General features: G+C 38.1%; 3 protein-coding genes across 8 annotated transcripts; 1 reads left to right on the forward strand and 2 right to left on the reverse strand.

The window, feature by feature from the left end:
- Positions 1-32,365: 32,365 nt before the first annotated feature.
- On the forward strand, positions 32,366-33,158 carry LOC109208096. The gene has a single exon (XM_019371121.1). It carries the CDS (start codon positions 32,481-32,483, stop codon positions 32,931-32,933), a length of 453 nt encoding a protein of 150 aa, XP_019226666.1. The 5' UTR covers positions 32,366-32,480; the 3' UTR covers positions 32,934-33,158.
- A 19,954-nt stretch (positions 33,159-53,112) lies between these two features.
- LOC109208097 (cation/H(+) antiporter 14) lies at positions 53,113-56,708 on the reverse strand. Its single transcript, XM_019371122.1, has 3 exons — positions 56,412-56,708; positions 54,770-55,774; positions 53,113-54,606 (listed from the first exon to the last, which is right to left on the reverse strand). Exons 1-3 carry the CDS (start codon positions 56,652-56,654, stop codon positions 53,410-53,412), a joined length of 2,445 nt encoding a protein of 814 aa, XP_019226667.1. The 5' UTR covers positions 56,655-56,708; the 3' UTR covers positions 53,113-53,409.
- A 6,127-nt stretch (positions 56,709-62,835) lies between these two features.
- Positions 62,836-67,224, reverse strand: LOC109208102 (transcription initiation factor TFIID subunit 15b). 6 transcript variants are annotated; one of them, XR_002065107.1, is made up of 8 exons: positions 66,873-67,224; positions 66,667-66,778; positions 65,284-65,935; positions 64,860-65,010; positions 64,699-64,780; positions 63,699-63,897; positions 63,540-63,572; positions 62,836-63,451 (listed from the first exon to the last, which is right to left on the reverse strand). XR_002065107.1 is itself a non-coding variant. In XM_019371140.1 (6 exons), exons 1-6 carry the CDS (start codon positions 67,138-67,140, stop codon positions 63,783-63,785), a joined length of 1,380 nt encoding a protein of 459 aa, XP_019226685.1. In that variant the 5' UTR covers positions 67,141-67,224; the 3' UTR covers positions 63,455-63,782. The 6 variants fall into 6 exon arrangements, 1 of the variants encoding a protein (XP_019226685.1); XR_002065106.1 differs by having other exon boundaries at positions 63,522-63,572; XR_002065104.1 differs by having other exon boundaries at positions 63,540-63,897.
- Positions 67,225-100,968: the final 33,744 nt, after the last annotated feature.

The following is a 100,968-nucleotide window of genomic DNA, read 5'->3' on the forward strand; positions in this document are numbered from 1 at the left end:
CCCCCCCCCCTCAAATTGTGATATGCTTCCCCTCCTTTTTTTATCCCTGAAATTCCTTAATGCATTAAATAAGTATCATTCTAAAAAATATTACAGATTTTTTATATTAACTTCTTAAATTTAAAAATAAATTTTAGTTATACTTTTTCAAATTATAAAGATAGTTACAACTTCTATTCACATCTTAGGATTTTTCAATATATCATCCAACCTAAACTCAAATTTAATCGCTATTGTCGTTATCTAATTTTCCTCAAACATCTAAAAGAAAAGAAAGATGTTCAAAGATGTAAAAACATGCTTTTCACCTTTACACATAAGTAATTTTTGTTTATATGTATTAAGCTGTTTATTTTATGTATTGGACTAGAAGTTTTAAAATTGCGTGTAATTTGTCGGTTGTTTGAGAAGACGACACTTCAACTTCTGGATACTTTTGCCCAGTTCCTTTGTTAATGCTTCGGTTTTTAAGTAGATTCAGGGTGAAATAAGTTACAATCTATTGGAACATATGGACTTTGTTTTTGCAGTCTATAGATTTAGTATTTTTCATTTATGACATTTAAATCATGCGAACTTTGTTTTTGCAGATGATCTATTACGTACCAAAGACCAAGAAACACCACAATCTTCTGTACTTGAAGAAAATTATAGGCTTCTTTGTTATGTTGCTAGATAAGAGTATTTATCAAGAATTTTTAGCAACATAAGGTTAGATGTTCTTCTCTAAAAGAGTCTCTTAATTAATCTTTGTTATTCTTCTATCATCATATTTAATTTGAAAATATTGTCCAGTATGCTTAGCACCATGATATTTAATTTTTGGTTGCAAGAAAAATAAAGTTACAACCAAAAGATATCCTTGGTAAGTTGGTAACCTATACTAATTGTTCCTTTTAGATTATTAGGTGAGGTACATATGCTATTTACATACAAACAATTTCAAAGATAGAAGTCTTCCATTAAAAGTTTATTTTCTTCTTGATACTATTTAAAATATAAATATATGGAGGAATTTCTTTGTAGTAGCAAAATGGATTGTGTTCCGTTGAAGGAAACATACAAGAAAACGTGCATAAATTCAATGTATTTTTCCGGGTTATTTAGGTGTATTAGTGTTGTACAAAATAGTCTATGAGAAATAGTCTCTTTATCCTACAAAGGTAGGGGTAAGATTTGCGTACATCTTACTCTCTACAGACTTCATTTGTGGGATTATACTGGCCATGTTATTGTTGTTATTGTTTTAGTATTAGGGCATTTGAGTTATTGTTTGTATTGATATTTTTGCTGCAAATTAGTTTAAAGGTATTATTCCATGTTGTCATTTTAAAGATGTTATTCCATATTATCATACATGTGATTATACTCATGTTCTCGTAGCTGTGAAGGCTCTCCCGACAATCAAGCTCGCCTTTTGAAGTTATTTTCTCAAAGAAGTATGAACGTCATTAATGCTTGAAAACAAATATTGTTTTGAGCAATATAGACAGATATTGGCTTCTAAAGCAAATGTGATTTTAAATTTTTATACTTATTGATATTGGGTTCCACGCGCAATGCGCGTGCCCAAAAACTAGTTGGTTGTTAACCGACGAGTGTAGCATGATTTTGCATTGTGATAAGAGATTTGGGAAATTTTTTGTTTCCTTTCTAAATAATGGGTTCATTTTGTGATATCTTACATCTAATTGTATTGGGATATTTGCTGGGGATTAAAATGATAACGAAAGGGCATATTACTTAGTTAGCAGGATCTTTTATTTTAGAGAAAATTAACTTATATTTAACCATCAAAGTGAATATGTGCTCGAGATATTTCACAATATCATTTAGAATCCAACTTAAGAATACAATATCAAAAGAGACAACACGTAGAAGAGGCAAAAAATATTTTAGACTAATTCAATGTTATAATTTAAAATAAAATATGATATTATTTTAACTATAGGTAAAATATTAATATAAAAAAAATTAAAATTTTTTTTGGTAATTAAACAATTTTATTACCAAGTAAATATGTACAAGTATTTCGTATCTGAGTTTGGACATGCAGCCCCAAACTCAGTTAACTCCTCCTATTCTAACACTCCTAAGGATAGAAATTTAGTTTTTGAAGTTCATTCCTTAAGCTACTGTCTCTACTCCCTATACAATGTATCTCCTGTATTATCTGCCTTGTGATAGCTTCACTACTCCTCTTTTCCTGCTGAAAAATTCTTATGTTCCGTTCCAACCAAATCTGGTAGACAGCATTTGTGATACATATTTTGTATAGCATGGTTTTCGACCCTTTCCCCTTCATGTGATCTGCTGCCCATTTTAGTTCTTCCTTCCAGCCAGTTATTCTTCGTGTCAATCCTATCCATGTTAATAGCTTCCCCCAAACTTCTGTTGAGAATCTGCATGTAAAGAAAATATGCTGATGGCTCTCCGGCTCTTGCTCACAAAGTGAACATTTTGGATCGACTTGTAGTCCGCAGCTGCTCAACCTGTCTTTGGTGTATAATTTCTCTTGTATAGCAAGATATAATATGAATTTCCATCTTGGACAACTTTTGTTATACGTATTAATCTGCTCCAATATTCTTTTGGGAAATCACCTCTCAGTTGATTGTACACTGCCCTGATAGAGTATGTTTGAGTTCCCAATACCTTCTCAATATCCAACCTTGCTTCATTTATATATTTCCCAGCCTGTAGTATCTTCCTGATTATCCATGAAGCTTGCTTCACTTCTACTTGCCATGGAGTTCTCCCCTTTATGTAGTAAACATGCATCCACCTTAATCCATAATCTGTCCTTCTTCATACATATATTCCAGAGATGTTTTATTAAGGCTGCTCTATTCCAGATGCTGAGATCAGTGATGTTCAGTCCACCTTTGGATTTAGGCCTGCAAATTTTCTCCCAAGCTACCAAAGCTTTCTTGCTAGCATTTGTATCTCCAGTCCAGAGGAACCTTCTACAAATCCCTTCAACCATCTGTATTATTTTCTTTGGCAGAGGAAAGACCTGTGACCAGAAGTTTTGGATGGCAATTAGTACACTCTGTCACACCTCTTTTTTCGCTACTACACCCCGCGAAGGGTATAATAAAGGGAGTTTTTCCAATTAAAGGACAATCGAAACGGGATTCATTTATTAAGAGATTCAGAGTCGCCACTTGGGAGATTTATGGTGTCCCAAGTCACCGGTTTGAATCCCGAATCGAGGAAAAGGTTTGACTATGTTTAACAGTCGCGAACCAGAAATCCGGGTAAGGAATTCTGTTAACCCGGGAGAACGGGTTAGGCATTCCCGAGTTCCGTGGTTCTAGCACGATCGCTCAACTGCTATATTTGGCTTAATTATCTGATTTTAAACATGTCATCCTATAGTGCAATTTTTAGGGTTATTTACCGCTTTTAATTAATTATTTTTTTTAAAGAAATTGAACGTCGTTTAAAACATGTTTTGGATCACGTCACATGAAATGCACCCGGATCCTCGACACATTTTTATTCAGCGTTTTGGGATTTGGGTTTGGGCCGCATGAAATGCGCACCCGTATTTAGGAAGGTGAAATTATTAAAAGTGCGCCTAAAGCGACTAGCGTATTATTATCTTTGCGGGAGGCCGTGAAAATTCGCTAAATGGCACGTCCCGAATTCTAAGTATTAATATAAGCATTTAAAGAGGGCCCGCGGTTTATGCGTTTTATTCGGCGTGGCGCACCTCATTTATTTTTTAAAGGCCATCCTAAAAGGGGCTATTGTTTTCTAGTATGGATTGTCTCTAAGAGGGTCCTAATTAATTAACATTATTAATTGCTATTATTTAAAGCTTTTAAGGATTTCGGGCCTCAAGCTCAAGTCCACATTTAAACAAGAAGAAACTTCTTAATTCAAATGTGCTACTTAGCCCGGGAGGCCCAAAATTATATTTAAATTTGAGCAAATAGTCCCTATGAAGATTATCCGTCTCTTGGCCTCGAAACTGGCCCTGGATGAGCAGATAGTCCGGAATTAAGATTGGGCCAGGCGCTGGTGGGATCAAGGCCCAACTAATTAGAGTAGGCCGTAAAATTTTAATCAAATAGCAAATCCAAACAACAATACCAAACTCTGAAATGGGCCTTTTGGCCTGGTACAATGGATAATCAGGCCTTTTAAAACCAACGACTCTGTTTCTAAAAATGAGATTCATCAAATGGAAAGTTATAGAGTTGTTTAAGTCAGTAATACCAAATGAACATACTTGTTTAATTGTCAAACTGAAATCCCTATTGAATCTGAAGCTCAAAACGTGATATTCATATAACAGAAACCAGTTATTTCATGTCAATGTAGATACACACACTCATTTTTGAACTCCACTTCTAATTAACATTTAATCTATTTTTAAACTTTCAAATCAACAAAATACTTAAAAACTGAAACTGATCGAAACTACATTAAACGAAAATGGATGAAGTGCATGGGTAGTGAGATCGTTCCTGTTGCACATACTCATTTAACCTGAACTGAGCATTCTAAATGTTAACTAACAAAGGAACTTAAACACGTTATACTGAGGCAATCATTATGTTCGAATTACCCAGACCTGCTTGACCTCAAATCATTCTATGGCCTATTTGACAATAGCTACAACTAGTTTTGATTTATGAAGTCCAACTAAAACTATAAGTGATAATTCACTCAGTCCAATTAATACAAAGTAAATAATAGTCTAACTAACACTGTTGAATTAATGTCTAAGTATACAGATCAGATTAGCTTCACATAAAATAAAGGAAAAACAAGGAAGTTCTTCAATATGCCTTCTCGAAAAGCAGTCATACACATGTATTCAATCGAAAAGCAGGCTTTGGATAGCCTGGGTAGTTGCCTTGATTGCCGAATAGCTCATGATTTTGTTGGATTTAAGTCCTTCCTCCACCATACTTCCCATTTTTACCACCTCGTTGAAAGATTTTCCCACTGCTGACACTAAATGACCATAGTAGGTGGGCTCCTAAGCCTGCAAGAAGTAATCAACCATCTCGCTTTCTTTCATTGGAGGATCGACTCTTGCCGTTTGCTCCCTCCACCGGAAACCGTACTCTCTGAAGCTTTCCCCGGGCTTTTTCTCAATTTTTGTCAGCGACAGACGGTGTGGGACAATTTCGAGATTATACTGAAAGTGGCATGCAAATGCTTGGGCCAAATCATCCCAAGTGTACCATCGAGCATGATCCTGTCGAGTGTACCATTCCAAGGCCGCACCACTTAGACTTTGACTGAAGTATGCCATTAATAACTCGTCCCTTCCCCCAACTCCTCTCATTTTACTGCAAAATCCCCTTAGATGTGCCACCGGATCACCGTGTCCGTCATACAAATAAAACTTGGGTAACTTGAATCCCGCAGGTAACTGGACATCGGGAAACAAGCACAAATCCTTGTAGGCCACACTCATTTGACCTCCGAGACCCTGCATATTTCTGAATGACTGCTCTAAGATCTTGACCTTTCGTATCATCTCCTCATGCTCAGGGTTTTTGGGAGGCTTTTCTACTTCAGCTGAGAGATAAAAACGGGGAGTGTAAGAACATGGTTTTGGTGGTTTTAAGGTGGGTTCGGGTGGGTAATATTGGTTATCATGGATTGGGAACAAAGGTTCACTAGAGGATCTGTGTAATGCGGCAGGTGGGGGAGCCACAAACACAGGAGTAGTTGGTGGTGGAGGGCATGGAATTTGTTTGGGTGGTGGAGGTGGTGGCGTTTGAGAGGTGGTTCTGTAGTACTGCTGGTAAGTAGGGAAGGCTGGAGATGAGTTCACTGTGGGAGGATCTTGAGGCTGAGTTAACGGTGGGATGTAGGCGGGGTTAGCAGGGTAGGCTGGTGGTGGATGTCCCTTTGACCAAGCCTGGTACATCTCGGCCATTTGCTGCTTCAGTTTATACATCTCCTCCTTCATTGCATTAACGTCCACTACTTCCTCCTTCCTAGACGGGTCGACAATGCTTGCTTCTAACTCCTGTTTGACCATGTTTGACTTATCCTTAGAGCGGGTGTTGTAGGAATGGGTTGCCAGAATGCCAGTCAACTTAACCACTTGCCTGGACTCATCATCAACAACAACTTTGTTAGCGGTTAGAGCATTAACAGACAGATAACCACACATTTGGGGAATGAATGCACCTAGGCAGTTAACCATTTCTATTATGCCTTTGCTTGGTTGCATGCATCATCCCAGCTTTTTGTTTCTTTATTTGTCAGGCCTGTTCTTTGCTTTAACCTCTCGCTCTTCCCTCTTGTTTTCCATTGTTTGTTTCTTGCCTTTCCCTCTTTTTTTGGGATTTTTCCATTAACTAAACACCGATTACAAAGTTACTAGGTTATTTATCTTTAAAAGGATACTACAAAACAGACTCAAAATAAAATACAGACTCAAGCGTACATCAAATCTTCACATCCTGGGGTCCGCGGGGCATCTTTCGGCATCGCCGCGGGCCTGTGCGCAAGACTGAGAAGGTTCCAATGTCAACTGTGGTCATCCTGGACAAGGAATTTTAAGGAAAAGTGTGACTATTTAAAGAAAACTGACTATTTAGTGACTTATTTTGACTTAAAAAGAAAAGTGGCTATTTTGTTTAAAAAATTTTATTTAAGGAAACAAAGGCTCGGCAAATACGGCCTTTCAGCACTTCCGGGAGGGAGATTTTAAGGTCGTGCCTGCAAACAATTTAAAAACGACTCGGGGTGGCTGTTCTTGCAAAAACAGCCTTCCGGCGCCCTTTTGGGGACATTCGGCTTATTTTAAACAAGAATGGCGTCACCCGACTTATTTGGCAAAAACTAAAGTATTGGTATTTGTGGCTATTTTTGCAAAAGGGAGGTTGGACCCGATGAGGGTTGCCTACGTATCTCACGCTCGGTGAGAATCAAACCAGCGTAGTTCGGTCAAATTTGTCGAAACCAAATATATTTTTTGAACAATCTCTTTTTTTTCAAATATTTTCCTATTCATTTTTCAAAAATCCGGCAGCATTTCGGTACTATTTGGGCATCGGTTTTTTCCAAACAAGTGGTTACCCTCACTTAGCCCTAACACTGCTATTTTTCTCAATTTTCTCTCATTATATACAAGCCGGTCAACATGCAAATCCAAAGCAAATAAATGCACAAGTAGCACGTAAGATGCATCAGGATGGTCTTTTCATTTCAGGTCACCTCTCCTAGACGGACCCAACCCCTATGTTGAGTCCCCTAAGTCAAATGCACATGATGCAAACAAACGTTCCTACTAGGGATCCGGTATGAGGTTTTGTTCTTCTAGGTTTAAACCCTAGGTTTATTGGTCTAGATCTGGCTTACCCGAGCGGACAACTCAGGCCGAGGGGGAGGGAGCGTACCGGGGATACAGAAGCTCCGCCGACGTAGCAACTTATCCAAAACTCGTTCTAAATGGGAAAAGACTCTAAACAGAAGAGAAGCTACACGAAGTGCACCCTTCTCCATGATGTAGAAGACTCAGAGAGAGGAAGGGATTCGTAACAGTTTATATACAATCCAACAAATATCAAAGCGGTAAAACAATTAGCACATAAGGCATGAAACATGTAGGAAAATCAGATAAAGCCAAATGTAACATTTTAACTAAGCTCGAATTCTGAACCCTGAACAAAAAGTTCTGGGTCGTCTTCCCCAGCAGAGTCGCTAGAGCTTTCACACCTCCTTTTTCGCTGCTACACCCCGCGAAGGGTATAATAAAGGGAGTTTTTCCAATTAAAGGACAATCGAAACGGGATTCATTTATTAAGAGATTCAGAGTCGCCACTTGGGAGATTTATGGTGTCCCAAGTCACCGGTTTGAATCCCGAATCGAGGAAAAGGTTTGACTCTGTTTAACAGTCGCGAACCAGAAATCCAGGTAAGGAATTCTGTTAACCCGGGAGAACGGGTTAAGCATTCCCGAGTTCCGTGGTTCTAGCACGGTCGCTCAACTGCTATATTTGGCTTAATTATCTAATTTTAAACATGTCATCCTATAGTGCAATTCTTAGGGTTATTTACCGCTTTTAATTAATTATTTTTTTAAAGAAATTGAACGTCGTTTAAAATATGTTTTTGGATCACGTCACATGAAATACACCCGGATCCTTGATACATTTTTATTCAACGTTTTGGGATTTGGATTTGGGTCGCATGAAATGCGCACCCGTATATAGGAAGGTGCAATTATTAAAAGCGCGCCTAAAGCGACTAGCGTATTATTATCTTTGCGGGAGGCCGTGAAAATTCGCTAAACGGCACGTCCCGAATTCTAAGTATTAATATAAGCATTTAAAGAGGGCCCGCGGTTTATGCATTTTATTCGGCGTGGCGCACCTCATTTATTTTTTAAAGGCCATCCTAAAAGGGGCTATTGTTTTCTAGTATGGATTGTCTCTAAAAGGGTCCTAATTAATTAACATTATTAATTGCTATTATTTAAAGCTTTTAAGGATTTCGGGCCTCAAGCTCAAGTCCACATTTAAACAAGAAGAAACTTCTTAATTCAAATGTGCTACTTAGCCCGGGAGGCCCAAAATTATATTTAAATTTGAGCAAATAGTCCTTATGAAGATTTTCCGTCTCTTGGCCTCGAAACTGGACCTGGATGAGCAGATAGTCCGGAATTAAGATTGGGCCAGGCGCTGGTGGGATCAAGACCCAACTAATTAGAGTAGGCCGTAAAATTTTAATCAAATAGCAAATCCAAACAACAATACCAAACTCTGAAATGAGTCTTTTGGCCTGGTACAATGGATAATCAGGCCCTTTAAAACCAGCGACTCTGTTTCTAAAAATGAGATTCATCAAATGGAAAGTTATAGAGTTGTTTAAGTCAGTAATACCAAATGAACATACTTGTTTAATTGTCAAACTGAAATACCTATTGAATCTGAAACTCAAAGCGTGATATTCATATAACAGAAACCAGTTATTTCATGTCAATGTAGATACACACACTAATTTTTGAACTCCAATTCAAATTAACATTTAATCTATTTTTCAACTTTCAAATCAACACAATACTTAAAAACTGAAACTGATCGAAACTACATTAAACGAAAATGGATGAAGTGCATGGGTTGTGAGATCGTTCCTGTTGCACATGCTCATTTAGCCTGAACTGAGCATTCTTAATGTTAACTAACAAAGGAACTTAAACACGTTATACTGAGGCAATCATTATGTTCGAATTACCCAGACCTGCTTGACCTCAAATCATTCTACGACCTATTTGACAATAGCTACAACTAGTTTTGATTTATAAAGTCCAACTAAAACTATAAGTGATAATTCACTCAGTCCAATTAATACAAAGTAAATAATAGTCTAACTAGCACTGTTCAATTAATGTCTAAGTATACAAATTAGAATAGCTTCACATAAAATAAAGGAAAAACAATGAAGTTCTTCAATATGCCTTCTCGAAAAGCAGTCATACACATGTATTCAATCTCACAACACTTGAGGTTTGAAAATGTACCTGAAATTCGAGGCAAAACAAAGAAAAATGGGTAGTCAGCAGTGTCACAGCAGTTCAGCAATAGAAATCAGATGCTTGAGGTAGTGTTATAAGCCCAACGACAACATCAACTGACACAGGACCATTTTCAACCAATGAACCAACCAAAAACAGCTCAAATACACGCGAAATGACTTGAATTTGAAACCAGGGGCACCAGGGACTCGGATTAGTAGCTATGCTTGAAATCACTCTAGGAAAACTTCAATATAACAGTATTTTTGGAGTTTCTAGTGCTTTTACTCTTTTTTTTGGTTTTCTGAAGAAAGACTGAATCTGAGATGAATTTTTTGAACTTAGGAGTTCAGATTTTTAGTATTTGAATTTGAAATTCAAATTTTAGATGCTAGAACTTGCAGAAAATATTTTGGGGGGAATTTTAGACGCTGGAACTTTTGGGAATTTTTCAGATGCTCAAAACTTCTGAAAGAAGGCAAGGGGGTGCCTTTTATAGGCAGAAAATCAAGGGGAAGCTTCTAAATTTCATTACCCATTTTCCCCCTCTTCTCATTTTCAGTTTTTACTCAATAGCCTTTCATTTCCTGACTTGTTTCTCAAGTTACAGCATTATGTTCTGAAATTTTAACTAAAAACTCTCTTCTAGGTGCTTCTAGTGGCTTCTATTTCAGTTGCCAAAGATTCCTTAAATTGAATTCCCTAGACTACCCTTTTTGATTCTGAAAATCACCAACTAAACCGACCCTTTTTACCTTAATCCCCTAACCCTGGTTAACTAACAACAGGCTGGACTTAAACAACTAATACCAAACAAATTCTCAGAAAGAAATTGATTCTAAAATCAGTAATCGAACATTAAAATTAATCCAACAACACCAACTGTTTAATTGAAAACAAACATAAAAATAGAGAAAAGTTGGAATCATAACAGACCAAAACCATACTCAAAGTTGGATAGAATACTAGCCCTAAAATTCTAAATCGTTTAAACATGCAGACAATTAATCAGGATGACAAACTATTTAGCTAAATCTTCACTCAAATAGCAATCAAATTAATGAAAACGGCAAAGAAAAATGAAGCAGCATGACCACGAATACCAAAACGGTAAAAGAAAAGAAGAAGAAACAACAAAACAGAGAAGAAAGAAAAGGAAACAAAAAAAGAAAAAATGGAATAGACATAAGACCTCGCCAACTAGACTCAGACTTAGGTGAAAGACCTTGCATGCTCAGGTTTCCAATTGAACTTCAAAACTTGAACCTCGGATTCAATATTCGAGGGGCTCATAGGGTTTTCGAAGGAGGAGAACGATGGATTCATGATGAGGGAGGTCTGGTGGCTTTGGGGTGTGAGTTTGGTAGGGTTTGGGTGGCGGCGCCGCCGTACACGGTGGCGGCGGCGCCTAGGGCTTGGTATATTCGAGGCGTTCCAGTGATGTTCGAGGAATTTCAAGCATGGATATGAAAAGGGGAAGGAAAGAGGGGCCTGTGGTGAAAATATGGGTGGGTTTGGAGCTTTACCGCCGCCGTGGGCGATTTCCGGCGGCGGTTCGCGGTGGGAGACGGCGGGGATTAGGGTTTGGATATAGGGTAATGAGAGAGACGGAGAAGGGGGTAGGGGGGGTCTCCGACCATTTTATTTTAAGATGTCCCTAGTTCTGAGCCGTTGGATCTAGTATCCTCGACGGCTCAGATCTATCCTCACCATACGACGTCGTTTCGTTGATGAAGGGGGACGGACTGGGTCAAAGAATTTGGGCTGGATTGGGCAAAATTGTTTGGGCTGGGATTTTTAGACAAGAACTAGCTCAATTTCGGGCATTTTTATTAGAGCAAGACCCAATTCCCTATTCTAAACTCTTTTCTTTTGATTTTTGTTTATTTATTATTTTTCTGAATTTTGTTAAATGCAAGAAATAAAAATAAAAGACCCAAAACAACTCTACAATTGTACTACTTAATTGTCAAATAAACTAATTCCTAATTTAAAAGAAAACTAAAACAAATTGAAAGTAGAAATGCGAAAGAACCATTTTTGTTATTTTTATTTGAAAGTAACTTAATTACTAATTAATCCTAAAATGTGGAATTGAAATCCTAAGCGCAGCGGCCAAATATTTTTGTACTTTTATAAATTAAAATGTGCAAACAAAACGCCAACAATTAACCTAAAATGCCACAAAAATTTACGAAATTGCAAATAATAAAAGAAATTATTTTGTTTTGAAACTATGGGAATGATTCATATAGGGCAAAAATCACGTGCTCACACTCTCTTTATCAGTTGTAGTCTTCCTGCATCGCTTAAGAACTTAGTTGTCCATTGTTTGATTTTCCCCAGCATTTTGTCTAGTAAGGGTTGGCATTGGCTCACAGATAATCTTTTGGAACTCAGAGGTACTCCTAAGTATCTGAAGAGAATTGCACCTATAGTAAAGCCAGTAGCTTGAATAATGTCCTGCTGTATATCTGTTAGAACACCACCAAAATACATACAGCTCTTACTCTGATTTGCAACAAGTCCAGAAGCTTTTGAAAATTTGTTGAAACATTCACACAGTAGCTATATAGACACCCCATCTCCTCCAGAATAGAAGCAAGTCATCTGCAAAACTAAGCTGTATAATGTTTAGTTTTTCACATCTTGGATGATAGTTGAAATTAGGCTCTTCCTTCAGCTGTTTCAGACTTCTGGTCAGGTATTCCATTGCTAATACAAATAGTAATGGTGACATTGGATCACCCTGCCTCACCCCCCTTTTTGCTTCAAATGGAGTAGTAGGACTCCCATTGATAGAGATGGAGTATGATATGGTTTTGAGACATTCCATAATCCATCCTATAAATGTTCTAAGAAAGCATAGTCCAGTTAAAACTTGTTCCAAAAATGCCCATTCAATTGAATCATATGCCTTTTGCATGTCTATCTTGATCATGCATCTTGGTGATATCCCTTTCCTACCATAGCTTTTAATTAGTTCATGACTGAGCAGTACATTATCTATCAATCCTCTTCCTGGCACAAAGGCTGCTTGGCTTTCATCTACCAATGTATTCATCACTTGCCTCAATCTGCCTGTTATCATATTGGAAATGATTTTATAGACTGTGGTGCAGCAAGAAATAGGTCTATACTCTCTGATTGAGCTTGGGTTTTTCACTTTAGGAATAAGGGTGACTACTGTGGTATTGATAGGCTTATACATTTTCCCTGTAGGGAAGAGCTCCAGTACTGTAGCAACAATATCATCACCAATAATTTGCCAGACTTTTTTAAAGAAACATGCATTAAACCCATCTCTCCCTGGTGCTTTCATGTCATCTATACCTCTTAGTGCCTCTATTACATCTTCCTTTGTAAAAGGAGTAATGAGTTGTAACTGCTGAGTTCTAGTTAGTAGTGGCCCATTCCTTATCCATCCAGGGTGAATAGCTGGTATACTTCCCTTTGCAGTTCCCAACAGAGTTTTATAGAATTCAGTCACTTCTGCTTCAATACTCCTTGCATCTGTCAACATCTCCCCTTTATTGTTAGTGAGCTTTGTAATTTGATTCTGTGTTTTCCTCCCATTCATGCTAGCAAAGAAATAGGCACTATTAGTATCCCCCGGTTTTAGCCATTGCACTCTTGACTTTTGCTTATAAATGGACTCCTCTATTTTATCCCATTTTTCTAGTTGCAATAGTAGTTCCTTTTCTTCTTCAAACAAAGTACTTGTGGGATTAGCATTCTTCATTCTGTCTTGGATCTCATTCAATTCCTTCCTTATGATAGTTATCTTCTCTTTGACATTCTTGAACTCCATATTATTTAGTTGTTTCAAAGCAGCTTTTACAGATTTTAGGTTCCTCCATATAGCTTCCATACTCCCATTCCTCATTGTCCAGTTTTTTCCACAATCTTCCCAAACTCAGGGTGATCAGCCATACAATTGTAGAACTTAAAGGGTCTCTTCTTGTTGTCTCTCCTTACCTCTAGCTCAATTCCCAGTGGAGAGTGATCTGAGAACATAGAATTCATTATTTGAACTTGATGAGGAGGCATATTAATCATCCAGCTATCATTTACTATTGCTCTATCAATCTTGCTAAATACATGCCCATTTGTCCATGTATATGTCCTTCCCACTGTTGGTAATTCTGCCAAACTACAATCTTCTAAGGCTTCCTTGAAATCCCTTGTTTCATTGTCCTGCACTTCACTTCCATGCATTCTGTCCTCAGCCCCTAAGATAGAGTTTGAAATCTCCCATCAGCAGCCAAGGTCTTATGCATTGCCCTGTTATGTTTCTAATTACTCCCCATAATGATTTTCTGTCCTGTATGTTGTGTAGGCCATATACAGCTGAGAAATAGAACTCCTTATTATTATTTAGAATCTTCACACTGCCATGAATAATTTGATCATATGTTTCTAGCACTGTATATTGCAGCACATTTGGATTCCATATTACCCATATTCTTCCTTTGCAAGTATTAGACACATTATGACTCTATTTCCATCCAGGTAGTATTTTCTCTATTATTTTTGTTGCTCTTGTATCTTTTACTCTATGTTCACACACTGCTATCAAATCTACTTGATTTTCATTCATAAACACCTTTAACTCCTTGTGCTTAAACACTTTATTAAACCCCCTTACATTCTATGTGACTATCATATTGAGTTTACAGGTTTTTGTCCCATCCTCTCCACCTCCACCCCTCTACTTGTACTACATTCAGCAGTTCCCCTTGCTTCTTGTTCTTGTCCTGTTTCCACTAGCTATTGAAGCCATTCAGACTTGAAATCATTGCTCAGTTCCTTGNGGGAGCGAGGGGAGAGGGAGGCCAAGAGGTCTCGAGAGTCGGGTCATTACTCTGGTGCCCGTACTTCATCTGTCTTATCACTATCGTTGTGTTTCATTTGTTTTCTTCAGATTTCGATACTGTTAATATCTCGCAGTTTATTGTTCTGTCTCAGTAGGGCCCTGACCTTTTCCTCGTCACTACCCAACCGAGGTTAGGCTTGGCACTTACTGAGTACCGCTGTGGTGTACTCACGCCTCTTCTGCGCATGTTTTTCATGTGCAGATCCAGGTGTTTCTGAGCAGGCGTACCGTCAGTAGCTGTCAGGGGGCGTATTGGGGACTTGAGGTATATATCTGCTACGTCCGCAGATCCGCAAAGTCTCCTTCTCATTTTATCCATAGTTGTTAGATGTTATTTCGATCCCTCTTTGCATTAGACTATTCTGGTGACTAGAGCAGTGTAAGATTTCTTATAGCCTGTGTTGCCCGTGAGTTTCCGGGTCTTGGAGGTTATTTCAATATTTTGTATTAAAGTGTATGTGCCAGGCGGCAACTGTATACATTACTCATGTTATTTAGCTTCGAATGTCAATTTCGCAAATGTTGTTACTTCCGCAATGTGTTAGGCTTACCTAGTCGTGAAGACTAGGTGCCGTCATGACGTGTTCACAATTGGTGAACTAGGGTCGTGACAGTTTGGAATGAGGAGGTTACAGGGAACTTATGGTGAAAATTTGAGAGAGATTGGACACCGGCCGCCGACGGAGGCGATTTCCGGCCGGCGGCGGACGGCGGCGAGGCTGAGCTGGTCTCTAATGGACCGGTAAGAGACGGGACCTGGGGGGGGCTGAGGGGGGTAGGGTTGATTTGGACACTTATATATTAGTTAACCTAAGCTTTCCAACCGTTCGATCATCAAACCTCGACGGCTGGGATTGAACCCCATGAATACGACGTCGTTTGGTTACTGGGGGGCTGGACCGGATCTGGGCATAGGTTTGGGCTTGATTGGGGCGGGTTTGAAGGACAAAACTTGGGCCTGGTGGTTTTGAGTTAAAATGGCCCAAATTTCTAATTCTCTTTGTTTTCGTCTTTTGTTTTCTTTTTCTTTTCTTTTTTCAAAATTAAACTAAAATCTTAATTAATTCCTAACACCTAATTATCCTAAAAATAATAATTAAACCTAAATGATAATTACCACCAACAACGAATTAAAAAGGAAAACTACTAAAATCAAAAATTAACTCCAAAAGTGCAAATAAAACTATTTTGTGATTTTTCCTTTTTTTTATAAAATACTTAATTACTAGATAATTCTTAAAAATGCAAAGTCAAACCCTAAATGCAAATGCAACATTTTTTTTTGTATTTTTTACGAATTAAAATACATAAACAAAATGCAAACAATTAACAGAAAATGCCACAAAAATCCACAAAATTGCAAACACTAAAAGAAGTTATTTTGTTTTGAGTTTATGGGAGTAATTCATATAGGGCAAAAATCACGTGCTCACAGCTGCCCCTCTTTGCTCGGAAACACGAAGAGTTTTCGTGCAAAGATAAAGTGAGCGGATACGAGCGATTTTTGCCCGTTTGAATACTCCGTGGGAAGCATTTTTGAAAGAGTTGACCGCACCCTATTTCTGAGGTTGCCTACATATCCTTGGCTAAAAAAGAATCAGGTCAGTGTAGTTCGGGAAGGTCTGGTAGCTGGGACTACCATGAAGCTGTGGTTTCACTGTTGCTGCTGCTGCTTCTACTGCTTACTGAACCCCCTTTATTACACCGTGTCAATATAAAAAGAAGCTAGACTAAGCTATGATCTATGAATTACAAAAGTCCTATCTATGTCTTCAAACTTGATCTTGTGGTTCTTGTTGCCTTGTTAATTTGTATTCTCCCGGTGAAATTCTTTTGTTGTTGCCTTGGACTGTGATCTGAGATGCTTCGCCATTTCTCCGAGTGATGCTTGACTGCTAAGACTTGAAACATATGCCTCTGTTCTCCAGGCGGGCTCCTGATTGCTAAAACTTGAAATATATGCCTCTGTTCTCCACGCGGGCTCCTGATTGCTAAAACTTGAAATAAATGCCTCTGTTCTCCAGGCGGGCTCCTGATTGCTACAACTTGAAATAAATGCCTCTGTTCTCCAGGCGGGCTCCTGATTGCTAAAACTTGAAATAAATGCCTCTGTTCTCCAGGCGGGCTCCTGATTTCAACAAAAATAGACAAACAAAAAAGAATTTTCTGTCCCAGTTTGGTGACTGGGCGCATCATGTTACCGAATATTACTAGAAATTGAAAGCTAAAATCTTGAATTGTACTTCCCTTGATCTCCAGGTGGGCGCCTGACTGCTGAACTTAAAATGTATTCCCTTGTTCTCCAGGTGGGCGCCTGATTGTTGAATCTTGAAATGTATTCCCTTGTTCTCCAGGTGGGCGCCTGATTGCTGAAATTTGAAATGTATTCCCTTGTTCTCCAGGTGGGCGCCTGATTGCTGAAATTTGAAATGTATTCCCTTGTTCTCCAGGTGGGCGCCTGATTGCTACGCCTGATTTCAACAAAAATAGACAAAACAAAGAAACATTTTCTGCCCCAGTTTGGTGGCTGGGCGCATCATGTTACCAAATATTACTAAAAATTTGAAAGCTAAAATTTGAATTGTACTTCCCTTGTTCTCCAGGTGGGCGCCTGACTGCTGAACTTAAAATGTATTCCCTTGTTCTCCAGGTGGGCGCCTGATTACTGAACTTGAAATGTATTCCCTTGTTCTCCAGGTGGGCGCCTGACTTCAACAAAACAAAGAAAATTNATAAACTAATTCCTAATTTAAAAGAAATTGAAAGTAGAAATGCGAAAGAACCATTTTTGTTATTTTCTTCCTTTGAAAGTAACTTAATTACTAATTAATTCTAAAATGTGAAATTAAAACCCTAAGCGCAGCGGCCAAATATTTTTGTACTTTTATGAATTAAAATGTGCAAACAAAACTCCAACAATTAACCTAAAATGCCACAAAAATTCACAAAATTGCAAATAATAAAAGAAATTATTTTGTTTTGAAACTATGGGAATGATTCATATAGGGCAAAAATCACGTGCTCACAGCTGCCCCTCTTTGTCCGGAAACACGAAGAGTTTTCGTGCAAAGATAAGTGAGCGGATACGAGCGATTTTTGCCCGTTTGAATACTCCGTGTGAAGCATTTTTGAAAGATTTGACCGCACCCTGCTTCTGAGGTTGCCTACTTATCCTTGGCTAAAAAGGAATTAGGTCAGTGTAGTTCGGGAAGTGTTGGTAGCTGGGACTACCAGGAGCTGTGATTTCACTGTAGTTGCTGCTGCTACTGCTTGCTGACCTCCCTTATTACATCATGCCAAAATAAAAGAAGTTAAACTAAGCTATGATCTGTGACAAAAATCCTATCTAGATTCTTCAAACTTGCCCTTGTATTTCTGGTTGCCTTATTGTCTTGTATCCTCTCGGTGAAATCCATTGTTGCCGCTTTGAATTGCGAACTGATATGTTTTTCCTTTCTTTCAGACTGATGAACTTGAATGTATTCCTCTGTTATACGGGCGGGCTCCCGACTTCAACACTTGAAAATGTATGCCTCTGTTATACGGGCGGGCTCCCGACTTCAACACTTGAAAATATATGCCTCTGTTATACGGGCGGGCTTCCGACTTCAAAACTTGAAAATATATGCCTCTGTTATACGGGCGGGCTCCCGACTTCAAAACTTGAAAATATCTGCCTCTGTTATACGGGCGGGCTCCCGACTTCAAAACTTGAAAATATATGCCTCTGTTATACGGGCGGGCTCCCGACTTCAAAACTTGAAAATCTATGCCTCTGTTATACGGGCGGGCTCCCGACTTCAACACTTGGAAATATATGCCTCTGTTCTCCAGGCGGGCTCCTGATTTCTAAAACTTGAAATAGATGCCTCTGTTCTCCAGGTGGGCTCCTGATTGCTAAGACTTGAAATATATGCCTCTGTTCTCCAGGCGGGCTCCTGACTGCTAAAACTTGAAATATATGCCTCTGTTCTCCAGGCGGGCTCCTGACTGCTAAAATTTGAAATATATGCCTCTGTTCTCCAGGCGGGCTCCTGACTGCTAAAACTTGAAATATATGCCTCCGTTCTCCAGGTGGGCTCCTGACTGCTAAAACTTGAAATATATGCCTCTGTTCTCCAGGCGGGCTCCTGATTGCTAAAACTTGAAATAAATGCCTCTGTTCTCCAGGTGGGCTCCTGATTTCAACAAAAATAGACAAAACAAAGAAAATTTTCTGCCCCAGTTTGGTGGCTGGGCACAAATGTGAGTGTTAAACTGAATTATTCTACCAACTATTATAAGTATTTGCAAGCTAAGTCCTATTATCTAGGGAGGTCCTGACAACTCCGAACAATTACGAACCTAAGTTATATCTTCTAAAGGTATTACTCCCACTACATTTGTTATCTAAGAGGTCTTAACTACTCCCTATTACCCAGGAGGGTCCTGACAACTTCTAGTTAAAAAACAGTTTTAGCCTAAGTCATATCTACTAAAGGTACGACTTCCACTATATCTTGCTATCTAAACAGACCTTAAAACTTCGTCCCATTGTCCAGGAGGGTCCTAAAAACTCATAATTGAGTCCTATCTTAAGCATGCAAACTTTGAAACCAACTTATATTTATGCTAGATTATGTTATACATGATTGTTTTGAAATTTAAATTAAGTCCCATTTTCCAGGAGGGTCCTGAGAATTTATGGTCAAACCTTTTTTGGTTCTTGCTTTTTCCTTAAGGAGGGTTTCTCCGAAACCAACGAAAACTTTCTGCCCCTGTTTCAATCAAAGAAAAATCTTGTCAGTTTAAAAATGGTGGTTAGTTGATGGCATTCTTGCTGAAGATGTCTCCGCTGCTGTGTTTTGCCTTGCCTTGCTTCGTTTGCCTTTCTGACTGACTTTCGACCCCCACGACCTTCGATGACTTGAGTGTTTCATACCCAAACTGTTGCTTCTGCCTCTCTGACCCCTTTTATCTGAAACTTTGTATCCCCCATAAACTACCCAATCAAACCACCGATGAAACTTCCGGTGACTCTTTGTATCTTACTTTGCATCATGCCATCTTTGGTACGTTCTGGCCCCACTATGCTTTTGCAATTGGGAGACTGGTAGTGAGCCTCGACATCCTTTCTTCTTTGTTTTGAACGCGACTGACATTGGAACATCTTGAAGAACAAACCTCAAAAGGAATGAAATGCAATGACCTTGAGAGTTAAGGATAAAAGAATCCATAACCGGACGATTTACAAAAAGGAAAGAAAAGGAAAAGGGACTTATCTGAGTGGAACAACTGGTACCATTGATCATGACATGCATTTCGGACTAATCGGCCTAATCCGCCCAACCAATCAACTTTCACCTGCCACGCTTTGTTGCCCCAGAATTCCATAATCCTGATTTCTTCAACCAAACCATAACCTTGTTCATCCTGCAGTGTCTTGAACGGTTTTCACCCACAGACCTATCTCATTTGATTTCTCTCAACTCACTTTCGCCTTATGGTGCCCGGAGGGTTTTTACCAATAAGACTCTCTCATTTTATTTCTCTCAGCTCGCGTCGCCTTACAGTGCCCGTGAGGGTTTTCACCAATAAGACTCTCTCATTTTATTTCTCTCAGCTCCAATCACCTTACGGTGCCCGTGAGAGTTTTCACCAATAAGACTCTCTCATTTTGGATTTTTCCTGCTTGAACCAGAGTGTTGCCCCTGACATGAATTACCTTGACCCGCTTGACTTGGCATTTCTTGAAGACTGATCGGAAGGTCTTTCTTTGGACCGTAATATGGGCTTTTGGATAGGGTTAGAAAGAAAGGGTATCAAGGGTTCAAAACAATTCAAATGGGTTCAAAATTATAACTTTCAGAATCAGATTTCTTACAACGACCACAACTTCTGCCCCAGTTTCTTTCTTGGGGACTTTTGGATTTTTATTTTGGTGTGACTGAACCTCAGAGAGAGGCTGCCTACGTATCCTTTCGGAATCAAGTCAAACGAAGTTCAGGTCATAGAAATTACTTTGTTGCTGTGATTTTATCTTCTTCCATTTTCTCTCTTTTCTTGTTTTCCTTTTCTTTTCTTTTCATTTCTTTTCTTTTTCTTTTTCTTTTTTTTCTTTTCTTTTCTTTGCTTTTTTTTCATTTCTTTTCTTTCTTTTTTTTTTCATTTTTCTTCTCTCTCTCTTTTCACTGTTTTCCTTCTCCTTTTCCTTCACTTACTTTCCATGCTTGTGTTTACAAACTTTGTCATTGATTCCAAAAGAGGGGTATGAAAGAAGATAACTGAGGCTCAAAGGGGTAGCAAAGGATAAAGTATTTAGGTAGCAGAACAAAATGCCTTCGTCATTCCAATCTTCAAAATATGCCAAATACAAACAAGTACAATTAGACAAAGGAATCATACATAGTATCTCTTGACTGCATCGGAGTTGATAGCCATTTCTACATATTTTCCTTCCACATCTGTCAAATATAACGCACCATTGGACACGCTCTAGTTACAACAAATGGTCCCTGCCAGTTTGGGGCGAACTTTCCTTTTGCTTCAGCCTGATGAGGCAAGATACGTCTCAACACTAACTGTCTTACTTCGAACTTCCGTGGACGCACTTTCTTGTTATATGCTCTCTCCATTCTATTGGTACAATTGTCCATGACATACTGCTGCCAATCTCTTTTCATCAATCAGACTCAATTGCTCCAGGCCGGTTTTGACCCACTCATTATCGGCATGTTCCAATTCATCATCACACTCAATTTCTTGTATTATTACTTCAGAATTAGACCGGCTTTTAAGACTGGGCCGAAGATTCCTCATGCATGTCATGTCATTGAGACCAGCATAGAAAGAACTGTACAAGAAAGAAAAGAAAAACAAAAATGAAACTATCAGGAATGAAGAAGAAGGGAAATTGCATTTCACTGAAATTGAAGATAACAAAGTTTAACACATTCAAATGGACGAAACGTAGAACCTGAATCACAACCCTGGAATAATCCAGACAACTAAAAGAAAATCAAAACCCTCTACCAAAACTCCCTCCGAGTAGGAAGAGGAGTAGCTTCCCAATTGTTGATCTTCACATTAGGCCTGACAAAATGCACTTCTTCGTCACCAGAACCTTCCCGAATTTCTACCGTGTTCACTTCATCAAATAGACTTTGGACCCTTTCAAATAAACTCCTCCTGCTGAGGGTTCTTGGGAGGCTTTCAGCCGAGAGATCAAAGCGGGGGGTGTAAGAAAATGGTTCTGGTGCTTTGAAGGTAGGTTCGGGTGGGTAGTAGTGATTATCATGGGTTTGGAACAAAGGTTCACTAGAGGATCTATGTAATGCGGCAGGTGGAGGGGCCACAAACACAGGGGTGACTGGTGGATGAGGGTATGGGATTTGTTTGGATGGTGGAGGTGGTGGTGTTTGGGAGGTGGTTCCGTAGCACTGTGGCTGGATATGAGTTCACTGTGGGAGGATCCTGAGGCTGAGCTAACGGTGGGATGTAAGCAGGGTTAGCAGGGTAAGCCGGCGGTGGGTGTCCTTTTGACCAGGCCTGGTACATCTCGGCCATTTGTTGCTTCAGCTTATGCATCTCCTCCTTCATTGCATTAACATCCAATTCTTCCTCTTCCCTCGACGGGTCGACGATGCTTGCCTCTAACTCCTGGTTGACCATGTTCGACTTGTTCTTAGACCGGGTGTTGTAGGAATGGGTTGCCAGAATGCCAGTCAACTAACCACCTGCCTGAACTCATCATCAACAACAACTTTGTCAGCGATTAGAGCATTAATAGATAGGTAGCCGCACATTTTGGGAATGAATGCACCTAAGCAGTTAACCGTTTCTACTATGCCTTTACTTGGGTTGCCTGCGTCATCCCGGCTTTCCTTTTTCTTTATTTGCCATGCCTTTTCTTTGTTTTATCCTCTCACTCTTCCCTCTTGTTTTTTCCATTGTTTGTTTCTTGCCTTTCCCTCTTTTCTTTTGCTTTTCTCTCTTATTTTCCTTCTTTTTTTTTCCTTTTTCTCTTCTCTCTTTTTTTTATTTGGTTACGGTCGAATCCTATGTAGATTGCCTACGTATCATGACCCCGCATGAATCAGACCAAGCGTAGTTCTTACAAATAAACGCAAAAAATAAGGAAATAATTATTATTATTTTTTTGAGATTTTCACTTTTCATTAATAAAACTCCGATTACAAAGATACTAAACAAATTGTTTTTCTTAAAAAGGAAAATTACAAAACAGGCTCAAAATAGCGAAATACAGACTCGACAACTAGGAATACATCAAAGCTTCAAATCCTGGGGCCCGCGGGGCATCATTCGGCATCGCCGCGGGCCTGCGTGCAAGACCCCTTTGTAACTGCTCCAAATCATTCATAACCTGATGAACAAATATCATTACTGTAGCAAAGAAAGTGGTACGACCCATTCTTTCGCCGGCTTGACATTTCATGACAATATAATCTGCAATGCCTCTAATTCTTTCCCTGATTTGGCCTTTTTCCTGGAGTAGTCGGCTTATCTGCTGGTTGCGAGCCTCTACCACCTGGGAGTCGTGGAAATGATGGTCTTGCAACAGCTTTATTTCTTTCTCCATCTCGACCATTAGCCTATAGCACTGTTCCCTTTCAGCTTGAAATTCTTTGTCCTGCCGGGCTGCCTTATCTTCAGGGGTGTTCATCTTTCTTTTCAGATTAGCAATGGTTCGCTCGTAATTTCTTTTCATTTGTTGCACAAATTGGGCTCTTTCCTCTGTCTTCTTTGCCCGTTGTGCACGGAGTTTTGCCATATTCCCCTCAGATTTCTCCAACTCATCTTGGCCCTCTAAGACCTGCTTTTTCAGCCCATTTATCAATCTCTCATCGGACCGACTTCTTTCTTGATTTTTAGCAGCTATTTTCATTTGTCGGATTTGCTCTTTAAGAACCTCATTCTCTTGAGTCAATTTCTTTTTGTCACCTTCGTCAGCCGCAGCTTTCACACTCTTTTCAAATTGAAGATCTTGGACTTGCTGCTCCAGCGCCCCTATCCTGGCCCGGTATTCCTTTTCCTTGGCTAGCCAATCCCATTGTACCTGGACTCCGTCAGTGAATTATTGTACATGTGGCCTTTTGGCGGGTCTCTCGGGAATCTGAAACCTTTTGCCGAACCAGGTCAAGTATTTGGGGTCTACTTCGCCTTTAGCCCGATCCTGTACTATAGTCTTAGGCTCAAGGTACCTGCACTCATTCCATATTTGTCGGATTTTTCCTTTCGGAAATACAGCTTTTGGACCTAACTCAATGATTTGTCCGCTCAGGTCTTCATCATTGTGAACAGTTTGGAATCTTCCTAGTTGCCTCAGAACTCGGTAAGGAGCGTAGGGTTGGATGCTTCGAATGCCCATCAAAAGAATATAAGGTACTTCTGCCGATGTGTACACATCCTTAGTAGCGGGAAGCCACCCGAAAGCCCATTCAACTTTATCCGCAGTCAAAGATCTCAAACAGGATAGCCAAGCCTCGGTGCCCTCGGGGAACTCAATACCTGTTACCCGGGTTCGAAACTCCTCGATACAACTCAGCCCGTTAAACCATAGTTCATATACCCCGTGTGATGAAAAAGGTGCTCCTGTATCCATAACTGTAACAACAGATTACAACCCTGAAATAATCTTACACCCTCTTGGCATAGGTCAAAGCTCGATACATTTCTGCCACAATCAGGGGAACCACCGTGCTGTTAGACATCTTTATAGCAACATCCAACATTCCCACAAGGCCAATATCTATGTGACCGTCTTTTCGTGGACAGATCACGACCCCCAAAAAAGCTACCATGAAAGCCAATCCCCGCCGGGCCTCCAATTTATCTTTGTTCACGGCGTGTGTCAAACCGGTGTTAGGCTCCTCGAAACCTCGCGGGTTGCCGTATTGGTGGTATAAGAAATGGAGTGTGCAACACCCTTCTGCTAGATGCTTATCTTAAATGTCCCGACTAATGTTCAATAAATCCAGAAAACTGTGAAGGGTTACCGGTCTCGGCGCCAATGGATATCGACCCTTGAGGTTTCCGTTAAGACCCGCATATCCCGCCATCTCCTCTAGTGTGGGTGTAAGCTCGAAGTCCGAGAACCGGAATACGTTACGAGTTGGGTCCCAAAAAGGTACCAATGCTTCAATAATATCCGTTCTTGGNAGCCGTTCGATCATCAAACCTCGACGGCTGGTATTGAACCCCATGAATACGACGTCGTTTGGTTACTGGGGGGCTGGACCGGATCTGGGCATAGGTTTGGGCTTGATTGGGGCGGGTTTGAAGGACAAAACTTGGGCCTGGTGGTTTTGAGTTAAAATGGCCCAAATTTCTAATTCTCTTTGTTTTCGTCTTTTGTTTTCTTTTTCTTTTCTTTTTTCAAAATTAAACTAAAATCTTAATTTATTCCTAACACCTAATTATCCTAAAAATAATAATTAAACCTAAATGATAATTACCACCACCAACGAATTAAAAAGGAAAACTACTAAAATCAAAAATTAACTCCAAAAGTGCAAATGAAACTATTTTGTGATTTTTCCTTTTTTTATAAAATACTTAATTACTAGATAATTCTTAAAAGTGCAAAGTCAAACCCTAAATGCAAGTGCAACATATTTTTTTGTATTTTTCACTAATTAAAATACACGAACAAAATGCAAACAATTAACAGAAAATGCCACGAAAATCCACAAAATTGCAAACACTGAAAGAAGTTATTTTGTTTTGAGTTTATGGGAGTAATTCATATAGGGCAAAAATCACGTGCTCACACCGATGATGTTGCATCAGGGGATGTGCCTGTGGTGCCTGCCTTTCACACTGATGATTCTGTCGCTGCATCTCCACCTTGTCCTCAGAATATGGAGCAACAGTCTAAACGACCTTATCCTCAGAATACGGAGCAGCAGTCTAAACGACCTTTTCCTCAGAATATGGATCGACAGCCTAACCCGAGTTATGATCCTTTGGTGCGCATTGATCTGTTGAATGCTGAAGTTGAGAAGTTGAGGAGTGCTGTTGGAAAGGTACTGGACCTTTAGCTTTTCTGTAGTTTATCAGTACTTTTTGTATATACATGGTTTTTTGGTTATAAACATGGTTTTGTTGATTTGCTTTTGATTTTTTTTTTTTGTTGTAGTTGACTGATACAGTGACGACACTCAACAATTATGTAGTTTCTTCCTTTGAAAAAGTGTTCAGTTTTCTGAATATGAATGAAACCAAGCAAACGAGGGAGGATTTTACTGATTCTAAGGTAATTGTTTACTGATAAAACCAAATCACTCAATAGTTATTCCTTCTCTGGATCATCACTCAACAGTTATGCCTTATCTTTCTATTTTTTGTTATTATATTCATCAGCGCGTGTCTGATGACAATACATCTGGTCTTGGCGAATATGATGGCTATCAATATGATGTTGTTCCTGACTTTGTCAATCAAGTGAATCAAGATGACGTGCTAGCTGACGAGGGAGTTACTGATGGTATTTGTTCTGCATTTTATCTTCTTTTTTTTGTCTGATTTTTCTTTTCTTCATTTTAAAGTTTTTTATTATTTGTTTTCTCTGTCTAAGGGGCAGCAGGTGATGTCAAGGGTGACACATTTTGGGACGACATTGGCGATGAAGATTTAGCTGCGCTACAGATATCCCAAATTGCACTTCACAAACAGACCATCATAGACGTAGAAGATGATTTCATTTCTCCTGAAAATTCAGTTCGACAGAAAATACCAGGAAAATATGCCAAATCTCCATATTTGCCAGTTTTTGATTTGGGGGCATCAGGATCGGCGCCCAAGCTCATTTTTGATATCAAGCATCCTTTCACGATCGAAATTGATGATTTTGATCCATTGTCGCCATTGGCTAAAGAGTTTTGCGCGTTTGTTGATAATGGGATGGATACGAGGCGAAGGTATCTTCACTTTCTTTAATCTTTCATGTTCTGATTTTATACTTGTCAATGAATGTAGTTCTGATTACTTCTTATTTTTCGTGATTTGAAGTGCCAAAAATATATATCCCGATGAAGTAAATAAGCTTGCGGAAGCTTTTACTTTTGGCTCGTGTAATGTGACCACGAAGGATTGGTTTCACTCACTTGCATACTGTGGTCGATCTTTCATTGACACGGTATTTAATAAATTTATGTTCTAATGCCTTTTTTTATTTGTTGCATATCTTTATTATTTGAGACCCCCATAGTGTATACATAGCCTTGTATAATCACAGTATAAGATTGTATAACATTGTATAAGATTGTATAACCTTGTATAAATATGTATACCTCTGTATAATAGTGTATAAATTTTTATATTTAAAATCTGGTAGTGATGGTTGTTCTGTTTTATTTCTTGTTTCAGCACTTGGATATCCTCTTTTATTATTTGAGGAAGAGGGGAAAATATGGGCCGAGTGTTGCCATGCGGTTTACTACAACCAGCTTTGCCTTTGGTAACAAAATCAACTCCCTGTATAAAGTTTTCAAAGTGAATCAAGATCCTTTAGTGATTCCTGAAGGGCATGAGATAGAGAGTACATTAGAGGATATTATTGTGATGCAAGTGTCCCGTGGCACACTGTTGACCACGTCTTATTCCCTATCTATGTGAAGCGCGGAAGAGCAAAATTGGGCCATTGGGCTTTGGGGGTGTTTACCTTCATAGATAGGTGCATCCACATCTATGATTCTAGTCGTGGAGCTATTAATGATAGACTTGTTTTGGATGCTGCATTACCTTATGCAATTCTAATACCTTACTTCTTGAAGAGTTCTGATTTTTATGTCGAGAAGAAGGGCATTGATTGGAACAATGGTGCATATACGGATAAATCTCATTCTGATGCTTTGCAGATTAATCTGGTTAATAATGTTCCCCAACAGATCAAATGGTAGGTTAATCTCAATTGTTTTACTATTTTACTATTAGTTTACCTATTTGAATTTGATTTTTTTCTTTTTAATTATAGTGATTGTGGTGCTTTTGTTGCTGGCTTTGCTGAGTATTTCATCCTTGGTAAGGAAATTCGAAAAGATAATTTTGACATTGAGACACTTCGCACCAGGTGGGGATCTCTGTTGTGGGATTATGGAAGGAAAAAACAACAGTCCGGTGCAATTAGTGGTGATGAAATCACAGGGAGACTTTTCAAGAAGAGGAAGAGGGGGCGACCGAGAAAGTAGTTCTGTTTTTTCCATTTTACTGTTGTTTTTCTATGTATCGGGAGTTATTGCCTAGTTTTGTCTAAGTACTATTCTGCTACTTGTGAGATAGCATTAAAGGATTTTATAGATGTTTTTATTTTTGTGTAATTTGCGGTAGTCATTACACATTGTGGCTGTGAATGAGTTACATTTTAATGAATATATCAATTACTTTTGTCCTTTAACAAAGTATGTATTTTCATTTTGGTTGCAGTTTTGTTGTTGTAGCAGGGTTTATACATATTTATACAAACTTATTCTCTCATTTATACATCTGTATACATATAATACCAGCAGTTCTGTTTTGTATTTGTACAATGTATCAATATATTTAGCACCATTAAAAATAGCAACACACTATTATTGGATAATCAAAAGATGTATAATGAAACATATTTAACACAACTGCAATATATAGCGTAAGTTGTAAATCTTTATTGACATTTGTAATTCAATTACTTGTGAGACTTAACTACTCAACATTTGTAACTCTATTCTTTGTGACACTTAACTACTCAACATGACAACAAATGTAATAGGAAGTGTTATGTTTTCAACTATTTATTTTGGTCGATTCCGACATATTTTTCTATTGTGACCACCTTGTCCACACACAGAACATGAAAACGCCCTCCTCTTTTTCTGAAGCAGGTTTGAGTCTTTCCTTTCTTGGCCTTCCTGCATTCCTTCTCTCTTTAGGTGGTAGGACCACATCTTCCATCACCTCTGTTGGGATTACCCATAGACTCTCATCTGGCATCGGATTCACTGAAAATTCATAAGTTCTAAGGAGTTTATCCTTCTTGTAGTAAAAAGAGCAATACTGGCCAGGTTTCAGCTGCTGGTTCTTCAAAACCGCCCAAGCATACGGACATGGAAGTTCATCTATGTGAAATTTTCCACAACTGCATGTTCCCTCTTCAAGGCACACTATGTTTCGCCTTACCCCTTCAAACACAGTATATTCTCCGTAGCAGGCCTCACCTGCAAAAGTTCTTTTTTTTTTTTAAAAAGTGAAAGAACATTATACATTATTATACGGGGATATACATCCTTATACAAGCAGTAAAATGCAAGTCAGCAGTGCCAAGAATCATTATATTTGATTCAATTTACCGTCATTTGCTCCGATGCAATCAGATTTTCTCGAAAGAGTTTGTCGTACTTTTCGCCAAGCTCTGTAGATGTCTCCATTGCACTTTTTCTATTTTTGTTGTTCCACTGTTGTAGCAAATTTGTCATGTACTCCAGCAATCGCATTATTGGTAACTCTCTAGCATCCTTGTTTGCTGCATTAATTGACTTTGCAATATTGGAAGTCATTACCATCGACCTTTTCACTTTAGAATATGCCCTAGACCACCTTTCGTACCCAATTTCGAACAAGTAAGGCTGCACTCTCGGATCAATTTTGCACATCTCTGTCATATGGTACTCAAACTTCTCTACCGTGTAAGCTCTAGCCAAAGCAAAGAAGATATCCTTCAATTGTTTGTGATGTTTCTTGAATGTGCGCTTTACATTCTGTCACAAGTGAAACATGCAAATACAATGTGGTACTTCTGGGTACACAACTTTTGTGGCATTGAAGATGCTTTCATTTCTATCTGAAACTATACACATCCCTTTCCTAACTCCAAAAGTACCCTTTATCTGGACAAAGAACCACTCCCAAGATTTGTTATTCTCTGAATCTACAATTGCATATGCAAGTGGAAGGATTTTTCCTGTTTATACAAAATAGATATTAGGATTCAGACAATTATACAAATATTATACAATTTTATACCAACTGCAAATTTTATAAAAACAGTAGCTGTGAAATCCTATACACTTTTATACATGAAACTACAACATTATACAAACTNGATTTTTCATGTTGTATCATACTACTGGAAAATGTCCTTATGATTCCAACTAATATGTACTATCGTTAATTACTTTTGTCCGTATATAATAGTCTCATAATATTATTTCTTGTCATAGTTTACTGTTGCGTTCATTTTATTTTATTTATTACGATTTTGTTATAGGTTTGAGTATAATATTATTATTCTCTATATCAACAACCATTATCGGTCTGCAATGCTCCCAGCCCTTGATAGATGCATATAGCGAAACATATGCATAAAGAAAGCATCCATCTTCTGATTTGTGCAACTTTGTAATCGTTCCTGGATTTGTTTGCTCTAACATATAAAAATACTTCGGCAACTCCTTATATGAATCACTAGGACTCCCTCTTATCATTGCCATTGCTATCTCTTTAGCTCTCCATGCTTTCATGTAGCTCACCTCAATTCCGTGTTGCTTTTGTATGTCCTTTATTATATCATTTGCGGTGTAAACTTTTTTTGGATTAACATACTTGTCCTTGACTATACTAGCAATTACACCCGAAGTAGCTTGACGTTGTGTTAAGTATCTTTCACCATAGCCGCATGTGTGATTATTTTTGTAACTTCTCACTTTGAATATGTTTGCCTTGAAAACGGCAGAAGATTTGAAACTCCAAGCACAATTTTCATCCATACACATAAGGTGATACCTAGGATTAAAGATCATTCAACTTCTAAATACACTTGTATACAAAAACATAACTACATATATACTAATTTTAATACCTATATACAAATATATACTACTTTATACATATTTATACATATATATATATAACAGAATATACAATTATTTACATACCTTGTTGCGCTTGATCTCTTCACCTTGAATTGGAACCTTTCACGTATAGCCAAGTTCTTCATCACACTGACAACTGTCTCTTTATCCTTATAAACTTGATCTTCCTCAACAAATTCGTTCAATATATCATCTATTATACCCCTGTTTTCACTAAATTTTGTGTTTTCAATAAATTTGATATAAATAATCTCAGTGCTATCAATTGTTGATACATCTCTAGAATCTGAACTTGTACCAACCAAACAGCTGGAACTTGTAGCAACTACACAACTAGAACTTGTAGGAACCAAACGATTTTCATATATCTCTTTCACTGTCACAAACAAAGGATATTCAGTGAAATTCAAGTTTTTCTTCTTTAATTCGATATACACCTTCACACATGTATCGATGTAAATCAGGATCGGTGACAAACCAACATTTAGGAGAAAGTTAATCTTTAACTCAATATCAATCCTAATCTGTTCCGAAATAGCTGCAACTAAATTGTTGTAGGTGAATGTCGACTCGATTATTACACAATCGCTGACGAAATTTATAAACTTGTTTTCTTCTCATTCACCACTATGAAGAACGTAAACTGGAAAAATCTCCATCGAACAAAAAATGGAAATCAAAATTGAAGCAAAAACTAAAATTGCGCTGTTTTGCAGCAAAAAAATTTTACTTTTCGTGTTTGATTTGTTGTTAATTCGAGATGAAGAAGAAATTCTAGGGTTTTTGGAGCTGCATTCATGGGCTCGTTTTTGAAGTATTTGGGGAACAAGATTGAAAAGAATCTGAGAAAATGCAGAAATCCCGCTTTTTACTCCCAAAAAAACGGAATTAACGCTCCTTTTTCAGATATGGGCCTATAATTTTTGGGCTACTCAATTGTAAATTGAAATATGGGCTATAAAGCTAAAAAGGAGGCAGCCCAATTGTTTTAATATGAAATTTTCCCAACAGTAAACCCGACCGACTATTTTTGTAAAGATTTTTTTAAATTTCTATTACGACTTACGAGAGATACAGCTAGCTCATGCTTTCCTATATACAGCTTGATGTCCAGAAACATGAAGAAAAAAAAAATTCCCCATATAAAATGAACATTGAACCTGCACTAATACACTATAATGCCATTTTTATATGAAAATATGTATGCAATATCCCACCTACTATTGATACCTACTCGTGCGCACGAGTTGAAGATCAATGTATAACCAAGATTTTATAATAAATAATATGCTTGTACTCGTGTGTATGAGATGTAGATCAGTATAATAACAAATACTGATCTTTGACCAAAATAATTAACTGGAAACAAGATCGAAAAATATCCTTCTCTCTGACCCTCCAAATCAATGGAGATTCCTTCACGCTACCAAATAATACAAGTTTATCTAACTGGCAATACCAACAAAAAAATTAGGGGTCCAAAATTAAAATGAGCTGTCGCATGGTGTATGATAATAAATTTCATGAGCAACCTATTTGGACGTTCTCATTTAATGGCTAGTTTTTCTAAAAATTGATTGTCAATATAGGCAAACTACATTTAAAACTCAAATTTCGTAATGATCATAATATGACAAATGATTTTGGACCGTCTAAAACAGCGGCTGATCTAGTCCAATAGATATAGGTTCATATGAACCCTGTAACTTTTGCTTAAATTTTATTTTTGTATAAAAAGTTCATTAATTTTACAAGAATATCTAGTTTGGAACCTAATTCATTAGTCCAATTATTAATATATATTAATTTGAGATCGTGTAGAAATACATTAAAATACTGGATCCACTTCTACCCTAAAGAAGGACAAAGTAGGAGGACTATATTGCCATTTAAGCTAACTCAAATTTCAAATGATCATAATATTATGGGAAAATGACACTGTATAGCCGCTGTAAAACTAATAACCGAAAAAATGTATAAAATTTATATATATATATATTAGGTATGTTATATACAAAAATTATACAAATTTTATACACTTTTTGTAAATAGTTTCTGGCGCGCGCTAAAAGTGATAATACCCTAATATTATTTGTCCAAGATTTTTCCTATATAACTAGATCATCGTCTCCATCCAATATTATCATATCACATTTGAAACTTCACACACAAACAAAAGAAACAAAAAGAAACACAAACAAGAACACAAAGTAGTCTTTTTCTTTCTTTCCTTCTTTTTCTGAGCTTAATACAATTATAGGAGATGGGAAACAGTCTAAGGTGCTGTTTGGCTTGTCTTCTTCCTTTTGGAGCACTAGACTTAATCCGTATCGTACATTTAAGTGGCCACGTAGAAGAAATTACACATCCAATCACAGCTTCTGAGGTTCTCAAGAATTACCCAAATCATATTTTAACTAAACCTTGTTCTCAAGGTATAGTTCGTCGGATTTTGATCTTGTCGCCGGAATCAGAACTCAAGAGGGGCAGCATTTATTTTTTGGTCACGGCCAATTCTTTGCCGGAGAAGAAGAAAACCAACAACTCCAATAAAAATGTCTCCAAAATTAAAAGCAAAGAATGTCATATTAGCATACCTGAGATTGATCGGTATTTAAGTGACGTTACATCAGAAAAGAAGTCTTCCCGTCGAGAACGGCGGAAGGGTGCAGTTGAGGAATGGAGGCCTCAGCTTGTGAGTATTTCCGAGGACTAAGAGCACGTTTGAATTAGCTTATTGTAAATAGCTGATAAGCTTGGAGTGCTGACGTCTCTTGTTACTTGGCCCAACCATAAAGAGAAACTATGTCCATTTATAAGTAGTTTATTATCAAAATTGGTAAATTCATCAAATATTACTACTATTAGTCAATTAGCTATTTGTAGCGAAAAAAGGATCAAGTTTTTACTTTCTTTTGAGTGAGTGCTATTAGAATAGATTGATACATCTTAAGGAGCTTGAATCTCAGATTTTAGCTGGTGGAGTTTTGAGGTGGTTTGAATTGAAAATTCGTAATAGAAGATGAACATGAAAAAGATGATATGTGTCACAGTGTGTATCATTTGCGTGTCACATATGTATCATATTTGTATCAAATGTGTATCACATGTATATCCATGTATACATTTGTGTGAGATACATGCATGATACATATTTGATACATGTGTCGCAGAAGAATTTTTTGAACTAGTTTTTAACTGCGAATTTGGATACAAAATTAGTCCAAATCACCTCCAATCTTCCTTAAATTTTTAGATTGACTCATCTATATGTTTTCATGAATTTCTAAGATACCATTGAAAAAGGTCCTTTTTTGCTTAGATTTCTGGAATCTTGTATATATATTTTTTTGTATTTCATCACCTTATTTGCTATCTCATTTCCTTTCCGTCTTGCATCTAATGTTATTGATCACACTTAAAAATATGGAAGGAGATCTTTGCGTGTTGAAGAGAAAGAATCTTATTTATTTGGGTTTTCAATTTTTATATGTGCTTGGCTAGTTTTGGTAAGTCTATGATTAATGGCTAGAGATTGGTAAGTTGAGACTTATAGCCTGTTTGGCCAAGCTTCTCCAAGATGAAAAGCAAAAAGTGTTTTTCTTCTAAAGTTGAAGTGTTTGGCCAAGCTTTTACGAGAAAAGTGTTTTTGAGGAGAAGCAGAAGCAGTTTTGGAGAAGTAGAAAAAAGTAGCTTCTTTCCAGAAGCACTTTTTTGAGAAGCACTTTTGAGAAAAATACACTTAGAAGCACTTTTAAAAAGTTTGATCAAACACTAATTGCTGCTTAGAAGTACTTTTCAAATTAACTAGTTTAGGATACGGGCGTTGCGCGTGTACGCGCGTGTACCTCATATTAATGCGTATAATTATTTCTAAAAAATTACTTAAATATTATAAATATATATAATTGAGTTATAAAATAAAAATAAAAGAAAAAATGTAAGTTTATGAAGTGAAGAATATTAATCCTATTTAATTAAATGGATAAACATCTCTTGTGTTTCTCTACTACACACATTTGCTTTGTCATGAAATCAAACTCATATTTATTGATTATTTATATTGCTTAATTGCTATAAAAAAATTATTGTACTCTTTAGTTGTGTTTGGAGGCAAGAGAATGGTGAACCCATAAATTTCTACTAATATTTTCTGATGAAAATATTTTATAGCTGTATAAATATCTATGGCTTGTTTAGACCATAAATTTCAAAATTATTTCTTCTTTCTCAAACTCCATACTCAGTTAAACACTGTCAGTGAGTGGGTCAGAAAAAATAAATATTAGTATCTCCTACATAGTTAAAATAAATTAAAAAAAATTAATAAGCGAAATTTTAATTAATTTTAAAGTCCTAAAATATTAAAAAATAATTAAATGATAATTTTATTCAAGGTGAAATATATATTTAAAGGATACAAAAATCGATCAATATTTTGTGTTGAATCTTCATTAAAAATATTTTTTACAATACTTTAATCAACCTTTTTTACTCTTTAAAAGTAATATTTACACAGGATAAAGTAATATGAATATCCTAAATAGTAACATGTAAAGTATTATAATTATATTAATTACTTTAAAATTTTAAATATTAGGACTTCTTACATTGTTCAAATAAGAAAACTTTTAATAAAATATGTGGGAAGATTTACTTAAAACTAATTTAAATTTCTTATAAATTACCATATAATATATTGCTATTAATTTAAATATATGAATTTGAGTATCTTATATATATTTTAAATCCAATATTGTAATTGGCTTTTAATTTAATAAAGGTATATATTACAACATGTAAATAAAAACTAAAAGTATATTATAATATAAATTATTAATATAAATTATTATTATTTTTAAATGTAGGCATATCATTTGTAAACTTACTTAAAAAATACTTTTTCACTAACTAGTCTTAGGGTACGCGCGTTGCGCGTGTTCCCTATATTATAAATATATTTTTTTTAAATAACATAAGTAATAGTAATGTACTTGAGTTATAAAATAAAAATTAAAAATATAAAATAATAAAAATTAATTTTTAGCTCTAATCTTTATTTTGTGTTTTTGATGTTTAGTTGATCAAAGTTTTAATATTTCGCTCTAAATCATAATCTCATGTTTATTATACATATGTAACCAAAACTAAATTTTTAAAAAAGATTCACATAATGGGAGAAATTTTAATTGGTTCATGTATTTTTCTCTAAATCATAATCTCATGTTTATTAAACATATGTAACCAAAACTAAATTTTAAAAAAAGATTCGCATAATGGGAGAAATTTTAATAGCTTCCTGCATTTTTTTCCGTACGTGTTATATATGTTATTGTCTTTTTTCTATTTTTACAAATAAATAAANCGAACAGTTTAGTTTGGCATGTCCAAAGCGCCCACAAGTCGTACAAAGTAGGTTAAGACCCTCATATTGAATTAGTTGCTTATGGTGGCCCAGATTAACGTGAGTTTTTAGAGGCTTTTCCAATGGAACTTCAATACAAATTCTTTCATATCTTCCCCTAGTTGTAGACGAGGTACATGAATCGATCTTAAGTAGCTTTCCCAATTTCGACCCAACACGTTGGAGTATTTCCAGATCATAGAACTCCGTCGGCAGTTCAGGGAGCCTTGCCCATAAAGCAGAGTATGTAAGTTGAGTAGATGAAGCAACGAACTTTGGCTCCCATCGACGAACAGATAAAAAGTGGCTTAGAACAAACCACGGACCACCATGTAGAGCCTTAATCATATTCTCCTCTTTCTGATATTTTATAAGAAAGAAATCTGAATCTAGGTCAATGAGAGGAAGTTCCTCCGTTGGCTTCCAAAGATCTAGGAGTTAAATTTAAAATATGATGGGCAATCTTTCTTCCAAACAACTTGATAATGATCGAATATTTCCAAGGTTCATATAAACGAGATTTGTCATTCGCACTAATAGGAATAAAGTTATCATCGTTATCATCGTGTACAGTGATTTCATCCGTCAAGTTAGTGGTAAGTGTTGGGGTATTGTGATTAGCTAGGCTTGGAGAAAGGTGTTTGTCGAGTAAAAGAGTTTGAAGAAAAGTTTTTGGTTGAGAGGGAGTAGAAGTATCATTTATTTGCATAGATCCTATGTCAGGAGGTTCAGTGGTTTGGTTTGTATTTTGAGGCTCAGATTGATATGTGTTCATGTTGGGATTATGGGGTAGCTGTAAAGAAGTAAGAGAGGTAAGGATGCGAGGATATTAGAAAACAACGAAAGAGAAGGGTTTTTTACATCTTGAGAGCTTTCTATGATGCTACAGACCTTTTATCTGGTTTTGATGTCAATGTTGCACGTCTATAGTAATTTTACAATAAAATTACTAAATTATCATATGATTTTAAACCATAATAGCATATACTTTTAAAATTGTACAAACAAATATATACACCACTATTTGACTTTAATGCAAAGCTTTGCATTCTTCAATTTGCATATAGTCCAAAGGTGAACCAAAAAACTACTAAATAATTAATAGATAGAACTCATGAGAAAATTCCGTGTGAGAGTGATTGCTAATTTGATCTTGTAAATTGTATAATAATAAATTAAAAGCACTAATATCATGAAAATAGGAGGACCAAATAAAAATAAAAGAAAGAGTGTTAGATAAAAGAGGAGTAAGAATGAATACGGAGGGCAATTGACTGGATCTTCTGCAGGTGCTCTTTAGCCATTCAGGACTTTTAGTACCGGCTTTAGTTTTACTCCCATTATTGTCTTTTTATTTTGTTGTTTTCCTTCGAGTTTATGGCTAGACCAATTTATCAAGATTCAACAGGGTATTATGGAAAAATAGAATTTTAACCAGCTAAAAGAATTAATATATTTTATTTAATTATTTTCTAAATTTAAAAAAATTCATACAAACATCAATTTATTCATTATATCTTGATAAATAGTAGATTAGAAATAAATATTTAGTTTTTATTATTTTGCAGCAATTAGATTAAGGAGTTATTGTTATTTTATATAATTTAAATAGTTAAAAAATTTACATCTACTACAACCGTTGACAATATCAAAACTAACATAGTCTGGAAATAACTGAATACAACTAAGGAAGATAAAGAGGGAGGAAAGCAGAGTTGCGATCGCCAAGCAGCTACCTTGCTAACTCCGATGGATCTACAACTGAACAATCAACACCCACTACCGTGACCCGAAATGCCTGGAACTGCACACACGGTGCAGGGAGTAACGTGAGTACGCCAACTCAGTAAGTAACAACGGTAAATAAAGACTGAGAAGTAGTGACGAGCAATAATGCAAGTAACGTTCGTATCACAGAAACTCAGTAAAATATGGCATGCTATTAAAATCATAGTTTGAATCAAATCAGCTTGTATAAATCCAGTTCCAGCAAAATAATTCAAAAACCTCTTTCAACAATTTTCGAACAAAGGTTCAATGCGAAAGTGAGCCAAAATGATGAAATCATAAACAGCCCTTCGTGCAAACATCACTCATATACAACCCCTCGGGCAAACCTCACCATCGCTCGTATACAGCCCCTCGGGCAAACCTCACCATCACTCATGCCTCCCAGTCACTCAGCACTCGGCACTCGCACTCAATAGGTACCTGCGCTCACTGGGGGTGTGCAGACTCCGGAGGGGCTCCTTTAGCCCAAGCGCTATAACAAGCCAATCATGCCATAAATCAATCAGGACCTCGGCCTCACTCAGTCATGAATCAGTAAAACATGTTGCAGCGTGCAGCCCGATCCCCATAAGTATCCTCACAAATCAGGCCCAAAATCTAACGAAAAGATTTATATAAATAAAATCTTATGTCACTTTAAATTCTTAAATATCAGCAACATAATTACAAAGGTGGATGGTGAGGAACATATAAAAAAATAAAAAAATAAAAAGAATTTACCTCAATGTACTTTGTTGTGCTAGTTTCAAAGCATCCAAAAGCTTCTATCATCTAGAATTCGCAACCTAAAATTGAGAGAAAGTAAACATATGGATCAGACAATATCAAGTTAAGAAAATAAAAAGAGATGATAAATAGAAGCAAAAGCACTAAAAACAATCAATGGTTTGACTTCACCAACCCTAACAAAAATATCAAACTATTGATAAGGCAGAGAAAAAAAGAACATAAAAGAATACTTCAAAACAAAAATCGTTCCAGGTTAAAGCAAGGATCGACCATAAATAACGAATGCACCACAAATAAAAAAGACACGAAGTCTAACTCTTAAAAGAAATAATAATATTTTCAATAATTCCAACCAAAGGATGCTAGTGCCACCGGAAAATATAAACATGCAAGAGATAAAAGTTCTTCGGAATAAACATCTTGATTGGGTATTTTAAATTTAATTATTGTTTCGGTTCCTCTTCATTCTATGGTTTTGGTATTTAAGAAGTCCATCAACAAACATATTAGGTTGATGAATTCATTAACCAACCAGGGAACTAAACCCTAGTGTCTCACAAAAAAAAAGTTCGATACGTTAACTAACATCTCTTAATGCTTTTCAATAGGGGTATTAATTAATAACACGTTTCTTACTTATTCTCTTGTTATTTTTTTCCTTTTGAACTAACGAAATTTTTACCTCTCTTAAGGACATTAAATATTTCCTATTTATTCTCCTATTAATGCTTCTTTTTTCTTCGCTTTGTTAACCTAAGACAATTACTCTTTGTTACAGATATTAACTGAAGAAGGTGTTCTCCACTTATTCTCTTCTTCTTTTTCCTTTTTTGTTATACGGATATTTTTTCTCCACAAAAAAAGTACACTTGTATTTACAACTTTAGCCAACTTTAAATGCACTTATAAAGGGTAAAAAAGGCGAACGATATTTCGCTAAGGGCCTTGTCACGACCCATTTTTACAATAGGTCATGAGGGCGCCTGACACCCTTGTCAGGCAAGCCATTTGCGGAAACTTTTCTAAAATACTTATGTTGCTTTTAATTAGAATAAGTGAAATAAACACTCAATTTGGAATTTAAACCAGAAGAGCTGAATGTTGTAATAATGTAATTACACAACCCCAAAATAATCGTCTACCAAAGTGTGTGCCAGAACCTGGTGTCACAAGCTACAGGCAACTAGTAGAATATACATCCAAAAGAATAGCACACTACCCTACTGTCTGGATCCAAATAGACAGAAAATAATAATACAAAAGAAAGACTTCTTCAGCTGCGGATCGACATGAAAGGAAAGCAGCTCACCGTAGAAGTCCCAAGTCCGCTCACGAATGCGCACCAGAGAAATAACCGGATCCACCTGCCTCAGATCCTGTACATTTAAGTACAGAAGCATAGCATGAGTACATAAGCAATATGTACCCAGTGAGTATCCCGTCTAATCTCGAAGAAGTAGAGACGAGAGGTCGACTTGATACTCACTAGGGTCAGATAATATTATAAGTATCAGTTTAACAATGAAAAATCTTTAATAGGCAACAGTTTACAACAAGGCATATAAGTCATATTCTCGCTAGGATTCCGATTAATCAATTACTACAGTTACAATTATCAATTCATTTCGGACCATGAAAAGCAGTACCAATATTTAACACTCTCAAGCAAAGCTATATAAGCATGCACAAATATGCCGAGGCGACGGCCCGATCCAACAGAAATAAACTGTGCACTTGCCGAGGGTCGACGGCGCGCCTATAGATGCATCTATTCATACCGAGGCGATCGGCCCGATCCACAAATAAGAAGTAATATCAAGTATACACACAAGGCACATCAATAGTCATAAATGCCAAGCAAGACTTCAACAATTATACAAGTACGTTCTTATTCCCATTTTAAATCTCTAGCATATCCTAGGTGCTCGTAGTAACAAGATAATATAGAGAGTCATATAAAATAAGCATGATGTGGGTCCTAAACTACCCGGACCATTAACATAGTAGTAGATACGCACGGACTCTCGTCACCTAGCGCGTGCGTAGCCCCCGCATTTAGCAACAATTACTCAATTATTAATCCTATGGGGACAGCTCCCTCTTACAAGGTTAGAAAGGAGACTCACCTCGCTCCAACGCGCACTTCCAATATCAAAAACAAGTCCAAGCCCTCAAGTAGGAGCCAAACGATCACAAACTAGTTAAAGGAAGTAAGAACTAGTCAATATAAGTTTACAAAATCCAATTCTAGCTATTTAAGCCATTTCCCAACCCTTTTCACAAGTTTTCCTAAATTCTGACCCCGGACCCATGTGCCCGGATTTCGATATTTTTCGAAGGAAATTGTTCTATACAACCTAAGGATCAATAATATATCATTTCTAGTTCATTACATAGCAATTTACATGCTTAAATCTTAGTTTTTACTAAAACCCTAGGTCTAGCTCTAATCCTTGATTTTTACTTAATTTTAGTGTTAATATACCTAATGTTCATGTAATTAAACTAAGAATGGAGGGAGATTACTTACCTTACAATACTATGTGGAAATTCTCTCTTTGGAAGCACCCAAATCGCCCAAGTGTGGAGTCGTGAATGAAATAAATGGCTTTGAGTTCGAATTAAATGAACTCTTTGCCCCAGCGATTTCCGCTTCTGCGGTGCCATGACCGCTTCTGCGGAAACAGGCCCGCTTTTGCGGAGATGGACCAAGAAGCCTGGACCGTTTCTGCGGTCAGGTGCCCGCTTTTGCGGGTCCGCTTCTGCGGATTTCGAGCCGCTTCTGCGGATTTGGGCCTAAGGAGCTGGACCGCTTCTGCGGTCTGGGGGCCGCTTAAGCGGAACCGCTTCTGCGGTCTCTGGGCCGCTTCTGCGGTTTCCCCTTGGCCTGGCCCTTTCCGCTTTTGCGATGGGCTGACCGCATCTGCGGTACCGCTTCTGCAGTCCAAGAACCGCAGATGCGGTTATGACAGAAGCAACAACTTCAGCTCTTCTTCAATTTTCTTACTTAGCTCGAACCTCGCTCGTTTGACGCTCGGGGCTCCCGAGCCCCGCCCGAACATACCGACAAGTCTAGAATCATGAGGCGGACCTACTCGAACCCTCGGAACTCCCAAAACTACGCTAAATCTTGGAATCACCCCCTAACACCAGATGAATCAAACTATTGAATCTTCAAGTTCTTAATTCTCCTTTAACGGGTCAAAACACCCTTAAACTACTCGGATTGGCACCAAATTTTACGGAAAAGTCTTAAACGACATTACGGACCTGTACCAAGCTTCGGAACTAAAATTCGAGCCCGATACCTAGGGGATCAATGATTACTTAGTTTCTTTAATTCTTTAAAACTTCAATTAAACAATTTTAAATAGAAATTCATTACTCGGGCTAGGAACCTCGGAATTCGATTCCGGACATACGCCCAGGTCCTGTATTTTTCCACGGACCCTCAGAAATTGCCAAATCACGAATCCGGGTCCGTTTTCCAAGAAAGTTGACCGAAGTCAAACTTGGCCTTTTAAGGAATTCTTAAAGAAACAATTAGGCATTTTTCACTCAAAACTCTTCTAACTCCCGAACCGACCGCCCCCGCAAGTCGTAATTTAGCTAAAACAAGTACGGGAGGCTTTATTTAGGGGAACGGGGTTCTAAAAGGCAAAACGACCGGTCGGGTCGTTACAGGCCTTCGTGCTTTTAATATAACTAGTTTCTCGTCACGTGCATTGCACGTGTACACCATGTTATTAGTACAATTTTGTTTATGTTACGAGATAGTATAACTTAGATTTAAAAGGATATAACTATATTAAATAAAGTATGTAGGTATTACACAAAATTTGAAGGGAAATAAATGCAAGTTCAAAATGTTAAATGGTTTAAGTGAAATCATAATCTAGCATAATGATTGTTTATAATTTAAGTAACAAAGAAACATAGTATGGCAAAATAACTAAACTTTATATAATTCAAAGAAGAAATGTGGAAAGGAATCAAACACCAAAAGGTCTTTGTGGTACCAAAATGTCTCAATATTAGGTTAATCAACTAATGTTGAAGTCCTCATGTACGTTAAACCTACTTAATTTAGGAAAAATTATGATAAACAAATATTTGTGGACCACGATATTTGGTCAGCCGCATATCTTTGATCAAGTCTATTGATCGGAAATTCAACTCTCTCCATATATTAGAAAATATAAACCCATCCCTCCTTTATACTCTTGCTCAAGTGCGTTCAAAATAATTTTATTTATAAGTCTACGATTGCATTATTGCTCCAAAAGGTCATGGTTTAGGAAATAAGAGGAAAAGAAATGACAAAATCTGGAAATTGTAAGATTAATTCTGGAATATGTGATTCATGATTTGGAATTTGAAGAAGTACGTCTAGAATATGATGAGCTTGGATACACTCACAATAACTAATTTTTGAATGTTTCAAGTCCAAATTTAAATTTGAAGAGCCCTCCGAGGATTGGCGTAAAAAAATAACTCAGAAAATATACAGACATTATATACAGGAATTGTGGTAAGTTATTTTAAAATTCACATGCAAAAATATTAATATAGTGTTATGTACCTTTGATATTAAACTTTGTACTTTGAAACTTTTTATATTTAGAACAGTAAGTACATCAATAAACCTAAGGTTAAAGTAGTATGTGACCTTATTATTTTTAAAAGGCTAGTCTTTCATTTGTGTTATTGTTTAAGAAGCTATAAAATAAAGTTGATTGAGTTTACTTTAAGGCTTAGACCTTCTTTGGTGATGCAAATCTACTATTAATTTCAGATCTAAAATTACTATGATTAAAAAAAAGATTATAACTTATTCTAAAAGAGGAGACTTGTGCCAAATGGAAAACATGTTTTATCCTATTAATATACTTCAACATTTTCTTACATAACTCTTGAATTGTCTCAATCCTTCATCGAAAGTTTAAAGTTGAGATGTTTGCCATGCATCCAAATATACTGCTATTGTCTTGAAAGAGAATAACGCCTGAGCATTGTCTCTCTCAGTATCAAGTGTAAAGGAATTAATATAAAAACATCATTTAACAATTGGCTGAGCCAAAACTTCAATAATAAGAGTACGAAATAGTGACCAGAGATCTTCGGAAGAGAAAAAAAAAAAGTGTATCTATATTAAATGAAAGTTTACCTTAATAACACTTTTGCATATTTCTGAATGGATAAAATTAGTTGGTATTTCACAAAATACTTTTTAATATTGTTGACACCAATTTTATAAGCACGTAAACTTCTAAAGCACTAAGAAAATAGATCGAATATAAATTACAATCATCACTTGAATATTAGATGACTTAAAAGAATATTCACAGATATGACCGCAAATGTCTAATCCATAAGAATATTTACTTCTTTTTTAGCATAATTAAGTTCTTAAATAAACTACAAGTAGTAATATTAATATCTCAAAAGATTTCAGGAAAAAACGTATAACTGAGATACAAAAGAAAAAAACTATGTGAAGACTGTAACCAAAATGAGCTCAGTGAAGCTCAACTTCAGCTGCCATGGCAGAGTCTCGAAGCTTTTGCAAGAGGAGAGAATAGAAGAGCAAGGAGCAACTACTTCATTGAAGAATCAAAACTTAACTGAAAATGAGAGAAATGTACAGTGCTATATATGTACACAAAAATGACAGTTGGACTACTTGACCACTAACTACTGCCAGCTGGAATAACCAACTAACTAATCAACTACCTCTAGCTAACATACAAGTGCATACAAGATAAATACAATTTAATCTCAATACCCCCCCTCAAGTTGGAGGTGGGAGAAGCACAACCAACTTGCTCAGAACAGAAGAATGTTTGATGCCTGTAAGGGCCTTGGTAAGAATGTCTGCAAGTTGATCAGTGGTAGCAATGTGATGCAAGGAAACCAGACCATTATGTAGTTGTTGTTGAACAAAATGGCAGTCCACCTCAATATGTTTGGTACGCTCATGAAAGACTGAATTCCTTGCTATATGTAAGGCTGATTCACTATCACAGAACACTTCAAAAGGACTGGAACAGGAGACTGTTAGTTCAACAAGCAATCTCTTCAACCAGACCAACTCTCCAACCACTTTTCTCAAGGACCTGTACTCAGCTTCTGCTGAGGATAGTGAGACAGTCTCTTGCTTTTTGGATTTCCAACTAATGGGACTGTTCCCTAACAGAACAATGTAGCTACTAACAGATTTCCTTGAGTCTGGACAAGCTGCCCAATCAGAGTCACAATATGCTTTAAGTGACCAGTCAGGTGCATTGGACATGAATACCCCTAGAGTAGCATCACCCTTAAGATATCTCAACAGGTGGAAAGCAACTTTCAAATGGGGCTCCCTAGGATCTTGCATGAACTGGCTGAAGTGTTGTACACTAAAGGCAATATCTAACCTTGTGTTTGTGAGGAAATTCAACTTCCCAACTAGCTTCCTGTAATAGGTGGGATCTGACAAGGGCACCCCTTCCTTTGCTCTTAGTTTCACATTGGGATCAAGGGGTGAAACAAAAGAACTGTGCTCCAGGCAGTCATACTCTCTCAGCAAGTTTGTGAAATGATGACACCATCTGCTTTATATAGAACTTCCAAGCCCAAGAAGTAATGCAGTAGTCCCAGATCCTTAATTCTGAATTTGTTATGTAGAAAAGACTTCAACTGGTCAATCTCTGATTTGTCTGTTCCTGTCAACAAGACATCATCCACATAAACTGCCACATACACAACCAAATTCCCCTTCCTCTTGAAGAATAGGGAATAGTCATTCATAGAATGTTCATATCCCCTTGAGTACAATACCTCAGTCAATTTTTCATACCATTGTCTACTTGCCTGTTTCAACCCATATAAAGACTTGTTCAACTTACAAACCAAGTTTTAATTGTCCACAAAAAGTCCAGGAGGGACTTCCATGCACACTTCTTCATGCAAATCACCATGAATAAATGCATTATTTACATCCAGCTGAAAGATGTTCCACCCACTCTTTACTGCAACTGCAATGAGGGTCCTGTCTGTAGTCATTTTTACTATAGGAGAGAAGGTCTCTGTGTAATCCACTCCTGCCTGTTGTGTGTAACATTTCACCACTAATCCAGCTTTGAATCTCTCAATGGATCCATCTGCTCTATGTTTCACTTTGTACACCCATCTGCATCCAATTGCCTTCTTCCCAGGGGGCAGTGGTACCAAGGACCATGTGTTATTGGCATAGAGGGCCTCAAATTCCTGAACCATAGCTGCTTGCCAAGAAGGATTAATGGCAGCTTCCTCAAATGAAGATGGTTCACTGTCATTGCATATGCTACTCACCAAAAACTGACTATCATGGACTAGAGTGTTAGCAGAAATATAATGATGTTTAGAGAATAAGGCATTCAGAGAAAAATCAGAATATTTAGGTACAGTTGTTTGGTCATGATGCACAGAATGTATGTAATCTTTCAGATATGTGGGTGTTTTATGTTCTCTCAATGACCTTTTCAATGGTGGAGCTGGATCAGGAGTGTGTTGCTGCATTGGAGATGAGTTGGAGATGTGTGGAATGGGAGAATTCTGTACTGGTGATGAGCCTGCAGAGGCAGGTGAAGGTGAAAAGTGTACATGATCAGTAGAAGAAGGGGTAGAAGAAGAAGGTGACATAGTATTGGGTGTGTGTGTATCCCTTTGATCACTCACAAGTTCTTCTGCAGGTAGTTTTGTGTTGGTCTCAACTGTGGGATTGAGAGGAGGTGGATGTAAAATTGAAGGAAAAGAGGGAGACTGGGAATGTAGAGTGAAGGGGAAAACAGACTCATGGAATACTACATCTCTGGAGATATGGATCCTTTTAGTGGCTAAGTTCAACACTTTGTAACCTTTTGTACCAAAGGGATACCCTACAAAAACATGAGGTGTTGTTCTTGGCTCAAGCTTATCTCTGTAGACTTTTGGCATTGTTGGAAACAAAGGCAACCAAAGCTTCTCAATTGGGAATAATCTGGTTTCTTATTGTACAATATTTCAAAAGGAGACTTGTTTTTGAGATAGGTAGTAGGCAGTCTGTTTATAATGTAGGTAGCTGTCAGGATACATTCTCCCCAGTAGTTTAAAGGCAGTTTTGATTGAAATAACAAGGCCCTGGCTGTTTCAAGGAGATATCTATGTTTTCTCTCTACTACCCCATTCTGTTGAGGAGTATAAGGGCAACTCTTTTGGTGAATGATCCCTTTGGATTGGAAAAACAGTGTAGTTTCAGTGTTAACAAACTCCAGTCCATTATCAGATCTTATGGACTTAATGGAGGTTTTAAATTGGTTCTCAACTAGGGAAACAAAAGCTTGGATAGTTTGGAGGGCATTGCTTTTGCATGTTAGCAAATGAGGCCAAGTGGACCTACTGAAATCATCAACCATAGTGATAAAGTATTTATACTTGTCATGTGTACACTCATGGTAAGGTCCCCATAGGTCCACATGTAAGAGTTCAAAGATTCTGTTTGAGGTGTTGGTTCTCTGAGGAAAAGGAAGTCTACTTTGCCTAGCCATAGGGCAAATTGAACATATAAAGGGTTGCCTAGAAGGGAAAGTAACAGGTATAGAGGGTATTTCCCTCATCTTCACAAATGGCACATGACCTAGCCTGTTATGCCATAGCACATTAATATCATTGAAGGCAGAACAAGGAGTCTTATTATTCAAAGATGGATTATTTACAGCTGGACATTGAAGACTCAAGGATGACCTATTTACAGATGCATGAGGATGTAAATTTCTCAAGAAATGACTGTTCACATCACAGGAATGAGAAGAAGAACAAACAGTAGTTTTACTGGTCAAACTCTTGTTTCTTAGACATTGAGAGCACAGCAGATACAGTCCATCCTTGACTTTACCAATCTCCAGAGGCCTCTTCAGTGAAGGGGCCTGCAGAAGACAAGTGTTGTCAGTGAAAGAAGTCATACCTCTTAGGTGTTTACTCAACCAGTATACAGAGATAAGATTGAATTTGAATGAAGGAATGTGGAGAACTTTATATAGAGTGATCTCAGGTGTAAGATTCACATTTCCAATTTCTGTCACCTTCACTTTATAGCCATTTGGTAAAACAACTAAAAGGGGATAAGGCAAGGTTATAATATCAGACAGTATGGATTTGTTAAAGGTGATGTGGTTTGAGGCTCCTGAATCTAGTATCCATGTGTCAGTCTTTGATTCAAAGCATCTACAAGACAGCTTATCAAAATCAATAGAGGATGTGCAGACAACAATACCTGTAAAGTTCACAGCATTGGTAGGATTTGAGTTGTTGGAGTTCTCTGCATCATTGCCAAGTTGGAAATGCTGAAGTAGATTAACAAGCTGTCCATATTGTTCCTTAGTCAGACTCACATTCTGATCTTCATTTTGACCATCACATTCATCAAGCTTGCTTGTTATTGCATCAGCTGATATTCCTTGCACATTTGCCACCATTCTCTTTCCTCTGTCGGATCTACAATTCTGACTGGAGTTCTGAGTACTCTGAGTGTATCTTGTAGAGTTCTGCCCATTCTGTGGATAACCATGTAATTTGTAACACTTGTCTTTAGTGTGGCTTGGTCTCTTGCAAAAATCACACATAGGTCGACCTCTGTTGTTTCCAGAATGGTTATAGTTTGGTGAAAAGTTGGTGCTAAAATGACTTGATCCTGCATTATTCACATTCAAAGAAGTGGACTCAAGTGACAGCTGACTATTTGGTCTTATCTCCCTTTGTTTTTCATCTTGGACAAGCAATGAAAAAGCTTGGGCTATTGTGGGCAGTGGATTCATCATAAGAATACTCCCTCGAACCACAGTATACACCTCATTAAGTCCCATGAGGAACTGTATTAACCTTCTATCTTGCTCAGCCTTATACATGCCTTCATTTGCCCCACAGCTACAAACACAACTACACTGAGTCATATTGTTCAAGGTGTTCAACTCTTCCCACAGCTTTTTCTGCTTAGTGTAATAGCCAGTAATGTCAAGGACTCCTTGAGAGAGATCATTAATCTCCTTCTGAATTTGATACAGCCTGGCTCCATTGGTTTGTTCATAACGATCCTCCAGTTCCTTCCACAATTCAACAGCATCACTTGCAAACTCCACGCTATCCGCAATCTCTTTTGAAAGAGAATTTAAGATCCACGATGTTACCATGTTATCACATCGTTCCCACTTCCTATAGTTTGGGGATTGCAGACTTGGTTGTTTACATTCTCTACTAACAAAACCTAATTTGTTCTTTACGGACAATCCACGAAGAACACTACGCCTCCGGGATCTATAACCTATCCCATCAAATGGGACAGACACCAGCATCGCTCCAGGATTGTCAGAAGGATGCAAATACAGGGGATCGCTTGGGTCGATTCCACCACTCGGAGGTATCGTGGCACTCGTATTAGCAAAATTCGCATCTTGTTGGTCAGTGATAGCCATTATAACTTTGAATCAATTGAAAATTTGATAGGGCAAAGAACAACTGGAATGAAAATCCTCAGATTTCTACGCGATGAATGAATTAAAAACGAGAAATTGATCGAGTTTAGGGCAAATCGACCATACTAGGTCAGAAACAGAAAAGCAAAAGAGAGAAGGAGATCTCTGTGCAGAAGAGAGAATGTGAGGAAGATTAACCTTGCGATCTGAGGAGGATCAACCTCGCTCTGATACCATGTGAAGACTGTAACCAAAATGAGCTCAGTGAAGCTCAACTTCAGCTGCCATGGCAGCCATGGCAGAGTCTCGAAGCTTCTGCAAGAGGAGAGAATAGAAGAGCAAGGAGCAACTACTTCATTGAAGAATCAAAACTTAACTGAAAATGAGAGAAATGTACAGTGCTATATATGTACACAAAAATGACAGCTGGACTACTTGACCACTAACTACTGCCAGCTGGAATAACCAACTAACTAATCAACTACCTCTAGCTAACATACAAGTGCATACAAGATAAATACAATTTAATCTCAATAAACTATATGGATCATATATATAAACAATGATTAGTAGTTTTACAAAATATAACTATCGTCACTAAACACAGAGACAATATTAGTTAATAAAAAAACTTAAAAGTACAGATAAATGCCACAACCAATTGAAACTCAAAATGATGAGGTGTGGGTGGACTACGATCGCTTGTGCTTCATTTTTAAGTGCTACTTTTATTTCTTCTCCTCGCTAGGCAAGAAATAAAAATAAAGTAATAAGTCTATGAGTTAAAACAGTTGCAGTGTGACAACACAAGCCATGATCGAGAGTAATCGGTATAATGAATAGACTTAATGAAAGAATACCATCTAGAGATAATATGTGATTTTGAAGATGAGGATGAATTCATTGGTATGTATATAATGATCGAAGACGAATGGAGTGGCATGCTAATTTGTAATATTATTTGGAACTCCTCAAAATATTAGCTAAGAGACACTTGGTGTGTGCATGTACCGATTGAAAATTAAAGCAATTCAAAGCCGGTGAATTGGCTGCCCCAAGTGATGTACCTTTTTAGAAAAGTTAGTTTACTATTTGGTACCAAAAGAAATTGTAGAAAAAAGTACGTTTAAATAAGGGTAAATTAGTTATTTAATTATCAAAAGGATAATTTGGTAATTTAACTTTTTATTTAGGAGCTCCCCACTTTTAATATAGTATAGATATAGATGTGCCTGTAAGTTTGGTTGTGCGATTTAGATTGTATAGTCAAAAAATCAACCTTTAAAGACTCAGAATTAGATCTATTTTTGTTAGTAAATATCTAATGTACGTGTAGGAAAGAAGCTATATTAATTTACACAATTAAAATAAGGAATATATTTATATAACCTAAATATTAAGAGTTTCTACATAATTCATATAAGGAAAAAATTTAATAATTAACATTTTAGTTGATTTTGAAGTCCTAAATTTTAGGAAATTAACTTAAATTACTATTTTGCCCAATATAAAATTTATTTTTGAAGGGTAAAAAAGACGAACGACATTTCGCTAAAGGCCTTCGTGCTTTTAATATAGTATAGATATAGATAGATATAGATTAACCAAACACAATTGTTTCTCACCAAAATTACTTTTGGAAAAAGCACTTTAAAAAAAAACACTTATCAAAATAAGTTAATTTTTCCAGCTTGGTCAAACATGCTATTATTTCGAATAAATCTATAAGATTCCCAACCAAAAATTGGCACGGGTTTACCATTAAGACTTTCGATCAACTAATCCAGATTCGCGAATAGTAAGAATGAAGCCAATTATTTGCACTGGACTAATGAGGGGGGGATATCTGAAGTATCATCAGAAAAGGCCATTTGTGCAAATGTCCAACTAAAGGATAACTGCAAAAAATTGTTCATAATAAGCGAAACTAGTTAGCTCCTAGGATAGTGGGGTCAATGCTCATCTGTTTACTTACATTTTTAAGAAGAATTAAGCAAGTTCCTCCAATGATCTTAATAGCCCGTTTGGCCAAGCTGCAAAAATCAGCTTATTTAGAGAAGTGCTTTTTCTCAAAAGTACTTTTGGTAAGAAGCAGTTTATGTTTGGCTAATTAATTTGAAAAGCACTTCGGAGCTAGGGGTGTGCATTCGATTTATCGATTCGATTTTGACCGTTATCGATAATTACTTATCGATTATCGATTTGTACATATGCTTATCATTATCGTTTCAATAAGGTTTCGATTTTATCGATTTCGATTTATCGATTTTGGGGGCTTATCGATTCGGTTATCGATTACACCAATAAGAAAATTTGCGGGATTCCACGGAAAGTATATCGCTATAAACGCGCCTAACTAATATGGACAAAAAGAAGCTAAAATAAGACGAACACCTTTTATAATATAAAAATTGTGTCAACAAGCACATGCAACAAAACTAAAGTAAGGGATCAAATGCATGCCACCAACACTCCAACGGTATTAAAAAAATAAAACAAAACAAAACACATCATCACGGCTAATTCTGTTTTCCATTAATTTGAACTTCATTCTCTTGATCTTTAAATATGATCATTCCTTAAATGTGGTAGAGGAAATAATAGGGTAAGGGACTTAGGGTAAAGGAAAGGGTATAGATTAGGGAAAATAATATTGTATAGCCGCTTTCAAAATAGTAGCGGAATATATATACATTCTGTATGTTATATTAATCTACACAAATAGGTAATTACTCATTTAACAAGTGTCTACAGTCTAGGGGTGTGAATTCGATTTATCGATTCGATTTTGACCCTTATCGATAATTACTTATCAATTATCGATTTGTACATATGCCTATCGTTATCGTTTCAATAAGGTTTCGATTTCGATTTCGATAACAAATAATCGATTCGATTTATCGATAAACCGATTCGAATGCACACCCCTATTAATCTGAGCAGCAATTAGTGTTTGGCCAAGCTTTAAAAAACTGCTTCTAAGTGTATTTTTCTCAAAAGTGCTTTTCAGAAAAGTGCTTTTAGAGAGAAGCTACTTTTTTCTGCTTCTCCAAAAATGTTTCTGCTTCTCCTCAAAAGCACTTTTTTTCTTTCCAAAAGCTTGGCCAAACACCTTAATTTTAGAAAAAAAGCACTTCTGACCGAAAAAAAGTGCTTTTGCCTCAAAAGAAGCTTGGCCAAACAGGCTATAACTCTCAAGTCAAATAAAGATCATAGCCAATTTAGCATACACCAATACTGTAAATAAGAATTGGTGTGCTACAAAAACATGGCTATGTGAAGCTAATAAAGGGTGTTAAACGGGTGGGCCGGGCCAGGCCGGGCCTCTATTTTTTGGACCCGTATGGGGTACGATCCGGGCCGGTTCCGGGTTGGTTCTTAACGGGTTTAACGGGTTCGGGTTCATCCGGGTAAAAATTGAACCGTAAGGGTTACGGGTTGAGGGGGCCGGGCCGGGCCGGGTTTAGTGTATTTTTAATTTTTTTTTGGAATTTTGTATAACTATTGTAAGTTATATTAATACTTTGTATTAATTTAAAGAATACAAGGAAGATGGGAAAAAATTGCACTTATAAATTGCAAGCACTACATTTATTTCAAAATTCAAAATTAAAGTTTGCATTTAAAAAGTAAATTAACAAAAAAATAGTAAAATTAAATTTTCATGCATAATAAATTAATAATACTTCAAATTAATCTAACAAACTAAAACATTAAGCATAAATACGTCTAATAATTTTAAAATAACACAAATTGTCGAAAAATCTTAAATACGAATTTCCGAAGGACGCTCAAGACAATACTTTATATGCCTCCTTAAACTGCCCGTGCCACACTCTGAACGAAATTTTATGACTTGACCACAGTCCTTGCACTTCAATTTCTGACCTTCTTCATTTTCTTCTACCACCTCAAAGTGTTGCCAAACATATGAGCGCACTCTAGAAGTACGAGGTTTAACTTGAGATTTGAGAATTTAGAATTTGAGATTGAGACTTGAAGTCTTGCAAATTGGAGAATGAGAGAATGAGAGAAATTGAGATTGAGAAATGAGTATTGAGTGAAGAAATGAAGAGGGGGGGGGGGGTAGTAGTTTATAGTTTTAGAGAAGGTTAGTTTTGTAAATTGAAAAAGGGTTAAAAATTAAAAAAAAAAGGCTATTTATGCAATATTTCCGTTGGCCAACGGACCAATTCAAGGTCTGACCATTGTCAACGGTCTGTGGGGCCCACATATTTCGAAAATTAAAAAAAAAAAAAAAATTTGGCCGTTGAACCGGGCCGGTCCGGGCCGATTAACCCGGTAAGGGTTACTGTTCACCCGGGTTCAACCGGGCCGCTTACCCGTTTTCACTAACCTAAACGGACCAACCCCTCTATCCCCCCTACTCAGCCCAGCCCCCTCTAACCGGTCCGGTCCGGGTCGGTTCCGGGTTTAACCAGTCTGGGCCGGTTCGGAACCGGTCTGACCCAGCCCGTTTAACACCCTTAGGCTATTTGTTGAAAACCTGAAACAACCAAAAAACAAAACCTGCATTCTAACTAATTGCAGAAACTGAACTTTGTGCTTCCTAATTTCTACATACAATTCTGTAAGATTTATAATACAGAGAAGACCATTTTCTTTCTATCTATCCTTCAAGCTATTTTCTACATTCTTGGTATTGACCATTCTTTGGTACGGCTGCGTACAATAGACCCTTGTGGTCCTGCTCTTCCCTGGACCCCGCGCATAGCGGGAGCTTAGTGCACCGAGCTGGCCTTTTTTTGGTATTGATCAAAGAGGCAAAACTACTTCAGCTGCTACCCAAAAGAGCCAAAACCAGAACGATGACTATATTTCCCTGAACTAGAATAATAACTGCTAGATACAGGTTTCAGGGAGTGGCTGTTCATAAACTCAGTCCCTGGTGGTATTTGTTGCACAACTAGCAACGAAAAACTATAATCCGAAGTCGCTAACATGTCTCCAATAAATCCTAGTTCTGGACATTCAATCCATTCATTAATCCCTAGTGTTAACTCAGATTGTTCATGGTCTCTACCAACTATACAAAGATCACAATTGTTCTCGAGTGAACGAAGAACCTGTGTCGTCCCCACTGCATCTTTCACCACTTCTTCTTTGTAACTCACCCTTTCTGCACCAATGTTATTAGCCTTGAACCAACGTATCGTATCTGACTCCACACTGTTATCGATATTGTCACTCGAATGTCTGAGCCAGACGAGAGTTAGGCTGATATGTGGATGCTCTAGCATTCGGCTGCAATAGGCCAGCGCCTCATCATCATCTGGACCGCCAAGGTAGAGCATTGTAACGCGAAAAAAAGAATGGCCAAACAAGATTTGTTGGTTATCGGCTAATTGACCTCGATCAACTAGGAGTCCAACCGAGCAAGGTGCTTTATAGAGTACCTGTTGGTTCACCATTCTAATAGCAGGAAAATTGGCTCCTACTGTTCCATCAATCGCCCACTGCTTATGGAACGGGACGATCACAATACTGACACCTTTTTCCATCGCGATTGTACATATGTCATCATGCATAGTGGCATAAGGAACAATGGATGTGAAGTGTTGAACAGCCACAGAACCTTGATTTCTATGCGCGAAGATGTTGAACGCGTTTGATACTTGTTCTGTTCTGCTTGGCAGAGACTTGAGTTTAGCCTTGCCTCTTCTATTATGCGTTGGCACCAGCAATGCAGCCGCGCTACCTTTGAGCTCCATTAGATTAAGAACAAACACTGAAATAGGTCTCCTTCTACTTGGATTGGAGGCTTCTAGAAGATTAACAATACTTGGGACATTATCTTCATTGTGAATACATACCTGTATCCGAAGCTCACTCGTCGGATCCAAATGCTGTATACTATTTGTTCTGTAGCCTAAATACCTTCTTGATGGATCATAGAGGTACCAAATTAAGGGTCTCAAAGCTCCTGTTATCACCAACATTGTGATTAACAAAAGCGCATACGCTTCATTTGTTATTATCTGTAGATAACCAAATAAGAGACACGTAAATAACTCGTTTACTACTAGTAGTTGAGTTTAACTTCTATAGATAGTAATTGAATTTTCAGGTAACCGAGCTATAACAGGTTAAAATACATTGATAACAGAAAAGCGCAGAAAAGAAAGGAGTTAGGTTGCGTACTCCATTATCCCTGAGGCCGATATAGAGGGATGCCTCGATAATTCCTTTGCAACACATGATAAGAGCAAGAGAAAGTGCATCTCTAAAAGGAACACCAAAATGAACTGCTGGAACAAGAGTGCCAGCAAATTTTCCAAAATAACCTAAGATGATCACTGCTTCAACGCCTAAAAGACTCTTTCCTTTTCCTATTGCGAAAATGTCCATTGCCAAACCACTAATAGCAAACTTAGCAGGAAGCAACAATCCAGTACATAAAGAATCGATTTTGTAAACCAAAGATGAACCTAGAGGAGGTCCCTCCGGTACCACCATGCCCAAAATAAAAGTACCAAGAGCAGCCGGTTGTCCAAGAGACTCCGCGACAAAGCCACAGATCAAAACTATCATAGCTACAACTAGAAATTGGCTTTCTTTCATAGACCCTTTTTCAGGTATAGTCCTAGCAATTTGTTGCACAAATGGCCTTACTGCAAACACAACTACTATCAAGAAAGTGCCTATCCACGCAATGCACAATGCTCCATTCCACTTTGAACAACTTGCTGATGAATTTACTGTAGTCCCAATTATGAAAATGACATATATACAAATATCAGTAACCATAGAAGCCAATGTAGCTATTCGACCAATTTCTGAGTTTAGAATCTTAAGATCGCCAAGAAGGCTTGTGATCACAGGAAAGAAAGACGCTGAGTTAAGTACGGCTACATAAGGCAGCAAATGAGCTGTTGCTTCATCTACTACAGCCAAATGAGGTAATGTATAACTGGCTAGACATCCAAGTACAAAAGGCAACGCGAAACTGGATGCACCAATTAGCATCGCATTTCTCCCCGCTCTTTTCACCATTGTTGGATCTACATGAATTCCAAGAACAAAAAGATGAAACATGAAAGCAAGATCTGCAACTGTTTGTAGTACCATTCTTCCTCTTGGTGGAAACATTAAGGCCGCAAACGCTCTGTTACGACATAAGCCTGATTGCCCCATGAAAACACCAGCCTGTTTTAGACCAACAATAATGATAGCATGAACATTGTAACACAAGTAATCAGAGGCAGTAACAATGAACCCAACATTACTAAATATGTCAACAACTATTAAAGTTTGAATCCATAATTTCAAAAGTACAAAGATTTATGCTAAGAATTTTAAAGATTGAATCCGTCAAGTTTAAATCATAAATCCATTTCTATAAGTAACAGATAGAGGCAGACCCAGGATTTGAAGGTCGCGGATGCACTTTTGGATTCAACCAAAATCTGTTTTATGTATAGGGTGCCCCTACTAATATATCACTATTTTCTAAAGACATATGTATGTATAAATGAAATTTTTACCGAATTTTACGGGCGACAGTGACCCCTTTTTGTATAGCATAGGTCCACCTCTGGTAACAGAATTATAAGGTACTCGGAGGCGGATGTGTGTGTGCACGCGCGCAAAAAAATTACTAAAATTTCAAGACATCAAAATTTTCAAAAGGGTATTGGACTTACGGGTAAAAACTTAAAGATTGAACCTATCAAATTTAAATCTTGAATTTATCTCCGACAATAAAGATAGTATCAATATTGTAACACAAGTAATAGAATTGTTAGGTGTTGATCATAATTATGTAGAGAATAAAGGAGCTTACAATAAGTTGTGCACTGACCATACTTTGTTTAAGAGGTCTGATGAGGAAAAAAGTAATTCTGGTGACGAAGAAAATGAAAATCAATTGTGCCAACACCAGTGGTAAACTGAAAGCGAAAGGGTCACCTCCAGACCATAAACATCCTTTGGAATTGACCATATCTGAAAATTGACATATAAATAATTCTTGACGATATCGACCTTGGACTACTCCTATTGAATCTGAAACTCTTCGTTTTACCATTTTTGTTACAAAAACTACTGATTAAAGAAGCAAATGAAGAAAGAGGATGGTTTGGTGAAGAATTTACTCTAATAATTGAAATGGAAAGCATGGACATTTATTTTTCTGAAACAATTAGTGTTAGTGTTCGTTCAGATTGTTAGACATTAACGTAAGTTGATATGCTAGATAGAAATGTGGATAATTCACCATATATCCATTATATTAGGCAAGTTTTTAGGATTAATTATTTCCCTCTCAAACACCCTCATTTTCAATGGTTCTGCTTTTCTCCATATATCTCTTCCTTTTACAGTTCTTTTGTCTTGTTTTTTTTTTTTTTTACTTTTATTATCTCGCTGGAGCAACACAAAATGTTTTATGCTAGAGCATTTAGTGATTTAAAGAAACTTTTCCTATCATTTTCAGAGATGCATACAAGCTAACCAAAGCAAAACAATTATCACAATAATCGAACCTCTTATTCCCTTTTTAATTGTTTCAAACAACTTTCCATCAAGAAAAATTAATACACGGTAAAATAAGCCTAGGTATTCAATGTAGGAAAAATGGAGAGTCTAACTATACGCTTTTACCTTAAACTAAACCATTTATTGACATTGTTACAGGATAGTCTAAATTTTAATAGTAACATAAGATGATACGATCTTGTTAGGTTTTTTCCTACGGATGAGTGGAACAATAAATTACCGTGAAGACCATTCTCAAGTTAATTCTTCCAAAAACATTTTCCGGTAACTTCTAAAATTAATCAAACGGTCCTTACAAATCTTTTCGCAATATTTGGAAGACTCTTTCACCAACAGATACCTCCTAAATTTAATCAAGAAATTGCAAGACCTAATTTAGGAACACCATTGTGAAGCTTGCCCTGCACAAGTCAAAAGAAACTAACGATTTACTGCAATCTAAAGTTACGCTGATAGGGCTGTAATGTGGGCTGGGCCCGGTGCTAAATGGATTTCGTGGGCCGGTTCTAAGTGGGCTCGGACTTCGTAGGCCGGTCCTAAGTGGTCCCAGACCTATGTGGGCTTTTTGTAGGAACCAGCCCGGGACCGAGACCACGAACTAATGGTCCCGGGCTAAGTGGGCTGGTCCCGGGCCTATGTGGGCCTAAATGGGCCCAACAGATACTTTCTATTTTTTTTTTAAATTTTTATCTAAGGCAATTCCTTGTAAATTATATTTATAGAATTGTGACCTAAATTTTTTAATTCAAATTTAAACACAAAAAATATTGTAAAGAGATATTCAAAGCAATGCGTTATAATTTGTTATAATTAACAAAACATGACAATATCTTTCTTAATCTTCCCCCCTCCCCCCGGAATGAGCACAACAAGGTGCTAATACCACCATTGATAAGAAAAAGAAACTAATCAAGATGTGCCAAAATACAAGTTACATATTAATTTACATGGTATCTCTTACAAATTTCATAAATCCTTCAAGGTTCTGAGGAATTTCCGTTGGTGGTGGCGGAAAAGAAGCTTATTCATCACCGCTTCCGGGCGAAGCAGCATCCTCTGCAAGTTCAGCTAGCATTTCTTCGTAAGCTTCATCTACCTCTGGTTGTGATTCAGCAAGTCCAAAATTTCTTCGTTCCGAACGGATCCAATCTCTGAAAAGTACTAATTTTTCCAAGCTCTCGCACATAGACGCTCACCAAGTTGAAGTCTTGCTTGACTGAAAGCGCTCTCCGATGCCATTGTTGAAACTTGAATATTTAAAATGTCTTGGGCCATCCTTGAAAGAATCGGAAAGTGTTTTTCTTTGTCATTCCACCATTCCAAAATATTAAAGGAGCCGTCGGTATTCACTTCCTCAATTCCCTGTGACAAATACACTTCAAGCTCATTTAGTTGTGAAAAATCACTACTACTAGAACCTTGAGAACCCCTGAACCCGGCCCAACTAGTAAGTGCTCTTACTCCCGCAGTTCTTTTAGATGATTGAGAACTAGAAGAAGAAGAAGGAGTTGGAACATTTGGTCTAGCATGATCTAATGCAATTTTATAAGCACTATAAATAGTTTGAGCATTTATTAATTTTGAGGCTTGTGCTTCCAGAAGTTTAGACAACTCCTCATCTTCAAGTGCTAAACCATTATTAACAGTTTCATACCAAAATTGAGGGAGTCAATTACTCAAATGGTCACTCAACTATCCCAAATGATCTCCTAAAGTCACTTTACTTTCGTTAGTAACAACAAAGTCACTGACTATGACTATTGCACTCAGAAGATCACTCAACTAGATTTTCCAAATTTTGGATTGCCAAATACCTATTTTACCCTCTAAATTATAAATATTTATCTTCTTTTTATTTTTAAACTTTATAATATTATGATTTTCCCTTTTTAATTTATATTATGGGCTTACCTATAGAATAAATAAATATTATTTATAAATTAAAAATAAAAAGTATTTAAGCATTTATAATGCTGGAATAACAAAATTATGAGCATAGTAAAAAAAATTAATTAGAATAATTTGTTAGTAAAAATAATTTAGTAGTAACAACAAATTCAAAAATTTATTTACACAATTCAGAATGAAAGAAATAAAAGATTTAAATATATATTCCATGCACGTAATATAAAAATAATTATGTAAGTAAAAGTATTTTTATAATATACATTATATATTCTTGAAAATTATGCTCAATTATATTATATATATTCCATGCACGACTTAACATAGCATATTTTACCATATACAGATAGTCCCCNCAGCGGGACTATTTGTATAGGGTAAAATATGCTATGTTAAGTCGTGCATGGAATATATAATAATATAATTGAGCATAATTTTCAAGAATATATAATGTATATTATAAAATAACTTTATTTTTAAATAATTATTTTTATATTACGTACATGGAATATATATTTTACAACCTTTATTTCTTTCATTCTGAATTACGTGAATAAATTTTTGAATTTTTGTTGTTAATACTAAAATTATTATTACTAACAAATTATTCTAATTAATTATTTTTACTATGCTCATTATTTTGTTATTCCACCATTATATATGCTTAAATAATTTTTATTTTTAAAATTTATATATAAGATTTTTTTATTCTATAGTTAAGTCCATAATATAAATTAAAAAGGAAAAGTCATAATATTAAAAAGTCTAAAAAAATAAAAAGAAGATAAATGTTTATAATTTAGAGGGTAAAATAGGTATTTGACAATCCATAATTTGAAAAATCTAGTTGAGTGAGCTTCTGAGTGCAATAGGCATAGTTCAGTGACTTTGTTGTTACAATGAAAGTAAAGTGACTTTTGGAGATAATTTGGGATAGTTGAGTGATCATTTAAGTAATGGACTCAAATTGAGGACCTCCTAATTTCATAGTAGGATTTAACAAGGCAGCAACACCATAAATAGGGGGAATAAGGAAAAAATATTTTTTAAACTTTTTCTCATAGAATCAATAGCTTGTTCATAAATTTCTCCACCCTCCGAAAAATGAGCAAACAAATTTGCAAGTTCTGCAATATATTAAACAGTTAGAAATAGTAGGATAATATTGCCCAGAAAATTCATTTGTAGCAATATGAATTTTTTCCAAAAAAATCTACAAGCATTTTAACATTAGCCCGATCCGCATTTGTAAGGTGCTCGTCATCATCACTTACATGAGCATTAAACGTTGAGTTTATGGGGTTTCTATATTTATATGCAACAACTAAACTTTTATAAATGTAATTCCATCTAGTTGGACAAGCTTTAGGAACATTTCTTTCTCTTAGGCCAAATTCATCGCATCTTTTAAAATATTCTCTAAGTCTACTTCTACGGTTTGAATAAAAAAGCGAGTTAAGAGCCATTTTAACCTTTTCAATTTCAACATTTAGAATTCTCATGCCATCACCCACAATTAAATGGTAAATGTCAAATACATCTAACGTGAAAAATGTTACTAAATGCAGGATTTAGTGTAGTGGTAAGCAAGGCTACAACATTAGTGTTACTAGTAGCACTATCCATTGAAATTGACATTATTTTATCACTAATGCAAAAATATCTACAAATATCCGTAACCGTGCTAGAAATAAACTGCTCTGTGTGACTTGAATTAATTATTCTATAAGCAATAATGCGTTTTTGCATTATCCAATCCCCATCAATCCAATGACTGGTAATAGTAAGATAATCACAGCATTACCACTTCTACCAATATCAGTAGTAATAGCAACGCGACAATTTATATAAGTAAATAAATAGCGCAAATATTGTTCATATTCATGTTTATATTTATAAATATCGCTCTTTACGGTTGTGCAAGGACATCCTTTATAAGTAGGATTAAAAACTTTTCTAATATAATGCACAAAGTGAGGGGAAGGAAAACTATAGGGTAAGCACATAACAGTAACCATTTTTGCCAATTCTTCCCGATCTTTTCTTGGATCATAATATAAAATACCACCGGTAACAGTGTTAATTCCCGGTTGAAATTGATTTGACCCGGTACTAAGGTCATCCTGACTAGGTACACTTGTCCCCTCGGCCAAAGCTTTCATACGAAGATATTTAAATTTATCTTGAGGGTGTAGCAATATGTGTCTCCTCAAACTTCCCGTCCTCCCTACCCCCCCCCCTCCCCCCCAACCTCCAACATATTTAAAAGCTAACTCTTTGCCACAAGTTTTACACTTAGCCCTATTTTTTTCTCTTAGTTGAGTAAGAAATGGCCAAACAAGAGATGTTTCGCTCCGTTTAGAAGGTTGTCTAAAAAAAGTAGGGGTAGTAACATGAGGGTCATACGGGGCATCATTTGGATTATTATTAGTTAGGTTAACTTCAGCTGCAGGACTAGTGGGTGTATCGTCATCCGATTGCGTTTCGTCAAAATCTATTTCTTCATCATCATTTTCATCAATAGTTGGATTACCATAAAGAGCATTCATATATTAATGGTTTAATTGTTCACCACCTCCAACATTATGCAAATATTGACTTTCAGTAAATTATAATAAAGTATTATCACTATCAAGAATAGGAGCAGGTGTAGGACGGGTATGAGGTTTGGGTAGGGGAGCCCGGGGAATCGGAGGAGGAATAGATTGGCCACTAAATTGACCACTCTTAGATTTTTTCTTATTTTTACTAAATATTTTTTTTAACGAAAAATCCATCTTAATTAATCAAACAATGCAGAGTAAATAAAACAAACAAAATTGTAATATTAGAACTTAAGAGTTGGTACGAGTTTACCGAGTTGACGAACAACTTGTTGAAAATTAATTATCGTTGAAGACTTGAAGACTTCATTTCACCAACTTCACAATTTTTCACAAATTGCAACAATAAAGTAACCAATTATAGAAGAAAATTAGAAAAAGATCGAGAGAGATTGATGATTTGGTGAGAAAAATGAAAGAGCGAGGGGGTATTTATAGTTGAAAATAGAAAAAATATGTAATTATAAAAAAATTGGGGTTAAAACAAAGTTGGGGGAGTTAAATGACTATTTTGGCCGCCCAAACGACTACTTTTTAAATGCCTTAACGGGCAGATATTTTTTTTTAAAATTTGGAGCCGTTGGGCCCGTTTAGGACCGGTTGAACCGGCCCACTTCCCAGCTGGTCCCGGTCTCGCGGGCCTAATGCACAAGGCCGGCCCACTACCCAACCCACCTCCCCACGGTCCCGGTCATATCCGGTTAGAACCGTTTAGGCACACCGCCCATATGGGCTTGCGGTCTTGGGCCGGGCCCAATCCTAACCGGCCCACGTGCCACCCTTTGTTACGCACAATGCATACTTCATTCCTAATAACTTAAAGGGTGTATGATTCAACAAAAAAATACTCTTACTTGATGCAGAAAGAAAAGTACCATTTTAAAAATTGAATCCACACCAATGCGAGAAATTAGGCAGCATTGCGAGGAAAAACTATCTTCTCACAGGTATCTAAAAATTCCCTTCTTTTTTATTTGCATTTATAACCTAGACAGAAACGCAAGAAAGATTCTTAGTCGCAAACTTCCGAGATGTCTGTTGTCGAAAACGACAACAAAGCCTACTTTCCGTCGGTCCAGACTGGATTTTTTTTATTGCTTTCTTTAAGCAACAAAATGGCTTCTTCTTGCATCTTTTATTCTCTTTTTGGCAGCTTATTGTATGACAATTATTTAGTGCGAGCTAATGCAGTTGCAGAGAATCTAGGGCTAACCTCTTTCACAATCTAGATTCAAATCTTAAATTCCGATACATCTAATTTCCTCGACGGAAAAAAAAGGTCAAATGTAACCTTGGCCCACAGAAATAAATTACGACCTCCGTAGTACCACCATTTATCAAAAGGCCAAACAGCGAAAAACACTCTGGGAGCTTCTCCTCGTATGCAGTATAGACCATCACTTACTGCTTAAAGAATGAAACAACCGCTACGGCTTTCCATCGGACCGGGTCAATAAAATTGTCAAAATCTTCGGTGCGGCTAACTTCAGTTTTCAGATGAGCGTTCTCCCACCTGATCTCCCGTCCAATACAACAGCTCTAATATCCATTCCCGATAGGAACGTGATTATTACTAATTTGGCAACCGAATCTCAGTTGAAATATAAGAAGAGCAGAACTATGAGTTCATATGGAGGAAAAAAAATATTCTCGGTAAGCTGCCTACTTGAGAAGTCTATCCCAAACATTCTTCCACAGAAAAAAAAAAAAACTGGACTAGCAGGCACAAAAGCAAAAATAACAGCTCAAGTAGTTACGTGCCACATCATAGAGTCAGCGAATCATTATATCAGGCTTCATGCCAAGATGCAGCAATCACCTATAGAGAAGAAAACATCATTCAGCTAGAATTACCAGAGCATTTTGGTTTTCACAGTAGTACCACTCACCTGAATATTTTCACCTACCTTAGCAGCAATTTGCAGAATATCCAGTAGCCTCTATCAAAACATTCAACATATCAAAAAAACAGACTTCAAAACCCCATCCATTCCTACACCCCAAGAAGCAGAAAGAAAGGAGAAAAAGCATATATTGCTCAAAGTGCAAATGAGTGATCAACCTACCTAGTCACAGAGTATATCTTGAAATGGAACTAATAAAAACCCTCCCACCACAAATTTTTAGTACATAAGATGCTTGGCTGAAACTCAGTAAGGACGTGAACGGTTTCCACCATGAGACTGTCTATCCGGGCCAGAACCTCCACTGTCTCTGTAGTTATCCCTGCGGCCGCCGCCACCATAACCTCCTCGACCTCCACGTCTATCAATGGATAGAAAAAGGCTCAGCATAAGAGATACATCACCTCTCCCATTAGCACTTCAAAAAGTTCAGAATATAGAATACATCCCCAACCATCTCTATACAATTAACACAATTTTACTATATATTATTTTCTTTTTAGAAAGAAAAATGGAACTACATATTTTCCATTTGTAGTGTAAAAGAAAATAACATGCTTGAGGGAGGTAAAAATGCAGAGGGCATCAGCATGCGGTTTCAATTAGAAAAGGTGGATGAAAACGATTATAACACCAATACTATAAGCACAATGAAATAATTTGATACATAGAAGTTTACGGTTTTACTTCAATATGCACATAGTTGATCGAGATAAAGCATAAAACTTTGGTAGCAGTGAAGTCAGAAGATTAAGATAAAACTGGTTCACATGCACCCCCAAAAAGGGACGCGTTGTAGTAGGAATTAATGCAACGAGTTTTGACTGATCAGTTGTCATACTTTGGAACAAAAGCATGTTATCAAGTGAGAATTTCAGCCATGCAGCTACAGAATGAAATTGACACAGCAATGATAGTTAAATGTTAGATGCAAGAACCACAAGTCGACGACTCTGCTCATCTAATTAAGTAAAGAACCAAATACAGAGAATTGTGTCAAATAACCATATGTCGATAATCTAGTTACACACACTTGCTAATTCTGTATACATGCAACAACAGCATAACCAGGACATTTTACAAGTTAACATAAGCTATGAACGGTGGCAAACTGGATGCCATATGCAATAGAGAAAGAGTGCAACAATTAAAGAAGGCTTACCCAGAACCAAAAGCTGGAGCAGGCTTTGGTGCAGACTTTTCAGCCATCGCAACACTGATTTTGTACCCTCTGAAGTCATGATCTGATGATCAAAATTTATGGTCAGCATGTAATTATTTACTGCATACACTCAAATGAATAAATTGGGGTCTAGTTTTTACTATTGAAAAAGCCACCCGCAGAGTGCGCTGCAGAAGGGTCTTCATATGACAAAACAGCATCTCCTTTGTTTTTTCCCTGTTCGTCAGTGTATAACTTTATGCTCCAAGGCCATTGGTCTTTGTACCCTCGTTTTTGCTTGATTCTTGCCACCTACACATTTATGAGAGACCAATTAAGCGTTAACCCTGGTATTTATGCTAACACGGAGTCACAAAAGTAAACTACATAATCAGAATTCAAGGGCAATATCTCATTGGTCAGCAAAATCAAGCAGATCAGAATAATGGATATTGGGTTGTCTTTTTGTCTACCACAGTGAACACAGCAAGAAATCATGTGAAGTACAAGAAAAACTAGGTATATGCTACAATACGAAATGAATCTGATACTGAGAATCATAACCGAAAGAAATCTGCATATTACTTGTCCAATGCTCCCAAAAAGTTCTCTAAGTTCTTCAATGGTCACATCAGGAGGCAAATTTGAGATATATATTCTTGCGTTGTCACAGAAATCTCCACAGTTCTCATCACATTGCTTGACCTTTTCTGGAGCCTCAGCTGGGGAACTATCATAACCACCTGCATTCCGTTGACCACCGCCATATCCCCCATCATATCCTCCCGGTGGGCCACCCCTTCCACCCCCACGGGCATTAGCTGTTTTATCCCCACCATAGCCACCAGGGGCACCATATGAAGGGGGATAAGATGCAGGTCCACCAACATAACTCGTGGGCGGGGGGACGGCATCAGGGTTTCGACCATAGGTATTAGATGGTGGTGGATAGTTGCTATCAGCTGCCCCATAAGATGGAGGAGCATGTGGAGGACCTTGAGCATAACCACCACCATCTCTTCCCTGACTACCACCATAAGAACCTGTTCTACCACCTCCAGCATTTCTGTCATCATAGTTGTCGCCTCTTCCCCCTCGACTATTTCCATATCCCCCACCACTTCCACCTCTGTTATAACCGCTACCACCTCTGCTACCACGATCGTCAGAACCAGCAGGTGAAGGTGCACCACATTTGTTACATTCAACTCTTCTAGCAAAGTTCAAATTTCCACAGCTACACCCAGACATGCCAGAATTAATAACAATTGACAAGAAACAAGAACAAACACAATAACATATTTCAAATGAAATATTATGATATGAAACCCAAAATACATAACCTTGAAGCAACCACCGCACTGAACTAACAATTTGTTGAATTGACAAGATATACGCATCATTAGAATTATATAATAACGAAAGTAAAGAGAATCAAAACAAATTTTCCCAGTAACCTGCACAGGGAAGCACCAGTTATCTTGAGCAAAATTGCTGGACCATTCAGTTGCAGGATTTCATACAACAAGTAATGACATGAGAGAATACATAGTAACTCATATATTTCTAGTCGCATAATCTAGAAAAGACTCAGGTTATAACTTGAGAATACAACCATAACACATGTATATAAAAGAAATGGTGTTCAAGAAAAGGATCCAGATTCCTCACTGTGTTGTGGGCTTGGCAAAGCAAATACTTGGTATCTAAAATTGCTACTTCAATAACATGATTGTCCAGAAAGTAACTTCAGTTCTGCTCAAAAATATTGCACAAACAAAAGCCACCTCGCTCCATGTAATTTACTTAGTTCAGGGATAGAAGCAAATATAATCTTTTTTTTTTTGCTGGTATGGAATTAAACAAAGGTTTCACAAGGCCGGGGATTAGTTGTGAATTGAGGGGAGAAATTAGTAAAGATGAGTTAACATGACCTGAATATCCACGAGAAGGACGTGAGAATATTACCTAGGGTTAGGGCAACGCCAATCACCTTCCTTACCACCTCCTCCACCACGACCGCCGCCGCCGCCCCGACCTCCACGATCTCCTCCTCCTTGGTATCCACCGCCGCCACCTCCTAAAAATAGAGTCATCATATGAATTAAATTAAAACTCATTCAACACACAGATATAGTTCGCAAAGCATGATAATTTATTCAAATATAAGATACCTCGACTATGTGAACTACCACCGTATCCTCCTCCACCTCCTCTACCACCACCACCACCACCATCTCTACCACCTCCACCACCGTATGACCCTCCGCTGCCTCCGTAACCGCCACTTGCACCGCCATATCCTCCACCACCGGATCCATACCCGCCGCCTCCAGAACCACCGTAACCACCACCGCCTCCTCCGCCGCCGCTACCTCCGTAGCCTCCGCCACCAGACGGCGGAGCAGATCCGCCGCCTTCGTACCCGTACGTGCCGGCCATCGTTTACACTTAAGCTAGGGTTTCCGAATGAAAGAGGAAAAAGATAAAAGTGAGTTAAAGACTGGGCGATAAGTGGGAGTCAATGTTATATATGCCTTGTAGAAAGGAGATATTTTTCTTATGGATCTTTGTCCACGTCTCCAGCTGATCACTTTGATTGCTTTCCTTATTAATTTCTTTACACTTGTTTAAGTGGATTCACCAATTAACCAACTAATCAAAATTAGCAACAATACTCTACAGCTTTTTAAATGAGATAGAGGACTCCTTAATTAAGTTTCTTATATCTTCTATATTTTACACAATCGATTGAGCAAATAAATAGAATTGATAAGTATAACAATGTGCCTTTATTTTTTATTATTTTATACTGGTAGTTTTTAGATCAAATTGTGCGCGTCTCAGTTACTATACTGGTCCTCACTAATAACACTTTTTATTTCTATTGAAATTTAAACACTCCAAAATTTATATTTATTTTATTGATCACTAGATTACAATATGTCTTTAGTTTTAAAGATCCATGATTTGAAGAGACATATGGACATGGAAAACCACTAAATCACCACTTTTGGATTTCTTTTTTTATATACATACTATAATAGGAACTTATTTACTCGTTTTCTCTAAGTTTTGTAGTTTTTAGAAACAAACTTTCTTTTATAATTTTTTTTTATTCCCCTCCCCTTTGATCCCCTTTGTTTGACTTGAATCCACGACCTTGAGATTGTAGGTGAGGAGTGCTCAGGGGCAGATCCACATATATCTTTGTGGGTGCTGGAGAACCCATTGCTCTATTGGCGGTACAATATAGGGATTGGTCAATTATTTGTCAACTTCTTTTGGTAAGCACCCATTAACAGAGAAACTCCATGAGTGCTTTGGTTTTAGAGTTGGTAGAAAGTTCGGTTGAACTAAAATATTCTGAGAAATTTTTTTAATTCCTTAAAACTTATAAGACACCAATGAGAAAGTAAGTTAATAACTTCTGCGCATGGCACATTTCTCTCTCGGCGCATGATACTAACGTGCGCCTCCAATGGGGAAGAGAGCTCGTGTCCCATCTCAGAAGGCGATCATGGCAGCATCATCTTCGCAATACCGGCAAAGCCAGAAAGCAAACCCACGAATAATAGTAATTCAACCAATTGACAACCAAATAGACTCGCAAACCAATGGAACGGTAACACAAAAAATAGTAGAGGGGAAAAGTCAAAGCGTAAAAGCACAACAACAATGGAACTAAATCATGCAGAGCACAAATCGCAATGAGAAGAGCACACCAAGTAGTATGGACAGAAATCATGGGTTGATGAAGTCGAAGAGGAGGAAAATTCAGTACCTAGGGCTTCGATCTGGGACAATTTCGATATCTCGAAAATCCCAAATTTAGAGCTCAAAATGGAGTATGTGGTGTCGCGCCCCTTTCTCGCGAAAGCGGGCTTCGACATGTGACAACTCTTTTAAAGGAGGAGGGTATTAAAAGAGAAGAGTTGTCACCTAACGATTTTTAAGGTGCGTTAGGGCACCTTATGCAAATAACTATGTTTGATTAGCCAATGTCACCAAAGATCGGGTAAGGGCTCAAATTACCTCAAAGAGAAGGTGTTAGGCACTCTTCGAGGTCCACAACTGTGGGTCCCGGCCGAACTTAAACTATGTGGATTATGTAACAAGGAAATAAAAGTCGAAGAGTTTTATTATAACACATAGGAATTGGTACAAATCTTAATGACTATAACAACATTAGTTTATATTAAACGAATAACAAGTATATAAAAGGAAAAAGGGGGTCCTAAGTTTTTTAGCATAAAGGATCACCCCGTGCAACATAAATAATACTTCGCGACTCCTTTAAGATAGGGGTTGCTCATATTATTTAGCGGGCACAAACTATCATCTCCTGCTACCCAATTACTATGTTAAAGTTGTTTACTTAAAGGCGCTCTAATTCAATTCTAAATCGTACCCTATACGTGCACTACATGTCCCATGCCTATGGTCCAGGAGGCTTTGGACCTCTATTTGGGTGGTTCCAGACTTACTTAGGATGCTCAAAAAATGATAAAACTAGGCGACATTCAAAATAAATAGGACTTCATGTAAAGACAATTAAAGGCCCAAGTTAGCCTCCACACACAAACAACGAGTGCACGCGATCAGATTAGGCAGCATACTGTATTAGAGACGTTAAGTCCTATTAGAAACATGTAAAACATTTACTTAAACTAGCATACTTTTGATAGTATGCATGTAGTAGACAAGTTGAGTGGAGTGTGTGATTCCCTATAGGCATGATTTCTACTAGTGTATAAATCACATCGAACAAAATAGCAAGCAGAGCAAGTAAATCCTATAGGCATGCTTTCTACCCATTTGTGTGAGAATCAGAATACCCTACCCCTTTTACTAATTTCCCCCATCTGTTCAGTTTACAAATTATTACATACCTAGAATTAACGAATACAAGTGCGGAATTTACATATTAAAAGATTACACGCCCGGTGTACATAGCAGGCCTAAAAGACTATAACCCAGTGAAGCTTGGGTCTTCAGCATGCTCTTTCCTTATACGTACAGCAAACTCAGATCCAAATACACCCCAAGCCTCAGAGTATATCAATTGCTCAACTAAAACTCACACAAGGATCCACACTAGGCCCAAAGGGAAGACCTTCTTACCCAACAACCGCAGATGACCAACTTAACCATACAAATTAACAAACTACACATGAAAACTAATTAAACAGCTCTGAAGCCTACTAACAACAGTTCTTGCTAGGATATAGATACAGAATCATAAACATGTTGACAGGACTCACATAAGGCATGTTAGAACTTGCATTTTAGAAACAAAAGGGGCTTTGAACATGAAAAATATGAGAACCAATAGAGCTCTTTAGCATGGTGAGTTTGACATAGAAAACTAACAACATAGGTTCATGATTGAGTAATTATTCAACAGAAGAGAGGTTGTAGCATGCTGAACACTTAGAAGATTGAGAAAGGCAAGTTTACAGGACAAACACGCACATACTAATTCCCAGCAATCAAGACATTAACCAACATGGGTCAGAGATAGATTTTAAACAAGTGAGTCTTATTTTAAGCAGTTATTGTCAGAGAGATATGTAGTTCCATATTAAAGTGACCACAGGCAACATGGCAACACTAATAGCAATGGCCTACTAGAAACCTCAGTGGTGTCCTAATCCATGAGATCATGCGGCACTTAAAAGGGAATGGGACAAGCAAGCATAACCATTTGCACCTAATTGCATAAACCAAACATGTAACAAAGCTTGAATAGAAATATGCTTCAGCTAATCAATACAGCCTCAAAGGTCTATATTATTGGACAAGAAGAACTTCATAAAGTCTAGAATACTAACATAGAAGTGCAGGACATAGTAGAGAACACACATTAGTCTAAAAACAAACTAAGAAAAGCTGAAATCCATCCTAATGATGAGAGTATCGCACATGTGCTGAAAACTAATAAATACAACTAACAAAGAACATGAAATTGCAAGGGGTTATAGAACAAATATCATGGCAGTACAATATCAGGGATTCATAAATAACAAAGAAGCTGAATCATGCTTACAGAATTTAAACATCATTAACACCTAGAACACATATAGATAAAGAGAAAGAAAATAGTTAACATTGCAAGAGTTAAGTAAACTAACCAGTAGCGAAATTAAATGGGCAAAGAATAAGCAGTCTAGAATACTGGTAGCAAGAACCCCAAATCCACGATGCTTCAGAGTTCACAAGAGCCTCGAAAGCGCTCCGAGCAGTGCTTGCACCGGAAGAGGTTGATAATATTATGGCCTTGGCTTTCAACCGGCCAAAGACCCAAGTGTTTCAGAGGAAGTGAACGAGTAAGGGAAAATATAGTGAGTGCAATAGCAGTGAAAGTTCGGTCCTGGAGGGAAAATTGGGGAGGGGTTTATATAGCAGTAGATTTAAACGAACAAACAAGGAAAATCATCGGTCAAACACAAGAAAGGAAAGAATATCACATGCAATCGAAAATCAATAAGGAAAAAGGAAAATCTCAAACCCTAGTTGGGTCCAACGGCCTTGAATCGAACCAATAATGCAAGAATCGTTCATTATAGCGTGTATATAGATGAAAGATCGTCCAGATCTTCACAAAATCAAGGTAAATCGATCCCCTTTTTGAGAAGTAGTTCTTGCCAAAAATAGAGCAAGAACTAAGTAACACCATAGACACGTGTATAATAGCAGAGTATCATAAAATAGGTAAGTAAATTTTGGATTGATTTCATGTTTGGGTTGGAATCGGAGAAGATTGGGGATATGGCGGCTAGGGTTTTCTAGAAGCGGGTGGAGAGATGAGAGAATACAGAGGCGGCTGGGCAGGGGAAATGGGTCTTTAGGATTTGGGTTGTGGGATATAAGAGGGAATATGATTTTATTATGGGCCGTTGATCATCTGAGATCAATGGCCAGGATTGAAGGAAGATGGGGCGGGTTAGGAGAACGGGTCATCTGGTTTGGGCTGGGGTGGATTGGGCTAAGATTTGGGGTAGATTGGGCTGTTGATTTTAGTCCTAAATTAGCCTTGAATTGGCTATAAATTAAATAGTGCAAAATTATTTTAAAAAATAATTTATAAAAGAGTTTAATAAATAATAAAAATATCATTTATGTAGTAAAATAATTTAGAATACTAGCTTGACATTAAAATATAAAAATACCTTTTAGCCCAAATAATGCAATAAATGTAATTGTGCATAGAATATAGGCTAGTGTTGCAAAAATACAAACATAATTATGTGAAATGAAGTAAAATATTATGAAACGCATATATGGATGAAAAATAATAAATTTGGATGATTACGTCATAATAAATAATTTAAATGGATAATTAATAAGTATTTGAGTAATTTAAATGCAAGAAAATTATTTTAAAGCTCTAAACATTGCGGAGAATTATGAAAAATACATGTATAATTGTTGTAAATTAAATAATAATGCAAAATGACATTTTAAAAATATATATACTATTTGAAAAAACATGAGGGCAAAATTGGGTATCAACATGTGGCTCCTAAAATACATGTTGAGTCTCCTATTATAGAACTTGAAGTAGAGGATATTTAATCTGAAGTAGAATACTGTAGCAATGCTGTTGTATGTTATGTTTAGGGTGCTTACCCTCCGATTGCAGTGATTAAAGGGTTCATCCAAAGGCTTTAGGCAAAACATGGATTGAACAAAATTGTTATGTTAAAAAATGGAATAATTCTAGTAAGATTTGATAGTGAAATGGGAAAAAATGAAGTAGTACAAGGTGGCATATACCATTTCGACAACAAGTCGTTCATTGTGAAAGATTGGAGTCCGAATATGGAATTCACTCGTGAAGAGCTGCACATTGTGCCAATTTGGGTCAAATTTCCACGATTGAATTTCAAATATTGGAGTGCAAAGGGATTGAGTAAAATTGGCAGCTTAGTGGGAAAACCTCTCATGGTCGACCATAACACTGAGCAAAAGATTGGGCTGAGTTTTGCTAGATTGCTGGTAGAAGTGAATACGGATGTTGCTCTTCCTGAAGTGGTGATGTTCAGGAATGAAAAGGGTAATATTGTTAAACAAAAAGTCTCTTATGATTGGAAACCCATTTTGTGTAAGTTTTGCAACAAGTATGGGCATTCTGAAGAGGTGTGTAGGAAGAAGAATCCTCCAAAACCTGTCCAAAATGAGAAAGGAGAAACAATGTGAGAAGGAACAGGCAGCAATCTCAAAAAATCCAGAAAAATAGCCTTCAAATCCAATAGTTGACAGAGATTTAGATGTGGGGAGAGGAGCTACTGGTCCAAAGATGCAATAAAAAGAAAGTAGTAGTAATGGAGGGTGGATTACCTTTGAAAACAGGAAAAAAATTAGCAAGTCAAGGAACAACAAATTGTGAAACGGAACTCATTTCAAGTACTGAACAAGACTAGTATCACTGAACTTGGTAATTACTTATCTGGAGAAAATATGGGAGCCTCAACCATTCCTCACTCAGGGAATGGTTAATTGCGTAGCACGGAATGTCAGGGGCCTAAATGCCCCTAATAAGCAGAGGGAGATGAAGCTCCTCTGCAATGAAGTAAGAGCAGGACTAATAAATCTGCTAGAAACACTGAAACAGTATAAGGTTAAAAAAATAATTAAAAAGCAGTTTAATGGCTGGAGCCTGGAAATATACCGCTAATCTGAACTCTCATTACAATGGTAGGATTGTAGTGGTCGGGAGACCTGACTTCTATAGAGTAACACCTTTGAGTATGAATGCACCGGTTCTGTCCTGTGAGGTGTATTATATCCCTCTACAGGTTACATTTAGAGTATCCTTTGTGTATGCCATTAACACTAAGGAGGAAAGGAGAGGTCTGTGGGAGTATCTAGAAGAACATGTAGCAAGCTGCTAAAGGCCATAGTTGGTTATAGGTGATTTCAATTCTATTTTAAACATGGAGGATAGAATAGGAGGAAATCCTGTCTCATGGGCTGAAGTAGTGGAGTTTAATAATTGTGTAGAAGTATGTGGATTGATTGAACTACCTAATCAAGGGTGCAGATATTCATGGAATGATAGACATAGTGATCAAAAAATATACTCTAAGATAGATTGGGCATTCATTAACAATGATTGGCTTGATTCAATGCCTGATTGTAAAGCTATGTTTCTTCCTGAAGGCATAAGTGACCATTGTCCAGTGAAGGTTGTGCTAAAAATGAGAGACATAGAGGCAGGAAATCTTTTATGTTTTGCGATGTATGGACTCAACATCTACAATACTTGGAGCAAGTTGAGAGGGGTTGGAATATAGAGATTGATGCTGTAAAATATTAAGAGTGGTTAGAAAATTGAAGTTATTAAAGAAAACTCTAAAAGGCTTAAACAAGAACTTCTTCAAGAATATTGAGTATGAAGAAAAGGAGGATAGGGAAGCTTTATTGAAAGTTTAGAAGCAGTTATAGCTTAGACTAACATATCCAAACTTGCAACAAGAAGAACATCAAAAATATCGAAAGTTCAGGCATTCATCTTACTTAGATGAGGTCTACTTGCAACAAAAAAGTAAGGCTACATGACAACACTAGATACTTCTATTCAGTCATTAAACATAAGAGACTCCAACAGGCAATTACTCAATTGAAAGTGATCAGGATATCTGGCAGACAGATCCAGATAATATAGCTCAACTATTTGTCACTTATTATGAAGAAATGATGGAAAAGAAAGCAAGCAGTAGAGCCAAAGCAGCTGAAGCATTTATAAAGAATGGTCATGTTCACAATTGAACAACAGGTAGACCTAATGAAACCTTTTGAAAGGAAGGAGGTGAAAGTTGCTATGTTCCAAATTGACAGTAATAAGAGCCCATGCCCTGATGGTTATGGTAGTGGCTTCTTTAAGTCAGTCTGGCCTATTATAGGGGAAGAGATTATAGATGCAGTTCTGGAGTTCTTCAATAATGGAAAGTTGCTGAAACAGTTGAATGCTACTAATACTGCTTTGATTCATGCAAGCCAATTCAGGCCTATATCCTGTTGCAATGTATTGTACAAGTGCATCTCAAAGTTGTTATGTAGCAGACTGAAAGTGGCAATTCAACTTTTGGTAACAGATAACCAATTTGCCTTTGTACCTGGCAGATCTATGCTCCACAATGTGCTTATATGTCATGACATACTGAGGCACTATAAGAGGAAGACTACTCCTAGGTTCCCTATGAAGATAGACCTGAGGAAAGATTATGACATGATAAATTGGGAATTCTTAGAGGAGGTTCCGATTGGTTATGGCTTTCCAATCAAGTTCACATAGTTGATTATGGAATGTGTAACTTATACCAAGTTCTCAATTAATGTAAATGGTGAAAGTCATGGTTTCTTTGAGGAAAAAGGGAATCTTAGACAAGGTGATCCAATATCATCCTTATTATTTGTTCTTGTGATGGAATTTGTCCAGAACATTGGGTTGTATGAGCGCCCTCCCAGATTTCAAATTCCATCCTTTGTGCAAGCACTTGAAGTTGACACATCTAGTTTTTGCTGATGACCTCATGGTGTTCTTCAAGGGTGAAAGAGGTTCAGAGGATAGAGTCCTAGAGGTTTTAGCACATTTTAGTAGTGTATCAGGTTTGGTGGCTAATATGGACAAATTTAGCTTGTTTATGGCAGGCATTGATGATCATACGAAGGAAGTTCTCCTAAGCAACACCGGTTTCTCCCTATGGACTTTTCCTATAAGGTACCTAGGTTTACCACTGTCACCTAAGAAGTGGAGCAAGTTGGACTGCTATCAACTTGTTGAGAAGATAACAAATAAAATCAAAGTCAGTTATGCTAAGCAACTATCATATGAAGAGATGCTTCAGGTGGTTAATGCAGTGTTATTCTCAATTCATAGCTTCTGGGGCAATCTTTGTTTTACCTCAGAGCATAATGAAGGAGGTTGACAAGAAGTGTAGAGAGTACTTGTGGGGTGGCTCAGAGGAGAAGAAGACGCTTTCCCTAGTAGCGTGGGAGAAAGTATTCCTGCCTAAGAAGTTTGGTGGTCTCAACATTAAAAGTTGTAGGGAATGGAATAAAGTTTCTGTTGGAAAATTACTGTGGCAGCTTGTTATGAAAAAGGAGTCCTTATGGGTTAAATGAATCCATAGGGTTTATATGAAGACTAATGTTAATATTTGGACTCATCATATTCCACAAGATTGTAGTTGTTATTGGAAAAACCAAATTCTCTTAAGGAAGAGATGAGGAACTGGTACTAGGGAGACACCTATAAGCTGAGTGTCGATGGGGATTAATCAGTCACAATGAGTTACTTGGCCATTAAAGGTCCTCACAGGAGATGGCCAACAACTGATCTTCACTAGAATGCAATAGCTGAACCAAAGCACAACATCCTCATGTGGTTAGCAACTCAAGGAAGATTGTTCACTAAGGATAGACTGAATTCTTTGCATATTCGGGTGGAGGATGATAGATGTGTGCTATGTAATGATCAGGTAGTGGAAACAAACCAACATTTGTTTGTAGAGTATCCTTCGTCCAAAGTGGTTCGAGAGGAACTAATGCACTAGGCAGGAATTCAAATGCAACTGAGAGATACAAAAGGTTTTGTACATAATTAAAAGGAAGAAGTGGCAGCTGGTTCGGAAGGAAGTTGCTGCTGCATTATGGGCAGCAATAGTATATCATATTTGGAAGGCCAGAAACTGGAAAATATTCAAGAATACAATTGTAAATATGGAGAGTATAGTAATACAGATTAAGAAAGAGCTAATAAATATGATTGATTTGTTTAGACATACTAAGAAAGGGCAGAGATGTAGTGTATTGATGCAGAGGTTGATGTGTAATTAGTGATCTCTAAGGCCTGATCCGAAACTCTCCAGATAAGGGGTTTTGGGGTCGAGGTGCTTTCTAGGTATACTCTTATTGTTTGTTATCAATGGTAATTCACAGTGTTACCAAAATAAAATATTCCGAAACCGAATCTAACATACATTTATTTTCATTTCAACTCATGCCTTTTCTTCTCTACCTTTGATTTTGCATCATTATCTTTCTTTTTCTTCGTCTAAGAATTGCTTTCCTTTTTATTCTCATTTCTATTTTTACTTTCTTTTACATTTTCCTTTTAGTGTATTCTCTTTCTAATTTTACTATCTTTTCCATTTCCTGGACCTGCTATGTTCCTATATTTCTTTATTTCTCAATTTGCTCTTCCTTTTTTTTACTTCTTTTCTTCCTCTAGTTGGTTTCAACTATTTGACTTTTTCCTCCAAAATAATTCTCCTTTATCTTTTCATTTTCTCAATATAATCTTTGTGACTAAAGTCAATTTGATATAGTTTAAATTAACTTTGAAATTTTTATTTTCATTAATTTGTGTTAAAATGTTAAACTTTTCACTTCATATCAACCTAGACCAATGTTACGCTGAAGTTGAAGTTTGATATTTAGAGTAACTAATAATGTTATTATTCATTATTTTCAAAGTATGAAAATACCGAATACAAATGTGAATATACTTTTGATGATAATATTATATATGTACTTGTTCAAATATTTTACCATCAAGTTTCAAATGGTTGTACAATTATAAGTCTCTGTTATAGGTAAATGAGCACCCACGACTTTGAAATTTCGGATCCGCCACTAGGGTGCTGACCATCTGAATTAACCCCTCTTGTCACTTTCTTTTATAATTTATATACAATTAGGGAAAAGAAGCCCATATGCTTGAATCCAAAAGCGACAAACTTTACTTTGTTGGTGCTGCTCCAAAAGATTGCTTTGTGCTTCTTTACTTCTTCATCCTCCCCTCCTACTTGTTAATTTTTTCCATACAAAACCAGATGAATTTGTGTTTCCTTAGTAATAGCAAGATTAAATTATAGAAACCCGGATGTTCTTCTTCTTCCTTTAACCTAGGACTGAAATCATGCAAAATCTGTTGGAAAAAATCTTCACCAAATTGGCCAGGAGTGTAGATATAAGCTCCTTAAAGTATTTTCAATTGTTTGTGACAACACCAAATCAAAATCCAATCCAATCTCGACAATTCAATTTTTGAACTCGAAGCTTTGTAACATTGTTATTGGAATAAAGCTCTTCTTCAAGTTTTGCCACTCCGAATGAATGGGTAAACACAAAAAGGACTTGGGAATATCAAAATTACTAATTTTTGCAATAGCTCTGGTACCGATCAACAACTAAAACAGACAATTTACATTGAAAAATCGTTATTGCATATAGTTTACGTACCTTGCATACAATTATATATTGTATGTACATTGTATATCGTTTATATTTATCCATAAAACAGTACAAACAAATTTATACATGGTTTATAGACAAGCGAATCGATTTGATCCCAAAATGATAAATAAATTAAATAAAAATACAAGACTTAGCGTTGAAATCGAGATAAGATAGCATATAGCTTGGTTCGTGAGTAGAGTTTTCGTGGGCAAAAGTAATATTAATAAACAAGAAATAAAGTGTTATTGAGCTTAGAATAATGTGTAGCATAAGTTTGTCAGAAAATTCGTGTTCTTACAATGGTTGTTGAAATCACTATTTATAGCTGCACCTAAGAAACAAGGTCCTATGATCAAGCCCCTCTTAAATGATAATTATAGATGTAACTCCCCGTACATTCGGACTAGGTGTGGATATGTTAAATGGGTATTAATTTGATCTTTTAGACATATGAAGTCCTAGCGGGATGAGTATGGGTGAAAATAGTTATTTTAGAATCAAGACGAAGAGTGAGGTGTACAAGATTCGATAAAATCTACTAAGTTTACAAAAGGTCAGTCTTGCGGCAGAATTTAGTGAAAATGTGTAAGGTGTTTGGGAAAACTCAAAACATGAAAGTTGTAGGCCTTTGAAATAGATTTCTAACGATATATTGTGGATCCCAAATGGATCTCTGTGCAAAATGTTATGTGCATTTTACAGAACAGTGCGCAATATGCGCGCCCAGTGCGCGGTTGCGCACTTGTGGCAGTGTTACTGCCATTTTGCACGGTCAGGTGCGCTGTCAGCCTTCAGGTGCGCGGGGGCGCACTTGGGGGGTCATTTTAAAGCCCACTGCATCCCCCACACCCCCAAAATGCAAAAACTTGCTCTAGAAAGGGGAGCTCTCAAAAACCTAATTCCTTAAGGGTCCCTCCACCATCCAAGTTAATTCAGTTTTCCAACATCTTATTAACATGGGTAATCCCTCCGTATCATTAGATATTCGATTGGGACATCATTGTTGAGAGAAGGAACCCTAGAACTCGAATTCAAGGGGATTGAGCTTCAAAAAGGTAATGTATTCACCCTCTAATTGATTCTAGCATTGGATTAATGATTATCGACTCTAGTCCATGTGATATGAGTTGATGGGTTTGATAGAAAAGCATGAACGGTTATAGGTTTGGGTTGTTGATTGTTGATTATTGGTTAAGGTTATTGTTTACCTTATGGATGATAAAGAATGGTATTGATTATAGCAATTTGAGGTTTCAGAATTTATCTAGGAGCAAGAGAATGGGCTTTCGGGTGAAGAAACACCATTACTGAGGGCTATGAAGCTTTATACTCACCAAGTGTTTGATAAAATGGCTAAGGGACCAAAACACGAGTATTATTGCTAATATGGAATCCTTTTGACTTGTATTGATATAGATTAAACTTGAAAGGGTTGGCGAATGTTGTATTACGCTCAAGAGCAGGAAGTTAAGGTATGTGAGGCTAACACTCTATGTTTGGGAATGTTAATGATTCTCCCTACAGTACGTTTCTTTTACGACGTTACTAATTGCTTAAGAAATATAGTTAAGCCTAGTTCCTTGAATAGTTGCAGAACTTCTATTCTCTAGCTTCGTAACTCGTTCATGACTTTCATTCTGAACTTTGTGAAATCATTGCGTAATCAATATAGACTTGGGTTTGATGCCACATGAGTCTCAATCAAGATTACTCGGCATGTCATAAATAGTTGAAGTTTCAGTTTTCATAATCAGTTCATGAATACATGTCTTAGTTAATTCTATTCAGCATTCGAGTATCATGTAACTCAATATGATTCAGTATTTCAGTACCATGTATTGCAGTATGATTCTCAATTACTGATTTTAAATCCCTGAATATTGAACCCCTGTGTTCGGGCCTGAGGCTGCAGTTTATGCTTTATGCATCTTTGGGCCTGAGGCCGCAGTTTATTCCCTATGCATCTTTGGGCCTGAGGCCACAGTTATGTATACGTATACTTGGTCCCGTGTAACGACCCGACCGGTCGTTTTGAGCTCTAGCGCGTCGCTCAGCAGTTTGGGGCCATGAGTAGCTACTTCAGGTATGTCTTTGTGCTCGTTCGAGGACGAATGAATGTTTAAGTGTGGGAGGATGTAACGACCCGGCCGGTCGTTTTTGGAATTTACGCCCCGATCCCCTATTAGCTGCTTCCCCTAAGTTTATTTCTGCTATTTTGATTTGCCGGGATGTTCGGTTTTGAGTTTCGGAGAGTTTTGGGACACTTAGTCTGTAAATGAGAGCTTAAGTGTTGGAAAATCGATCGTAGTCGGAACAGTGTGAAGATGACCTCGGAATGGAAATCTGATGGTTCCCTTAGCTCCTTTAGGTGATTTCGGGTTTAGGGGCATGGTCGGATTGTGTTTTGGAGGTCCGTAGCTAATTTAGGCTTGAAATGCCGAAAGTTGAATTTTGGAAGTTTCCAGTTCGATAGCGAGATTTTGATCCAAGGGCCGGAATAAAATTCCGGAAGTTGGAGTAGCCCCGGAGTGTTGAATGTGACGTGTGTGCAAAATTTTAGGTCATTCGGACGAGGTTTGATAGACTTTTTGAACGAAAGCGTATTTTTAGAGTATTTGAAATTCTTAGGCTTGAATTCGATGAAAAATAGGTGTGTTGATGTTGTTTGAAGTATTTTGAAGATTGGTACAAGTTTGAATGATGTTTTAGGATTGGTTGGCATGTTTGGTTGAGGTCCCGAGGGCCTCGGGTGTGTTTCGGGAGGTTAACGGATCAATTCGGACTTAAAGAAAGCTGCTGAAATTTCAGCTTCTGCAATTTTCGCTTTTGCGGTGAACAGTACCGCACCTGCGGTGAATAGTAACCGCACCTGCGGTGAACAGTGACTGCATCTGCGGTGAACAGTAACCGCATCTGCAATGAACAGTACCGCACCTGTGGTGAACAGTAACTGCAGATGCAAAAATTGCTGGACAGACTATTTCAAGTTCTGAAAATGGGACTTCGTCCCATTTTCCATTTTTGGCGATTTGGAGCTCGGTTGAGGGGATTTTTCGAGAGATTTTCAGAGGGAACAACAGGGTAAGTGTTCTTAACTTAATTTTGGTTAGATTACTCGAATCTATTACTAGTTTTGGCATTTAATCCGTGAATTTTGTTGGAAAAGTTTAGAAAACCCTCTCGGATAGAATCACGGATTTGAGTGTCGAAATGTTATGGGATTTGGACAACTTTGGTATGGTTAGACTCGTAAGAGTGCGAGGTTTCTGGAAATATAAATTTTACCCGATTCCGAGACGTGGGCCCCGAGGGGCATTTTGGTCATCTTACATAATTTCGCATATTAGCTTAGAACTTAACCGTAGATTCAGCTTCTAAGAAGTATTATTTACATTATGAAATGGAATTGAATAGATTTGGGCCATTTGGAGTCGGATACTCGTGGCAAGAGCGTGGTTTCTAGTTGATTTGAGCCGGTTCGAGGTAAGTGGCTTGTCTAACCTTGTGTGGGGGACCTCCCCCTTAGGATATGATGTTTGATAATTGAAATGCCTTGTACGTGAGGTGACGAGTGCGTACTTGAGCTAATTGTTGAAAATCCCAGTTTTATTTTTAGTATTTAAGCTGAGTTCCTTTCCTTCATGTTTATTCTATTGCGACTTTAGCCTGTTGTTAGTTTAGAAAAGCATGTTTAGTTGACTTAATTGCCTTTTTGCTTAAACTGTTTTAATTGCATTACGTGATGCATGCTAGACTAGGATTAACTGTTTACTTGATACGTATTTAGCATTTAATTGAGTATCCTCGTGTTGCTTCTGTGTGTTTAATTTTGGGACTACGGGACAGCACCCCGGGAGATCCCCTGTACGTATTTATGATTTGGACTGAGGTGCGGGATACCAAGAGATCCCTGGCACGTATATTGAGGATACCAAGAGATCCTCGGGATACTAAGAGATCCCTGGCATATATTGAGGATACCAAGAGATTCCTAGTGTGTATATATATTGAGGATACCAAGAGATCCTCAGGATACCAAGAGATCCCCGAGATATATTGAGGGTACCAAGAGATCCTCGGGATACCAAGAGATCCCTAGTGTATATGTATTGAGGATACCAAGAGATCCTCGGGATACCAAGAGATCCCTGATTATTATCCCTGTTGTGAGTGGTGTTACCTGGTGATTTGTCTTTATATTCTGTTTCCGTTATTGTACTTTATTATCCTGTATAGACTCTTGCTGTAGATTCTCAATTGCACTGCTTATCTTATCCTGTCACTTTAATATTTATTTAATCTCAGTAGGGTCTTGACCTTCCCCGTCACTACCCAACCGAGGTTAGGCTTGGCATTTACTGAGTACCGCTGTGGTGTACTCATGCCCCTTCTGCACATGTTTTTCATGTGCATCTCCAGGTACTTTCGCTCAGTCTTATCATCCTTGAGGCGAGGCGCTTCTGTAGAGACTTCAAGGTATATCTGCCGCGTCCGCAGACCGTGGAGTCTTTTTCTATTCTTGCTGTTTAGTATTAGCCATTCTGTATTTTCAGTTCTTGATTAGACATTCTGGAGTTAGAGCTGTGTAGTACTTCTTAGCTTGTGATTCATGGGTTTCCGGGTCTTGGATTTATGTGTTGGTTTTTAGCGTTAAACATGGTGTTTGCCGAGCAGCACATTTACACACTGGTTATTTCTTATTTCTGTTTTAAATTATTTTACTTCCGCAAATTTTTGGTTTCTTTTCCGCAATTTAGGCTTACCTAGTCGTAGAGACTAGGTGCCGTCATGATGGTTCACGGAGGGCGAACCGGGGTCGTGACGAGTTGGTATCAGAGCTCTAGGTTCATAGGAGTCATGGATCACAAGTCGGTTTATTAGAGTCTCGCTGATCGGTACGGAGACGTCTGTACTTATCTACGAGAGGCTATGTAACTGTTAGGAAAATTCCACTTTTTGATTTCCTCATCGTGCGACTTGATTCCTTGAGGCTTATGCCTTTGTTTCCTTCCTACTCAATCTTACGCGACGCGAACCGCTGTTATAAATCGAGAATTGAAGAATTGTAATGGTACTACAGATGTGGTGCGAGATGTTTCTCCTGGTATAGTTGGGTGAGCTATTGTCGTCATCTTGCGGAAGGATTTTTCTATCGTTTCGGCTCGATAGTTGTGCTCCTAAGAGCTTGGAGGCTATGCACAGGTTGCTATGATGCTCGCGATTGGTTATCGCACAGTATTGACTTGATGTTAGGAGGCTTGCCTATGTGTTGGGGCGGTGAATGAGTTGAAAGGAAACCTACTTAGTGCACGATTCAGAGATATGATATTTCACTTCCGGCGAAGGAAAAGCAATTGGCCTATGAATGTCCAGATTTGGGGTGATGGAGTAACGAGACTTGGTAAATTCGAGCGTGGTGAAATTTTTATCTGCGATGTAGTGTCGTCGTCCTCGATTGTATGTGTTAAGTTCTTCTGCAATTTGCCCTTGGGGTAGGATATTGTGAAATAATATTGGAGAAAAAACTGTTGGATATCGTGGGGTGCGGTGGTTCAAGATTGAATCGGTGTTTCTAATTTCAACGGCTCGAGAAAGATGATCTCCAGAAAGGTTTAAAGTTAGTAGCGAATTGTGGGTTCAAGTGCTACGAAGATAGATTTTATTAAGGCAACAACTGAGCAGCGAAGGATGAGGAAAGACATGTGGGGAGTGTCAGGCGGTGGTTAAAATTTCTAGAAGGCCAGATATAAGAAGCAAAGGTCGAGTGGTCGATTAGAGGGGTGAGTTCCGCCAAAGTCGGAGAGTGGCAGATTTGCATATGGGCTTTATGCTAGGATGACTACGCACCTTAAGGAGAGTTTGGAACGACTTGGGAATTTTAGTGATTGATGATTGGGGTCTACGGATCTAATTTGAAGTATGGGCTATTATGCGGCAGGAGATTTGATATAACGGAAAGGAGCTACTTGAAATAAAGAAGGATACAACGTAACTTTGAATTGGAAGGATGTTTCCGCACATTTAATTGATGTCCACGAGGGGTGAATGGAGTTGTGCAGCTAGAGAGTGAGCTTGGATTCAGGATTTATGCCTTGTATAGAGGCGGATTTCAAGGGAAGTGATTCTGCCGGATGCTTCGTCGAGAGGGTATTTATGTGCTAGAAGATTCATGGAGTTGATTATATTCGGGGCCAAGTTAGAGCGGGTGGCTCTCAACAACGGTCCTAGTGGATTCAAATGGGCAAGCGTGGTGCCTAATGATTTCGAGCCTATAGGTACGGTTAAGAATCAAGCGTTCTAGCAGCTTATGAGAAGAGGCACAGAATGTTCTACGATGTTTTGACTCGTAGTGTAGCATTTGGGAGGTATGAAATGGTTCGTGGGATTTGAGATAGCATGGTCTCGTGATTCAAGGTCACTCGGGATGAGTGCGGATGGAGTGTGTTATATGTTGAATGGAGTTATTATTATTTCTAAGGCAATCAAGAATTAATTTGGAAAAAGATAGATTGGTTAGTCATAGTGTAATTGGTATATTGGTGGTAGTGATCATTTCCTTCAACGTGATCAAGTTATGCAAGTGATTTGTGACGGCACGTGTGAGGCTTGATGACCGCCGTAATTGATGTTATTCAGAAGTATTCCACTGTTATGGCCTGTCATGTGTAGGCAGATCCCGGAAGGGCTATGGTGGCTTAGACCACTACTTAGAGATTTGCATATTCTACGGTTATGAGAATTCACCTGTGTGTTGCTATGGTTCTCCTGAAGTGAGTTAAGTGAAAAGTTTTATATGATGAAGTGTTAATCTATCAGTGGTTACGGAGTTATGATGAAAAATCGTGTTCTATTGTATATTGGCATGTTGGTGCAGTGTGTGGTATGGAATTTAAAGTGAGGATCAAGGTTGTAGTTCAGTGTTGACAAGGATGTCGCAAGCTCGGATGAGCAGTGAAGGAGTTTCGATGTTTAAAGTAAGTGGGTATCGTCTTCAGCGTTACCTGAGATCGGTGTTTTGTGGAAAAAAAAGAGGCCTTGCATCCTGGTTATGGATTCTTGAACGCTTTCTCAGCGTTAGTGCGGCTGGTGGTATGGATACGTATATTTGTTGTCTATTACGGAAGGTCGTGGGAGCGTGCCCCACAGGAAGATTGTATAAGTGTGGCATGTAGTCACTTGATTGATTGAAGATTTAAACCAAGTATAAAGACGATGGTGATATCACTAATTTGAGAATCTATGCTTGGAGGGCACTAAACCTATTGGGTTGTGGACCGTGGAGGATTGCCCCGGTTATGATGATAGTTCTCGTGTGTTATGAGAAAATGGGGTTATTATGGACCTTCGAAAGGTTATTAGCCTAGTTCAGTGTGATCAGAATCAGCTTGAGGTCTGTGGATGGATCTAAATGTGAATATGGGCTCTATATCAGGCTAGATGTGTTCATTTCAGCAATGTGCTCCTTTGGACAAGTAGTCGGGGTACTATTTTGTCATCAGCTATTTCATGTAATGATATATTGCGCCGTATGAGTTTTGAGACGGCTTGATGAATTTCTTATGTGTTGAGGTTCCGCGTAGAGATGATGTTATATGAGCAGGATGGCTCTCGAGATTCAGATCGTATATCGCACCTCAGTTGTGTTTAAGTTTTGTAGCCTATGGCACTATATGTCTCCCCAGGGATGGTATTATGCACTTAGAGTGCTTGTGACAGATATTCGGAATTTTGTTATAATGAGCAGTTTAGCTCGATGTATATCTCCTTATGTGAATTCTATGTGTGGCTCGGGTGGCACGCCGCCATGGGTATGTTATTTGGATCGGGTTGCACGCCGCAACAGTGTGATATTGAGTACAGTTTTCTATATGCTAATTTTTTGTATGCCTTGCTTCCTATTTTCTAATGAAAGTTCATATTAGTGCGTGAGTTGAGTAGTTCCTTCTAGAGTTCGTTTTCCTTTTGTTGCGTTCGAGTTCGTAGCCTATTGGCACATTGTGGCATCATATGAGACTTTTGATCATGTTCGGGGTGGCTTATTGCCTGAGCGGTTTGTACTGGTTGAGACGGGATCATTGGATTTAGGATCAGTGCAATCTGATTATGTGAAGTATATTAAGGAGCTAAGACCATTATTTGGTTCAGAATGAGGTGATGGTTCTTATCAGTAGTATAGATCCAATGATTTGTTGATTCGGCAGTTGGGTATGAATTTCTACACACCTCTTCCGTCTTGGCGGTATGGTAAGAGTTAGAGCAAGACCTATGTAGGTCATGAGATGCAATGGGAGCATCAGATTCGTGGGATTTTGACTAATTTGATCAGAGAATGTTATTGTGGTCCTGTGAGTAAAGTGGTGCAAGGTGTGAATTCAGCTAAGGTATGCAGTCATGTTTTGGCGCTGCGGGTAGTTATTGATACGGTGAGCGTACGTTGGGACAGGCCTGGCAGAGAATTCTGGATGTAGGAATTGGGCTCTAAGGCTTATTTGCTTAAGTGGAAAAGGATATCTTTAGATTGATCGAGCTAGGGTACCCAGCTGAGTTGTGGTAGCACGGGTAGGTGCTCGAGGTGTTAAACAGTGATTTCGGACAACTCCAACACGGTTCTTAGCATGTTCGAGGACGAACGTATGTTTAAGTGGGAGAGGATGTAACGACCCGACCGGTCGTTTTGAGCTCTAGCGCGTCGCTCAGCAGTTTTGGGCCATGAGCAGCTACTTCAGGTATGTCTTTGTGCTCGTTCGAGGACGAACGAATGTTTAAGTGTGGGAGGATGTAACGACCCAGCCGGTCATTTTTGGAATTTACGCCCCGATCCCCTATTAACTGCTTCCCCCAAGTTTATTTCTGCTATTTTGATTTGCCGGGATGTTCAGTTTTGAGTTTCGGAGAGTTTTGGGACACTTAGTCCCTAAATGAGAGCTTAAGTGTTGGAAAATCGACCATAGTCGGAACAGTGTGAAGACGGCCTCGGAATGGAATTTTAATGGTTCCTTTAGCTCCATTAGGTGATTTCGGGTTTAGGGGCGTGGTCGGATTGTGTTTTGGAGGTCCGTAGCTAATTTAGGCTTGAAATGCCGAAAGTTGAATTTTGGAAGTTTCCGGTTCGATAGCGAGATTTTGATCCGAGGGCCGGAATGAAATTCCGGAAGTTGGAGTAGCCCCGTAGTGTTGAATGTGACGTGTGTGCAAAATTTCAGGTCATTCGGACGAGGTTTGATAGACTTTTTGATCGAAAGCGTATTTTTAGAGTTTTTGAAATTCTTAGGCTTGAATTCGATGAAAAATAGGTGTGTTGATGTTGTTTGAAGTATTTTGAAGATTGGTACAAGTTTGAATGATATATTAGGATTGGTTGGCATGTTTGGTTGAGGTCCCGGGGGCCTCGGGTGTGTTTCGGGAGGTTAACGGATCAATTCGGTCTTGAAGAAAGCTGCTGAAATTTTAGCTTCTGCATTTTTCGCTTCTACGGTGAACAATACCGCACCTGCGGTGAATAACCGCTCCTGCGGTGAACAGTGACCGCATCTGCGGTGAACAAAAACCGCATCTGGGGTGAATAGTACCGCACCTGCGTTGAACAGTAACCGTATCTGCGGTGAACAGTACCGCACCTACGGTGAATAGTAACCGCACCTGCGGTGAACAGTAACCGCAGGTGCGAATATTGCTGGACACACTATTTCAAGTTCTGAAAATGGGACTTCGTCCCGTTTTCCATTTTTGGCGATTTGGAGCTCGGGTGAGGCGATTTTTCGAGAGATTTTCGGAGGGAACAACGGGGTAAGTGTTCTTAACTTAATTTTGGTTAGATTACTCGAATCTATTACTAGTTTATGATTTGGACTGAGGTGCGGGATACCAAGAGATCCCTAGCACGTATATTGAGGATACCAAGAGATCCTCGGGATACTAAGAGATCCCTGGTATATATTGATACAAAGAGAACCTCGTGATACCAAGAGATCCCTAGTGTGTATATATATTGAGGATACCAAGAGATCCTCAGGATACCAAGAGATCCCCGAGATATATTGAGGGTACCAAGAGATCCTCGGGATACCAAGAGATCCCTAGTGTATATGTATTGAGGATACCAAGAGATCCTCGGGATACCAAGAGATCCCTGATTATTATCCCTGTTGTGAGTGGTGTTACCTAGTGATTTGTCTTTATATTCTGTTTTCGTTATTGTACTTTAATATCCTCTATAGACTCTTGCTGTAGATTCTCAATTGCACTACTTATCTTATCCTGTCACTTTAATATTTATTTAATCTTAGTAGGGTCCTGACCTTCCTCGTCACTAACCAACCGATGTTAGGCTTGGCACTTACTGAGTACCGCTGTGGTGTACTCATGCCCCTTCTGCGCATGTTTTTCAATTGCATCTCCAGGTACTTTCGTTCAGTCTTATCATCCTTGAGGCGAGGCGCTTCTGTAGAGACTTCAAGGTATATCTGCCGCGTCTGCAGACCATGGAGTCTCTTTCTATTCTTGCTGTTTAGTATTAGCCCTTCTGTATTTTCAGTTCTTGATTAGACATTCTGGAGTTAGAGCTGTGTAGTACTTCTTAGCTTGTGATTCATGGGTTTTCGGGTCTTGAATTTATGTGTTGGTTTTGAGCATTAAACATGGTGTTTGCCGAGTGACACATTTACACACTGGTTATTTCTTATTTCTGTTTTAAATTGTTTTACTTCCGCAAATTTTTGGTTTCTTTTCCGCAATTTAGGCTTACCTAGTCGTAGAGACTAGGTGCCGTCACGATGGTTCACGGAGGGCGAACCGGGGTCGTGACATCCCGAGGCTGCAGTTTGTGCACATATATATTGGGCCTGAGGCAGCAGTTTATTTATTCAGATAAACAAGTGGTTCATCATTCAGAAGAGGGGGTATTCATATCCTTACTTCCTTTGTTCAGTTTAATTATCAATTATCATTTCAGTTATCAGTTATCATTTCAGTTATCAGTTATCAGTTATCATTACAATTCAATTTTGATAGTTATCAGCTCAGTTTCAGTTTTAGCATTATTCTTTCTTTCAGTTGCTTTACATACCAGTGCAATTCAAATGTACTGACGTCCCTTTTTCCCGGGGCTTGCATCTCACGATGCAGGTAACAATATACAGGTTGATGATTCAGAACGCTAGGATTCTCGTACCAGCTATTTGGTGATCCCCAGTTCTTTCGGGGCATTATCATTACCTTACAATCTTCAGTAGTTTTAGACAGTCAGTGTTTCTAGTACTTCATTAGAGGCTTCATAGACTAGAGTCACAGGCATTTAAGGTTAAGCAATGTTGCTACATATATGTTTCGGGCCTATATTAGTGTTTCCGTATTTGATTTATATCATTTAGACTTTCAGTATATTAGCATGTGTTAGTTTATCTTCCGCATTCAGTATGTTATGATATCACATGTTGATTCAGCCAACCAGTTGGTTCGCTCGGTCACATGTAGTCTGGAACCGAGTGCCGTATTACGTCCAGGCCCAGGTTCGGGGCGTGACAAAGCTTGGTATCAGAGCACTAGGTTCAAGAGTCTTAGGGAGTCTATGAAGCCGTGTCCAGTGGAGTTTCCTTTATATGTGTGTGTCGGCCACTCATATAAACGGTTAACTACCAAGACATCCAGGATTGTCTCATTTCTTTCTACTCTAGATCGTTCCATGAAGCTTAGAGCAATAAACCTTCTCTTCCTATCGAATTCCAAATGAATTGAATGCCCAAGCGACGCGCAGGAGAAACCTAAGGTCCTAGAGAGGATAATTGCCCATTGGGGTATAATTATGGAGTACAAGTTGGTAAATATGAGACTTGAGATGATGTTTAAAGTGGGATGCGATGGATAGTAATACAAATTAGAGCATAACCTTATCAGAAAGTACAAAAGCAGTTATCATGTCTTATGGTTATCAGTTTACCTCAGTTACCAGTTATACAGCCTTTCAGTTAGCAAGTTTATGGTTATTCAGTATGCCAGTATTCAGTTATATGTTTACCAAATATCCAATTTTCGGTGTATCAAAATTTCTGGTGACTTGTGAGTATACAGTGATGCATAATCTTAAAGAAAATGTAAGTAACAGTGATTATAGAGAAACCCTCGCATATTTTAGGTCTGGTTTAAGACCAAGACTCATCGGATGGCGCAGGAAGTGATTTATCAGATGATGGTATACTTTGAAGGATAAGTTTGTGCATGGTAGTGTATTCGTATGTGTTTTACCTCCTAGAACAACTTCATTTAATTTTTGAAAATGTAGCCACAAGTTGGATGATGACAGTTCAGATGTCAGACCCTAACATTGGTCACTATAGTTTTGGACAGAAAAGAGCCTAAGGGTAAAATACCTAGGAGTCAGAAACGTTTGTTATTACCAAAGATGTGATTTCGTACAACTCATGCAAATAAATAGAAGATATGATGTATGCAATGAGAACCAAGAGCAGCCAATAGTGAATTTCAGGTAACGATTTTAAGTTGTTCATATTTATTGAAATCAAAACTAGAAGTACCACGTTAGTAAGCTACTATAAGAAGCAGCTATTGATGTAAGATTAAAGATATGGCAGTTCCCCCTTAGGTTATGTGACTAAGTGGCTACCGCGGATGTTTATTGTATGATATGATTTTGTATTATATAGAAAGTTTGGGGTTAGATATTCTAATTTTGTTTAAGACAGATGAACTTTCCCTAAGTGTGATACATGTACATGGTCAAAAAAAAAACGATAAGTATGCGACCGTAGAACAGGGCCGAATGGGGAGGGAAGTTAGAAATAACCTTATGCCTCACTTTAGTTATCCAAAGTAGAACAAGAAAATGTGATTCTAGCAGGTGTTTAGTAAAAGAATAATAAGTAAGTTTTGAGTTGATACATTGAACTATCACTTTCAACAGAGCTAGTAGAGGTACAATTTGATCTACTTAGCCAGGTTAACTCTAGTGAGTGGACGACAGTTGGAAATACCGAACGTGTGTTAGAACCCAAAGAGTTTAAGTTAAATCCAAAGTACAGTGATAGTGGGAAAAACAATCCGCTAGAAATAAGAGAGCAAACTATAGAAGAATAGCCTTTAAGAATTGTTGAAATGTGGTTTCTCCAAGATTGACAGTGTAAGCAGAGTTAAATTATTAAGATTGTGTATGATAGTTGTGAATATATTAGCTTTCCGTTATGTGAATAATTTAGTTTTTCCTAGTAAAAAAAAGATTTCTCAGAAGTAAGTTGGAAGATGAGTTGTCATTGATGTAGAGTGCAAAGAATTGCATAAAATAAGGAAAGTTATTTGGATCCCAACAAAAAAAGGAAGGATCCGCAAGTATAAGACCTTTGGTCTAAGGGGTGATATGAAAACCATCAGTAAGTCCAGATGGAGATTTGAAACTCGAATAGTTAGCATGGGATATGAAAAAGAAAATCAGTTCGGTAATGAAGGAAAATTGTATAATTACCACAGGGATTATGTCTAGCATGTGTAAGAAACACAAAGTGAGTAGAATGATCACCGAGCTTAGTTATTGATGATAAAGTTATCACAGAAAAGTTATAAAATCATGCCTATTTATGTGTTATGAGGGTAGTGCCATTGCACGGGACCCTAAAATTTAGAGTACATGTCAAAAACTTAGTTCACAATAATACTATAAGTGTTTTCAGGAAGTGCTTAAGAAGATAAAGTGTGGGAAGTATAACTCATGATTGAGGTAGATAAGAGAACTCTGGTGAAAGAAGTCACCAGCCAAGATAGTAGTTCGACTTTGGACTCCGAAGATGACGGAGTTGTTGTCTAGAACAGGACTTGTTCCCCCTTAGTAGACGAAGAGAAGGAGAAACAATTTGATGATCCCTACGTGTTGCAGTTGAAAGATGAGTCAAAAGTATAAGACGATGGCTTTTGAATAAGGGGGAGATGATGGTACTTTGAGGTACCAAGACAGATTGTGTGTTCCAGACATAGATGGACTTAAAGAGGGAAGATCATGTTAGAAGCCCATAATTCCAAGTATTCTTTCTATCCAGGTTCCCCAAAAGAACGTCCGAATTGTCCGAATTGTCAACAAGTGAAAGTCGAGCAGCAGAAAGCCTAGTGTTTTATCACAGAATACACATATTTTGAGTGGAGATGGTAAATATGAAATTTATAACAGGATTATCTTGCTCATTTTAAAAGCATGGTTTGATTGGATCATTGTAAATCGACTTACCAAGTCAGCCCACTTCTTGCCAGTAAAAACTACAGATCAGTAGAAGATTATACCAAGTTGTACATTGAGGAAATCGTTTGATTGCATGGGTCTCCGTTGTCCGTCATTTCAGACTGTGGTGCTCACTTTAAAATGAACTTTTAGAAGTTCTTTCAGAAATGATTAGGCACAAGTTTTTCATCCTCAGAAAGATGGCCAGGCAGAGCGCATTATTCAAAAAGTTGAGGATATGTCCTTAATGTTAAAAGTAATTGGGATGATCACATACCTTTCATTGACCTTGCTAATAATAACCTACCATTCTAGTATCAAGATGGCACGTGCGATACTCTGTATGGGCGAAGGTGTAGACCGCCAATTGGTTGGTCCAAAGTTGGTGAACAGGAGTTGTTGGGACCAAATTTAGTCTATCAGACTATAGAGAAAGTTAACTTGATTCAAGAGCGTTTGAAGACGACTCAGAGCCGCCAAAAGTCCTATTCGAGTGTGCGGCATAGAGACCTAGAGTTTCAAGTTGATGATTGGGTGTTTCTGAAAGTTTCACATGAAAGGCGTTATGAGATTTGGGAAGAAGGGGAAGCATAGTCTCTGCTATATTGGGCCATATAGATTTGTAGCGACCCGACCGGTCGTTTTGAGCTTTGTACTTCGCTCGCCAGTTCTCGGGCATGACTAGCCCCGTGTGATGTATTATGACTTATGTAAATCGTCGGTTTTGGTTTTCAGGGTAATCAGAATGGTTTTGGAAGGACAGTTCTCAGTTGAAGCTTAAAATTTGAAAGGTTTGACCAAGTTTTGACTTGCTAGTATATGATCTTGGATTGGAATTTTTATGATTTGGTTAGCTCCGTTGGGTGATTTAGGACTTGGGAGCATGATCAGAATGTATTTTGGAGGTCCGTAGAAGGTTTAGGCTTGAATTGGCGAAATTGGAATTTTGGCGTTTTTCGGTTGATAGGTGAGATTTTGATATCGGGGTCGGAATGGAATTCCGGAAATTGGAGTAAGTCCGTTGTGTCATTTGTGACGTGTGTGCAAAATTTCAGGTCATTCGGACGAGTTTTGATAGACTTTTTGATCGAATTCAGAATTCAGAAGTCATGGAATTCTTAGGCTTGAATCCGAGGGTGATTCGATGTTTTGAGTGTTCCGAAGGTTGTAACAAGTTTGAATGATGTTATGGGGTGTGTTGGCATGTTTGGTTGGGGTCCCATGAGGCTCGGATAAGTTTTGGAAGAGTTTTAGTAAGATTTTGGCATTTTGAGCATAAGCATGTAGTGATCCAAAGATCCATTTTTAGTTCTAGAGATCAAAATTTGATTTCGAGACTTCCGAAATTTTGACAATGAATTATAGGAGTGATCTGGAAAGTTTGTTCTAATTTCATCAAGTCGCGATTGGGTTTTTGACGCGAATCATGAGTTAATTGTTTAACGAGCGAAATGGGTATCGCACTGAGCAAATGAGCTCCGAATTGACTTTCGATTGAAGGACTATGTTCGTATTATTATTTGTGACTCATAGGAACAAGAATCATCGAATTCCGAGTTCGTATGATGGAGTTAGAGCGTTTTTAGTGAAATTAAAGACTGCTGGTGCATCAGATCTGGTGTGCACCTTTAGCGACCAGATTGGACCACTTTTATCGACGGGAATTAGCTTTTAGCGACCAGAATCGGGTTTATTAATGATGTTCTGTTTTTTTAGCTCATTTTGACGTTTTTTTGGTGAAAGAACACGGCTTGGGGCGACTTTTGAGCAAGAAATCATGGAAATCTTGAGGTAAGTCACTTGTGACCATTTCTACTCCATACTATTGAATTATCATCGAATAATCCGACTAGATTACATGTTTTTGAGGTGTAATTGGGGATTTGGACCTAGGGATTTGAAAATAAGATTTGAAGATTTGGAGGCCGGATTGTTATCAGAATTTAGTAATTTTGGTATGGTTGGACTCGTGGTTGAATGGGTTTTCGGATTTTGTGAGTTTCGTCGGATTTCGAAGTGTGGGCTCAGGGGCCGGGTTTGAGCCAAATTCGGGATTTTTGGTCTAATTTGATAAATTTCATAGGGAATTCATTCCTTTAGCATATATTGATGATAATATACTGATTTTGGTTAGATTCGGAGCATTTGGAGGCCGAGTCGAGCGGCGAGGGCATTGCGGAGTAGAATTTCATTCGGATTGAGGTAAGTAATGATTGTAAATGTTTGTTCAGAGGTATGAAACCTCGGATTTCACATCGTTGTGCTACTTTGAGGTGACGCACACGCTAGATGACGAGCGTGGGGTCGTGCACCATTGGGGATTGTGACTTAGTCCGTCCCGTATGACTATTAAACTGCGTATTTGATCGAAAACTGTTTGCTATCGTTGTGTTTTGGAAAGTATTATCATGTTTTGGGCTGAATGCCATATTTGGGCCTCGTGCCAGCTGTTTTGGACCCTTAGGGGTTTTTACTACTATTCCTCACTGTTTTGACTTCATATTTGTACGCAGTCATGCTGTATTCTACTGTTTTTCATAACTCAGCCATATTTACTCTATTTTGACATCTTAATGATATTTTGGGCTGAGCATCATATTTTACTGTGCGCGAGTGGTTTTTTTTCCAGAAATTTCTGACTGAGTGAGGCCGAGGGCCTGTGTTGTGAGGATATTATGGGATCGGGCTGCGCGCCGCAGCAGTGTGGTACTGATTTATGGTTGGCTTGATATGAGGCCGAGATCCTGTTTGATTTTGCCATGAGATAGCTTGTTATTGCGTTTGGGCCGTAAGGGGCCCCTCCCGGAGTCTGTATACCCCTAGTGAGCGCGGGTACCCAGTGTGAGTGATGTGTTGTAGCCTGAGGGGCTGTTGTTGTTTCATATTGAAGCCCGAGGGGCTGTTCTTGATCCATGTTGCCCGAGGGGCAGTTCTTGATTCATGTTATGCCCGAGGGACTGATTACGAGTGATTGTGAGGTAGCCCGAGGGGCTGGTTCTGTTGATATTATGCCCGAGGGACGGTTTATGGTACATGTTTTGCCCGAGAGGTTGTTTGTGTTTCCATCATTTTAACTCGTTGTTTTATCACTCGTTTTAAACTATTTAAAGTTGTTTATAAAAGGTTTTACTGAAACTGAGCTTGATTTACAAAGTGAATGATTTCTGTACTGTTTTGGAAATGTACTGCATTTGCTATAGTGCTATGACATGGCTTACGTGTTTTCTTACTGCTCAGCTTTCATTTACTTTTATTACTTATTGAGTTGGCGTACTCACATTACTCCCTGCACCTTGTGTACAGATTCAGGTATTTCTGAACCCGGTAGCGGGTGTTGATTGCTCAGTGGCAGAGTCATCGGAGTTAGCAAGGTAGCTGCCCGACGTTCGCAGCCCTGCTCTTCTCCCTCTTGTCTTCCTTAGGTTCTTTCAATATATTTTCAGACTCTTCATTGTATTCAGACCTTAGTAAATGCTCGTGACATGTGACACCCCGATGTCGGGCTTGTGTAGTTATTCCGCACTGTTCATTTAGACTTACATTATGAGATATCTGATTAATTAAAGGCTTAAAAATGATTATAAATGATTAAATGGTTAACTCGGGAGTTATGTCGGCTGGCCTAGTTTCACGATAGGCGCCATCACGATCGGGTCGGTTTTAGGGTCGTGACAGGTTGGTATCAAAGCCTAGTTTACATAGGTCTCACGAGTCATGAGCAGGTTTAGTAGAGTCTCGCGGATCGGTACGGAGACGTCTGTACTTATCCTCGGGAGGCTGCAGAACCTTTAGGAAATTCCACATTCTTGAATTCTTATCGTGCGTCCTTAATTCAGCTTGAAATGTAACTCTTTGAATTCCTTCCACGCATTCGTATGCGCGCATGAGCGCTCAGTACCAGATGTGCATCGATGGATTGTGATCCCCTGATCGAGGGGCGAGATGTGATATCGGTGTGTTGATGTTGGGCCAGTCTGGAAGACTTGAGGCCGTAATTTTGCCTATTGCTTGAGCCCTGAGCTGTTGATTGCGCGAGCGCGTGTTTCTGGATCTATATGTTCGATTGTGTCCCTATTAAGGGAAGTGATGACTGTATAATTACGTGATGAGTGTGATGTGACTGTGAGATGTGTTCATATGAACTGAATGAGACGAGAAAGGTCTGGTTTGGGGCAGCAAGAACTATTTGGTGTTTGATTTCCATCGTGATTTGATGTATAGCCCCGAGTTGAGGGTGTTATGAAGGATCTTTTCATGTTGCCCAGTTGGGAAGTGAAGTAGATTTCACGTTGTGATATGAGACCAGACTCAGGAAGATTAATGGACTGCATAATGTTTATGACGGTGGAAGGGTATAAAGAGATGTTAGTTTGAGGCGAAGCAGGTGGGTCATCTCCTGCGGAGTGTTCTGAAGTTTGTGTGATCCTTATGTTGTTGTTGGAAGATCTCATTTACCAGTGAAGTATATGTGTTGCAATTTAAATTTGGGTCGCTTAAGAGAGTGGACTTGACTGTTACGAGGGTGAACGCAAGATTTGCGGAAGATTTGAAGTACTAGATGGGCTGTGTTGCACGAGCTTATGAAGGATTGAGTTTAATCTCACTATGGTATTATGGCAGTAATAGAGTATATTCATTATGAGTTATTGGGTGTTTTGATCTATGGCTTCGAGCTGAGTGGGGGAGTCTGTTATTGATTAGTTGATTGCGCAGTTATGTGCTATGATGGTTCTAGTTTGAGGCGTATCGGTGAATCAGTTGTGGCTTACGGAGGTTGAGACCGAGTATGGCTCGAGTAAAGGAAATTTCAATAAAGTTTATGTTATGCCGTATGGGTGTATGACAATCGTGGAATGACTTGAGTTGTTATCGGTAAAGGATGTGCGGTGCATTGATCATGAAGTTGCTTGGTTGCATTAAGGTGAGGTTACACTCTGCGGTGTTGGAGTGCGATTGGAGAAAAGTCGTCCGGTCCGTTTGATCGGGCTAATTGCGGTTTGAGTATAGTGGATAACTCTCGAGAATGGCCCTAGTGGGTTCAGGAGTTTACAAGTAATAATTGGAGATTTTCAAGTTGTATATTTGGCTAGAAACTGAGGTTTGCTTTGGAGGGTGTCGAGACTCGTGGTATTTCTATATCATTATGGATTCTACACATTAGTATCTAGAAGGTGAAGGTAATGGCTTAGATTCGCAGGAAGTCTCTTCAGGGAAAGTATTTCGAATGTGGTGCTTTTGGGGATATTTGAGAGAGTAGTCGACGACTTATGAACCGTAGGACGGTGTGGCTTTATGCTTGGGTCTCGTGTGGCGAGTCTGGGTCGAGGATTGTGGTGTTATAGCGAGAGGAAGTATCAAGTCGAAGGTAAATCAGAAGGAACTTGGATAGATGGGATAGCTTGGTAGTAGGTCGGATCGGCATGGTAATGATATGATTAGTTCTTTGGGTGCTTACGAGGTAATGAGTTTCTGCAGGTGTTTCGCGACAATGCTCTTGGGTTTTAGTGGCCTGCGTAGCTTGGTTGTGTTAGAAGGATTCAGTGCTGACGGTTTAGTTTTGTGCAAATGGAATTCGGAGAGTTCTTGATGGTTTCTACCACGGTTCGGAGGTGTATATTTTCTACTGGCATGAGGAGCATGGGATGTGTAGTGATTTTCTTCTAGATGGGATCAATGGAAAGTTCTTGGCTAGTTGAGTACGTAGCTGCATGTGGCTCGAAAGGGATATGAAGTTCTCATGTTTATCCTAGGATGGTATGGTATATGCGGTATGTTGTATAGGATTGAGATTTGCATGTGTAAGGTCACGGTTCAGTTTGAAAGGAAGGTCACAAATTCTTAGGTAGCATGGACAGTTCAGATGACTAGTTAAATGAGATCACTGATTGGTGTGGCTTGATAAGGGTATACATTTGAGGAAGGGCGATGTGTTTGAGTTGAGGATACTTCATTAGTATTGCGGCGCTCTCTTACTGGATCGACTGTTGATATCCGAGTTTACTTGGTGGCACAGAGGGATTATAGGAGTACCTCTCGTGGGATGATTGGGTATTAGAGGTGTGTGGTATATTCGGACGGTGGAGTTGGGATCGGATATGGTGATTCGCATGCTATATGGATTTGGAGACTGGGAGTTCTCATAAATAGGTTAGGTCGTGGTTATGGACCGCGTATATCGGTCTTGTGTGGTAACTATTGGAGGTTTGGAGACCCGAGTGGATCCTCGTCGCTTAGTATGCTAGATTTTGGCGTGATATTGGGTATGGTCTGGTTGTCTCCGTGTCGTGTTATTCTAGGCTACTGCGCTAGGACGACGACGTTGGCTATGCCGGGAATGCCACAGATTGAGTGGCGAGGTTCGACGGATTATGTTTCCAGTAGGGTGATTTCATTTTCGAAGACCTAGCGGATGGTTGGGAAGGGTTGTCTTTCTTATTTGGCCCTCGTGATGGATGTCAGTGCAGAGACTCCTACCATTGATTCAGTTCTGTTGGCGAGGGATTTTCCGGATGTGTTTCCTGCTTCCGGGCATGTCGCCAGACAGGTTTGTTGATTTCGGTATTAATTTGGTGCCGGGCACCGTATCGTATGGCACCGGCGGAGTTAAAGGAGTTGAAGGGGCAGCTTCAGGAACTCCTTGATAAGGGGTTCATTGGTAGGCCAATATGGATGTGTGTTCTACATCGAGTCGGCTTGGTTGACTCCGAGTTGTATTGTTGAGGGATCTGTTGATTCGATTGTCATTTAGCTTATTAGTGATCTGGGGAGATCTATGAGTTACCTTTCCGTGTTGCGAGGCGTTAGGATTTGTTGGTTATAGGCACATGTGGTGCGGTTTTTATTAGGTCTCAGTGGAATTCGAGCGGGAAGAGTATTGTCACGACCCCAGTTCGCCCTCCGTGAATATGTCGTGATGACACCTAGTTCCTATAATTAGGCAAGCCTAACAATGCGGAAAAACAACATAACTTGCAGAATAATTAATTAAACTGAACAACTAAAAGAAAACTGTATATAAATGCCGCTCGGCATATACAACTCAAAATGCGGAAGTCTACAATAACACCCCAAAACCCGGAAACTCACGGGAACACAAGCTAACGAAAAACAATATACGGCTCTAATCTCCATAATGTCTAAAACAAAAGTACGAAGGAAGGCTAAATACTACAGATAGAGTAAGAAGGGACTCCTTGGTCTGCGGACGCTGCAGAAGTACCTCAAAGTCTCCGTAGCTCTCCCTGCCTCAAGGATGGTGCACCTGAGAAGAAGTACCTGGGTCTGCACATGAAAAAACATGCGCAGAAGAGGCATGAGTACACCACAGCGGTACACAGTAAGTGCCAAGCCTAACCTCGGTTGGGTAGTGACGAGGAAGGTCGGGGGCCTACTGAGATATAACATAATAATGACAAGATGAGGAAAAAAACAGTATAAATAAAGTCTACAGCAAGAATCTAAACAGGATTAATACGGGAACCGTAATAGAAAGCAGAAACAGGACAATACCGGTAAATACTACTCACGACAGGAACAACAACCGGGGATCTCTTGGTATCCCGAGGATCTCTTGGTATCCTCATCACATACACGAGGGATCTCTTGGTATCCCGAGGATCTCTTGGTATCCTCATCATATACACGAGGGATCTCTTGGTATCCCGAGGATCTCTTGGCATCCTCATCATATACACGAGGGATGTCTTGGTATCCCGAGGATCTCTTGGTATCCTCAAAACGTAAATTCACATGTGCCAGGGATCTCTTGGTATCCCGCACCCTCAGTCCGAAACGTATCAAGTGCAGGGGGATCTCCCCGGGTGCCATCCCTAGTCCGAATTTAAAAACACACAATAACAGTCCAAACATTAGGATAAATACTAAACTCAGGACAAGAAATAGAGAAATCCTAGCCTAATATGCTGCACGGAGTACAAACAAGACAGTTTAAACACTTAGACGAGTAAGTCAAATAATCATGCTTCTCTAAACTAGCATATGAATAACTTGCAATTTTAAAAATAAACAGATAGGCAAGAAAACTCAATTTAAGTACTTCAAGTAAAAACAGATTTCCAACAATTAGCTCAAGTACGCGCTCGTCACCTCACGTACGAGGCATTCAACTACCAAATATCATGTCCTAAGGGGAAGAAGTCCCCCACACAAGGTTAGAAAAGCCACTTACCTCAACCGGCTCCTAAATCAACCGAAATCACACCTTTGCCACGAGTATCCGACTCCAAATGGCCCAAATCTATCAATTTCAATTACATCTCGTAATTAACATCTCAAGTAGCTGATTCTACTATTTAATTTAAAGCTAAGACGCAAATTTAGGTAAAATGACCAAAAAGCCCTAAGGCCAACATGGTCAAAACCCGAGGTTCGAACCAAAACCCGGTTACCCATTCCCCCACGAACCCAAATATGTAATTTATTTTGAAATCGGACCTCAAATTGAGGTCCAAATCCCCAATTTTAGCAAAAACCTAGGTTCTACCCAACATACCTAAATTTCCCCATTAAAATCTTTGATTTGAGGTTGAAATTATGTTAAAATATGTTAAGGAGTCAAGAAAATGATTTAGAAATCACTTACCAATCGTTTTGAAGAAGAAGAATTGCTTGGAAAATCGCCTCTTACGTTTTGGGTTTTTGAAAAGTGAGAAATAACTGAAAATCCCGTGTATTTATACCCTCTGAAGTCCCCAGCGCAGACCGCGTAAAAAGGACCGCGGCCGCGCTGACATACCTGAGGACTTGCGGATCTCTGAAGTTCCCCGCGCGGACCGCGCAAGGACGAT

The sequence above is a fragment of the Nicotiana attenuata genome, unplaced genomic scaffold, assembly GCF_001879085.1.
Source record: "Nicotiana attenuata strain UT unplaced genomic scaffold, NIATTr2, whole genome shotgun sequence".
In the NCBI taxonomy this organism is placed as follows: Eukaryota; Viridiplantae; Streptophyta; class Magnoliopsida; order Solanales; family Solanaceae; genus Nicotiana; species Nicotiana attenuata.

Coding starts and splice junctions, on each gene's coding strand:
- LOC109208097 (XM_019371122.1), bottom strand. CDS start 56,654: ATGGTAAAACGAAGAGTTTCAGATTCAATAGGAGTAGTCCAAGGTCGA. Junction 55,775..56,411: donor TGGTCAGTGCACAACTTATT/GTAAGCTCCTTT, acceptor GGTCTAAAACAG/GCTGGTGTTTTCATGGGGCA. Junction 54,607..54,769: donor TCGGCCTCAGGGATAATGGA/GTACGCAACCTA, acceptor GGTTATCTACAG/ATAATAACAAATGAAGCGTA.
- LOC109208096 (XM_019371121.1), top strand. CDS start 32,481: ATGGGAAACAGTCTAAGGTGCTGTTTGGCTTGTCTTCTTCCTTTTGGA.
- LOC109208102 (XM_019371140.1), bottom strand. CDS start 67,140: ATGGCCGGCACGTACGGGTACGAAGGCGGCGGATCTGCTCCGCCGTCT. Junction 66,779..66,872: donor TGGTAGTTCACATAGTCGAG/GTATCTTATATT, acceptor CTCTATTTTTAG/GAGGTGGCGGCGGTGGATAC. Junction 63,898..64,698: donor GCTCCAGCTTTTGGTTCTGG/GTAAGCCTTCTT, acceptor ATCCATTGATAG/ACGTGGAGGTCGAGGAGGTT.